The following is a 144,179-nucleotide window of genomic DNA, read 5'->3' as shown; positions in this document are numbered from 1 at the left end:
TTACAAACTCATCTACCATATCACTATTTAACTCATTAAAATTCACTATTGGGATGCAACTTTTTCCCAATCTTTTCATCTTAGATAGTTTTTTCCTGAGAGACAAATGACCCTAAGGGAAAGATATGGAAACACTCCAAAAATAAAAGAAACAATTCAAACCATGCTTTAATTACATGTAGCACCAAACATCCAGTTTTGGTAGTTTGAGTCTCACACTCAAGCTAAAATTGAGGATGTAATATTTGGCATTAATTTACAGTGAAGCCACAAATAGAAAAATCCAAATAACTAGTTATAGTAGGCATGAAAGGGAGAAATTTAATTAAATACGTTCTTTTTATACGTATGTTTAAAAATCACTTTTTGTGAAGTTGTTAACAAATCCAAGTGTGAATGTTTCTTCAAATATTCACATGTTTTTTTTAATTATTTTGTAATTTTATTAAGGCCATTAGTGACCCCTAGCTCATAGACAATAGTAAATCTTTCTTAACAATTGATTTTAATAAAGAAACTTTCAATACTCAATTATAAATGAGCATATCTCTTAAATTATGAGAATCTTTAGAGATCAAAACTCACCAGATTAGAGATCTTTGAGTCTTAGTTCTAATACAACCTATTTATCATCAATCTTGTACCTAAGTAAAAAGTTATGCTCATCGTACCAGAGGGTGACTGTATTTGAAAAAGTGAAGACCTGAGCGATGACCTAGTATAGGGTTTCCATGAAATATATGAATTCCCCTTTCTTTTAATTAAGACATAAATACACTATTTTCCATAAATTATAGTATCTATACAAACTCATAACTATGAACTCTCATTGTTGTGGTAATCTCTTAATTTTGGGCTTAAGTTACAAAATTTCTTATTATGTTCTGATTATAGAATTGCAATGATTAGTTTCATTTGTCAGATATGGTGGATTATGAAAAGTGAATGACTTAGGATTTTATGCATTGAAAATTGAAAACTCAGTCCTTCCATTTTTATGTTTTATAATACTTTTAGATGAAACATGTATATTTAAATTTTAGAACATCGGTATTATTCAGCATTATAATATATAAGTTTATATTTATTTGGGGGTAGAACTAAACACTGAGCAGATGCAAAGACGAAGGTTCACCCATTAGTTAGGATGAGACCTTTAGTAGAAGTCTCTGAATTCCATATCAATGAAGACATTGTAGGTTCTAGAGTAACTCCTTTCAAACTAAGCTTAGGACCTTAGTCCTTTATATATCATTTTAATGGATCCATGTTAGTCACTTTTTATACCTTTGGCATGGTACCAAGTACCCTTCCAGCTGGGGTTTCAAAGTTGGACCCTAGTTATCTTAAATTATGATATGTCAGTTACCAGTAGCTCTCATAGTTTGGAATCAAACTTAATATGATCATAAATTAAGTTTACTTAGCATATTATGTAGTTTCATGTTTATTATTTGGTCATTGTATTAGTTTACATATTTTCGTTCCATATTAAGCTTACCATGTCATCTTCAATATAATAAGTTATATAGTATAGTGCATATCCTGCATGCTCTGTACATTCGAAGTACTGACTGTTTATTATGTGCTATATTATTTTTTAATACAGGTTTAGACATTCAACATCAAGTTTGCAATTAGCACAATATCGTACCCTTATCAACATCAAAGTTTGGTGAGCCCTTATAACATGAGGGCTAGATTTTAGTAGTGTTATTGTTTTATTATTTTAGTTTTTAAAAATTTGAGTTAGCTAGGACTTGTCCCAACAACTCATCTTAGTAGAGGCCTTCAGTTTTTAAAAATTTGAGTTAGCTAGGACTTGTCCCAACAACTCATCTTAGTAGAGGCCTTCAGATAAAAAAATAGACAATTGATTTTTAGATTAGGTTTTTTTTTCAAATGATTTTTATTTTTGTTTTTAAATTTTGTGTTGAATTTAATAATATTATTTCGACTTTATATTCTGCACAGTGATTTCTTATCTTTATATAGTATCTTTAGTGTCATCCCATGACATGGGTTAGCTTAGGGATATTATTGACTCTACGAACCATGTTATGACTATGGGGTAGTGTTGGGTCATAACAACTTATATGTTTTGTTCTATTTGGTTTTAAATGAGACTAATGGGGATTTGAGTAAAATATATAGATGATATAATGATTATCTATAAGGTAATTAATGTTTGAAAGTCTTTAAAGTAATAAGTTGAGTGTCTTAATTGTTTCATCCAATTGTTGATATGGTTATAGTGAATTGGGTTAATAATGACATACTCAAATGTTAGTTGAGATTGAGAATCTACCTAACATTTTGAATGGATTCTTAGTGATATATTATTGAAAATTAGGGTTTAGTAATTATTTAAGGTAAAAATAGACTGTGGCTATATATGAGAAATATTTAAAAGAGGTATTCTTATTTAGTTGTTATGCATTCTATGTGAAAGTGAACTTAAGAATACACTTGTTTTATGAGTACTTTTTCCTTTTAGAATTTGAATCTAATGATATAATAATTGGGTAAAATATTGGGTTTATGCAATTGTGAATACTATGTGATATGATATTTTATTATGAAATTATTATCATTGTGATAACTATTATAAGCATGTCCTAAAATTATTATTGAATTGGGAAATTTTTATTATTGTGATTCCCATTAGGGGCCTATGTTTCCTTTATTATTAATTTGGTAGATTATTTTACTACGGTTCCTGTGTTGTGACTTATATTGTGATTTATTAAGATTTGAGTTCATTTATCATATATGATATTGATGGATCAATTTTATACATTACTAACTATACCATGGATATATGTATGTTCATTTATTTCATGATTCATAGATCTGGAACCATTGTGAAACACTAATTTTAAATAGTAAATAAACTACCTTCTTAAATCTTGACCAAAAATTAAGCCGACAAGACCTATTATATGAGAATTTGAAACTACTTGACCAAGATATGTGCTAGCAAGATGTACTATTTGAGATTGAGACTGGTATATGGGTTGCGGACCCCCCTTTGATCCTATAAAAGGGTTTATACCATATCAAAGAAATGCATCGTGCTTATTTGATGAATCATCATTATGATACTCATATGCTATATCACACTTTTTTGTTACATGGTATGCAGTTTTCTCATCTTATCCTTATTTAGTGAGTTGTTATAGAAAGTGTATAGAATAATATATTGGTGAAATTCCTGCTAAACACCTTCCTATTACATCACATCTGTTTGTTCGTATAGTATACATTTTCATTTTCTCACCCTTAAGGTTGGTTTGGGATAATGAGCGTGTATAATTTTATATTGGTGAAAGCCTTTCTTGATATAAGTTATGATTCTATTATTGATCATAGACCTTTACATTCCCGAAATACTTACACTTGACTATTATCTAATAGACTAGGGTGGTTTTCCTGAGTGTAGGTTATTTGGTTGATTTGGATGAATGGTGTGATGTTCCTTGCCATCACTTTTGATTAGAGTTGGTTATCGACAATGCTTGCTGAGTACATGTATTTTATTCTTACCCATGTTTTTTCTGTACCTTATCAATAGGAACTAAGCGAGTAGCCCTGAGCATTATTTGCAATTCTCAACAAATAAGCATTGGAGATTGTGGTAGTAGTTGTTGGGTCACAAATCTTGCTTAGATTTCTTCTTCCTTTATATGGATACAAGGGAAGGAGGAGTATAAGTTACTTTTAGGGCATATCATGCATGCTTTGGCATTTACTCACTATTGTGTTTGGTTTATATTCACTATTACTTATTATTTGTATCCACTGTGCATATAGGGATAGCTAGATTTATTTATTATTTGTGTGTATGTTTTGGGCTTATGAGGGTAATAAGTTATAGTTAGATGTTTACTTTATGTTTTCTATGTTAAGTACTTATATTTAATGTTATTGCCTAATTTTAGCCTACTACTCTTTTTCTGACCCCTTTTTTCTTACCTTTATCATATATTCAAACATTATTATGCCTTTATCTTATTAAAGTTGGGTCAACCTATGATACCTACTGAGTACCATATGTTTCTTTACTTATATTACATTTCTGCATCTTTTCTCCTGATGTAGAATCTACTATGAGTCATCATCACTGACGCCATCTATGTCCAAGTGTATTGGTCAAATAATTGTGTGAGCTTTTGGTGATTGGAGCTAATATATCTCCTTCAATTTTTGGATTAGTCCTATTTTGTACATTTAGAGACTATTCATTATATATATAACACACCTCTAGTACTTTATATTCTTTAATTGTTCTTTTACTGATATATCGAGTTTTGGGGATTTTTTGGTATATTTTGCTTTTTCTTCTCTTAATTGTGTTCTTTTTGTATTTATATTTGTAATCTATTACATTATTTGTGATATTTTGCAATTTTTCTTTCTTTCGCTTATCAGCCCTTTAATTGTTATTCTAGGATATGGATTTGGCTTACTTTCTGACGGGTTATAGTAGGTGCCATCATGGCTTGAGTTTTTGGATCATGATAGTCTGGTGTTAGAGCCTAGGTTCACTAGTATCATTGGTACTATAGAAAGTGTCTTAAAGATTCCCATAGATTTATAAAATGACATTTATATCCCATTTTCTTGAGGCTACATGATATTTCTAGAAAAATTTCACCTTTTGATTCTTTATTGTGTGTTGCATCTATGTTGAATTCTAGATTATCATTTGTTTGACTATTTCAATGATTGATAGGATAAGGGATGCAGTAGCCTAGGGTAAGGCCTCTAAACAGACTGGTAGAGCTTCAGTTAGAGGCAAAGTTAGAGGTCGACTCTAAGGTCTAGTTTAGGATCGAGCAGCAACAACTGCTCTAGACTAGGCCAGAAAGTTATCAATAGAGTCGATTGTCGATCTAGAGCTGGAGATTAAACTTAAGGTAGTGTCACAACCTCATACTTTTACCTATATGTAACACCATGTTTAGAGACTCAAGTGACCCAAAGATAACCTATGGCATAACATATACACTAAAACATTAAATCTATATTATAAATACAAAGAGAAAACTAAAACTGAGTATGAATAACGAAACTCAACATTTATGATACTACATACACAAATCATAAAGTTAATATATCTAACTTTCTTTCTAAAATCTCCGAAATTATGAGTTTCTAGGAAAAGTCCCTGGCTAACACTAAAATATCTAAAAACTAGAAAGAAATTCTGAAATAAAGGAAGTTTCTCAAAAATTCTCTTTTCTCTCACGAGATACCTGCTATTGTCAAATAATTTTGCTCTTCGTCAAAGGCCTGAAAGACCACTGGTCAAATGGTTTGTAAATTTTTCCAATCCCTTCCTCCATTATTTAATAAAGACTATCCCCTTTTTTATTTTGAATACCTAGAGCTTAATCCCTTCACCAAATAAAATTTGCCTATTAAATCTAATAAGTTGACTATGCATTTTCCTATTATGGATGATAAGGGTGCTAAATCATTGAAGTATGGTAACTATGTTAATTTGGTAAAAGCTCCTATTACAAATAAATTTATTGTTCCTGCAGTAGAGCCGTATCCTATAGAAAAGATATCATACAATATAAAATTCCAACAGTTCAATGGATTGAACTAGAAGTGAGTAGAATGAATACCATTGAAAACATACAATCTGCGGTTATTAATCTGGGTTTCTCAGACTAAGTCGCATAATGGATTGCCATGGATGATGGTGACTCATCATCAGTGATTCATTCTCACTAGGTATAAAATGTCCCATCATGAATTTTTTCCATATACTCAAGATTACTCACCCAACGAGTCGTTGGAGCTGATGATGAATCATTGTTTAGTTGTCCTATCAAGAATTTTCTAGTTTCTAATTGTTTTTTTGCTAAGTCTGAGATATGGTCTTATGGAATTTTGGGGTATTAAAATATCTCTCCCTTGGTAACATTCGTATTTGAATAAAGACTAACTAGGTTGAAAAGATATGTAAAGAGCTACAATCCTATCTCTGAGTTTTATATGGTCATTACAAATACAATAGATGATTTTTAAATGAAACATATTAGGGGTTGAGTTTCTCTTTCTTTCCAAACCTAATTATCCTTTTCAAGGGTGTAATTTTAAAGTTAACCTAACCATTAACTGCAAACTCAAGCTATATTCTTATCACATTTTCATAGGTTTCTAACAACTTTGAGCTGTTTTCAGCCTTCTATAATAAGCTAAACTTTCTCTAAAGACTCATGATCTAAAATAGGCCCAATCAAAGTAGCTTGATCACCTCAAACTAACTAATAGCATATTTATACCAAATATTGGAGTGATAATGATAATTATAAATAAACTCAATGAGAGGAAAGTGATCATTTTGCTATATTTAAAGTAGATCACATAAGATCTCAACATGTCCTCTAAGGTCTAAATAGTCCGCTTTGCCTGACCATTTATTCGTTGGTGAAAAGCTATTTAGAAATGAACTTAGGCATAAAGAACCTTTTAAAAAGACTTACAAAAGTGTAGATTAAACTAAATACCTCTATCCAAATGATATTCAGAGGGACTCCATTCAACTTGACCAACTCCCTAATATAGAGTCTAGCATAATCCTCAGTTAGATCTGTACTATTAACTTGCAGGAAATTTGCTGACTTAGTCATCTAGTCAATAATAACCCATATCAAATCTTGCTATCAATGAGTTCAAGGTAACCCTATAATAAAGCCTATATTCTTCTCTTCTCGCTTCTAAGTAGAAATACAGATATTTTGGGTTCTACCATCGATTTTGGTTCTCATCCTTAACCTATTGGCAATTAGGACACCTAGCAAAAAATTTGACAGTATCCTTCTTAATAACATTCTACCAATAGACTTTTTGTTGGTCATACTACATCTTGGTGGTACATGGGTGAATTGAATACCATGAATAGTGAGATTATAGGAACATTTACTATCTTAAATCATCTACTTCTAGATCATATAGTTGACTCTAACAATGAAGAGAACCATCCATCCCCTAGGTTAAACCTTTGAATTTCTTATTTTAGACTGTCTCTTATAACATTACCAAAATAGGATCGTTATCTGCATTCACCTTAACATATGACACCAAAAAGGATCGGGACCATTTTGAACACTGACACTACCTTTGGATGAATAAAGAAACTGAACTTTCAATCTAGTAAGTTAGTGAAAATCATGAACGAATTCTTTCTTTTTATTATCTACATGAGCAACACTACCCATTGAGAGTCTACTAAAAGCAAAGCCACTATATTGGCTTTACCTTAATGCTACAAGACACTTATAGTAGGTCTTTCAACAACCCTAGTCAACTCCTCTAACAAAGATTTTGATCTTTTTTATTTAATATATGTTTAAGGCATTTTTATTGGTGAACACATCCATATGAACTCCATATAGATAGTGCCACCAAATCTTTAAGGAATAAAAAATTGTTTCCAACAAAAGATCATGAATTGGTAATTATTCTCATGGAGGTTTGAGCTGTTTAGAGGCCTAAGCTACGACCATACCATGATGCATCAACATACAACCAAAGCATTACAATAAATAACAAACTTGTCTAGACCCTCCAATAGACTGAAACCTAGAGTAGAAGTTATTCATGTCTTCAACTATTGAAAATTCTTCTCACAAACATCTGACCATTAAAATTTGACCTTTCATAAGCCAATTTAGACATATGAAAATAAATACTTGAAAAGAAAATTAACATTCCATTTTTAGCAATTTACTAAACCCAAGAAACTTCTAATATTGATGGATATATAGTCTAGGATAGTTCCTACCTACTTAAATATTTTTATGATAAACCTAAATGCCCTCAGAAAAAATGATGTGGCCAAAGAATGCTATTCACTTCAATTAAAATTCTTAGTTATTAAACTTTGTGAATAACTGGCGATCTTTGATTATTTGCAAGAAATCCTCAAATAGTTTTCATGTTCATCCTTGCTCTGAGAAGTAATGAGGATGCTATCTAAGAAGCTAATGAAAAACATGTCCAAGTACTACTTGAAAACTCTATTCTCCAAGTCCATAAAAGCTGTAGGAGACTTTATTATTCCAAAAGACATAACAACAAATTTGTAGTGACCATATCGAGTTTTGAAAGTTGTGTTTGTAATGCCACATTCTCTAACTCTATGTGGATAATAGAATAATCTGAGGTCAATCTTTGGAAAAACAATAGGCACTCTAAAGATGGTAAAACAAGTCATCAATATTAGAAATAGGATACTTATTATTGAGTGTTAATTTGTTCAACTAATGGTAATTGATACATATTCTTAAGGAATAGTCTTTTTTAGGAATAAAAAGAACTAAACCACCACATGAAGTAATACTAGGTTTGATGAAACCTTTGTATAAGTGGTCCTTTAACCATTCTTATAATTCCTTAAGCTCAGTTGGTGTTATTTTTATGAAGGAATTTAGATATGTTGGGTATTTGGAGGAAGCTCTACCGGAAAGTCTATCTCCTACTCGAGAGAGTCTCTAGGTAGATCTTTAAGACCAATTCTTATAATTTATTCACAATTGGAATTTACTTGAGAGTTCTGGTTTTGAACTTGGAATCCTTGAAAAAAATGAATGGTTGTTGTAACCTTTAGAAATATTTTTTCGTTGTTAAGGTTTGAGACAAACTAACCTATAGGAACTGAAGTACTACCCTTCAATTTAAAGACTAGTTCATTCATAAACTGAATCTTAAAAGTTTTGTTTATATAGTTTATTAAGGTATAAACAGGAATGTAACCAATCCAGACCGTGAATGACATTGAAATTAGTTGATTCTAACTATACTATATCAACTGTGATGATTTTCTAGGAAAGTATGACTAGAAAAATTATTGTACCCATTTATCTATAACTGAGTCACCAATAAGATAGACTTAGAAGGGTGTTTGGAATAACACTAGAATCTATTATAATATAAGCAATCACTAAAGAAAGTGTGGCTCTAAGATTGAAAAAGTCATATACATCAATATAGAAGACTAATAACATACTAGTGACTACATCAGGGGAACACTCCCAATCTTGTTGAGTCTGCAAAGCATAGAACATATTCTTCTGCAACCTGCAGCCTTTACAAACTGAGGCACCTTATTGAGTTTACAATATCATGACCTAATTTCTCACGTCATGATGGTGACTACTATAAACCACCAATAGCAAAACCAAATTCATAGTCCGAAATATCTATTAACAGACTACACAATATTCGTAAAGAAAGAATGCGAAATAGATGAAATAAAAGATCAAATACATAATGATGTCCCCAAACCTAGTGGTATCAGTATAATAACTTCTAATATAATATAGAAGTACAAAAGTGAAATATCAAAGGAGTTACACTGATAGAAGTTATCACTGAATACAACATAGAGACTATTCTAATACATAAGAGGGAGGTAGGTAATACTCCAAACATCAGGAGCTCAATCTAAGTGTCTAAACCATGGCTGCTCTTCACGACATACACATCAACAATGATAACCCATACTATGATCTACAGGTTATAAAAGTGTAGTATAAGTACCAAACGAATGGTACTCAGTAGGCCAATGGCAACTGAGCTCCAAACATAAAGTATCTATATATAACATATAAATAGAACGGTAAACTACAACCAAGACTATAATAACCATTTAACATAGCGGATGGGATAATAAGGATATTCTATCCTATTCATGTTCAAGAGACTAACATACTAAGGTTAAGAAAATATCAAGGATGAACTATCTTATTCTAACTATACTAAGAAATCTCAATACTATACAGTATATCCTTGGCCAATATACAAATAAAGGATGAATGAATGATAAATAGCAATATATAAGGCTGAGAAACGAATATACAATCTAAACAAATAAAGGAAGGGTTGTATGGTAATACCAAACCTACATATAGCTAGATATGTGAAGGGTTTGGTGGACATAGTCTATCAACCCTCATTTTTATTCTAGTCATGTCACCCCTCATTGATCCCACATAACCCTTTATATCTTGCCTAAAAGCATCTATATCACTCCTTAAATCATCACTATTATCATCTATTTTTTGGGCCAAGGCCTCTAGCCGAGCCATCAAGGATCTAATAGCACCATTTCCCAAAGGTTGGGAAATATTACCTTTGGATCCTATGGCAAATGTACCTAAAAAGAGAAAAAAACAGCAAAGGCAAAAACATACAAAACGAATAAACAAGTCAGTTTAAAAAAGGCCTCACCACTCTCACACTCGTTTCTTACCACACACTTGGTTTCACAAGTGTTGAAAACTTGGCAATACTCGAAAGTGAATGAGTGGTGAATATGCTTTGGTCCGGAATCAATTTATGTTTGATATGACTCATATAAAACAATGTATGGACTTGAACCAACCAACCACTACAAATTTGAAAATGAGAAAAGCACATAAAAAATCAAAGACACAAAACAAACGGACTCTAATCTAATGACCAAACTAGTAGGTAGTTACTAGCTTGCTAATTACTGATAGAACCAACAAAATTGAAACTAGAAAAAGCAATTGGAAACTAGAAAATCTAGCGAAGAACTTAATTTGGCCGTTGAGCTATGATGACGTGGAATTCAATGAATAGACGTTGAGTTTCGAAAATTTTGACCAAAAATTTTCAAGTCTCATCCTAGAACACCCTTGGAGAAGAAGAATTTTCGTTTAGGAGGGAAAATTGAAGGTTTGGTGACCTTTTGGAGCTTTCAATAAATTCAAAATGGAATGGTCCCCCCTTGTACTTTCAGTTGTACTTGATTATTCCCTTTGTCTCTTGTTTCTTTTGATTGACAATGAATATTCCAAGGAATATTCTTTCACAAACACCAAGTAAACTTTCTTTCTTCTCCTTTTTTGGATCAAACACACTGTATGAATATTCTCCCTTAGCAAGGCTTGATGAACATGGAAGAACAAGATGAATATTTAAGAGTTGACCAGAGTTTGCCCCCAAACCAAGTAAACAAATCTAGATTTTTTGGTAGGTATAGGTTCCCTAGGCCAAGGTGGACTCAAATATGTAAAAATCAGCCACAAAACTAATCCGAATCACAAGCCCAATTTCGGATATAGATTAAAAGATTCAAAAAACACTATATCCATGGAGGTTCTTAGCTTAAACTCAACCAAATCTTGTTCAAAGTGTAGATCTAGACTCTGTAGGTGTTAGAGAACAAGAATATAACACAAGAAACTTCCAAAACAAAGTAAAAACAGGTAGATCTAAGGATTAAATTTTGGATCTACCACAAGACAACCCTAGACACCCCTTCTTTTTTGAGATTTTCGGATTTAACTCTTTTTGATGAGATTTTCTTAATAAGAATACTAAAACCAAGATTTAGGAATGTAGTAACAACCCTAACCTAGGGTTTGATACCAAATGATAGCCTAAAGGAAGGATAAACCACGAAATGGACACTTTAAAGGCAAAAATCAGCAAGCACACAAAGAGAAAACAACACACAAGAAAGGGTATGAAGAAGAAGATTGCATAAAATGTAAAGATAGGTAGAAAGACACTTACTCCTACCAAGTGAATAGCATAAGAAGGTGTTTTAAACATTCAAATGCACCTCACCAATAGAAGCTCAAACCTTCCTCTTAGGTGGACCAAAGGACTCACACTTCCTCAATCACACCTTTCTTGCCAAATGTTAAACACAAATGAAATCTATCGATTGTGTTAAAACACTCAAGTTGTCATATCTTTTCCAAGACCTAGACTAAGATGGCTTCTCCAAGCCCTACACTAAGGAAATAAACTACACAAAGAGTAATACTCAATTTTAATTCATCAAAGTCTAATAAAAAGAAAAGCTAAATGGTCTATTTATACCATTGCATTTAATAGGCAAAAATGCCCTTAATGAGAGCTTAACGGAGACGCCTCTTGAGTGTCATTTTGGAGTGTAAAATTTATTCATTAACCTTCACTTGAGGCGACTCTTAAGTATGGGAACCCTCTTTCTTTGTTCACTTGGACAGGGTTTTGAAAAGGCTCCAAAAAGGTATTCAATCACTTGAAAACTATGAAACTTGAACCTTCTACAAGACTTTGTACTCTTTGTGCTCTTCATGCTTGTATCATAGACATAGGTGCATACTGGTGATAGGTGATGCATATGCTAGAATGAATGCAATGTACATAATCTATATCACAATCTCATCATCATAACCATCTCCATTAGAGTTGTCATTATTATGACCATCATCATTATCATAATAAACCTTCGGCATTGTTGGGTGCATATATATAAATTCCATACATAGGACTAGTCAAACTCAAACCGGTAGATACGCACATAGGGACATAAATATAATCATCCCCTATTCTTAAAGCGTATAAATATCATAATCATAACATCTTCCAACTTCTTTGGATATCATCATATAATCCTAATATCCTTCGTCCTTGTTGGGCATCATCATATCATCATAATATCATCCGACCTTGATATAAAAACCAATTTCAATAATAGAGAACGAGCCCCATGAGGGCCAAAATAAATTGCAAGCCCCACGAGGACTAAAGTAAAATACAAGCCCCACGAGGTAGGGTATATTTCCATAATTCATCGATTGTCATCAATATCATATCCTTAATTAGTATATATTTTTATAAAAGGTGCACTGACTCAAGCGATGGCTAAAAGAGTGTAAGTTTTTAATTCCATTGTCCGAAGTGATCTTCGGGACTAAATCATTATGATGTGTAGATAGGGTTGGAATCCTTCATGACTAGAGTAATTAGTAGTATTAAATCATAGACTGGAATTTATCTTTGTTAAGTCTTTAAAATATCATTATTAACTTTTATTATCTATAAGTTATTCATTAAAGATTGACATTTATTATGAAGAAGAAATACATTATTAAGGTAGAAAGTGGGCTTTAAACGTCAGTTAGTGGCAACCATAATAATATTATAATCTAATCATAATCTTATTAACTATTGATGCAATAATTTTTAATGTACAAAATCTATGCATGCCATCAACAATATTAAAACATTGAAATCATAAACATCATATTGCATCTTTCTCCATCCCATACTGGAGAAATACGTATAAATATATATATATATATATATATATTATATATATATATATTCATGAACTAGAACCATATCATATAAAAGGATAATTACTTTCGGGATGTCCAACCAATATCATAACACGACCCTTGGCCCAAAATATGTCTAGAATAATCACGACATAAAAATCACAACCTTAGGCCCATGTGCATATTTAAAACTCATATCCATAATCATGAATATATAAATCATTTCATAAATATAGGCAATAGCATATTCACTAGGCATATCATCTCTATAAGCTATCAAGTATATATATAATCATCTCAAATATAGTAGGCATCTAACTTCTAGGAGGCACAATACATTAATAAGGAAAAAATCATAACAGATGCAAATCATCATATCTATGAGAAAATAGTACCTCTAAAGGTCAAACATCATATATAAGAGAGATATCATGGCCATGAGCCATTATCCAAAATCCAGGGAAAGTTATAACAATTTACCAAGTTATGAAATAAACTCATTCTAACGGCTCAATAGACTAAACTATGCCTGGCATCCGCAACTATGTCCACAGGGGCTTACACAAGTCTTAGCCTAAGTTGGTTGGACGAACGCACTTCTAATCTTCAATTTCCATAATTAGGCAATCTACGCCCTAAACTAGTCTATGCTATCTAGTTAAACCTTTAGATGCCAAATAATCCATAACAAATCCTAAGATAGGAACTTTGTATAGAAACAAGGTCATTTATTTCAATTATACCTAAATTAATGATTAAAGATGACTAGACTAACCCAACTAAGGTTAGTCGTACTAAACATGATTCAAACACTTAAATCACATTACAAATATAGTATCATATCACATCCATACTAAAAACAAGTTCAATCTAGGGACAAGGCAATGGGATTCTAAAAGGTAATAAGAATTTCACATTATTAGTCAAAAACCTTTATCTAATGCCCAAACTTAAATAATCAAGACTAAGACATGCTACTCTTAATCAATCATATCATTCATATAAACACACATTATCTTACAAAGAAGAGCAGATAGAATCCTACCTCTTAGACAAACTAAAAAACCATAGATCATTCACCATATGCTCATCTTTACTTCACAATCCCAAAAATGTCATCACACTATAAAATCGAAATCTACTCATCAATACGAGAATGAATATACCATATTGCACCATCATGCTTTGAGTCCAAAAACAATACCAAAATTCACAAGTGGGTCCTACTTATGGAAATTGTGTTTTCAATGTCAACCCAACATTCATATATGAACAAGGAACCATAACCTTCATGAAATAGGTGAAAGTAAAGCTAATTTGGGGTTAAAATCAAGCCCTACGTTAATTTGGGGTTTTGGGTCAAAATTAAGAAATTTAAGATTGAATTTGGAGGATTCTTACCGTAAATTCAAAGATATTCATGATAATGGACGATAATTGCGCTCACAAGTCTCCCACAAAATATAATTTATAGTTATCATACATATATGGGTTCTTGGCTCTCTAGGATGAAGAAAAAATGTCCAAATTTACGCTATAGGGTCAATTTATAGAACTCACAGGAAAGGACATGCCACGATTGCCATAACATGGACTGTGATCACCATACCATGATCGCTATGGGCCTTACTGCAATTGCCATAGCATGATCATGGTGATCCTTGCACGATCACTATAGCAGCAGTACTAGCAACTTTGAAATTTTTCCATGTTTGAAATGAAGACTTGGGATTTTTTGGAATTTGATTTTCATAAATGAACTATGTAACCATACCAAATTTGACCTTTAGGATGCATTAGTGAAGTCGAATTTTCTATCTTTGGTTGTTTGCACCAGATATGGGTCTCACACCCATATTTCAAAATTTTCAAATTTTCGACCAATAGGTAAAAATAAGCTTGGGTGCATTAGGACGTGAACCAAAGTACTACCTAGCCTAAAATCAATATTCTAGAGATACTGCAGCAATTACAATTTGGATATGAGATCATTTTTGGAAGTTTATGATAGGTACTCATTTTGAACCAACGAAGCCTTCCAAAAAGAGAATTGGTTCTAATAAACAAATGAACTACCTGGTAATCGAATAGTTAGGCCCAACAAGTCATAAATAACTTTGGGTAGCTATGGACTAGCTCAAACAAGGAAAATAAATAGAATTATGCAATATGATCGAAAAGCTTATTACAGAATCCACTACAAGAAGAACTTTTGTCCCCAAAAAACAAAAGATACAAAGAATCCTAAAAGGTCAAACGGATGGGTTACTGGGCCTGCATTCACCAAGAATGACTTCCCAAACAACCTCCACTAAGACAGAACACTTGCCAGGGATTTTGCCACAGCTTTCCCTTTTCCAACCAACATTCTCACTTCAGTTGCAAATGACCAAATCTTAACTTTAACCACCAAATGTCCTATAACTGAACCATAAAGGCTAATGCACACAGAGCTAAAAAATAATACCCCAATGCCCTCTCGATATCCATACAAATCCATAAGACAAAACCATCCTAATACATGAGTTGTACCACTGACTCCAAATCTAAATTTAACTTTCTTTTACTAATCCATACTTTCTATCTACTCTAACTAGGAGGAAAACCATACAAGTCTTGTCCGCATAATATCATCACAATGAACCCAAGGAACTAAAACTAATCTATTGAAAGTCTATATGATAAACACAAGAATAAGCCCATAAGGCATTATCTAGGCTAACAAATAGAGATAATAAAGGTATATAATTTATGCTAAAGCTACAACTAGTTCGGATGGTATAAAATTAAAACCTTAACGATTAAAGGATAACTACTCGTCATTAAACAATTTGCTTTAGGTTGTGCCATCAAATGAGAATGAAGCCATAATGAATCCAACTCAAGAATACTACCCCCACAGAGTATATCTTCAAAAATTTGCTAAGAAAAAATGAAATTCAAGGTCAAAGCAATTAAAAATAATATTGGGTCCATGGGTTATTATCCGAATGCACATCAACTATAATCCATTCGAAGTTGAAATGACCAAATAGGAACCAACATAGTAGGCTCAACTAGTAACTAAATGAAATCCAAATGGAGGAAAATCTAAAATAAAGGTTAAAATCAAACTCTATAACTCCAAGATGAAATATCAACACAAAAGCTGGATCACTTAGTTTCCACTACCCAAACTATCCCTTAAAATGGGTAGGCATTCATTCTCAAAATATATTATTACTTCCAAATTGCCATTCCAAAGCATCAAGTCAAAGCTGAGCCGATAATCTAATCCAAGCTCAAACACTCACATATACCATACCTTTCTAATCAGAATATCTATGCCAGATCATACTGAGCTGGAATTGAGACACAACTGAAGCACAAAATTATAATAGAGGATAAATCACTAGCTAAAAACCAGCAACTCTACTCCATATACGTTGGAGGGCATGAATTATCAGAGTATACTTAAGAACTCCCCATGGATATAAACCACACCATAAATGGAAAAAACTCTAGCAACTTGGAGAAATGAAACTTAAGCCAGAACTAACTAGTTATAATGCCCTGAATCTCGTACCCGAAATGCTACATGATGCTCATAACCCCGAAGGACCACAAGCTAACCCATGTCTAATATTTGTAACTAGGCACTGCATAATATACTATATAAATAGAGAAAAAGGATGAAATGCCATAAAGTTCAAATATCTAATATAACATAACATCTAGAAATATGGTACATCAATACCAAAATAAAATTAACATAATAGTCTAAACACGCTATAATTTGGAAGCCTTTAAACGGTCTAAAAACTATTGAGTTGATGGGACATGTCCTCAACTAACTATGAACTACTGGAATAATAAAGTAATAAAATAATTATGCTATTATAGAATGATGAGGACTCACTGCTAGTCTGGCTGTTGAACGTATGATGTACTAATCATACTCTGGAGCTCATGCTTCTAAACCTATGGTATAAAAGCACTGTACCACAAATGTGTCAGTACGATTGAATGTACTGGTATGCAAGTGAGGTAGGCTGAATGCAAGGGGTTCATATACATGAACAATACTAACTAACTGAATAACAAAAAAGTGAGAACACATACATGAATACATGACTGTAACTAAGATCATGACGTCACTGAATTTGAATAATGATAACATAAGTTTTCATATAACTGATATACAATTATCTAGATGACTGTGTCTGACAGTCCTATTTCTGATGGAACTAGCTAAGTTTTGTACTAAGCTAGGTGACTATATCTAACAGTCCTAAACTGTAGAACTATTGCGTTCTATTACTGAGACTAAGACTGAGACTATAACTTTCGGAAGTAGTCATCTAACCGACATACCCCAAATAACATAATATAATTGAGTTGGGGTCCAATTTGTAAGCCCAATATAAAGGGTGTCAATACCGCCCCACTGGTAAGGACAAGTTGTTAGTAATCTCTCATCTAACAGGTACTCTGAGGAGAACGGTGGGACCCTCATCTAACTGGTTAAGTGACCTCATAAACCCTCATCTAAGAGGTTAGATATCTCAACCTACACTGACTATATAGTTCTGGAGCTCAAGAATTGCTTCTAAGAATCATACCCTCTACTCGCAGGTGAGTTCCCATCCTTGGGATCACTTGGTCCTGAATCCTACTCCTATCTGATTAGACACAAAATTAATTATATTGAACTTACTGGACTGAGTTCACTAAATTTCATTGACTGACAGAATATTACTGAGATCTGATAACTGACTGAGATTACTAAGATTACTGAGTTTTCCTGAGTCATGAGATTGACTGAATTCTACTTAACATGGCTTTACTAAGACTATTATAAAAACAGACATTAGCTCTAGGTACATAGCTAAATTGTGGAGTACAAGTACCTCCAGGACTCGATAGCATGAAACTGACAAGATATGACACTTCCTGGACTCACGACCATAATCAACAACTCATAATACATAAATTGGGGAATTTCATGAGGCACTTGATTAACCTTGTTTGGTACATGATTAGGAATGCATATAAATATGTCATTATTTCATAGGGATAATCTCATGAATAATCCATCAAATAATTTCTATGCATAACAATAACATGGAAGTCATTTTGAACATAAGGGTAAAGAATGGGTTCATCTATTTGATTAAAATTGAGTCGTAATGCATGATTCTTATTCTCTTGGGCATTTTATCAAACACATTGCATACACAAACTTAGGGTTAGGCATATACACTAGTTCATACATTATTGTTATTTTAATCAACTCAATTTAAATGTTTCCAAACACACATACTAGCATAATTTCATGAAAAGTACATAAAGACTCCAACTTGGGATTTATACAACCACATCAACATAATTAAAATCATGTCACCACTTGGGAATTACAATTCATGAGTTTAAAATAAGATTCTTAAGCCTCATGGGTGAAAGAAACCCATGAATCAAAACTTTACATACCTGGGTGGATGATTTCTTAAAGATTGGTGGAGGAAAGCTTGAATTCTTGCCTTGGGATTAGACATCTAGGGTTTTTTGTTCTTGGGGATTGATCTTTGATAGCAACCCTAATTTATTGTTATGGATGAATAATAAAGTTATAAGCTCTGTTCTGGTATAATTAGGGGTCAAAACGGTTAGAGAAAAACCAAATACCCTCCTAAAAATGGCTTAAAATCACTGATGAAAAGGGTAACAGTTTGCGTGAAGCTCCGTCGCAGGCTCTACGGTTCGTCGCTCCATCCCATCATACTTGGCTAGAACCTGAACTTCCTGCCTCCTCTACAATGGTTTGGGCTACGGTCCATCGCTAGCTTAATGGTCCATCGGTCCTGACCATCGCACTTGGTCATCAAATAGGTTCGCTGCCTTAGTCGTGATGGCTTGGGCGATGGTCTTCCACCATCTCGATGGTCTACCGGCTTGACCATCACTTTTGGGCCATTTTGATAGTTCTCTGTAAAGTGTCCGTAACTTTTACTTTGATATTGGATTTGGACAAAATTGGTATCATTGGAAAGCTATTTCAATTTCCCACATGATAAAAAAATTACAATTGGAGAAATTCAATCTGATTTAAACATTAATCATTTAGGAAGTCATCACTAATTCTTCTAAATACTAGATTTGACTTATAGAAAGTTTAGGGTATTACATTAGTCTAATACTCCATCTCGGCAGAGAATAGCCATAGGTACATATCATCAATAAGGAAAACTCTGCTAAGCCTAATCATGCTGAGCAAACTTTGAATTGGGAATTTCCTGAATCTTTCCAAGATGGACAATCATCACTTAATCCTGCCAAGAATCACATCATAGAAGAAGAAATACTCTAATCTCAAAACCAAGGTCAATGTCAAGAGCCCCACCAGAAAATCAACAACTTCATATAGAGAATTTCTAATTTGCCAACTCAAAAAGAGATTATTGGAAAGTCCACCTTCCTCTAATTCTCCAACTCCACTAGATAAAATTATACCATTGCACTAAAAAAGCTTCTAATTTCCAAACTAATAACAACGACAACCATCACTAGGGAACGAACCCAATAAGTATACGAGATGAACTAAGGGCATATCAATATCAAAGTTAAACCCACTATCGAGCGATAAAATAGATTCAAATGAAGAATAAACCCAAATTGGTTGAGATAAAAATGGGCTATGTAGCAAGGGATAGCCAATACAAAAGCCCTTGCACCCAGGAGGCTAGTCTAAGAATCTCCAACACCAAAATGGGCAATATACCTAAATTGCCAACTCTAGAGTCATACAAAACCATGGAAGTTCAACTTACCTTTGTTACCACCATACATTACCAAATAAATCAAACACCTCTAACCAAGATGAAAAAAATTAGCCTCATCACACTATGGGAAAAATTATTAAATCAGGCTATATATTATCAAGTAACCGAATGAGACCACAAAGATTGAAATTTTAACTAGATAACACTAGTTTAAAAAGATACCTATCGAGGATCAACTACATCGAGTAATAGTATCAGCAATATGAATAACCTCAAGAAGTGATAGAAACAGTAACAATAATATAAACATCAATATAGTGAAAAACTATTACCAAAATGAACATCAATATCATGAACTAATTAAGATCCTCAATAAGGCTAATAATGAGACTCAAACCCACAACCTACACCAACAGGAAAAAATATAAACATGTATCTATTGCATCAACTACTAAAAGAAATAAACGACTGAGTAGTGACGTAATCATGAATTCCATAATAAGGCACATAATAATCAATATTAGCTCATCAATGTATATAATCATCATTGGGTATAAAAACCCTAAAACACAAAATAAAAGATAAGTGTGAGAAATAAAAGCAGACCTATTACGTTATAATCCCCAATAATATGCTTGACGAGCTTAGTGAGAATAAATTTGAATGGGACCAAACTCAAACTGACCAACTAAGTCATTAATTAATGTGCCAAGTGCATTATCTCTAACTGAAGATGCCACAACGTCTTTGGCTAGTCTGAATTTGCTGGAGTGACTAGAAATCCCATGTTAGGGACATTCTCTAGACTAATAACCAATCTTTCAGCAGTAGAAATAATATCCTAAATCTCTAATCCTTCTGAGCAATATAAACCAATCCCTAATGACTGACAAACTACCATTAAAGAAATCTCTACTATAATGGTCATCCTTCCTGTAGTGATAGATGGACTTAGGAAATCTAGGTGGGTAGGAAAAATATATGCTAACTTTTCTATGAACTAACTTACATTGGTGGAACTTTTTGGACCAAAGTCTTATATTTCCATAACAAAAACAAGCTTCTAAATATAATACCAATAGCATGATACTGATGGGATGGCATCTTACTACCACCTCTACAAGTCTATTTTTCTATCTCTTGCCTAATCAAAATCTAAGTGGGTGAAGACCCAATGGATATGTTAAAACCCTGAAGGTTAAACCACAATGTGAGGCAATAGGTCCCTCATAGTCAATCATAGAAAAAATATATTAAAGTAACAAGGAATAAAATGACAGTGTAAGAAGTGCAAAAATAAAAGATTTTAATGTGGAAACCCCCTTGATCAAGGAAAGGGAAAACCACGTCTTGCCCTTTCAAGCACCTTAAAATACACTAGAATCAAACTCTTCATTACAGCATTCACTAAACCTAACTTTTGGTTTCTTTTCATTGTAGTAACTCTATTATAAGAATGCTGATTAGTTGTAATAAGTCTCAAACTTAGGAAACACTACCTAGGCACTCTATACTCAAAGAGAAAAGTTCATTATTATTTTAACATGAGTAGTTCATTTATAAATAAGAACTGAGTCAAGAACAATTTCTATTTAAGAAAACATAAATAACAAAGACTTGAGTAGTTTTGAAATGGGGTTTTTTGCTTCTTGTTTTCACTCTTTGTATTTTTAAAAACAATTTAATAAAGAAGTATGTTTTTATTTTATAATTGGGTCATGATTAGCAATGAAATATTATTGGAACAGGTGTCCTATTCAGTACAAGCAGCACCTACATGTTTGTTACATAAAAGGACAACACTGTTTGGACACGTGTGTTGGATGTAATGTACTATGAACATCCACGGACCTATTCCCTATCCCTGATCTTCTCATTATCAAAACAACATATAGTAATTTACCACCTTTTTTATGATGACAACCCAACCATATATCTTTGAGCATATCCATCACATTTAATAAGTATGATTAACACTCTAAAGATGAATGTTCAGCCTATAATCATGCTTCCACCATTATAAAACACAGGGACCTTGTCCCTTGTTGTCATTTGCCGCAAAAACTCTAAGCATATTCACTTCTCCATTTTAGATTAATTTACTTTCCCTTGCCAACATGACTTCTTCCGCCCATCAACATGCCATACACCTTCTTCATAGCATATTTCATAGTACTTAGTCCCTACATATTACACTAATCACACCTAGTCTTTAAACATGAAGAAAGTATTCCCCCTTTAGGAATTATGTAAGTGGATTAACTATAAACAAAGGGTAAATATAAGTACAAAATAATTAACTTATGGGCACTAGGGCAACACGAACATGAAGAATAACTTAAAATAAAGGAAACAAATGTAGGACATAAATAGAAATTCATTCAAGATTAATTAGGATATGTACCGTTACAATGTACAAAAAAAATAATAAAAGTACTGTTTGCAAAGTCCACAATAGATACTGACACAGGAAGCTGACATAATAGGACTCGGGAAGAAAGAGGATTAGAGGAGTGTGATTTTATAACATGTCTATTCTAGCAGCCTAAGCAGCATGAGCATTAAATAAATATTTGGTAAGGTTTTTTACTTCTGTGTTTAGGTATTAAACCTCGCCAGTAATTTCTAGAAACTTGACCTTGAGGTTGGCATTTTTTGCTTCAAGTTCTTTAGAGGCACCTAGTCCCTATGAGTACCACCTTTTATTTTGTAATTTCAGATGATTATTTCAGTGACATTTGTGCTAGCACAATGCTAAAATCCACCATTTATTTGTTGAAGTTTACTTGAGCAACCAATAGTTATGATACTTGGGATACAATTCTAGCTTTCCCTTCTATACATTCATTTTGTACCAATGTTTTCAAACTAAACCTTTGGCAGTTCTTGGGGTCCGTTAAGTTCCAACAACACCAAACTATTGAAATAATTTCCTCAAGAAATATCCATAGAGAATCCCATGTTTTTCTTTCATCTCATGTGTCACCTTGTGCATATGCTCAATCATTAGAGCGGGTAGGTGTATTAGATAAAACTTACTCAAATATTTAATACAAAATAGATCAACTACAAAATCAATAGTTCTTTTCTCTGACCTTGGCAAAATGACCTTGTTATGAACTCAATCACCAACTGGCACTCACTTGTGAGATACTTCTTTCACCCCTATTAGTGAAGTCCCTCCTACCTTGGAAGTATTAAACTTTAATTCAGTTGAGGGTTGTTTGTTCAAAATAGTTTTCACCCCAATACCAAGCATATCAAAAAAAATTCCAAGTATTTCTTCATCCAGCTTAAGATGATTTCCCTATACTTTTGCAATAAAACTCAAACCATCATAGGAGAATTCTATGGATTAGTAGAATTTTCTCACTTCACCTTCAAAGATGATGGGAGATGGTTCTTCTAACTGATGCAACCAACCCTGATGCCTCACATATTGTACTAGTTTTACCATTCTAGGATTTTCATAAATCTTTGGATTCTAAAATATTCCTGATATTACTTTCTATGTTTTTAAATTCTCATTTTTTTGTTCCATAGACACAACCTTCTTTTCCTTTTCTTTCTGTCTACTTTTTATATCACTGCTAAGCTCTTCTTCAATAATTTTTCTTTTCTTGGGGCTAGGTCCCTTAGAAACTTTATTTCTTTTGACAGAAATATGTTTCTTTTGCTCACACCATGACTCCCAAACTTCGGTTAAAAGTACCTATCCCTTTTATTACCATGAACTTCTATTATTTTCTTCAGAGCTGCAATGTTAATATTAGAATCATTATCCTCATCTTCTCACACCTCTACAACTTAAAGATATTCTTCTTCCTGTAAAGCAGATTTCCTGAGTCTTCTTACTTTAGTGGTAGAGAAATTACTCTTCTTCATTGTATCTATGAGCAATTTTAACTCAGAACCTCTTGTAAAGTAAGATCTTTTAACTTTTATACCAGAGCAAATTAATTTCTCCTTTCTTTTATTGTCCTTCAGTTTCTTTATTTTTCAAATCAGAGGTTGTTCATCCTCATCCTTTTTATTTTCCTTATTTAGAGATAATATGAATTACCCATCATTTTTTTAGTCATCCTCTTCATTTATTATTTTGTTCTCTTAACAACCTGAACTTTGCATGAGATCATAAGCAAGTAAGAGTAAATTCTCATCTACCTAATTTATTCTACTATAAGAATCAAACTTCTTTATAGGAATATCTTCATCAATAAGATTATCAAATATAAGAGTTTGACTTAGAAAGAATAGGAGAACCAGATTCCTATAAATAATTTAAAATTTCAATAACTTTAAAATCCGCAAAGGGAACTTGGATTTGAGAAGCATTGGAGGACTCTAGTTTTATTAAGGAAAGAGGTCCTTTAGTTTGAAGAATCTCTTGTTCAATTAGAGACCTAAAAACTTTATTAAGGTCATCTATTATGACGGAACATTCACTAGGACTAAGAGTTTTGACTGGAGCAGTTTCACTTACGGTCTTAGGAGTCTCATGGGAAGGACTGACTGGTAACACAATTTTTTTGATATTGAAAATGATCAGAAGATAAATCTTTAATGGTGTTTGAAGATGAGGGAATTTTAGACATTTTGAAATATTGAGAAATAAAGAAGGACTAGTTTTGATTTAGAAGGAAAATAATGTTCTGTGTTAATTGTGCAGAGAATGAATAGGAGGGTTTGAATTTATAGTTAATGGGATGACTATTAACATTTAATAGATAATTTTTTAATGGATGCTCTGATGACAACGGGTGTGACTCTTCAAATTTGAGCTAAGTTGATAGCTTTTGTTCATATAGAATTGGACATGTGGCCCTTTTTAAAAATATTTATGACAAATTATTTTGGTACTCACCTGAGAGATAGGACCAAGTCCCTCTCTTTTTGAGTCAATTTTCAACTTGTTTTTGCTTCAATTATTTCCTTTTAAAGCTACCCCCTTGGGTGTATACCTGGAAAGGCATGATACTAAGTTATATTAACATTAACCTACTCTATCATTTCTTGACGTAGGCAAATTTTTGGAGACACTGATTAACTTTTTATACATTTTGTTGAAGCTTATTCTTCTGGGATGGCTTTCCTAGGAAATAGGTCCCTTGAAATCAACAAGTTAAGAATATGACACCTTCACCTTGGAGTGCGCTTGACAAAGAGAGAACACAGTCAGATCTAGTAAAATTAAGCATCAAACACCAACTTTTAATGAATATTCCTGACTGCAATATCTTTTTTCCAAACTGGAACCATGATCACTTGTTTGATTTGGGAACCCACTTGAATTTTAGTTCCCAGTAAGAAGAGAATGGTGTGATCAAAAATTTCATTGCCAAGTAGACAAAGAATTCTTCTTCATCTTATTCAAATTCTTGAACCTATTTGGTTGTTTATTCTTCTATTGAGCATATATGAATTTTCTCATTCCATCACTTATCCAACTTTTACAGTACCCTTTAGTGTACCCATCTTTCCTAAAATGATTGGACATAGATTTGGGAGCCTTGTTTCTAGCATCATTGATAGTTTTTTCTTACAATGTAGTAGGTTGGATTCTCTTTGATATCCCAGTTCTTTGCCATCATTAACACCTTGGCTAATTTGACTCGAAAGATTATGTGAAGAACCAGTCTATTTAAGATACTTGTTCAAATGTTGTCTTAAGCATACTAGGTCCTTCTCTAACTCTTCATTTCTGTGAAGTGCAGACATAAGGTGTTTTTGACAATCCTTCAACCTTTGTTCAACATCAATTTGTAGCCTTGAAGCTTATTTGTTCTCTTTTTTTTATCTATTTTACTTTCCTTCTTTAGATTACTCATCAAATCAGATTTTTAGAATTTATTTTTTTAAGAACTCTTAATTTATAGAATTTTTTTAAAGCTAAAGCAATCAGACCATACTCTTGATTCTCTACTTTTGCTTTTAAGGCATTCTTCTCAATAGTTAGTTGACATATTGAGTCTATTAACACACTTGCAAGACTTATAATCTTCCTAGCAGTTTAATTATCTAGATTATAATTAATATCAGGAAAAGTTACGCCATTTTCTTTTTCATCTTTTGTGTTTTCCATGAATGCAAATAAGTAATCATTGACAACTAGACTGTCTTCCACTGCTAGCGTAGAAATATCTCCAATCTTCTCATTTTCACTAGAATCACTAAAGGAGTTTCCTCATACCGCCAGAGCTTGGTTTACAGCATATTCGGCTGTGACTTTCCTTCTTGAATTTTCACAAACCTAGTCCCTGTTCTTTTCTTTGTCACCTCCACTCTTGAGATACCTCTAGTAATCCAATTTGTTACATTGATAGTCCATAATGAAATGCTTTATACTTCCACAATTATGAAATACTTCAACATTGCTTCCTCCTTTGATTCTGCATTCTCTTCTTTGGAATTGACCACCTACCCTCATTTCCTCTACAATTCTCTTAGCCAAAATGGAAATATCAGTGTCTTTTTCTAATGAATCAAGTTAGGAATTTCTTAAGGATAGGGGATTTTCCTTTTCTGATTCATTCTTCTACATCTCTTGCTTCTTTTTAAGCTCAACGGTTTTTAGATTTCCAATTAGTTCATCCAAGGTGAGGGTCTTCAGGTTCTTTGGTTTAGTTATGGCATCCACTTTCCTTTTCCAGGATTTAGAAAGAACACCAAGAATTTTTCTCAATTGTTTTATTACAAGGGAATCACTTCACCTATGCAGTGAAGCTCATTTGTGATAGAAGTAAACCTTGCATCCATTTCCTGGATTGTTTCTCCTTTGATGGTGAAGGTTTCATACTTAGTAGTGAGCATGTACACTTTTGAATCCTTCACTTCACTGGTACCTTCATGAGCAATCCTTAAGCATCACAGATCTCTTTTCTATTTTGATAAGCTAAGATCCTATTATATAATTTAGGATCTATGCCACAACTAACAGTTTCTTGTCCTTCTAATTCTTTGCAATCTTTTTCGTGTATTCATTATTGTACTCTCTCCTGCATGTAACAACCATCATTGTAATCTATATTTCTTTGACTTTTTGAACAAACACATAAGGACCATCAAGAATTAGGTCCATCGGCTCACTATCCTCAGCATTAGTGAAGTCAAACATTTTGGATTTCCACCACACATAGTATTGTCCATTAAATCTTTGTGGCATAGTGGTAGATTTCCCTTATTCAAGAATAGGTGGAGAATCCACGCCAGAAATGACACTCTAGGTGTCAAACTTTTAGTATGACCTCTCTCAGATACCAATTATTGAAACCTTGAGGGTTGCACAACACAGTAACAGACTGGTCCTATGATAACGCTCAACTTACACATCAATTTAAGTGAAAGACAATCATTGTCAATATAGTTACCTAGCATGAGTTGGGGTCGAATCCACAAGGACAAATGTGAGTGGCGACTAAATAAATTTTAAATTGAAGTTACTTGTGAAATTCAAACCTAAGATATAAATACTTTGGGGAATTTTTAAAATTTTCAAAAGTGTAAGACCATTTTTGGGCTTCAATAAAACTAACTTGAGTCAAAGAATAATTAGAGTATTATCAATTAGGAACAAATCTTTGGATCATGCTTTCCTAGGGGAAAATTTTACATAGTAGCATGATGATTCGGTGCAAATTCTAATTGTTAATGATGCGGTAGGCTAGATTTGAAGTCCTTGAGGCTAGTTTGTCAATAGATTCTTAATGATTTAACTCATTGACCCTTTTGAATACTTAATGAGTGTTCCAATTAAAGCCACCTAACACCACAATTGGGTATCCCAATTTTAAAGATGATACCCAAGGTATAGAGAACCTCATAATCAACCTTATATCTAAAATAGGGAAAATTAGCAAACTATGCCAATAATATGTCTACTATTGCCTTGGTTCCCGTATCCCTCTTTTAGGGATAATATAGGTTCAGAAAGTTCACCCAAACCCTTCTTTCATGGATGGTTTGAGCCTTTAAGAGTTTGGAATTTTCACCCACAAACCTATATGGTTATTTGGATCTTTCACCCACAAATCTCAACTAATTTAATCAAGCAATAGTAGAACTCATCATCAACAAACTACCAAATGTACAAATGAATCAAAACCAACACAACAATTACAGCCTATTCAAACATAACCCAAAGAGGTAGATCTAGCAAATCATAAAGATAATAAAAAAAATATACCAAGATTTCTATCAAATTTTTTCATCAAAAAATAAAGAGAGGGAAAACCACACTTAATCCAATGAATCTTCAATGGATAAGGCCAAATCTACACTTAGATGTTCTGCTAATTAATTGTTGTATTAAATTAGTACAAATTTAAGCTCCAAGAACCAAAGAAAATAAAACCCTAAACTAAGATGAAGATAAAAATCTATGTAATTGTCAAAGTCTCCAAAAGAGAAATAATTTAAGCCTATAAAAGAAATTGGATTCGGCACGGTGAAAATGTAAAACTTCCCTTGGTAAAATTCTTGCTTAGACGTGATCGCAGAAGCTTTACTGCGATTGCATTAACTGAGGCTGGTTTTTTCTTCAGGTCTTCTAGATGCACTTCTTCTAACCTTTTTGATCCTTTTTAGCTCGCTTCCACATCGTTCCTTGTTATAAACTATATTCCTGCAAAATGTGGAAAATAATTCATTTAATCATAAAGTTGTATCATTCAGACATTCAAATCATAATACTGTGTAAAAAAAAATGTAGTGGAAATTAGTGGTAAATTCAGCATTCATCAATACCCCCAACTTAATTCTTTGCTGGTCAACAAGCAACATTACCTCTTACCATGAGTCAATGCATATTTCTTCCCAATTTCTATAACCCAATGATCACAATGACTTCAACTAGATTACTACCATAAGTATCTATTCATACCTAGACAAAGTAATTCTAACAACACTCCTTAAACATGAAATGCAATTTTCAAAGATGCAAAAGACTTTTGAAGAAAAACAATGTAGCAATCACTAATTCTCAAAAAGTGAATCACCTTTTTGGTCTTTACTCAACTATACTCTGTTTGTCTGATTTCTCGAAAGGATATAATACCACCTTCCTTGACTTTTACACGTGCCTCCTCAAAATATTGAAATGCAAGACTCTCTCTGACACAAGGACTCTCGATTCTAACAAGTACCATGCCATAGGCTTGCCCCTATTTTAATTTGCCACTATATTGAATACATTTGGTTAGAGATCTCAAAGGGCTTTTTGATCTTGTAACATAGGTTTCAGGGTAGGGTATGATATCATTTAGGAACAAAGTGTCTATACATTCCTTGAAAATCTACATCACACATTTCCATCTAACATTACCATGGGCCACTTCTTTTGTCTTCACTCATTACTCATGTGCCTACTTTTACTACCTTTATTTACCCATCTTTTGGAAAGAATTTTCGTTTCACCTCTTTGCCTTGTACATTTTATGCTTTTCTTTCCTTTCATGGGACCAGTTTTTTTCCTACTAATTTGTTCTCAGAATTTAGCTCTTAGGCACTAACTTACAATCTAATGGACTAATGTTACCTCTTTTAATTTCTCACCATCCTAACATAGGCTTTTAGCCTCTAATTACATTTTCAAGTTCAAAAAGGGTAGGGTTCAAAAGAGATATAAATATTGAAAGGCTCATGGTTTGCAATGTGTTTTCCAAAGAGAAGAATCCAAAGCCTTAAAATGGGTAATTAGGGATAACATCTATGAAAAGTTAGGTTTTTAGGCTAAATTGGAATTCCAATGTCACAAAAATAGCCTAAATCATCTCACTAACCAAGTACAATAAAAATTAGCTTTGAGAGACTAATGGGGTAAGGCTTAGATGGTACAGGTACACATGAGATTTGGACAACTTAGCTTACCTCATCACATTGGAGAGTTGAATCTTTTACCTAATTTTGCATCAAATATCTAAGTACGCTTGAATTTTGCATTTATTAACCTTTAAGTTGCGGGCTTAATTTTGTCCTATTGGGACGACAAACTCCAAAATATATGGATCTTGTTCCTCATCTACACCATTCAGTATTTTCTTGAGTTGTTCGATTTTCACCACGCCCACCAAACACAATGTTGAAAATTGGTTTGAATGAGGTCTTCTTCCAAATTTTGGAGTCGCATTCTCTTAGCATTCTCATAACAAAATGGGCTAGAGCCTTCAAAAAGAATTTTATTGGCTTCTTCTTTCGACTTTAACACTATTTGCTTATTACTTGCATTAACTTATTCATTTGGTTTAGTTGGTTGGGAAATCATCAAGGATTCTTCGATATCAAGATCACCATAATTCATGTGGCTTGACATCTTTTTTTCTTTAACCTTATTTTTAAGATTGGGTATGTTCATGTTTTTTGAGATGTTGAACTCATTACCCATTTCTTCTATCATTTTGATTTCCTTTTTACATGCCCCCCCGGCTTGTTTCATGAGATGTCTGTTATCCCCCTATGTTTCCATCTGATCCAAGATAAGTTGAAGCATTTCTTCAATACCATTATGTCAAGCATGTTTTTCTTTCTTTTTCGCACCATATGACCTATCAAACTCATAAGAAGAACTAGTATTTAGGGTAATATAACGAGGGGAAGGGGCATTTATAAAATTACTCCAATGTGTATCTCAACCACCATATAAGGAACAATCATACTCCCAAGAGGATACAGATGGTGGGCACATCTCTTTCCAAGGAGAATATCTATGATCATGGGAAAAGTAGGGTCCACCACAATATAGACATGGATCATCAAGATAAGATTTCCAATAAAATAATTCATATTCATTCAGAGATATCATAGGAACAAACAATCAAAAATAAAAATCTACCTAACACAAGGAACAAAGGAAAATCACAAACAAATACTTATAAGTTTGAATTCAAGCAAGTAAGATCAAATTCCAAACAAGCTCAATACACTAAATTGTTCCCTGGAAATGAAGTCATTTTTGATAACGCTCAACTTACACGTCAATTTAAGTGCAAGGCAATTGTTATCAATATAATTAACCAATAAGAGTCGGGGTCAAATTCATGAGGAACAATTTGAGTGGAGACTAAATAAGTTTTAAATGGAAGTTACTTCCTAAATTCAAACCTAAGATAGAAATATTATTGGGGTTTTTTTAAGTTTCAAAAGTGTAAGACCATTTTTGGGCTTCAAGAAAACAAACTTGAGGCTAAAAATAATTAGAGTATAATCAATTAGGAACGAATCTTGGGATTATACTTTCCTAGGGGAAATTATGTATGGGAGCATTATGATTCGGTGCAAATTCTAGTCGTTATTGATGTGGCAAGTTAGGTCGGAAGTCCTTTAGGCTAGTTTGTCAACAAATACTCAAAGATGTCACTCACTTACCCTTTTGAGCACCTAACGAGTGTGTCATTGAAGCCACCCAAAATCTTAATAGGGTATCCCTATTTCTAGGATGATACCAAAGATATACATAACCTCATAATCACCCTTACGTCTAAGATAGTGAAAATTGGCAAACTATCCCCATAAATTGTCTACTATTGCCTTGATTCCAACATCCCTCTTTCAAGTATGATTTGCGTTCCGAAAGTTCACCCAAACCCCTCTTTCAAGGATTGTTTGAGCCTTTAAAAAATTTGAATTTTCACCCATAAACCCATGTTGGTATTTGGGGATTTCACCTACAAATCCCAACTAATTTAATCAAGCAATAGTAGAACTCTTCATCAACAAACTAGCTAATGCACAAATAAATCGAAACCCACACAACCATTGCACCCTATTCAAACATTACCCTAAGAGGTAGATGTAGGAAATCATAAAGATAATAAAAATAAATATGCCATGATTCCCATCAAAGTTATTCATAAAAACTAAAGAGAGGGCAAACGACACTTTAAAATCCAATGAATCTTCAATGGATGAGGCTAAATCTTCACTTTGAAGTTCCTCTAATTACTTTTTGTCACAAATTAGAACAAATTTAAACACCAAGCTCTAAAGAAAACAAAACCTAAACTTAGATGAAGATAAAAGTATCTATAATTGTCAATGTCCCCCAAAGAGAATGGGTTTTAGCCTAGAAAAGTAATTGGGCCCGGTAGGGCAATTACAAAGCTGCCCTTGAGCAAATTCCCGCTTAACTGCGATCGCAAAAGCTGTACCATGATTGCGGTACTTTGACCTAGCTTTACTGGCCGCAATCGTGGCCCAAGCACAACGATCGTGGTAACTGAGGTTGGTTTTTGCATTCAGTCTTCTAGCTCCACTTTCTCTCTCCTTTTTGATCCTTTTTAGTTTGTATCCTCATATTTCCTTCTCACAACCTTTTTTCCTACAAAATGTGGAAAATAGTGCATTTAATCACAAAGTTGTCTTATTTAGACATTCAAATCATAGTAGTGTGCACGAAAGTGGAGTGGAAATGAGTGTTTAATTCACCACTCATCATCCCTCTTAGTCAATCACAGGAAAAATGTTGTAAAGTAACAAGTAATTAAAAGACGGTGTAGAAAAAATAAAGATACAATATTTTAATGAGGAAGCCCCCTAGTGCAAGGAAAAACCATAGCTTGACCTAACAAGCACCTCAAAATCCACTATAATAAAACATATGATTACTGTCTTCACTAAACCTAACTCTAGGGTTCCTTTTTCTTGTAATATCTCTACTACACGCTCATCTTGACAACTCTACGAAGGACCCTCTATACTGATTAGTTCTAATCAATTAAAAACTTAGGCAACTCTACCTAAGTGTTGTTTAGTCAAATAGAAAAGTTCATTACTCTTATAACATGAGTAATTAGTTTACAAATCAGAACTCAAGCAAGAAAAATTTCTATTTAAGAACACATAAACAGCTAAGACTTAAGTAATATTGAAATGGGGTTTTTGCTACCTCTCTTCACTCTTTGAATTTGCCAAAAAACATTTGATGAAGAAGCCTTTTTTTCTTTTATAACTGGGTGATAATTAAAGATGATATCTCATTGGACCAGGTGTCCTATTCAGTACAAGGAAAACCTGCAATTTGTTACACAAGAGGATAAATGTAACCCCCTGAAATATCATCCCAAGACGCCACACAGTGCCCAAGGATACATGTAGCCTCAAGCTAACCCTTTAAGCCAAAACACTATCCTTGGGTTCCAACACAACAACATACATGCAACGCTAAGGATATATATATATAAGCAGATACTATATCACATCGCACATGGCATGGAATATCGTTAGACTGTACATATATGGAATGTCTATACACAAACCAACCCAACAATACAATAGTTTAGCATAGTCTCTATACAGCAAAATCAACGAGCCATTGGGACAAACCCCCAACTGACACAACAGACCAAACGGATCACAAATCAACAACATTAAAACTAGCAACTTGGTCCTCAAACCATGAGGACTTACCACTGAAGGAACTTAGATGCGGCACTCGGATATCACTATCACGGCTGCGGCTGAGTACCTAAATCTACATTATGGTAAGAATGTAGCCCATAGAGAAATATATGGGTCAGCTCAAGATACGTACTGAGTATGTAGGGGAGCATGCAAAATATAAATAATACCATAAATTTCATAAAAATGTTCATACGGACCATAATGACACAGCAGGCTTGAGTGACATTGAATCATGTAACTCATAACATCTTAGATAGGAAATGTAGGAGGAAAACCTCATAAATCATTATAGATCATCATAGGCAACTTGACTTACCACATCAAAACTCAGAGTGACTCGGTATTTCAATAAACATGTCTTATATGGACAGGGGAGTTTCCTAAAACCGACTACCCCACGTGAGCCACGTGGAATACCAACGTTTGAAAACCCCGTTGGCGGGAGCGTCATACTCTTTTCCAAGGAGTACGACCTTAAAACTGCAATAATCACAATTGGGCTCTCTAGCCAATAATATCATCATCAAACAACGCTATGGTGGCACATAGGTTTGGGAAAATACCAAATTTCCCTCTCCCTGCTAAGTACTACTCCTCGACAAGCTCAGAACGCGTTAGAAAATCCACCACAACATCTCAAGGGTCTATTATAAAGATTAAATCAAATCTCTTTCTCATTTATCAAATCATATCAATTTGTGGATTCCTAACTCAACACATTTTAGCTCAAAATATTTTAATCTTCCTCAACATCAACAAGGTATGAATGCATTGAATCAAAACTGACTCGATATTTGGGCAAGGATATGAAAACTCAATACATAATATTTTCAACAATTTAACTCATCAAAACCATGGAATAAATACCAAGACTCATTTCAACTTCAATATCAATATTTCTCAATTTGCCATCCAACTCTCATTTCAAGGTACTTGAGACATTAACCCATGGTAGGGATATAGAATTGCCAATATCAATTATAAATTCATTATAAGTAAATAGTGGAATGATAGTATAAATCAAGGCTTAACAAATTAAATCATTATACTCTCATAATCAAATAATTTTTGGACATAATTCCATCTCAACATCATACATATATCGGATCAAAATAATCCCATAGCTCCTGTACAATAATCTAAGATATCAAACCATATTTCCAATTCATGGTAAAATATATAAAATCTCATGTCAATGTAATTCAACAAAAATACCGGGCACTAGATCGAAAGGATAATCTTATTCAAATCCCCACATACCTAAAAAGGAAGATGAATATGAACTTCCGACTCTGGAACTTTATTCAAGAAAATAAAGGGTGCTTCTCAAAGCTCCTAACATGATCAACTCGAATTCCAAATCAATTTGAAATTTCTACGGTTCAATCAAGAGACATAGAAGGATAAAATTTGGAGTAGTAGGGTTGGGGTTTGAGCCTTAGGAAATTTTGGTGAAAAATGAGCTATTGAATGCTCTTAATGGACTTAAATCCATGGTTTACCTAGATGGATTAGAGTAGGAATGACCAAAATACCCTTAAAAATTAAATAATGTCAAATTTGTCCTTTGGTTGACTGTTTTGATAGGTTGAAGTAGATCGACTATAACATTTTGCTCCGATGGCCAAATTGGATGACACTAATTTAATTGGAAAGAGGACTTTCAGAGATTTCTGTTGATATATAGTAGCTCACCCAGATTATTATGTACAAGGAGTTATGATTGTTTGAAGTTGACCCTAAAATTTGCCTGGCCTCAGTATTTTTTTCCTGCATATTTACTGTTCACCACTATTCACGGTTAGATCAAAATGATCATAACTCATCGCTCGAGTGTCTATTTTGGGTGATCCACATATCATTGGAAATCTTATTCTATGATATACCCAATGCCAGGTTGCATATCATGAAATTCTATATAGTAAAATTATTAATCATGATAATGAACAGAATTCAACATATTTTCGTCCGAGATCTTAACAGAAAATTTTTTCGGGGCATCACATCATCTCCCCCTTGAAAACATTCATCCTCAAATGTTGATAGGCAGGTCAAGAATACTATGAAAATGAGTATATAGTGAAAAATCATCTTGCCCAAGCATATACTCCATTCTAGATTTTTTTGGATACTGTACAAAATACACAAGCCAAGATAAACATAGCAATAAGGATTAAATCAAAAAAGAACAATACCTTTGACATGCTCAAGATTTGTAGGAAAGAGGTGGGGATATTTGGCGCGCATATCCTCTTCGCCTTCCCAAGCAGCACTTTCCACGGATTGATTTCGCCAAAGCACTTTAACCAAAGGAACTTCCTTGTTTCTTAGCCTACGAACTTGAAAGTCAAAAACCTCAACTGGAATCTCTTCATATGAAAGACTATCTTGAATACCCAAGCTTTCAGAGGGATCAATCACAACAGAATCACCAATTGACTTCTTAAGCATAGAAACATGGAAAATCGGATGGACGTTAGATAACTCCACGGGCAATTCAACCTTATACACTACCTTCCCAATGAGATCCACAATCTTATAGGGACCAATGTAGCAGGGACTTAGTTTCCCTTTTTTCCAAAATCTCTTCACCACTTTCATGGGTGAAACTTTCAAGTACACTAAATTACTAACATCAAAGTCAAGGTCTTTCCTCCTTACATCTGCGTATGATTTTTGATGACTTTGGGTGGTTTTTAACCTTTTTTCAATTAACTTAACCTTCTTCATGGCCTCAAACACTGCATCTAGTCTACTCGCGGTAGCCTCACCAGCTGCAAACCAACCAATGGGTGATCTACACGTTCTACCATACAAAGCTTCAAACGGGGCCATTCCAATAGTAGCATGAAACCTATTATTGTAAACAAACTTGATTAATGCTAAGTGCTCATCCCAACTACCTTTCAAATCAAGTACACAAGCCCTCGACATATCTTCTAAAGTATGAATGGTCTGCTCAGCCTGACCATCTATTTGTAGATAGAAAGCAGAACTTAAACGAATGTGGGTACCGACACCGTTCTGGAAAGATTTCCAAAACTGAGAGGTAACTGAGTACCTCTATCAGAAATAATAGCAAAAGAATTCCATGAAGTTTGACGAGTTCCCGAATATATATTCTAGCATAATCTTCCGCTATATACGATGAATGCACAAGAAAGAAATAAGCTGATTTCGTCAGCCGATCTACGACAACCCAAATCGAATCATGATGGCGATGCGAAGGAGTCAAACCAACTATGAAGTCCATATTCACTTCTTCCCACTTCTAAGTAGGAATGCTAAACTCTTCCATCACGCCACTGGGCCTTTGATGCTCAATTTTAACCTGTTGACATGTGGAACACTTCGCCACAAATCATGGTATATCTTGGTAGCACCAGGATGGATGAAGTATCGCATACCTTGCACTTCTGCCATAATCCTCTACTTCAAGTTATCAACATCAGGAACACATAATCTTTCTTTGAGTCTCAAAACGCCATCTCCTCCTTAGGAGAAAACCTCCATCTTTTGGTCTTTAACTGACTCTTTTAACCTGACCAAGGTAGGATCCCTGTCTTGCTTCTCCTTCACTTCAAAAACTAAAGAGGTTTCGAAACCGCTTTACACTCCTATAATACCCTCAGCATCACCAAACAGCCTAACCCCCCAATCTAGCCAAACGATGTACCTTATGGGCCAACCCTTTGTTACTAATATCCACATGTGCTACACTACCCATGGACTTCCGACTAAGGGCATCTACTACTATATTAGCCTTGCTCGGATGAGATAGCACGCTCATATCATAATCTTTCAACAATTCTAACCATTGTCTCTGCCTAAGATTCAACTCTTTTTGGGTGAATACATAATACAAGCTCTTATGGTTCGTGAAGACGTCGACATGGACACCATATATATAATGTCTCCAATTTTTCAAAGCAAAAACCACGGTAGCTAATTCAAGGTCATGGGTCGGATAATTCTTCTCGTGAGGCTTTAGCAGCTTGGAAGCATAAGCTATAACCTTGCCCTTTTGCGTCAATACACAACCCAAACTGACTCTGGAAGCATCGCAATACACCACAAAACCATCAACACCATCAGCCAAAGTCAACACAAGGGCTGAAGTGAGTCGAGTCTTCAACTCCTGAAAACTCTTCTCGCAAGATTCGGACCACAGGAACTTCACTTTATTTTGGGTCAAACGGGTCATAGGAGACACAATAGATGAAAAAACTTCAACAAAACGATGATAATAACCAGCTAAACCCAAGAAACTTTGGATATCAAAAGGATAAATAGGTCTAGGCCAACTCTTTATAGCCTATGTGTTTTGAGGATCAACTCTAATACCTTCGAAAGAAACAACATGACCCAAGAAGGACTTATTGATGTTAGCATACAATCGATGAGTTCAAAGAGTTTCTAACATAATTCAGAGATGATCTGCATGATCACCCTCATTTCGGGAGTAAATAAGAATATCATCAAGGAATGCTATTATAAATCAAGCAAGATATGGCCGGAATACACGATTCATAAGATCTACAAAAGTCGCTGGAGCATTAGTTAACCCGGGAGACATCACTAAAAATTCAAAATGACCATAGCGGGTTCAGAAGGCTGTCTTGGGGATATCACATTCCCTAACGTTAAGTTGGTGATAATCGGATCTGAGGTCTTTCTTTAAAAAGTATCTCAAACCTTGCAATTGATCAAATAAATCATCATTTTGAGGAACCGGAGATTTATTCTTGATAGTAACCCTATTAAGCTGCCGGTAATCAATACACATCCGCAAAGAACCATCTTTCTTACGCACAAACAGGACAGGTGCACCCAACGGGAACACACTAGGTCTGATAAAGATTTTATCTAAAAGACCTTTCAATTTCTCCGTCAACTCTTTAAGTTCTGCAGGAGCCATGCGATACAGAGAAATAGAAATAGGCTGAGTATTGGGAAGAAGGTCAATCCCAAACTCTATAACTCTATCAAGAGGTACTCCAAGGAGATCTTCTGGAAAGCTATCAAGAAACTCATTAACAATATTAATTGACTGAATGGTTGGGGTTTCAGACTTAGTGTCTTTAACATGAACCAAATGAGGGATGCAACCCTTGGAAATCAACTTCCTAGCTTTGATATAGGATATGAAATGAACCTTAGGAATCACAGAACTTTCGGACCATTCGAGGATAGGTCCATCAGGAAACTGAAACTTGACAACATGGGCACGACAATCAATAGACGCATAGCATGAGTGAAGCCAATCCATACCAAGAATGATATCAAAGTCAACCATATCTAGCTCAATCCAACCCGATGAAAGACATTAATGGGACATTTCTTATACACTCGCTTAGCAATGACAGACTCTCCTACCGGAGTAGAAACCAAAATAGGCTCAAAAATTAGTTCAAGATCCATTTTAAAATTTACAGCAACCAGAGGTGTCACATAAAAAAAACTCAAAACGGGGTCCATCAACATATAGATATCAAAATATAAAATACGGAGCATACCAGTGACAACATCGTGAGAGTTATCCTACTCCTGATGAGGTGGTATAGCATAGAAATAATTCTGACGTTAACCGCCAGCAGTACTAAATGAAGTACCCTAAGGAAGAATTGGATGCGCTGCGGGAGATGGGGCACTAGTAGCCTGACTCTGGGGATGGGCATCACGACTTTTCTTTCTGGCATACGGGCAGTCTCTAAGTATGTGGCCCAACTTGCCACAACCAAAAAAGCCTTACTGCCCCATATAAGACTCCCCAAAATTATCTTTACCATACTTAGCACACAAAGAAGGATGAGGCCAGTTGCTTATACTGTCCTGAGACCTGGAAAGTACCAACCTATTCCCGAGCTCTTGCCTGCCCGATATACGGGAGAACTAGCTGAGGAAGGCGCAGATATAAATGGATGTCTCTAAAACTAAGGGCGACTTCCTCCAGAGAATCTAGTCTGACCAGAACCATGTTGCTCCGATCTGACTCTCTGAATCCCTCTTACTCTTTCTCTTTTCTTTATCTTATCTGACTCAATCTGTTGGGCGTGAATCATTAACCTAGGAAGATCAATCTCCATGTTGATCATAGCAGATCTATATTCTTTCACTACATTACTCGACACCCCAGTTAGAAACTTGCTCATACTAGTCCTCGAGTCAGCCATCATATTGGGAGCGTACTTCAATAACTGATTAAACAAAAGACAATAATCCTTAACTGACATGGAGCCTTGTCTCAAATTCATAAACTCTTCTATCTTAGCTTCCCGTAACTCAAGAGGAAAAAATATATCCAAAAAACCATCTTAGAACAATTGCCAAGTCACCGAAGCGGTATCTTTCTCTCTACCCTTATTCCATTTCTGCGCCCAATCATAGGCAACATCCTTCAACCGATGAGAAGCCAGCTCTACACTTTCTTTCTCGGTCACGTGCATAATCTGTGTAATTTTCTTTATTTCATCAACATAGATATGCGGGTCCTCACCTACTCTCGACCCATGATACTCTGGCGGATTCATCCACATAAAGTCACAAATTTATGTTGTTGCCGAATTATTTTCCTGCAGAGGTGGAGCATTATTCTGAGTATTGGTGGTAACTGCCTGGGCTAGCATCTGAAAAGCTTCCCGAAATTCGGCATGGGATACCATCTCATGTAACAGATTAACGGGTTGAGGTTGGTTGTTATTTATGTGAGCTTGATGTGAAGGCATTTTCTGTCATAAGAATGCCCAAATTAACATCAGAAGAAAATAGTTGTAAGCATGATAGAGTCTTGTAGAAAGAAAGAAATAACATTTCCTAGAACGCCCCATAACCTCTTGATCATAGGTGTGGCGCGCTATACACCGATGCTCAAGACTCTACGTAACGCTGCTTCTCAGACTCCCTAAGACTCATCACAACCTTAGGCACTGATACCAAGTTTGTAACCTAAGGATATATATATAAGTAAATATCATATCACATCGCACATAGTACGGAATATCATTAGACTGTTCATATATGGAATGTCTATACACAAACCAAACCCAACAATACACTAGTCTGACATAGCCTCTATTTAGCAAAATCAATGAGCCATTGGGAAAAGCCCCCAACTGACTCAACAGACCAAAGGGATCACAAAACAACAGCACAAAAACTAGCAACTTGGTCCTCGAACCATGAGGACTCACCACCAAAGGAACGTAGATGTGGTACTTAGAGTCCTTGTCGCGGCTGTGGCTGAGTACCTAAACCTAATCATGGTAAGAATGTATCCTATAGAGAAATATATGGGTCAACACAAGATACGTACTGAGTATGTGGGGGCGCATGCAAAATATAAATAATATCATAAATTTCGTAAAAACATATATACAGACCATAATGACACACCTGGCTTGAGTGACATTGAATCATGCAACTCATAACATCTTAGATAGGAAATGTAGGAGAAAAACCTCATAAATCATTATAGATCATCATAGGCAACTTATACCACATCAAAACTTGGAGTGACTCGGTATTTCAATAAACATATATCCCCACGTGAGCTACGTGGAATACCAACATTTAAAACCCCCATTGGCAGGAGCATCATACTCTTTGCCAGAGAGTATGACCTTAAAACTGTACTAATCACAATTGGGCTCTCTGGCGAATAATATCATCATCAAACAACCCTATGGTGGCACATAGGTTTGGGGAAATACCAAATTTCCCTCTCGGTGCTAAGTACTACTTCCCAACAAGCTCAGAACGCGTTAGGAAATCCACCTCAACATCACAAGTGTTTATCATAATGACCAATCAAATCTCTTTGTCATTTATAAAATCATATCAATTCGTGGATTCCTAACTCAACTCATTTGAACTTAAACATTTTAATCTTCCACAATATAAACAAGGTATCAATGCGTTGAACCATAACTGACTCAAAATTTGGACAAGGATATGAAGACTCAATACATAATATTTTCAATAATTTAACTCATCAAAACCATCTGGAAAATACCAAGACTCATTGCAATTTCAATATCAACATTTCTCAATTTTCTATCCAACTCTCATTTAAAGGTACTTGAGACATCAACCCATAGTAGGGATAGATAATTTTCCAATATCAATTATAAATTCAGAATAAGGAAATAGTGGAATGATAGTATAAATCAAGGCTTAACAAATTAAATAATATAAGATATAAAACATTATTTCCTATTCATGGTAAAACATGTAAAGTCTCATGTCAATGTAATTCAACAAAAACACAGGGCACAAGATTGAAAGGATAATCTTGTTCAAAGCCCAACGTACCTAAAACCGTAAGATGAATATGAACTTCCAACTCTGGAACTTTATTCACGAAAATAAAGGGTGCTTCTCGAAGCCCTTAACATGATCTACTCGAATCCCAAATCAATTTAAAATTTCTACGGTTCAATCAAGAGACATAGAAGGATGAAATTTGTAGTAGGGTTGGGATTTGAGCCTTAGGAAATTTTGGAGAAAAATGAGCTATTGAATGCTCTTAATGGACTTAAATCCATGGTTTTCCCAGATGGATTGGAGTGGGAATTACCAAAATACCCTTAAAAATCAAATAATGTTAAATATGTCCTTTGGTGGACTATTTTGATAGGCTGAAGTAGATCGACCATAACTTTTTCCTCCAATGGCCAAATTGGATGAAACTAATTTAATTGGAAAGAGGACTTTCAGATCTTTCTGTTTATATAGAGTAGCTCACCCAGATCATTATGTACAAGGAGTTATGATCGTTTGAAGTTGACCCTAAAATTCGCCTGGCCTCAGTATTTTTTTCCTGCACATTTACTGTTCACCACTATTCACGGTTAGATCGGAATGATCATTACTCATCGCTCGAGTGTCCGTTTTGGATGATCCACATATCGTTGGAAATCTTATTAAATGATCTACGCGATGACGGGTTGCATATTAAGAAATTTCACTAAGAAAGATTATTAATCACGATAATGAACAGAATTCAACACATTTTCAATCGAGATCTTAACGAAAATTTTTTTCGGGGCATCACATCATCTCCCTGTTGAAAACATTCGTCCTCGAATGTTGATAGGTAGGTCAAGAATACTATGAAATGAGTATATAGAGAAAAATCATCTTGCCCAAGCATATACTCCATTTTAAATTTTTTTGGATATCGTAGAAAACACACAAACCAAGATAAACATAGCAATAAGGATTAAGTCAAAAGAGAATGATACCTTTGACATGCTCAGGATTTGTAGGAAAGAGGTGGGGATATTTGGCGCGCATATTCACTTTGGATTCCCAAGTAGCACTCTCCACGGATTGATTTCGCCAAAGTACTTTATCCAAAGGAACTTCCATGTTTCTTAGCCTATGAACTTGAAAGTTAAAAACCTTAATCGGAATCTCTTCATATGAAGGACTATCTTGAATACCCAAGCTTTCAGGAAGGATCAATCACAATAGAATCACCAATAGACTTCTTAAGCATAGAAACATGGAAAATCGGATGGACGTTAGATAACTCCACGGGCAATTCAACTTTATATGCTACCTTCCCAATGCGATCCACCATCTTATAGAGACCAAGGTAATGGGGACTTAGTTTCCTTTACTTCCTAATTCTCTTCACCCCTTTCATGGTTGAAACTTTCAAGTACACTAAATCACCAATATCAAATTCAAGGTCTTTCCTCCTTACATCTGTGTATGATTTTTGATGACTTTGGGCGGTTTTCAACAATTTTCGAATTAACTTAACCTTCTCCATGGCCTCAAACAACACATCCATTCCAATCGCGACAGCCTCACCAACTTCAAACCAACCAATGAGTGATCTATACCTTCTACCATACAAAGCTCCAAATGGGGCCATTCCAATAGTAGCATGAAAACTGTTATTGTAAGCAAACTTGATTAACGATAAGTCCTCATACCAACTACCTTTAAAATGAAGAACACAAAGCCTCAACATATCTTCTAAAGTCTGAATAGTCGCTCGGCCTGACCATCTATTTGAGGATTGAAAATAGAACTTAAATGAATTTGGGTACGGAGACCCTTCTGGAATGATTTCCAAAACTGAGAAGTAAACTGAGTACCTCTGTCAGAAATAATAGCCAAAGGGATTCCATGAAGCCTGATGAGTTCCCGAATATATATTCTAGCATAATCTTCAGCTGTATACGATGAATGCAGAGGTAAGAAACGAGTTGATTTTGTCAACCGATCTATGACAACCCAAATCGAATCATGATAGTGACGAGAAGGAGGCAAACCAACTATGAAGTCCATATTCACTTCTTCCCACTTCCAAGTAGAAATACTAAACTCTTGCATCACGCCACTAGGCCTTTGATGCTCTATTTTAACCTGTTAAGGCGTGGAACACTTCACCACAAATTCTGCTATGTTCCTCTTCATACCGTTCCACTAATAGATTTCCCGTAAATCATGGTACATCTTGGTAGCACTAGGATGGATGGAGTATCACATACCATGTGCTTCCGCCATAATCCTCTACTTCAAGTTATCAACATCAGGAACACATAATCTTTCTCGGAGACTCAAAATGCCATCTCCCCTTTGGGAGAAAACCTCCACCTTTTGGTCTTTAACTGACTCTTTTAACCTGACAAAGGTAGGATCCCTATCTTGCTTCTCCTTCACTCCCGAAAGTAAAGAGGATTTGGAACCGCTTTGCACACCTATACTACCCTCAGCATCACCAAACAACCTAACCCCTAATCTAGCCAAACGATGTACCTCATGGGCCAACTCCTTCTTACCAATCTCCACATGTGCTACGCTACCCATGGACTTCTGACTAAGGGCATCTGCTACTACATTAGCCTTGCCCAGATAATATAGCACGCTCATATCATAATCATTCAATATTTCTAACCATCATCTCTGCCTAAGATACATCTTCTTTTGGGTGAATACATTATGGTCCATGAAGACGTAGACATGGACACCATACAAGTAATGTTTCCAGATTTTCAAGAAAAAACCATGGCAGCTAATTCAAGATCATGGGTAGGATAATTCTTCTTGTGAGGATTTAGCTGCCTAGAAGAATAATCTATAACCTTGCCCTTTGGCATCAATACACAACCCAAACCGACTCTGGAAGCATCGCAATACACCATAAAACCATCAACACCGTCAGGCAAAGTCAACACAAGGGCTTAAGTGAGTTGAGTCTTCAACTCCTGAAAACTCTTCTCGCAAGATTTGGACCACAGGAACTTCACTTTATTTTCGGTCAAATAGGTTATAGGAGACGCAATAGATGAAAAACCTTCAACAAAACGACGATAATAACCATCTAGACCCAAGAAACTTCGGATATCAAAAGGATAAATAGGTCTAGGCCAACTCTTTATAGCCTCTGTGTTTTGAGGATCAACTCTAATACCTTCGAAAGAAACAACATGACACAAGAAGGCTACAGAGTTCAGCCAGAACTCACACTTACTGAACTTAGCATACAACCGATGAGTTCGAAGAGTTTCCAACATAATTTGGAGATGATCTGCATGATCACCCTCACTTCCGGAGTAAATAAGAATATCATCAAGGAACCCTATTTCAAATAAATCCAGAAATGGCCGGAATACACGCTTCATAAGATCCATGAAAGCCGCTGGAGTATTAGTCAACCCGAAAGACATCACTAGAAATTCAAAATGACCGTAGCAGGTTTGAAAGGCTGTCTTGGGGAAATCACATTCCCTAACCTTAAGTTGGTGATAACCAGATATGAGGTCTTTCTTCGAAAAGTAGCTCGCACCTTGCAATTGATCAAATAAATCATCAATTCGAGTAAGCGGATATTTATTCTGGAGAGTAACCCTATTAAGCTGCGGTAATCAATACGTATCCACAAAGAACCATCTTTCTTATGCACAAACAGGATAGATGCACCCCACGAGCACACTAGGTTTGATAAAGATTTTGCCTAAAAGATCTTTCAATTGCTCTTTCAACTCCTTAAGTTCTGTGGGAGCCATGCGGTATGGAAGAATGGAAATAGGCTGAGTATCGGGAAGAAAGTCAATCCCGAATTCTATCTCTCTATCAAGAGGTACTCTAGGGAGATCCTCCAGAAAGATATCAAGAAACTCATTAACAACATTAATTGACTGAATGGTCGGAGTTTCAAACTTAGTGTCTTTAACCCGAACAAAATTGTGGATGCAATCATATCACATCGCACATGGCACGGAATATCGTTAGACTGTACATATATGGAATGTCTATACACAAACCAACCCAACAATACACTAGTCTATCTTAGCCTATATACAGAAAAATCAATGAGCCATTGGGACAAACCCTCAACTGACTCAACAGACCAAAGGGATCACAAGACAACAGCACTAAAACTATCAACTTGGTCCTTGAAACATGAGGACTCACCACTGAAGGAATGTAGCTGTGGCACTCGGATATCACTGTCACGGATGCGGCTGAGTACCTGAACCTACAGCATGGTAAAAATGTAGCCCATAGAGAAATATGTAGGTCAGCACAAGATACGTACTGAGTATGTGGGGGCACTTGCAAAATGTAAATAATATCATAAATTTTGTAAAAACGTACATACGGACCATAATGACAAGCCTGGCTTGAGTAACATTGAATCATGCAACTCAGAACATCTTAGATAGGAAATGTAGGATAAAAACCTCATAAATCAATATAGATCATTATAGGCAACTTGACTTACCATATCAAAACTCGGAGTGACTCGGTATTTCAATAAACATGTCTTTTATGGACAGGACAGTTTCCTAGAACCGATAACCCCACATGAGCTACGTGGAATACCAATGTTTGAAACCCCCGTTGGTGGGAGCATCATACTCTTTCCGAGAGAGTACAACCTTAAATATGCAATAATCATAATCGGGCTCTCTGGCCAATAATATCATCATCAAACAACCCTATGGTGGCACATAGGTTTGGGGAAATACCAAATTTCCCTCTCGGTGCTAAATACTACTTCCCGACACGCTCAGAAAGCGTTAGGAAATCCACCTCAACATCATAAGGGTCTATCATAATGACCAAATCAAATCTCTTTCTCATTTATCAAATCATATCAATTTGTGGATTCCTAACTCAACTCATTTTAGCTCAAAACATTTTAATCTTCCTTAACATAAATAAGGTATCAATGCATTGAACCATAACTAACTCGATATTTGGACAAGGATATGAAGACTCAATACATAACATTTTCAATAATTTAACTCATCAAAACCATCTAGAAAATACAAACTCATTGCAACTTCAATATCAACATTTCTCAATTTGCTATCCAACTCTCATTTAAAGGTACTTGAGACATCAACCCATAGTAGGGATATAGAATTTCCAATATCAATTATAAATTCATAAATAAGGAAATAATGGAATGATAGTATAAATCAAGGCTTAACAAATTAAATCATCATACTCTTATAATCAAACACTTTTCGAACATAATTCCATCTTAACATCATAAACATACCAGATGACATAATCCGATAGCTCATGGACAATAATATAAGATATAAAACTATATTTGCAATTCATGCTAAAACATGTAAAATCTCATGTCAATGTAATTCAAAAAAAATACCGGGCACAAGAGCGAAAGGATAATCTTGCTCTTAATGGACTTAAATTAATGGTTTACCAGGATGGTTTGGAGTTGGAATGACCAAAATACCCTTAAAAATCAAATAATATCAAATCTGTCCTTTGGTGGACTGTTTTGATAGGCTGAAGTAGATCGACCATAATGTTTTGCTCTGATGGTCAAATTGGATGAAACCAATTTCATTGGAAAGAGGACTTTCAGAGCTTTCTGTTGATATATAGTAGCTCACCCTGATCATTATGTACAATGAGTTGTGATCATTTGAAGTTGTCCCTAAAATTCGCCTGGCCTCAGTATGTTTTTCCTGCATATTTACTATTCACCACTATTCACGGTTAGATTGGAATGATCATAACTCATCGCTCGAGTGTCCGTTTTGGATGATCCACATATCGTTGGAAAGATTATTCGATGCTCTACGCGATGACGGGTTGAATATCCAGATATTCCACACAGAAAAATTATTAATCATGATAAAGAATAGAATTTAACACATTTTCATTCGAGATCTTAACGAAAAAAATTTTCAGGGCATCACAATAAAACTTTGCAGACACATGTGCCATCTGTAATGTACCATGAACATCCAGGGACCTGGTCCCTTGTAATTAGCTGCTCATTATCAAATCTATATATAGTAGGCTATCATATGCTCAACTGTAAAATAGAGTGGGAATGCTGGTCCAATGATAAATCGATACACCTTACCCGGCTAAAAACAGTATGTTATAGGAGTATGGAATCGGATAAAGGACCATGATGAATACTAATAGACCAAACTCTAGAGTAATAACTGCTTGATGTATCAATTGTCATCTATGGACGAGAGGGATTTACAATAGTACTTAGATCACACTACTGAATCTCAAAAGACCAAAGTAGTCACAATCTCAACTAGAGGGTAAGCTGGCCCTAAATCCTTTTTGACTGACGCTAAAGCTCTTCAATATCCATCTCTAACTTTCTATTCTGATTCTGTACTAAAAATTTTGAAACACTTACTGAAGTCTCATTTAAATCTACCGATAATACCGCATCATCCTTCAAGGAAAGAACAGATTCGAATAATGTGTTTAAGATTCATGAAAATGCGGATGCACGATAAAGAGTTAAGAAGGGAATTGTATGAAGTGTCCCTGTAGCCTCCGAAATATAGGTTATGATTGTCTTTGTATAGATCTCCAAGACACTACTAAATACTTATCTCTTGTAATAATACACTGATGAAACCTAGGGTGGGATACCAATTCATCATGACCCAATTTTTCAAGTTATGATGAAGCCTACTATAATCCACTAAGAGGCAAGCCAAACCCGTTGTTTGTAAGAAGGGAATTGCATAAAGTGTCCCTATAGCCCCCGAATAATAGGTTATGATTGTGTTCGTACAGATCTGCAGGACTCTACTAAATACTTATCTGTTGTAATAATACACCGATGAAACATAGGGTTGGCTATTAATTCATCATGACCCAATTTTACAAGTTATGATGACGCCTACTATAATCCACTAATAGGCAAGCCAAAGCCATAGTTTGGAATAGCTAGTAATGGACTTGTCAATATACATAAGGACATAATGCAAAATAGATAAAATAGAAGACCAAATACATAATGAAATCCCAAAAATGGGTTGTATTAGTACAAGATCTTCTAATATAATACAAGAATATAAAAGTCAATATCAAAGAAATTATACTAATACAACTTATCTCCTAATACAATAACGAGACTGGTCTAATACATAAGAGAGAGGTATGTAATACTTTGAATGTCTGGAGCTCACTCTAAGTCTTTGAACCATGGTTTCTCCGCACAATGTACACATCAGTGGTGATAACACGTATAATGATATGCAGGCTGCAGAAGTGTTGTATGAGTACCAAACAAATTTTACTCAGTAGGCAACTACCAACTAAGATCCAAAGATAAAGTGATATACATAACATATAAAAGAATGGAAAACTGTCCACGACTGAAGAAACCATATATAAATGCCAATGCGATAATAAGGATATTCTATTATATTCTTTTTCAAAAGACTAGAATGCTAAGGCTAAGAAAATATCAGGGATGAAATAACCTATTCCAGTCATACTCAGAAATCTCAACACTATACCATATATCCTAGGCCAATGTACGAATAATAGATGAAGGAAGGATATATAACAATATACAAGGCCAAGAAATTAATGTATAATCTAAACAAATGAAGAAAGGGATGTACAATAATACCATAGCAACATATAGCTAGATATACATATATATAGATATAAGGTCAACTCAAACCATAGCCTATATCTTCGTATCTTCATTTTAAGTCCTCGTTATAATCCTATCAAGATTTAGTACTAACATACTTAGGGTTTCTAATCCATATAGCTCATCATTAATTAATCATGCATAATAATGAAATAGTAAGATAGAAGAGGCTAGCATCATACCTCGGTCTCGATACTATATTAATGATTGATCTTTCATAAGTTAGACATAACAATAATAAAAAATATATCAATAACAATGCATGTAACCGGCTATTCCAAATAAGCAAACACCTAGCCGCGCCAATGCATGCATCTACGGCCCCTAGCTCGGATGGTTCAATTGGCATACAACAACAAAAGGCACATTCATCACCCATATCTATAAAGTTGTCTTAAACTAGTTGATAGAAATAGGTGTACACTTGTGATAGGTGATGTGTATGCAAGAATGAATGCAAGGTACACAATCAATGTCATAATATCATGATCATAATCATCTCAATCACAATTGTTATTATCATGACCATCATAATCATCATAATCAACCTTCGGCCTTACTGGGTAGATGTATATATATATATATATATATGTCATACATAGGGCTAGAAAGACTCAAATCGGTAGATATGCACAAAGGCACATTGATATAATCATCCTTCTGGCTTGTTGGGTATCAATAGCATCATCATAATATCCTTCAACCTTGCCAGGTATCATCCAACATCATAATATTTCTAGGTCTTGTCGGGCATCATCACATCATTATAATATACTTCGACCTTACTGGGTATCATCATAATATCCAAATCAATGTCAATAATAGAGATCGAGCCACACAAAGGCTAAAATAAAGTGCAACCCACGAGGGATAAATTAAAATGCAAGCCACATAAGGGCTAAAGTAAAATGCAAGACCCGCGAGGGCTAAAGTCATGAAAAGAGAAGCTAGGTAGGTTAGATTTTCCATAATTCATCATTCATCATCAATAACTTATCCATAATAAGTATGTTAATTATCCAAGTTTGAAATGATGCCACGGGATTCATTAGGAGTTTGATTTTCACAAATGAACTATATAACCATAAAAAATTTGACATTTCAAAAGCATTTGACAAGTCAAATTTTCAATCCAAGTTCGTGTCGACCAAATATAGGCCCCACACCTATATTTCCAACTTTTTAACATTCCAACAAATAGGTCAAATATAGCTTGAGTTCATTGGTTCCCAAACCAAAGGTCTACCTAGCCTAAAATCAATATTCCAAAGTCACTGACGATGCCAAAATTTGGATATCAGATCATATTCCTAAAGTCTTTGTACTGTGGCCATTTGGAACCAACAAAGACCTCCAAATAGGGTATTGGTTCACAAAACAAAATGAACCTCCCGATAACTGAACGATCTATCCCAGCAGGTCATAAAACACTTTGGATAGCTATGGAGAAGCTGAAATGACAAAATTAAATAGAATTATGTAAAATGACCAAGAGGTCATTACAATATCCACTACTAAAAGGACTTTTATCTCCGAAACCCAATGGATAAAAAGAATCTCAATAGCTAGAAAGGATTGGGTACTAGGTCTATATGCACAAAGCATGACTTTCTAGATAACTTACAAGAAGAGAGAACATTTGTAAAGGATTTTTCCATAGGTATCCTTTTATTAAGCAACACTCTCACTTCACCTAAAAATAGCCAAAGCTTAACTTTAACAACCAACTGGTCACAAATAGAACAAAAAAGATTGATGCACGCTAAGATGAACCACAATACCCTGATAACCTCTTGATATCCACAAAAATCTACAGAGGCACATCCAATCCAAAACCATCCTAATACATAAACCATACACTGACTACAAATCTAAATATAACCTTCTTTTACCAATACATACATGTTATCTACTCTAAACCAGAACGAAAATAACCTAAGTCCCGTCCATGCAATCTCATCATTAAGAACTTGAAGAACTGAAAGAGATCCAATGAAATTCCATACGGAGAACACAAGAATAAACCCATAAGGAATTATCTGGGCTCATGAATGGAGATAATCAAAGTATGTAATCTATTCCAAAACTACAACTACTCTGGGTTGTACTCAAAATTAAAGCCAAAATATCAATACATAATTACTCATCACTGAACAATTATCTCTAGGATGTCCTATCCACCGAGAATGAAACCATAATGAATCCAACTGAAGTATACTACTCCCACTGAGTATATCATCTAAAATTCCTAAAGAAAACTGAAAAACTTAAGGTTAAAGGTACAGAAAACAATATTAGGTCCACGGGCTATCAACTTAATGCACATCGACTATATCCATCCGAAGTCAAGAAGACTGAATAGGCAACCATGGAGTAGTCTCAACCAATCTATAAATGAAATACAAATGTAGGTAAATCTACAATGAAGGTTGAACTTAAGTGCTATAACACCAAGCTAAAATCTAAACACCAAAGCTGAGTTGCTTAGTCTCAACTACCCAAACAAGACCTAAAGTAGGGTAGGCATTCATGCTTCAAATCAATCATAACTTTCAAATCACCATTCCAAAGTGTCAAGTCAAAACTGAGCTGACAATCCAATCAAAAATCAAACACTTCTATCGACCATACTATTCGAATCAGACATATCTGTGCTAGATCATGTCGATCCAGAATTGAAATAAAGCTTAAGCATAAAATTGCAATAGTGGATAAATCACAAGCTGAAAATACAAGAGATCCATTCTACATCCGCTGGAGGGCATAAACTATCAAAGCATACTTATGAACTCCGCATGGCTGCAAACCACACGGGTAATGGCAAAAACTCAACCAACGTGGAGAAATGCAACTTAAGTCAAACTAACCAATCTAATTCTCTATCTCGGCAGAGAACAGGCATAGAAACATATCATTAAGGATGAACACTCCACCAATCCTAATAAGGCTGAGCAAACTTTAAAGTGAGGATTTCCTAAATCCATCTAAGAAGGAAAATCATCACTGGATCCGCCAAGAATCGCATCATCAAAGAAGAACTATACGAATCTTAAAATCAAGGTCAAATGCAAGACTACAACAAGAAAATCAACAACTCAAGATAAAGAATTTCAAACTTTCCATCTTAAGAAGCAATAACATGAAAAGCCACCTATCTCTAACTCTCAAACTTCAATAGACAAAATTATATCACAACATGAAAGGAACTTCTAATCTCCACACTAATAAAAAGGAAAGCCATCACAACGGAACGGACCCCATAAGTCTAAAAGATGAACTCAGGGCATATTAATATCAAATTCAAACATATTGTTGGGCAATAAAATAGCCACCAAATAAGAACGAACCCAAATTGGTGAAGCTCAAAATGGGCTATGTAGAAAGGGATGGATAATACAAAAGATCTACAAATAGGATGCAAGTCTAAGGATGTCAAACTCAATGACAGAAAATATAACTAAATTTCCAACTCTAAAGCCATACGGAACAACGGAAGGTCAACTTATCTTTGATGCCAACATACATTCCTAAATCAATCTAACACAACTAACCAAGAGGGAAAATAATCAACCTTGTTGTGCTATATGCAAAAAATCATCAAATCAGGCTATATCTGCTCAAGCCACCTAATAAGATCATAAAGAATGAAATTTTAACTAGATAACACTAGTCTAAACAACAACAAACCAATGATCAATTACATCGAGTAAAAATATCAATAATATAAATAACCTCAAGTTGTGGGAGTGAAACGACCCTAACTAGGGCGTTGTCATAATGGGCATCTCAAGTCCAACCTAAATCGGAGACCACCCCTATTACCAAACCTAAGTCCAAATGCATACGTTGAGTCAAATGAATTTTGAGCATATAAAAAAATAAGATTTTTTGTAATTCAAGACTTTGGGATGGTCCATGACCGTGACCAACCTAAGCAAGTCTAACCATCTAATATCCACCAACAACCATAAAATAACTGATATAATAACAAAGTTCATATACATAACATAACATAATACGATGTAAAATTTATAAATATAGTCAAATAGTATCAACATTGATACCAATTCCATTACTAAGGCTAACACCACTACTGACACTGCCCATATAAACCTACAGTAGTTCCACAAAGCCTCTAACCAAAAACAAAACAATATTCGATCGGGACATGCCTTCGACTATAGCCAAAACCATAGTCTATAAAATAACTAAAGTATGTAAAGACATCTATGATTGGAAATAGATCTTTCCAGAGCATGGAAGTTGATCACTTTAATCCCATGGCTTATCCTAAATTGATCACTAAGTAGCAGGAGTAGAACAATCGATTCCAACATCACGTAGGGATATAGCCACCCAAAGATGGGTTTGTAGGTGAACACTAAAAAGTACTCAGGATAAGGATAAAATAATGCCAACAAGTAAAAATAAATAAACAACCATGTGAATTCACAACCATATATATATATAATCTATATCAGGAAAGAGAAATGGGTTTAGCATTTCTTTATAACCATTAATCAGGGAATATGTAGTTTAACTGTCTTAGAACCATCCACGAGCTATATGGCTCAAGTGTTACCTACTGAATTGGCCTCGATACCTGTAGCCAAATGAATTGGAGATACCATAGGAGCTGGGGATTCTAGTGTACCTTTCGCTTTCCATACTACATATATACAAGTGTAACTTAGGGCATTCCCATTTACCCCATAAGTATAGAACATGGTCATCATGACCAATCCTTATGTTAGCAAATATGAGTTTCCAGTGTCCGTCCCTTAGATTCACACCTTCATGATTAGCTATAACACCCTTCCATTATTGCTAAATTAAAACCCTTATCATACAACTAAAGAAAAATTCCATTTAGTATCAACCATGGCAATGAGAAGTGGTTTCTCCAAGCTGACTATAGCTTGAAAGCAATGTCCTTAGCCAACTTTTTTAAGAAGAAGAAATTCCTATTTACCCATAGATTACATTATTTAGTTGCTTAAGGAATTAGCATGTGCCCCATAAGATGTTCATTATTATGTTTACTTGAGGGATTCCCTTATACCACGTAAGGTTTGCATTTAAACCATAACCATGACCATGAAAACCTTATAATTTAACCACTTAAGCTATTTGAAACCATCCAAACTAATTTAGCATTCTATTACCATTTTATACCATGCAAAGTTTTCAATAAAAGTTCAACAATGTAACAAAAGCATTCTCATAGGCATTTCTTCGAATATGTTGAGGAAATATAGTTTCCTAGCCAACACCATGTACTAATTGACCATTCTCATACAACCACATATTCAAACTACCATTAAAACATAAAAACCATAACTAAAAAATAGAAAAACCATAACCAACCATTTAAAACCAAAAATCCCTGACATACAATTCACCACCCATAACTATAACATGATCATGCCATGAAATCCATATAATAAATCATGTCTCCAGTTGAACTAACAATGAGGAAGGATTAACTTGCCTTAGATTAAGAAGATGACGAAGAGAAATCAACCTTGTATGTCAAAAATATATACTATTTATGAAGCCCTAGACTACTTTGACCCAACAGCTTTTGAGAGAAATTAAGAGAGTTTCTAAGTGTTTAGGATTAGAATATTAGGGTAAATAATGTCCCAAGAGTGATACAAGTCATGGGGCCTTAGGAGGTTAAGAGAGGAAATATCCAAATTTCCCACAACTTAAACTGCATAAAATTCCCACAAGAAGGTATAACCACAACACCCCAATCATACTATAACGCCTAGAGTCTATACCCTGAGACCTACACAATGCTCATAATCTTAAAGGACCACATGCTAACCCATGACTAGAACCTACTACAAAAATTGAATAATAATATTATGTTATGCGGAAATTAGGTAGAAAATATACCATAAGGTTCAATACTAAAATAAAACTAAACACGATATAGTGATACCAAAAAAGAAACATCAATACTAAAAACTTAACAACTGTTTGAAATACTCTAGTCTGAAAAGCCTCTAAACTGTCTGAATTGTGGAGTTGATGGGACAAGTCCTGAACTAACTCCGACTACTGAAAATAATACTCAAATACTAAAAACAACATGTCCTCGAACTAAGAGGACTCACCACTATGCTGACTGCTGAAAATCTAAACTGCTAAGACTGCTCTAGAGCCCGTGCATCTGACCTATGATACAAGATATCATAGAACAAAAGAAAAGCATACATCAGTATTTTAAATATACCGGTATGATCAGTTAGGTAAGCTGAAATGCATTGGATCATATACATGAATAATACAAATTGAATATCACTAGTATAACTGAATGACAATACATGCATGAATATGGAAACTGTACTGAGATCATAATAACATTGAATACTTAATCTGAATATTGATTAACTGATATCTGAGTATACTAATATTGAATTACTAGTGATAGAGTGACTGTCTGATAGTCTTGAATTTATGGAACTATACCGAGTTTCGTACTGAGCTGAGTGACTATACCTGATAGACCTGAATCTATATAACAGAACTAAGTTTTATTCTGAGACTGAGACTGCACCTGAGATTATAGGAAGTAATCATCTAACCTACATGCCTCTCTATGAATTGATTGGGGTCCAACTTGTAACACCAGTTGGAAGGGTGTCAATATCGTGCCACGAGTAAAGACAAGCTGTAAGTAAACCCTCTCTAATAGGATGCTCTTTCGTCAACCCTTGCTGGTAGAAAAAAAAATGAGATATATCAATGATCAATGCATCTGGTAGGAAGATATCTCAACCTATGTTGGCTATATAGTTCAATAACGCAGGGATTGCCACTAAGGGTCAATGCCTCTGTTGGTAGGAATTCCCACATCCCTGGGTTCGCTTAGTGTAGAATCCTACTCCCAACTGAATGGATATGAAAATGATTTCTAATCTGTACTAGACTAGATAGAATTATTACTGATATTATGATTTGATTGAACTGAACTGAATTCACTGAGTTTTATTGACTGAAAGAATACTATAGAATTTTGTTAACTGACTGATGATACGCCCAAATTACAACTCTTTTTAGAAAGTGCAAGCATTCTTTGTCAAATATAGAACCCAACTAGGTTGGGTATCGAATCCCACAGGAAATACTATGATCACTAAATATTGCGATTATTATTAGACTTTTGATCGAAGGTTCCAAAGTAAAGGGGGTTTCGGTTTAAATACGCAGTAATACTATTAGTGTAACAGTAAGATGATATATGTAATAATATTTGATTACAGAGAAAGACAAGTTAGGGATATTTCCACCTTGTAGTTTTCAATATTTTCTAACTATGGGTATTTAGAACTCATACATGCATGCACTCACAGAGAAACACATTTAAATTCATAATCCAAGTGTTTCTCAACCAACAAGGATCAATCCACTCTCATTCTCTCCAATCAAAAGTGTAGCTTATACTTATGTGAAATCTCCAAGTTGTTAATCCTATTAAGGCATTAACAGATAAAATAGAGGTTTGAAACCCTATACTCTTGTCACTACTCTCTTTTCCCAACATAAAATTTTCTATCGAACAAGTTATGTTTTAATGTCACATTCCCTATGTTTGCAACCATGAGAATTCTATCATAACGAAGAGAGTATAATATAAGTGCATCTACACATAATGAATTCAAAACCCATAGAAATAAAAAGTTTACTGCAAAGTTTCCATAACCCTAACAATTAAACTTAGCTACTCATGAATAAGACTAAAATCACCATAAGAATATTCATCATACCAAAAACTGAAAGTCGATTTTGGTATCTGAAAAATAGTGAAATAAAGGAGAAATGTTATTCTCTCTCTTCACACTAAGCCGCTCTTTCTTGCGTTCAAAAACACAAAAACAGCATCATGAATAAAAATTCAGCAACAAGTCTTTTAATAGCCTTCTCTCTCATAATTTCCTTCTAAGTCCTCAAGTATTATAAATGGCAAATTGCCTCGGGAGAAAGTTCCCATATATCACATTCAGTCCAAAAGCTGCTTTCTTTTTATGTGAAGTTTCCTCTACTATCATAGGTCCCTAAAGTGCCATAATATTCCTCATTAGTACTTGAAAAGTATGCTAATCACATAGGTCAGCTCACTTAACTAAAAATAGACTAAAAGTGAAAGAATTATGTATTTTATCCTCAAAACTTAGCTAAAACATAGGTAAGTTATGGTGCTTAGACATATAAATACGCCCAACATCACCACCCCATACTTAAAGATTTGTTTGTCCTCGAAAAAAATCATACATACATGCAAATACCTAACTTAACTTCACAAGGGCAACATAAAATGCTCAACAAGACATACACAACAAATATTAACAAAGAGTAGATTTCTGGATCATTACTAGAAACAAATCACCCTCCAACATAGACTCATTAATTTGGTTAATTCATCTACATAAGTTAAGCAAAGAAATCATATAAAACTAGCCAACAATCATCAACCATGTGCGCTCACACAAGAAAGTTACCCATAATCACTCATAGTTCTGCATTCTTCAAAAAGATGGTTATAAGAATCAACTTGCTCTCACTCTCACAAAGAATTCTTAGATTACAACTGATGACCATATGCTTGCCCTTAGTGTAATGCTCAACTAATATTAGAATGCTAAGGTAGGATAAAATATGTCCTTTATGGGTTGTAATGTAGGCTAAAGGGATGGGTAGGACTATATTGGCCAAAAATAGTGACTATGTTCCATAAGCGCTTTAATACACTACATTATGCCATTTAGACCAACTTTTAACAACCAATCTACCTTCCTTTCACCTACCAACCTCTTTTATTTTTATCCCATTTTATTACTCAATCAAAAACACTTTGATGGGACTATACAACTCATTTTATTTTGCATCAATTTCTTGTTACGCAACCCTATGATTGCCACCCTCAGCTTAGGCTATTTGCCTTATTCGAGGTGCATATTGTCCAAGAAAGGACCAGGGCCAAAACATGTTCATTATAATATATTTGGCTACAAATTCATCACTTTTCGTGTAGCACCTTGCCACTCCCATTCACAATATTTTCATGTACCAATAACTAAACTTTGGTGCATCACTTTCACCTTTTTCTTCTTATTTTGCCAAACTTTTAACTCAACTTGATTCTACAATTTAAAGCGCTTAGGAGCTTTTGGATCAAATTATGGCCTTTAAAAAATGGATTAGGCTATAGATGAGGTTGCCAAAGAAAATAGCTAAAGGCTCAATGGGTGTTGAACTAGGACAATGTACAAAGGTAGGTAAAAAGAAGATAAAAATAACGGCTACCAAAGAAATGCCAAAATCATCTCCTAAACCCACAATCTTTATTTTTCTTCACACACACACTAGGCAAGTTCTAGCATTAGTCGCAATAAAGAATATACAATAACCTTACACACACATGGCACATAGATTAGTCGCAATAAAGAATATACAATAACCTTACACACACATGGCACATAGTCAACCTAATTAGGATCATTATATATTCTTAACCCAACAGATAAATTAATTATACCACAACCAATTATCACAACACGAGTCACAACTTAGAGCCTAAATGTTTCAATAGTAGTGATTCAGCAAAAACTCATCTTATAATGCCATGCTGTCTATAAGAACAATTTCATGCGAAAATCTGACTAATTCTCTCTGAAGACAATCGTCATCCATCCATCATTGAAAAAAGTGACTAATCACGACTAACTAACTACAACTAAAAAAACTATAGCTGACAAACAATGCGTCCAAGTAGTAGGAAATATAACATTCAAGGCAATCAAGGCGTACTTGTACCCTCACCCCACACTAAGAACAAACACACTGCCCTTAGTGTAAATAAATAAGCAAGAAACTGGTTAGTCAGACTCTTTCTCTACATTCGAGGTTATACCCCCAGTGTTAAAATCATCATCGGAGTCGTCATTACAAGAGCTGTCCTCCATATCAGAGTCTAGCAGTCGGTGATCATTGTCTGTCGGTACTTCATCATCTAGAGGTTCATAAAAATTTACCCCCACTCCACACATGGCCCAAGCATGATCATTAATCGGGTAGTCATAGTCAAGCTGTCGAAGCTCTACATCATTCGGCACACGACCCCCATTTATCATAGTGAACCTAGTCATTCCATACAGATGGCGGAGAACACTCTCATCTCGAGCATGTCTTTCCGCAGTGGTAAGGTTGATGCCTTAACTAGTTCTTGGATCTTTGATTTTTGTGAGATCCACTTTCTTTGGGTTTTATGGCAACTTATGGTCTGTTGGAGCCTCCTCAATGTGCTCTTTCCTTAAAATTACAGTCAATAAGTTGTCAAAACTGAAGTGGGACTTGTTGTGCACCCTTGCTTTATGCATCAATGCTCGTATAACTGCACCAATGTTGCTGTGAACATTCGTCATTAGAGAATATACCAAAAAGACTCAATCACGGATGACCTTAGTATATTGTGTCATAAGAATCTAGCAGGAATTGACTATTCTAAACTATATGCGAGCTTCTCTATTCGAACAAGCATATGGATAAGTATTGTGACAACCATTATCCTTATGATAAGTCCACCGGGTCATGGACCCTTATCCACACAACGTATGTCTGATGGCTCTGTAGGGAGGTTTTCTATAAAGCTCCTTGAGTGGTGAGCGATCCACACTTAGAGTACTATGGAAAGAGTTAAAGAAATCAGCATTCAATTGGAAGACCTTCCCTCAAATCTTTACTTTATTTCCCATAGTCCTTGGGGACTAATTGGCACAAACTCTCGATTCAAATCAAGATTACACTCGCCCATGTCTCGAAAAATAAAGTCAAGATTTAGTGCCATTATCTTTGCCAGAATGCGAGGGCAGTTCTTCGCTAAATTTTTCTGCTGCATCACTTCCACATGTACATAGTTGTTAACTTTATTGTCTCTGTACCATTCCTTCCCTTCCTCCTCTAGAACCCATTTGATCATAAAAGTCCATCGAGGCACTTGAAGAGAGAAGGAATCAGCCATGTCCTTTCTTGCCCTTTTTTGACCTTTTTGTAATGTGGATGCTTTCTCCTTTCCCTATCGTCCTTTTGGATCCATGTTACATGAGATCATAATAGTGTCATTTTAGTCTCAGTTCATAAACTTCACTATAGTCGGAGAAGAAAATAGTGATGGCACTACCCCACACTTAATTTGTTTGCACAAACTAATTAAGTGAGTATTGTCGAGTACTCAAACTTCATCGACATACATTTAGATGGTATGTACCAACAACATTATTAGTGCAGTAACACTTTCAACCCCTCAGTTTACATAATAATTTCTCAGTTTGATATACAAAAGAAGAACACAATGGTTCTATAATCTTGACTATTATTTCTAATTTTATTTCACTTCAGCAATAAAATCTTTGAACAAGACAACCACATAGCAATCTCATCATGCCATAGTATAGAAACAACTTCACAATCTTATGCTTTTGGTTAACCATGCTCAATACATCGTTGAACGAGTCATTCACATACCCAAGCTTATAAATCCCAAAATCATGCATTAAACTTCAATAGTTCAACTTCATAATAAAAAAAAATTTACAGTGAATACCAATCAATACATTCCGGAGTGAAATCAAGATTATCCACGAGAAACCTTTCACTCAATGAGATGTATTTTCCCAAATCATAGCAAACTAACAATATTCTTATCACCAAGAACTATTTCAAAATTCAATTAACCATTATGAGCCTAGCAATAAAAAAACTAAGGAACATGAAAGAATAACTTACTTGATGATAAATACTTGATGAACCGTGAAGGTGAGCCTGCAAGATTAGATGGGAAAAGAGAAGGGCTTGGAGAGGGAAAAGGTGTTTGCGCTTAGGTCAAAGAAAAAATAGAGTGGCATTTAAGACTAGAGAATATGTTTAAAAGGTGAGACATGGGTCGGTTTGATCTATTCAAAAATGGATTATTTGGAAAAAATTACACTGATAGGCGGCACCCAAGAAATTGCCTAAGCATAAGTAGGCGGCTAATGTATCGCCTAAGTGAGGTAGTGAGCATAGGAAATGGTATAGGCGGTGCCTAACCTATCACCTATGTTGACATAGGCGGCGCCTAAGCTATCGCCTATGTTAACATAGGAGGCACCTAAACTATCGCCTAAGTGAGGCAATGAGCATATGCAATGGTATAGGCGGTGCCTAACCTATCGCCTATGTTGACAAAGGCGGCGGCTAAGCTATCACCTATGTTGACATAGGCAGCTCCTAACTTATCGCCTAAGTGAGGTAGTGAGCATAGGCGATGGAATAGGTAGCGCCTAAATGAACTTATGTGATGCCTTGAAGTCGCGATGCACCCATACCAGTTGCTACATGCCTGCTTTCCCAATTTCCAAGTGAAATTGAATGCTACACTAAGAAATATGTATGTCATCAATAGACTTACCACCTTTGATGTAGTTGATTTTCTCACCAAGTTTAAAACTAATTGTCTCCTTAATGCCTGTAATACCTATACTTATTCAGAACAAACAAACAAGATGATTAGAGAGATGGGTTGCCTCCCACCAAGCATCTTAGTTTTGGTCGTTGCTCGACTCTTCTTTCTGAATTTTCATTTTCCAGAAACAAAATCCTAGTAAAACCATGGGTTGCCTCCCATGTAGCGATTGATTTATTATTGTGGCACGACACAGTTATCTCGATTACTCAGACTTCATCGAGATATATAGTGGCTATATATTTTATCGAGTCAGTTGGACCGATATATAGCTTCACTCTTTGTCCATTCACCTTAAAGACACTACTATCATCATTTTCTAACTCTACTACTTCAGATGAGTATACTTTGCTGATTCTGAATGGACTAGACCATTTAGACATTAACTTACTTGGAAACAGCTTCAGTCTGGAGTTGAAAAGGAGTACCAAATTGCCTTTCTAAAAGTTCCATTGGATAATCCTTCGATCATGGTACTTTTTCATCCTTTCCTTGTAAGGATCTGCTCTTTCATATGCATTGAGATGGAATTCATCCATCTCATTCAGCTGTCCCAATCTCATATTTATTGCATCATCACAGTACAAGTTAAGCTGCTTCAGTGCCCACATTGCTTTATGTTCTAGCACAATTGGCAAGTGACAAGCTATGCCATAAACTAGTTGGTATGGTGACATGCCAATTGGTGTCTTGAACGTGGTCCTATATGCCCATAAGGCATCATCCATCTTCCTGGACCAATCTTTCCTGCTGGCATTCGCTGTCTTAGCAAAAATCAACTTGATTTCCCAGTTTGAGATGCCCACTAGCTTGTGGGTGGTACGGTGTAGCTACCTTATGTTGCTTAACCCCATACTTTGCCAATACGGCTCTGAATAGCTTGTTGCAGAAATGTGATCCTCTATCACTTATGATGGTATGGGGTACCCCAAAACGAGAGAACATATCTATCTTTAAGAATGCCACAACACTCTTACCTTCATTATCAGCTAGAGTGACTGTTTCAACCCATTTAAATACATAATCCACAACAAATAAGATATGTTTCATCCTAAATGAGCTCACAAATGGGACCATGAAGTCAATACCCAAGACATCGAATAATTTACTTCAAGCATTTTGGACATGGGAATCTCATGCTGCTTTGAGATAGAACTTTGCCGCTGGGGCTGATCACATCTTCTTACGAAATCGTAGGCATCCATGAATAATGAAGGCCAATAGTAGACACTTTGTAGTACTGTTGGCCGTCGAATCACTTGCATGGTGACCTCCAAATTGGGAAGCATGGGTTGCTTCTAGTATGCTAGACACCTCTACTTCTGGGTTGCACCGCCTAATAATACCATCAAAAAACATATGGATCATCCCAGAAGTAATGCATCACATTGCATGAACTTTTTCCTTTAATGAAAGGAGAGATTCTCAGGAACCACTTCACTTACCAAGTAGTTAGCAAAATCTACATACCACGGTATGTTTTCCACTATAGTTGCTAGAATCTCTTAATCAGGGAATGCATCATCAACTCCAGGTCGTTCTGTACTGTGTGCTCACTCTCAAGTCTGGATAGATGATCAGCTACTTGGTCTTCACAACCTTTTCTATCCTTTACCTCAAAATTGAATTCTTGAAGCAGTAGAACCCACCTGATTGCCTTGGCTTGGCATCCTTCTTTGCCATTAGATATCTCAGAGCCACATGATCTGTATGAACCATTACCTTGGTTCTCAACAAGTAAGCACGAAACTTCTCAAAAGCATAAACAACCGCGAGAAGCTCTTGTTCAGTAATGGTATAGTTCTTTGTGCTCCATTCAAGGCCTTGCTAGCATAGTAGATTAGGTGAAAGAGCTTTTCTCTTTTCTGACCAAGTACAGCACCCAAGACTATACCACTTGCATCACATATAAATTCAAATGGTAGAGACTAATCGGGTGCTACAATAATAGGGGCTTCAACTAGCTTCCCTTTGAGGCGTTCAAATGCCTTTAAGCAATCTTCACCAAAGTAAAAATTTGCCTCCTTATCTAAAAGTTTGCATAATGGATTTGCAATCTTGGAGAAGTCTTTAATAAACGTCTGATAAAAACCAACATGACCGAGAAAACAACGAACCCCCTTCACAAAAATTGGAGGTGGTAGTCTCTTGATAACTTCAATCTTGGATCGATCTACTTCAATTCCTTTTCCAAAAATTTTATGCCCGAGAAAAATTCCTTCCTTAACCATAAAATAACGCTTCTTCCAATTTAGCACAAGATTGAATTCCATACATTGCTGTAAAGCCATTCTCAGATTTGCCAACCATAACTCAAATGACTCACCTACAACCAAAAAGTCATCCATAAACGCCTCCAAGGTGTCTTCAACCATATCTTAGAAAATGGACATCATACATAGTTGAAAAGTGGCAGGTGCATTACATAGCCCAAATGGCATCCGTTTGAATGTAAAAGTACCATATGGGCAAGTAAAAGTAGTCTTCTCCTGATCTTCAGGAGCAATGCAAATATGGTTATATCCGGAATAACCATCCAAGAAATAGTACCATCCCGCTCCTGCCAATTGATCAAGTATTTGATATATGAATGACATTGGGAAATGGTCCTTTATTATCCACGAGTTTAGCTTTCGGTAATCCATACACGCCCTCTACCCTGTGACAAGCCTGAGTGGAATTAGCTCGTTCTTCTCGTTTGCCACGACTATCATGCCCCTTTTTTTGGGCACACATTGTACATGACTCACCCATTTACTATCTGAGATTTGGTACACCACCTCTGCATCTAGCCACTTAATGATTTCTTTCTTCACCACCTCTTGTGTAGGTAGATTCAGACAACACTGATGCTTAATGATATCAATGATATCTACAATAGTCCAACCAATAGCTCTCTTGTATCTCTTAAGAACAGAGATGATAGACTCTACCTATTTTTCACCTAAATCAGCAGCAATAATTACCGGTAGTATACTTCCACTACCCAAGAACACATACAAAAATGATTGGGTATCTCTTTCAAGTCTAAACACGGTGGCTCTTCAATGGATGGCTTCGCCGGTAGTGAAGGTCAATTCTTAAGGTCAAGATTTAGCTTCTTAGGGGAATAAGAATACGACCCCATTCCTGTCAAAGCACAGACAGTTTCTTTGTACTTATCAATATCCTCATGATCAAAGTTCATAAGCACAACAACCATTGGCTCAACAGTAAGCTGCTCCTCCAAAGATAATTCCTGCTCATCCTCATAGTAAACATCAACTATAGAGAACTTATTCATATCCTTGGGCTGCTTTAGTGATTTGCCTACATCAAAATGTACCACTTAGTCATTCATCCTAAATAAAAGCTCATTAGTTCAAAAATCAGTAAGCACACTTCCAGTTGTGAGGAAAGGTCGAGCCAAGATTATGGGCACCTCAAAATCCACCTCGCAATCCAAAATAAAAAAATCTGTAGGAAAAATGAAGGTATCCACCTTCACTAATATATCATATAGAATCCCAACAGGTTATTTTACCGACCTATCTGCCATTACAAGCCACATGTCGATTAGTGTAGGATCTCCCAACCCCAACTATTTATAAATGGCTAGCGGTATCAAATTAATGCTAGCCCCCAAATCAAACAAACCTTAGCAAAATCTAAAGATCCAACCATGAAAGAAATAGTGAAAGCACCTGGATCTACCTTCTGCAATCGCACTGCAATGATGGAAATTATCTGTCGGTTCATAGCTTACTGCCCTTTTCTTTGTCAAAAGTTCCTTCATAAATTTGGCATACCCTGGCATCTGCTCTAGTGCCTGTACCAAAGGCACATTTATAGTCAGCTGCTTCAGCATGGTCATGAATTTACTAAACTTAGCATTATCGACCTTTTTCTTCAGTCTCTGAGGAAAAGGGGGTGGTGGTTTTGGAAGAGTTTTCTCCACCACTTCCTTTTCATTGTGCTTTCCATTATCAATATTTTTAGGTTGTAGACAACTAGGCGTAGTCTTATGATTGACCTCATCCTAATTTTCAACTTCTACAGAATCATCACAATCTGTTTCACCAACATTCTCCTCCATACTCTCAGCCACAGACTTACCTTTCATGGATTTTCCAACACCTTACCACTCCTGGTAGTAATGGCCAAACATAATCCATCTTTTTTCTTGGATTTTGCACAGTTTTACTTGGTAAAGTTCCAGCTTTCCTTTGATTGAATGCCGCCAATAGTTGACTCATTTGTTGTTCTAACTATTTTATTTAAGTGGAATGCGAGTCAACTAATTGATTTATTGAGGACAAATCATTTTTTACCTCAGCTATTCCCGTGTTGTTGTCTCCACTCCTTTCAACAGCTTGGCCATCATTTCCTCCATGGACATCTTCCCAGAGCTAGATACAGTAGCTTTACGATTTCCAGGAGGGACACACAAACCGCTCCTGTCTTTCTTATTCTTCCAATTCCTTTGGCGTCAGTCCTTGTATCCAGATTTTTCATAATAGTTCCAACCTTGGTTTCCTTAGCCACTGCCTCAGAAACCCCCCTGATTATTGAAGTAATTTTCTTCTTCCTCAGAATAAGAGTCAGCTCTTCCCTGTGATACAACAGCTTTGACCTTTTTTGTCTTCCCTAATACTAAATTCTTAGTAAGAAGGTCCGTCTGCATTTTTATGTGAGCCATATCCTGGTCATGTTCCTCTTTCCTTCGCCTCTGTTCTGCTGTCATGCCAATAGATACAGTAGAGCTTGCTACCTTAGAGTCCCTGGTATGCCAAGATCTACTCCACTTTGTCACCTGTAAGTCTAAAAAATAGCCCTTTGAGTTGCAATACCTATATCATAGTGCTAGTGATATTGAACTTGACTCCGGGTGCTAAAGGCGGAGGAATAATAGCCCCCATGGCCCCAGCCCCATCCAAGTCATCATTATTATCATCAAAAGCAAACTGCACAGCTCTGCGTTCGGGTCTTATTCTAGCATAGCGATCTCTGTTGACATTCCTGTTCACAGGTGCAGCCAAATCCTTTGTACGCCTTAGATTTAATCGCTCATCATCACCCAGGTCTTCATCATCTGGATTAGGTACCCGACTTGGATTATTAACATTCTGCTGATTTACTTATGCAGCTGCAAAAGCATCTAATCTAGCTTGCTACTGTTGAGCAGCTATCCTTTATGGGTCTCGTTGTGCATCCATTGTATCAATAAGATGTGGTTCAAGATTTATAGGTAATAATGGTTTACCCGATCTCTGCGTATTTGGTATGCAATCCACTTAAACTAAAAAAACAAAAACAACTAACAAAAAGTAAAATTTTTGGAATCTTTGACCAAAAGGTCGATTAACAAGCACAACCTTAGTTGACAACAGTATTCCCCGGAAACGGCACCAAAATTTGATACGCCCAAATTACAACTCTCATTAGAAAGTACAGGAGGTCGTTGTCAAATATAGAACCCAATTGGGTTGGGTGTCGAATCCCACAGAGAATACTATAATCACTAAGTGTTGCGATTATTATTAGACTGTTGATTAAAGGTTCCAAAGTAAAGGGGGGTTTTGGTTTAAGTTTGCAGTAATAATATTAGTGTAATAGTAAGATGATATGTGTGATAGTATTTGATTACAGAGAAAGACAAGCTAGGGTTATTTCCACCTTGTAGTTTTCAATATTTTCTAACTATGGGTATTTAGAACTCAAACATGCATGCACTTATAAAGAACACATTTAAATTCATAATCCATGTGTTTTTCAACCAACAAGGATTAATCCATTCTCGTTCTCTCAAATCAAAAGTGTTGTTTATACTTATCTGAAATCTCCAAGTTGCTAATCCTATTAAGCCATTAACGGATAAAATAGAGCTTAGAAACCCTATTCTGTTCTCACTTCTCTCTTTTCCCAACATATACTTTTCTATCAAACAAGTTATGTTTTAAGGGCACATTCCCTATGCTTGAAACCATGAGAATTTAATCATAACGAAGAGAGTATAATATAAGTGCATCTACGCATAACGAATTCAAAACCCATAGAAATAAATAGTATACTGCAAGGTTTCCATAACCCTAACAATTAAACGTAGCTACCCATGAATAAAATTAAAATCACCATAAGAATATTCATCATACCAAAAACTAAAAGTCGATTTTGGTATCCAAAAAATAGAGAAATCACGGAGAAGTGTTTTTCTATCTCTTCACACTAAGCTGCTCTTTCTTGCGTTCAAAAACCCAAAAACAACATCATGAATAAAAATTAAGCAACAAATCTTTTAATAGCCTTCTCTCTCATAATTTCCTTCTAAGTCCTCAACTTATTATAAATGGTAAATTGGCCCAAAAGAAAGTTCCCATATATCACATTCAGTCTAAAAGCTGCTTTCCTTTTATGCGAAGTTTCCTCTGTTATCTACAAGTCTCCCAAGTGTCGTAATCTTCCTCATTAGTACCTCAAAAGCACGCTAATCACATAGGTCAGCTCCTTTAACTAAAAATAGACTAAAAGTGCAAGAATTATGTATTTTATCCTCAAAACTTAGCTAAAACATAGGTAAGTTTTTGTGCTTAGACATATAAATACGCCCAACATCAACTGAGTCTACTGAGGTCTTATCTGAGTACTTTGACTGAATTATGAACACTACTAAGATTTCCTGGGTTTCTGTAACTGGATGAGTTCTACTAATCGAGTCACTAATGAAATTACTTCATAACTAATACTGACTCTACATAAACAGCTAAATTGTTAAGTATTAAATACCCCCGAGAGTCGCTAGCATGAAAATAAAGCATCACCTGATCTTGCTTACTATAAGCATGCATATTGAATTCATAATAATCCATAGAGACATCTTATAAAACTCCTGCATGGTATAACTTGAAAATAAGCTAGCATGACATAATTTCCTACCCTTATTAGTTCACTGGAATAATTAATCAAGCACTTGGTTAGCAAACGAATTAATCAAGCACTTGGTTAGCAAACGTATGCACATAACACTAAACAACATCTAGACATCATAATTCAAATCCTCATTGATAATTTCAAGGGTTTTACATGGATCCTCATGATATTACTTACATATCAATTAACCTCACTTGAAACATATCATAAAACATGGATTAGTATCCCATTTAATCATTATAAAAATAAATTTAATCAAACCCAACATGGAATTCATGAAATCCATAAACTTGGAAGTTTAAAAATAGTTTTTTGGACTCCAAGGGTGGAAGGGACCCTTGGATGAACAATACACATCCCGTAGTTGATAAATTTCAGAAAGTAAATAGTGAGTTCTTGATTTGAAATTTGAACACCTAGGGTTCTTGTTTTTGAGAATTTTGTGAAAGAATGAATATAATTGATCTCTAAAGGGTTTAATTTCGTGTTTTAGGGCACGAAAGGCGTGGGAAAAAAACTAATTAACCATAAGGATGTGTCCTTTTAATACCTATAAACTGTATTACCGATGCGCAGGCCAACGCATTGCATCATTGGCATTGATGGATAGCTAATGGACTGCATTGAGTCTGCATCGGTTCACTGGAATTTGCACTGAAGCTAGGGAAAAACTATCTTATCAACTTGATGGTCGATGCGACCTATGAAGATCGCGTCCACCCACTATTTTGGGCACTCAAACATGGTCTAAACTAGGTCCGAAAAACAAAAACATGTCCGGGAACCTCTACTGACATTCCTAATCATGAATTAACTCAAATGCCATCACTTAAAGGACCTATAGGTCATGAAATAGGATTTCCAACTTTCGAAGGCTAGAATAGACCTAATACTGAATACTTAGTTAATATATTCTAATTTTGGGACCCCTAACTAGCTTAAAGGACTAATTTAAGCTAGAATTTTTTATGGGGTCTTACATTATCTCCTATTTGTGAACCTTCATCCTTGAATGAGACTAACTAAGCTGAGAAAACTTGGTAGACTGAACTTACTTACTAGATATGAATATCCTAAACATGATTCTATGACTGATACTACGGACATACTGAATTTCATACTGAACATGCTTATCTGATACATGAGTACATGACTGAGTTGATTCATGAATGCATGACTGGGATTTCTAATAGGCTGAGTTTCTCATACTTAACATGCATATCTGATGTATGAATACATGGCTGACTGACTCATGAGCATATGAATGTATATGAAATGGTAACTGATACTAAGCTTATAATGGAAAATCTGAGCATGAAACTGATTAAGCTTAAGGAAAAACGATTACTTAAACTGAAAAATATTGATGAACCCAAGATCATTTTCAGAGTACGCAAGAATGGGAACTTGAGAACATGACTGAGATTGGAATGTGATACATTAACTGAATATTGTGAACTGAATTGAGCCTCTTTGAATACTTGGCTTACAAATAAGATTGGACTTGAGGGTAAACTTATAAGTACCCTTACTCCAAACTAGATTCATTACGTAAAGATAAATGGGAGGTTTAGGACATCAAAGCTTGGGGTTATAGTGTATCTCCCCCTTGGGACATTATTTCCCTCAAAGAATACCGACTTGCTTGAGATACTGAGGAAAGCTAGGGCAATGCACAAAACACCTATGAATTGAACAATAACTAAATATTTAGGGTCTAAAACTAAGACATGATACATGAACTAAGCTGAACACGAAACTACCTAGTAGGTCTATCTTATAATAGGTATATTTATGAGACTTCGGATAGTGCGACTAGATGGAATGATGGAAAACCACACCACACGAATTTGTATGTCTGACTGCTAAACTGAATTACTGGATTTATGGTCTAACTCATACTGAAAACTTATTCTCGACTGAAACTTTTATCTGACACTCTTTTTATTGGGTTTCCAGGAACTTTAGGGAGAAAAGAAAGATTGGCATTGTCTAAATAAGACATCACAATATGGATAGAATTCTTTAATATGAGGCGAGACCGACGAATCATTATCTAAGATAAAGTAACTAATACTTATGCACTACAACTTTAAATTTTCAAGCCTAGAATATCCCTTGAATACACTCTTAGCTATACTCTCCACCGTCGTACAAAACATCACTTAGGACTACTGAAAAAATATTCGCATGGGCACTGCGCATGAATGCATAAGCATACTAACTTATTTAAATGAATGATTGATAGCTGAATACTGGGTCTGTAAGACTAACTTGTACTTAGTCTGAATAACTGGAAAGTTGTATTATTTAAGATTGCAAGACCAATCGTATGACATGGTTCTAAAATATTTTGTAAACTAAGGTTATGAAATACTAATAACTGTGTAACTGATAACTGTACACCATAGTCGAAAAAACGTAAAACTTAACTGAGTTTTTGATCTAATTACTTAACTGAGACTAATACTATAACTAAGATTGTAACTGAGACTACGATTCAGATGGTAACTGGGACTGAACACACTGTAAGTCATGAGTGCAAAAGTCATGAGCTGCATGACCTAAGTTTGGAGTTCTCTTGTTTATGAAACATGATTCGTACTACTGAGTAAACTGGAACTCCTCATACTAGGAACTGGAAATGCACATGACTCAATGGAACATGCATGAATATAAGGAATGTGCATGGAACTGAGACGTAAAGCATGCATAGGTATCGTGATGACTAAATTACAAAACTTTGCATTGAGGCAAAGATGGGTTCGGCATCATTCCCACACATTACTTTTCCACACATACTTAAATTACTACAGATATCTGGAAGCCTAACTTTCAGAGATATCATAACCAAACAGTTTATGTACACCTACAGGGCTATGAAAGACTGATCACTGGGGTGGAGGCCTGGAAAGGTTTTGTTAATATTTGGTCTGACTTTAAAGTTAACTGCTATGCCAAGAATTAAAAAAACAGAAAAGATCCTGGATCTGATGAGACATAAATATGTAAATGAGAGGTCTATAACGTACCAGTGTCCGCATCAGGGGAACTTTCCCGATCTTGCCTAGACTGAAGTGCATAAAGCCTATTTGGGAGCTTTCCACTAGCAACACTGGAAATGGCACCCTACTAATTTGGGTAACCAAACTTAGCTGAAGTACGGCTGTGCTGACTTCGTAGACCAGTCTTAGGATAGTATCAGACTCTATTACTTAACTCGCCATATCCAAAACACACATCACTATCGACTCTACACATACCCTTATGATTCTTGCCACATTCATAATAAAGTGGATTAGCACGAACACCGCTTGTACTACTCTGGATTTTGGATCCTGATGCCCCATCATAATTATCATTCTTAAACCTTGGTACTAGTGTGCTAGCTGAAGGTGGAATCAGGGCTCAAAACTTTTGACTACAGCAAGAACGGTTACCACTCTCTGACCTTGGCTGGGCAAAACTAAAGCTACCTTTTCTAGATTTTTTATTTTCTCTCTTCTTCTTCTTAAGTTTCTGTTCCTCGATCTGTTTAGCATGGACCATAAGCCTAGATATGTCCTTTACCCTAATCAACATCATAGTCCTACACTCCTTAAACACTCTACAGATACCCATACCTAAACTTGCTTATTCTGGATCTATTGTCTACTGCTACATGGGGAGCATACCTGGCTAACTAAGTAAACTTGAGGGAATACTCTTTCTCACTCATACTTCCTTACCTGAGATTGATAAAATCTAACACCTTCGTTTTTTTCAGCTTTAGGGGGAAGAATCTATTTAAAAAGGCCATAAAAAACTCTTCCCATTCAATGGGCCCTGCATCTGCACCCTTGTCTACCTACCACTACTTAAACCATGTATAGGCTACATATTGTAGCTGATAGATAGCTAACTTACCACTCTCACTAGAAGTTACTACCATGATATCTCTGACTTTCTAAACCTTATTGAGGAACTCTAGTGGATACTCTTAAGACTTAAAACCTGCGAATAAGGAAGAATTCATTCAGGTCAAGTCCTGAATCCTAGATGCCACACTACTGGCCACTGGGTTAGTCAGAACAAAAGCTAGCTGTTCATTCTGAGTTGCAACTGAATTATCTAGAGTAGTAAATGCAACCCTGAATTCTGCATGAGAGACATTCTCATCCAGGTTATCTTACTGAATGAGCTGAGGTCCTGACTGATTTTTGGTCCTTCTTTTGTTAGTCTTTTCGGTAGTCATGTTCTGTATGCCAAAGGAAGAAGAACATTAGACTGAGATTTTTACTGGAGCTCATGCTCACTTGCGCGACATGAATACTGAAAGGAGGGAAATTGTTCTTAAAACACCTCATAGCCTCTTGTCCATAAATGTGGCATGCAACACACCCATGCCCAAGACTGTACTAGATGCGACTTTCAGACTTCCTAGGACACTATTAAACCTTAGGCTCTGATACTAATTTTGTAATACCCCAAGTCTGTACCTTGGATGCTATATGGTGCTCATAATCCCGAAGGACCACAAGCCAACCCGTGACTGGTACCTGCTTCAATACTAAAATAAAACTGAATACGGTATAGTGATACCAAAATTGAAACATCAATACTATAAACTGAACAACTGTTTGAAAATATTCTAGTCTGAAATGCCTCTAAACAATTTGAACAATGGAGTTAATGGGACAAGTCCCCAATTAAATATGACTACTAAAAATAATACGAAAATACTGAAAATAACCATGTCCTCAAACTAAGAGGACTCACCACTATGCTAACTACTGAAAATCAGAACTGCTAAGGGTGCTTTGGAGCTCGTGCGTCAGAACCTATGATATAAGACATCATAGCACAAAACAAAAGCAAGAGATAATACTTTGAATATACTGGTATGCTCAGTGAGGTAGTCTGAAAAGTATGGGTTCAGATGAATGAACATACTAATTAAATATCATGAGTTTTACTGAATGAGAGTACATGCATGAATATAGAAACTCTATTGAGTCATAATATTGCTGAATACTAAATCTGAATACTAATTAATTGATATCTGAGTTTACTGAAACTAAATTACTAGTAAATGAATGACTGTGTCTGACAGTCTTGATTTTATAGAACTATACTGAGTTCCGTATTAAGGTAAGTGACTGTACCCGATAGTCTTGAATTTGTAGAATTGAACTAAGTTCTATTCTAATATTGAGAGTATAGGAAGTAATTATCGAGCCAACATACCCCTCTCTGAATTGATTGGGCTCAAACCTGTAACCCCAGCTAGAAGGGTTTCAATACCGTGCCATGGGTAGAGACAAGTTGTGAGTTAACCCTCTCTAACAGGAAGCTCTTCTGTCAACCTTTGCACGTAGGAAAACTCAAATTAGATGTATCAACCCTCATATTGTCTGGAAGAAAGATATATCAACCTATGCTGGATACGTATTTTTTTAACATAGGTATTTCTACTAAGGGTCAAACCCTCTGTTGATAGGAATGCTCCTATCCCTGGGTTTAGTCGATGCTGAATCCTACTCCCAACTAAATGGACACTGGACTGATTTCTAATCTGTTCTAGATTGGACTAAACTGTTACTGATATTACTATTTCGGCTGAACTGAATGGAATTAACTGAGTTCCGTGGACTGACGAAATACAACTACTTATATAACTGAATGAGTTCTACTGATCAAGTAACTACTTATATTAATTCATAACTGGTACTAGCTCTAAGTAAACAACAAAATTATTGGGTGTTAAATACCCCCAGGACTCGATAAGATGAAAATAAACCATCACGTGATCTTGCTTAGCATAAACATGCACATTGAAATCATAATACATCTATGGAGACATCTTATAAAACTCTTGCATGGTAAATTTGCAAATAAGCTAGCATGACATAATTTATTTCCCTTATAAGTTCACATGAACTATTCTTCTAGCATTTGGTAAGCATATATATGCACATAACACTAAACAACAAGTAGACATCATAATTCAAATTCTCATTGATAATTTTAAGGATTTTACATGGATCCTCATGATATTACATAAATATCAATTAACCCCACACGAACCGTATTATAAAAAATGGATTAGAATCCCAATTAATTATTATAAACATGAACACAATCAAATCCAACATGAAATCCATAAACATGAAGTTTAAAAATAATTTCTTGGACACCTAGGGTGGAATGGGCCCCTTGGATAAATACTTCGCATACCTTAGTTAATGAATTTCTGAAAGTAAATAGTGAGTTCTTGAGTTCTTGATTTGAAATTTGAACACATAGGGTTCTTGTTCTTGGGAATTTTGTGAAACAATGAATATAATTACTCTCTAAAAGGGTTAATTTCGTGTTTTGGGTGCTTAAGGGTGTGGGAAAATGACCTAATTAACCCTTAGGATACGACCTTTTAATTACTATAAACTGTGTTGCCGATGCACAGGCCGACGCATCGCGTCGTTGGCATCAACGTGATAGACAATGTACCACATCGAGTCCATATCTGTTCACTAGAATTTGCATAAAAGTTGGGGAAAAACTATCTTATCGATACGATGATCGACATGATGCATCAAGATCACGTTGACCCATTGTTTTGGGCCCTCAAACACAGTCTAAATAAGGTTTGAAAAACCCAAAACTTTTCTGAGAACCACTACTGACATTCCTGATCATAAATTAACTCAAATTTCAATATTTAAAGGACATAAAGGTCATGAAAGAACATTGCCAACTTTTGAAGGCTAGAATAGCACTAAGCCTGAATACTTACTTAATATTTTCCAAGTCTGGGACCCCTAACAAGCTTAAAGGACTATTTAAGCTAGAAATTTTTATAGGGTCTTACACATACCCTTTGGTACGAGTAGTACCCATATATCATACCTTAGGCCTCACCTTGGAACCCAACAATGTCCAACATATGACCACCAAGGACAAAATATACCCAACCATACAACTAGTACCATGAAACCATACCTTAGGCAGAATAGAATAACCTAGGCTTATAATAGGGCAATATAAGATGGACATCTTACCATTAGTACCCTATGGTACAAAAAGTATGATCCAACTGTACCTTAGACAGAAACTAACCAACCCATACTGGTTATCATACGACTAAGAGAAACCTAGTTATACCCTATCATACGAGAAGTACCCCAAGTCGTATAATGTCCAGAAGAAAAAAATTCGGGAAATATCTAAGGACTAAAACCAAGCGTGTTTCAGATAGAAACAATAACAATAATATAAAGATTAATATAATGATTAAGTGTTATAAAAATAAAGATCTATATCATTAACCACACAATTAGGCCAATATGTAAAGATAAATGGGACTTGAACCCACAAGCTACACCCATAGGGAGAAAATATCAATACAGATCTACTCCATCCACAACTAAACGAAAAAACCACAATGTAGTAACATAATGATAAACTCAATAATAAGGTACATAATAACAAATATCAACTCACTAAGAAATAGAATCAGCAATGGGTATGAAAACCTAAATACACATAATAAAAGATAAGTGCGGGAAATAAAAGCGTACCTATGATGGGAAAATCCACAATTACATGCCTGACAAGCATAGGGAGAGTAAACTTGACTTGGCCCAAACACAAACTAACCTACTAAGTCAATAACTAAGGCCCTAAACACATTATCTTTAACTGAAGATGCCACAGCATCATGAGACTGATATAAATGGGTTTGAGTGACTAGAAATCCCATGTTGGGGGCACTTTCTAGACTAATAAACGATCTCTATATAGTAGTAACAAACTCCTAAAACCATGTCCTGTCAAGCAATAATAACTAAGCTCTAGTGACTGATCAATTGACATTAAGAGTAATCCTTACTACAACAATCATCCTTTTCACAATCATAGTCTAAGTCAGGAACTCTAGGCTGGTGGGGAAAATACATGCTAACTCTGACCAATCAACTAACTCATATTTGGGGCACTTTTTGGACCCAAGTTACATCATACCATAACCAATACGAGATCCCAATCATAATACAAATAGCATAATACTGATAGCATAGCCTTTTACTATCACCTCTATAAGTCCCAATTCTTACTCTTTTCCTGACCCTCTCCTAATAAAAATCTGATAGCAGAAAGACCCAATGGCTATCATATGCTCCGATTCCAAGCAATGTGGCAGTGCTAGTCCTCTAATAACTCCATACACTATGTCTAGCTAACAATAGTATAGCATAGGAGTATGCCTGGCCTATCTAGAAACCCACATTCTCAAAATCTAATAAAGGACTGAGATGAATACTAATAAACCTAGCTCAAATCTAAGAACTTCTCAATGAATCAACTATCATCTATAGATAAGAGGGATTTACTATATCATTTGGATCCCCAATGCTAGATGTCAAAGGGTTGTAGTAGTCAAAAGCTTAAGTAGATCCTAATCTAGCCCCAAAATTTTTTTTCTGATGCTAAAGTTCTTTGACATCCATCTCATACTCTCTAGTCTGATGTTGTGCTGAAATTCTAAAAACACGTGTTGAAGTCTTTTTTCCATCTATAGAAAATGTCACCTCATTCTTCGGGGGTAGAATAGAGTCAAAGAATGTGTTTGAGATTCATGGCAATACAAACACAAGATAAGGATTTAAGAAGTATATAGCATAAAATGTCCCTATAACCTCCCAAAGATTGGTTATGAATATCTCTGCACTGATCCGCAGAACTCTACTAAGCTCTTATCTTTTATACTAATACACCAATGAAACTTAGGGTCATATACCAATTTATCATGACCCAATTTCTCAAGTCATGATGGAGCCTACTATAACCCATTAGTAGGCAACCAAACCCGTAGTTCAGAATGACTAGTAACAGACTGCTCATTATACATAAGGAAATAATGCAAAATATATGAAATAGAAGATAAAATACATAATAAAGTCCCCTAACCTAGTAGTATCAGTAGAAGAGATTCTAATATAATATAAGGGTATAAAAGTAAATATTAAAAGAATTACGCTAATATAAGTTATCTCCAAGTACAATAGAGAGACTAGTCCAATACATAAGAGGGATGTAAGTAATACTCTAAACACCAGGAGCATAGTCTAAGTAACCAAACCATTGCTACTCTGCCTAACATACATATCAACGGTGATTGCAAGTACTATGATTTGTAGGCTATTGATGTGTACTATGAGAATCAAATAAATGGTACTCAGTAGGCAACTGCCAATGGAGCTCTAAAGATAAAGTTGATATATATAACATAGAAATAGAATGAAAAATTACACCAAGGACTCAAGTAAAAATTTAGCAAAGCTAATGTGATAAGAAAGATATTCTATCCTATTGTTGTAGAAGAAACTAACATACTAAGCAAAGAAAATATTAATGATGAAATATCCTATTCCAGCCATACACAAAATCTCAACACTATACCATATATCCCTAGCCAATATATGAATAAAGGATGAAGGAAGGATATATAGCAATATACAATGCAAAGAAATAAATGTATGAATTGAACAAATAATGGAAAGAATGTATGGTAATACAACAACTATATATAGCTAGAAATATATATATATAAATATATATATATATATATATTTATAGATACAGATATAAGGTCAACTCAAAGCACAACCTAGATCATCATATCTTTATTTTAAGGCCTCATTATAATCCTATCAAGATTTAATAAAAATATTTTAATGGTTTATAATCCATATATCCTATCATGTATTAATCTTATATAATAATGAAATCGTAAGATAGAAAAGGCCAAAATCATACCTTAATCTCGATACCGAATTAATGACCGATCTATTTTAAGCTAGGCATAACAATAATCATAACAAAGATAATAATAATATTAATAACGAATCAAGTAACTGATTATTTCAAATAACCACATACCTAGCAGAGCCTATGTGTTCACCCACTGCCCCTACTCGAAAGGTTCAATCGAAATATAATAATACAATGCATAGTCATCACCCATATCTATTCAGCCACCCCATACTAGCTAATAGACATAGGTACATGCTATGATAGGAGATGCATATGCAAGAAAGAATGTAAGGTATACAATTAATATAAAAATATCATCATCATAACCATTTCCATCACAGTTGTCATTATGATGACCATCATAATCATGATAATTAACATTATACCTTAGCGGTATATATATATAATGCCATACATATGGACATTGGAACATCAATATAATCATCCTCTAGCCTTATTGGGTTTTAATATAATCATCATAACATCCTCTGACCTTATTAAGTATAAATAGATCTTCATAATATCGTTCAACCTTGTAATGGATCAACACATCAACATAACATCCTCTGCCTGTAATGCCTCAAGTCTGTACCGTAGATGCTACAGCTGTGCTCAAATCCCAAAGGACCATAAGCTAACCCATGACTGGTACCTGCTACAATAACTGAGTAATAATACAGTATAAAGTGGAAAATATGCTGAAATGCCATAAGGTTCAAATGACTGAAATAAGGTATGTCAATACCAAAATTGAACAACTATTTGAACATCAAGCCTAAAAAGCCTCTAACTGAACAATCTGAATTGTGGAGTTGATGGGAAAATCCACAAATAACTTTATCCACTGAAAGAGTAAATGTAATGAGATAATAAAATGAAAGAATATCCTTGAGTGAGGAGTACTCACTGCTAGTCTACTGCTGTTGGCTAAATCTGAATCTATTTACGTTTGATCGGGAACCTGAGCGTCAGAACCTATGGTTTAAAACACCATAGCACAAGAAAAAGTATCCGTTAGTACGTGTAAATGTACTGGTATGAAAGGTTATGTAGGCCGAATACAAGAGTTCATACGCATGAACTATAACTGACTGATTAACATGAACATAGCTGAGTAAGAAATACATGGATGAATATAATAGTTGTAACAAATGTCTTTATAATATTGGATACTGAGTTTACTGGTAACATGGATTACCGACAACTAATATACTATAATTGAGTGACTATTTTTGATAGTCGGGTTGGAACTAGCTGAGTTTCGTACTCAGCTGAGTGACTATATCTGAAAGTCATGAAATCTGTAAAACTTTTTTAGTTCTTTACTAATGATTGAGATTAACAATATGGGTGGTAATCATCTAACTGACATGCCCTTTTTTATCTGATTTAGGGTCTAACCTATAACCACAGTTGGAAGGGTGTGAATACTATGCCACAGGTAAGGACAAGCCGAGAGTTACCCTTATCTGTTGGTACTCTAATGAGAACGGTGAGACCATAAGCTGATAGGTTAAGCCATCTCATCAACCCTCATCTAGAAGGTTTGATGTATCAACCTATGTTGGCTACGTAGTTCTTGAACACAAAGACTGCTTCTAAGGATCACACCCTCTATTGTCGGGTGAGCCATCATCCTTGGGGTCACTCGGTGCTGAATCCTACTCCCAACTAAATAGAAACTGAACTGAGTATGCTGGACTGAACTGGACTGATTTTACTGAATTTTGTTGACTAACAGAAAACTACTAAATTTTGTTGACTGATTGAGTTTACTGAGGTCTGAACTAAATACTACTAAGTTTTTCTGAATTTTGTGGCTAGCTGAGAGTACTACTGATCATGACATGAATGAGATGGATTCAGTAACTGACACTAGCTTAAGGCACACAACTAATTTGTCCGGTATTTAATACCCCAAAGACTCGATAGCATGAAGATAATAAGACATGACAATTCTTGAATACTTGAAAATAGTTAAATAATTTATGAGGCTTTTTATCAAGCACTTTAAAGTCGTGAACTTGCACGTAAATGGGAATGCTTGCTAACATGCCATAATTTCATTAAAGTAATCTCATGAACATTCCATCAAAAACTTACAAGGCATAGCTTTATTCTTAGGTATGATCAATAATACCAATACATTATGACTACCATATTAATTCATAATTCAGAGGTTTCTGCATAAGAGAATCAAAGTTCAACTTACATACCACCATAATATCAAGAAATACATTAAAACTTTTAACTGGAAATACATACCACAACATCGACATGATTATTCAAACACACAACATGGACATCATAACTTATGTTTTTAAAAGAAGTTTCTTGAACTCCAAGGGTGGAAAGGACCCTTGGATGAACACTTTACATACCTTATTTCTTGAATTTTGAAAGATTGATGGTCAAATTTATTGAATTTGATTCTTGGATTGATAGCCCTGGGGTTTATTTCTTGAGGATTTTATGAATAATGATTGTATTATGCATCAAAAGGGTCTAAATTTTGTGTAGTGGGGGCTAAAGGGCATGGAAAAAAGACCCAATTACCCCTTGAGATGTGTTTTTTAAAAGACTGAAAACTGGGTTACCGATGCATAGGTCGACATGATACGTCGACGGCATTAATACAATATCTAATGCGTCATGCCAAGTTATTGTCGACTCACTGGAATCTGATACTTCTAGCTAGGAAAAATATTAACCAATGCGATAGTCGATGCGACGCTCCAATATAGCATTGGTTCATTGTTTTTGGTTTCCAAAGGAGCTTCAAACAAAGTCCAAAAAATCTAAAACTTTCCTGGCTTCACCTATTAACTTTTCTGATCATGAATTAACTCAATTATAGACATTTAAAGGACATTAAACTCAAGAAGTAAGAGTGCCAAATTCTGAAGGCTAAAAATAATTAAGTCGGAATACTTATCTAAATATTCTAATGTGGGACCCCTTTACAAACATAAAGGGCTAAATTAAGCTTGAAATTTTGTAGGGTCATACAATAACTCCCCCTTGGGTACATTTATCCTTTAACGAGACAGACATAACTGAGAGTACTAGTAGGCTGAATCTACTTACTAAATATGGATATCTGAGATATTACTATAGGACTGATATTACAAATATTCAAAATTAACACTCTGAACATGCATATCTGATGCTTGAGTATATAACTAAACTGATTCATGAGTACATGTCTGGGATTTCTAATAAGCTAAGTTTCACATACTGAACATACATATCTGATGCATGGATACATGACTGAACTGACTCATAAATATATAACTTAACAAGCAATGGTATTTGATAACAAGTTTGTGACTGAAATCTGAATATGAAATTGAATAAGCTTAGGGAAAACTATTACCTAAGGTTGATTCTGAGTTTGAAAAGTAGAGGTAAGAATACTTGGTCCGAATGTCTTCTCTGTTTCCCAAGTAGCTCCTTCAATGGACTGATTCCGCCAAAGAACTTTGACTAGAGGAACTTCTTTGTTTCTCAATCTGTGGGTCAGATAGTCTAAGATTTTGACTGGAATCTCTTCAAAAAAGACATTGCTCTTAATATCTATGCCCTCTATAGAGACTACAACTGTTGGGTCACCTATTCATATTTTTATCAAGGAGATATGAAACACTGGATGGACTGAAGCTAGATCTGAAGGCAATTCGAGCTCATATGCTACTTTGTCAAAATAACTAAGAATTTTAAAGGGACTGACATATCAAGGACTGAGCTTTTCCTTCTTGCCGAACCTCTTCACTCCCTTCGTGGTAGATATTTCAAGTACACAAAATTTCCTATCTTGAACTTGAGATCCTCTCTGCACATATCTGCGTACGATTTTTGTTGCCTATGAGCTTTCTTAAGCCTTTCTTTGATCAACTAAACTTTTTTTAAAGTATAGAATACTAGGTCAGGCCCTACAACTGTGGCATCTCCTATTTTAAACCAAAAAATTGGAGATTTACATCTCCTACCCTAGAGAGCTTCAAATAGAGCCATTTGAATGGTGGAATGATAGCTGTTATTGAATGCAAACTCAATCAAAGGCAAGTGGTCATCCCAACTACCTTTAAAATCTACCACACACACTCGCAACATATCTTCCAAAGTCTGAATGGTCCTTTCTGGTTGACCATATATTTTGGGATAAAAGGATGTACTGAGATGAACTCATGTACAAAGACCCTTTTAGAGTGCCTTTTATAAATAATAGGTGAACTGTGTACCTCTATCTGAGACAATGGACGATGGAACACCATGTAATCTTACAAACTCTATGTTATAATGTTTGGCATAATTCTCGACTGAATATGAGGTATGGATTGGAAGGAAATAAGATGATTTGGTCACCCTATCTATGATGACCCAAATTGAATTATGTTGACAAAAAGTATGAGGCAAACCTATCACAAAGTCCATGTTCACTTCTTCCCACTTCCAAGTAGGGATACTAAACTCCTACATGGACCCACTTGTCTTCTAATGCTCAATCTTAACATACTGATATGTTGAACACTTAGCCATGAATTCTACAATATTATTTTGAGATAGTCTTAATGAACATGCACACTTTGGGAGTAAACAAGAATGTCATCTATAAAAACTATGATGAATATGTCCAAGTACTTCTTTAACACGCAGATCATCAAGTCCATGAAGGCTGCTGACTCTGAGCGGATGATAGCCTGATTTGAGGTCTATCTTAGAGAAGTAACTGGCTCCTTGAAGTTTGTCAAATAAGTTATCGATTCTAGGAAAGGGACAATTGTTCTTGACTTTAACCTTATTGATTTGATGGTAGTCTATGCTCACTCTAAGAAAACTATCTTTCTTACGCATGAATAAAACTGGCGCACCCTACGGGGACCCACTGGGTCTGATAAATCCATTACCTAAGAGATCCTTCACTGTTCTTTCATTTCTCTAAGTTCTACAGGTGCTATTCTGTAAGGAAGATTAGATATGGGCTGAGTGTCCGGAAGAAGGTCTATTCTGAAGTCAATTTCCCTTTCAGGAAGAACCCCAGTAAGATTTTCTAGAAACATAACTGAATATTCATTCACCACTAGAACTGAATCATGACTGGGAGTTTCTGAACTAGAGTCTATGAATTGAAAAAGATGATAGACACATCTCTTAAATAGTATTTCTCTTGCCCTTAGGTAGGAAAAAAGTTAACCCATGAAGGTTGAAGTACTACCTCTCCACTGTAGGATAGGTTCATTCAGAAACTGAAATCGAATAATTCTGTTTCTATTGTTGACTGAGGCATAGCAGGAATAAAGATAGTATATGCCGAGAATGACATCAAAATCGCTCATCTTTAATTATTCTAAGTATGCTAAAGTGACTTTCTAAGATACCATAACTGGACAGTTCCTTTATACTCGCCGAGCTATGATAGATTTACCCAATGGGGCAGAGACCGGGAATGAGTCTACTAGAATTTTGGGACTAACTCCAATATCAACTTCTATGTAAGGAGTAACAAAAGAAAAAGAAGCTCCTAGATCTAGCAAAGCATAAACATGTATATGACAGATCTGTAACTTACCAATGAACACATCATTAGAATTTTCCTGATCCTTTCGGGACTGAAGAGCATAGAGTCTATTTGGTCACTGCCCACTGGTAGCGCTAGATGCGGCACCCTTCTAACTCAAATGACTGAAGTGAGCTGGAAGATATTTATCCTGACCCTGGAAACCTGACCGAGGACTATCTCTGATTCTGTGTACTGGCTTGCCACATCCAAAACACAAATCACAGCCATCCCTGCCAACACCCTGATGGTTCTTACCGCAAGTATGACCAAGAGAATTGGTTCGGGCACTACTAACACTTCCCTGAGGTTTAAGGCATAATGTCATATCTCTATTGCCATCTCAGAATTTTGGAACTGGAGTACTAGCTAAGGATAGAGCTGGAACTAAAGATTTTAAGCAAAAATGAGAATAGTTCCCACTCCCGACTTAGGTTGAGTAAAGTGGAAGCTACTCATTCTAGATTTCTTATTCATCTTTTCTCTCTCCTTATTCTTCTGTTATTATAATTGCTGAGAATGGATCATCAGCCTAGCCAAGTCCACCTCACTGATAAATATTGTCTTCTTTCACTCTTTGACCATACAATCATTCACGCCAGACACAAACTTGCTCATTGAAGATCTGCTATCTGCCACCACATGAGGAACATATATAGCTAATTGAGTAAACTTAAGAGAATACTCTTTCACTGTCATATTGACCTGCTATAGATTAATAAACTCTAACACCTTAGCTACTCTCAGCTTTAAGGGAAAGAATCTATCTAGAAAAGCAGTGGAAAACTCCTCCCACTCTATGGGCCCTATATCTATGGCCCGCTCTGCTTTTCACTGTTTGAACAAAGTGTGAGCCATATCATGCAACTTATATGCAACTAGCTCTGCACTCTCACTAGCTATCATTCCCATAATATATATAACATTCTATACCTCATCAATGAATTCCTGAGGGGTCCTCATCTGACTTAGACCTTATAAAGACGGAGAGTTCATTCGGGTGAAGTCCCGTATCCTGGATGCGACAGAATTGGCCACTGAGTTAACCAGAACGGCCGCTGGACAGTTATTCTGAGAAGTAATTGAATGAGATAGGATGGTGAAAGCTACTCTGAACTTAGCGTGGGAGACATGCTTACCCAAAGGATTTTTCTAATCGAGCTTAGGGGTTGACTGATCTCCAGTTCCTCTTTCTTGAGTCCTCTTTAGAGGCATTTTTTGTGGATAGAAGAGAAACTTAGATTAAAAGGATATTTTATCAGGAGCTCAAGCTCACTTGCATGAAATTAATACTAAAAAAAAGGAAATTATTCCTAATACATCTCTTAGCCTCCTGTCCATAAGTGTGGCACACTACACACCTATGCACAGGATTCTAGATGCACTTTTTAAACTTCCTAGGACACTTTTGAACCTTAGGCTCAGATACCAAGTTTGTAACACCCTGAGTCTATACCCTGGATGCTACACAGTGCTCATAATCTTGAAGGACCATAAGCCATGGGTACCTGGCGTAATAACTGAGAAATAATATAGTATAATGTGGAATAATGGGGTCAAATGCCATAAGGTTCAAATAACAAAAATTTAACTTAAATTACAAAAACTGAACAACTATCTAAACATCTAGTCTAAAGAGCCTCTAACTGAACTGCTAGAACTGTGGAGTTGATAGGACAATCACCCAACTAACTCCATCCACTCAAATATTGAAGGTAATGATATAATGAAATGAAATAACATCCTCGAGTGATGTGGACTCACTGATAGTCTACTGTTTTTAGCTGACTTTGAATCTATCTATGTGTGATCGGGAACCTAAACGTCTGAACCTATGTATATAAAACACCATAGCGTGATAGAAAAGTATGCGTCAGTATGCGTGAATGTACTGGTAAGCAAAGTGAGGTAGGCTGAATACAAGGGTTCACATGCATGAACTATAACTGACTGAATAACATAAACATGGCTGAGTAAGACATACATGCATGAATACAGGAGCTGTAACTAAAGTCATAATAATACTGGATACTGAGTTTACTGGTAACATAGATTACTGATCATTGGCGTACTGATAAATGATATACTATTAGTGAGTGACTATTTCTGACAGTCCTAATTCTTATGGAACTAGGTAAGTTCCATACTGAGTTAAGTGGTTGTATCTGATAGTCCTGAAATCTATAGAACAATCTAAGTTCTTCACTGATGACTGAGACTGAGACTGTAGGATGTAATAGTCTAACCGACATGCCCTTTTTTATTTAATTTAGGGTCCAACCTGTAACCCTAGTTAGAAGGGTGTCAATACTGTTCCATGGTTAAGGACAAGCTAAGAGTTACCCTCATCTATCGGTACTCTAATGAGAATAGTGGGACCCTCAACTGACAGGTTAAGCCACCTCATCAATTCTCATCTGGCAGGTTTGATGTCTCAACCTATGTTGGCTACATAGTTCTGGAACACAAGAACTGCTTCTAAGTATCACACCCTCTACTAGTAGGTAATCTCTCATCCTTGGTTTCACTCGGTGTTGAATCTTACTCCCAACTGAATAGACAATGAACTGAGTATGCTGGACCGAACTTGACTGAGTTTATTGGGTTCCGTTAACTAAAAAATACTACTGAATTCTGTTAACTAACTGAGTTTACTGAGGTCTGAACTAATACTACTGAGTTTTCCTGAATTCTGAGACTGGTTGAGAGTACTACAAATCATGACATGACTAAGATGGATTCAGTAACTGACACTGGCTCTAGCTGCATAGCTAATTTATCTGCTATTTAATATCCCAAGGACTCGATAGCATGAAGATAATAAGACATGGCAATTCTTGAATACTTTACAATAGTCAACAACTCACAATACAATTTATGAGGCACATCATCAAGCACTTGAAAGTCGTGAACTTGCACATAAATAGAAATGCATGCTAACATTTTATAATTTTATCAAACTATTCTCATGAACGTTCTATCAAACATTTACAAGGCATAGCTTTATACTTAGGCATGAACAACAATGCCAATAAATCAAGACTACAATATTAATTCATAATTTATGGGTTTCTACATAAGTTATCAAAGGTCAATGTACATGCCACCATAATATCAAGAAATACATTGAAGATTTCAACTTGAAATACATACCACAACATCAGCATGATTACATTCAAACTTACAACATGGACATTACAACTTATGATTTTAAAAGAAGTTACTTGAACTCCAAAGGTGAAAGGGATACTTTGATGAACATTTTACATATTTTATTGCTTAAATTTGTAAAGGTTGATGGTGAAATCTCTTGAATTTGATTCTTGGATTGATAGCACCAGGGTTTTATTGTTGAGTATTTTATGAATATATATTGTATTATGCCTCTAAAGTGGCTAAATTTCGTGTAATAGGGGCTGAAGGGCGTGGGAAAAAAACCCAATTACCCCTTGAGATGCAGTTTTTAAAAGACTAAAAATTGGGTTACTGACATGCAGGTCGACGGGATATCCAATGCGTCGTTCCAAGTTTGCATTGACTCACTGAATTTGATACTGGTAGGTGGTAAGAATATTAACCAATGTGATAGTCGACACGATCATCAAGATTGCATTCGTTCACTATTTTGGGATTCCTAAAGAGCTTCAAACGAAGGCTGAAAAATTCAAAACTTTCCTGGGTTTACCTATTGACCTTTCTGATCATGAATTAACTCAAATATAGACATTTAAAGGACATTAAGGTCATGAAGTAAGAGCACCAACTTCTAAAGGCTATAAATATAACAAAGTTGAAAAACTTAGCTAAATATCCCAATTCTGGGACCCCTTGAAAAGCTTAAAGGACTGAATTAAGCTATAAATTTTGCGGGGTCTTACACCGTCCTTGCTTGGTATCATAATATCATCATAATAACCAAATAAATTTAAATAATAAAGAGCAATCCCAACAAGGGCTAAAGTAAAGTGCAATACCTATGAGGTTTAAAGTAAACTACAAGCCCCACGAAGGCTAAAGTCATGAAAATAGAAGCAAAGTAGGGTATATTTTGGTAATTCATGATTCGTTGTCAATATCACATCCTTATTAAGTGTCTACATATATAAAATAGGTGCACGGACTTAAGTTGTGGCTAAATAATTTAATTTCATTAGTCTATTACCCGAATTGATATCCAGGACTAAATTATTATGAAGTTTAGAAAGGGTCAAAATCTTTCATGACCGGAGTAATTATTACTATCAAATCATAGACCGGAACTTATCTCGGTCAAGTCTTTAAAATTATCATTATTAATCTCTTATACCTATTAGTTATTCATTAAATTATGGGTATTAATTAATATGAGAAATCTAGTATTAAGGTAGAAAGTGGGCTTTAGCCCTTTGATAGTGACAACCATAATAATATGATAATCTAATCGGAATCATATCAACCATCAATGGAAAAATCATGAATGTACCAAATCTATGCATTCCATCACCATTATTAAAACATTGGAATCAGAAACATTACACTGTATCTTCTCCTATCCCATATCAAAGAGATATTTCTAAACATATATATATATATATATATATATATATTCTTGAAATACAACCATATTATTTACAAGGGAAATTACTTTCTAAATGTCCAATTGATATTATACCATGACCCTTGGCCCAATAATATGTCTGGAATAATCATAAAAATAAAATAATGGCCTTAGGCCCATATATATATCCAAAATTCATATTGATAATCATGTATATATAAATCATCTCATAACTATAGGCCATAGCATGTTGACTAGGTATAAGATCTCTATAAGCTATGAAGCATATCTATAATCACCTCATATGTAGTAGGCATCTCTCTTCTAAAAGTCATAATGCATAAATAAGGAATTACTCATAACTATGAGGCATGTCATATCTATAGGTCAATTATCATATCTAAGAGGAAATAGTCCCTCTAAAGGTAAAACATTGTATCTCAGAGAAATATCATAGCCATGAGTCATTATACAAAATCAGGGGAAAGTTATCACCATTTAACAAGTCACGAAATAAACATATTCTAATGGCTCAATAGTGTCAACAGTCCTAACATCTCCAACTTAGTCCATAGGGGCTAACACAAGTCCTAGCCTAAGTGGACCGGAAGAATGCACTTATAATCTTCAAATTCCATGATAGGGAATCTATGCCCTAAACTAGGATAAGTTATCTAGTTTAATCTTTAAATGTCATATAAGCCATAACCAATCAAAAGATAGGAACTTCATCTAGAAATAAGGGCATTTATGTGAATTCTACCAAAATTATGACTTCAAGATCACTAGATTATCCCATCTAAGGTTAGTCGTACTAACCATGATTCAAACACTTAAATTACATTCTAAACCTAGCATCATCTCACATCTATACTATAAACTAGTTCCATCTAGGGAGTAGGCAATTGGATTATAAAAGGTAATAAGTACTTCAGGTATAAATCATCTTATCCATAAACTTTATTAAGTAAGACTAAGTCATTATACTCATAATCAATCTCAACATTCATATTCACAAGAAATATATATCACACATTATCTTACAAATAAGAGTAGATAGAAGCCTACCTCAAAGTCTAACCGCAAAACCTTACATCCTTCACCACATGCTCATTTTCTGTTCACAAAGCCGAAAATGCCATAACATTATAAAAATAAAAATCTAGTCATCAATACGAGAAGAATAATACCCATATTGCACCATCGCGCTTTGAGTAAATAATGATACAAAAAATCCTAAGTGGGTCCCACTTATGGGAAATGCATTTCCGAGGTTATACCAATATTAAGACATGAACAAAGAACCATAACCCTCAAGAAAGGGGTGAAAGAAAAGCTAATTTGGGGTAAATATCAAGCCCTAATTGAATTTGGAGTTGTGAGTCAAAATTAAGAAATTCAAGCATGAATTCGAAACATTATTACCTTAAATTCAAATGTATTCACGATAATAGATGATAAAATGCTCCCAACTAACTCACAAAACTTAGTTTAGAGTCATCAAATCTATTTAGGGTTCTTAGCGCGTAAGAATGATAGGAAAATGACCAAATTTATGTCATTGGGGTCTATTTATAGACCCTCCAAGTAATGAGATATTGTGATCACCTTCACATGGACTATAATTTCTATGACACGATAGCCATGGGCCTTGCTCAATCAAGATGGAGTGATCACAGTGATCCTTGTGATTGCCATGTCACCAGTACAAGCAACTTTGAAATCTTTCAAAGGTTGCAACAATGCCTCGGGATTCATTCAGAATCCAATTTTTTCATTGAACTGTGAACCACAATAAATTTTAAATTATGGAATTTTTGGCATAGTTGAATTTTTATTGTAATTACATTTTGACTATATGTGAGTCCCAATGCCCATATTTCAAATTTTTAAACTTTCAGACCAATAGGTCAAAATGAGCTTACGTGCATTGGGACTTGAACCAAGGGTCTGTCTAGACAAAAATTGATATTCCAGAGCTTTTGAAATAGTAATAATTTGAATATAATATCATTTACTAATGTTTTTGGCCAGTGGAAATTTGTAACCAATGTAGACTTCTAATATAAGGAATTTGTTTTTAAAAAAAGTCAAACTTCCCAGTGTCTGAATGGTTAGTTCCAACAAGTCATAAATGACTTGGGGAAGTTTTGGAGAATCTCAACTGGTGAAATCAAATGAAATTATGTAAAATTACCACAAGGGTCATTACAAGTAACTTTTTGGTGCTGCCAGAGGAAGTAGCCTAATAAAGACTATTGATATCACTTCTCTTGACTGACGGACAATCTCAGAGTTTGTGACCTAATTTTCCATAACAAAAAATCAATCCCTACCCATAAATCATTCATTAGGATGGTTTTTCTACACTTTTTAGAAATTATGAAAGTACAATCAGTGAAAGAATTATTTATAGAATTAGAGTCTGGTACTCTATCTTTTTGGTCCTATATAGGCCTAGCATATAGAACACTAGAAGCTAATGGAGCTGAAGAAAAAAATCTGTTTACACTATGAATGATTTCCATCATTTAACTTCTACTAAGAATAGTCAAAGTTTTATGTTCTAGCTCTCTTAGTATCCCTTTCCTTCTTTTTTTTCTTGTTTTACTCAGTCTGTTGAGCATAAATAATAAATCCAGAGATGACTATATCCCTAAAATGCAACATATTTTGCAATCCTTGACCACAGACTAAACAAATATCATAGACAAACTTCATCATTCAATCCCTTTGCTCTATAACCATGTCAGAAACATATCCGGAGAACTAGGTAAACTTTAGAAAATACACTTTCATTGACATATTTATTTACTTAAAATTGATGAAATCCTCAATCTTAGATTTTATAACTCACTAGGAAAGAATCTATCTAGAAAATTAGTCACAAACCCATCCTATTAAACTAGGCCTATATCTATATGCCTATGCTCTTTCCTTTATTTATACCAAGTATGAGACACTTTTTTAACTGATAAATGGCTAAGTATGTACTCTCAAATATATTAATTCCCATAATAAAAGTGTTTATTTAACCTTATCAATAATGTCTTATGAATCTTCATCCACCTTCAAATCATGTAATGTTGGAGGATTCATTTGAGTAAAGTTTACACTCTCATGAAAGATCCATAACCATAAGGACTAGTAGATGCAATAACTAGCTGATTGATCTTGTTGGTCATCACCTAAGCAAGAACCTGAAAAGTATCTTTAAACTCAACATGATAGATGTGTTCATTTAGGGGATCTGTTGGAGCTGGTAGGGCATGCTAATTTTCAGCACTACTGTGGGACATTTTATATAAATTCATTGAGCATGAATTAGAAGGATAAATAGAGTTCATACTTAATCACATGATATAAACATGAAAAAAGTGTGATTTTCCTATAATGTTTCATAGCCTATCCATCATAAGTGTAACGTGCTTCAGACCCAAGAATAAAAGACTCTACATAATGTGGATTTAAGACATCTTAGGATACTTTAAACCCAACTCTCTGATACAAAGTTTTTAATGATCTAAAACTATACCCTGGATGTAACACAATTCTTAAATTCACAAGAGAACCCAAGATAACCCATGTCATAAAATAAACACTAAAACACTAAAAAACTAAATATATATCTGAAATATAAAAGATGAAATTTAGTTTGCAATAATAAAAGTCTAAATTATGATAATACTAACACAAACCATAGAGTTGATATATCTAATTTTCTGTCTAAAAACCTCAAGTAAATGATGGCTAGCTGGGAGAAGTCCCTAGCTAACTCTTAAATGTCTAAAAACTAGGAAGAAATACTAAAATAAATAAGGACTCCCTTCCTTGAATGATGAAGACACACTACTAACAGGTGCTAGACTGATACTAAAATGTACCAACTATGAGACTAATGCTGATCATCTAGACATAAATCATTATGTGATACCTCAAAATATGTTATGCAATAAATACTTTGAATTCATAGAGATAGTGAGATATGCAAATATAAAATATGCTAGTAAATACTAAGGTACTATGATGATCCATCAAACTAAACTAATGTACAATGACCATAACTAAAAGGAATAAATGTATATGTAAACACTAATAAGAAATGATAATTTGAAAAGTTATAAGTTTAAGAAAATAAAAAATGAAGTAAGGATCTTGTATAATACTAAGTTAGAAACTGTGTGTATGAGGGGGAGGGGGGTTCTCATAATACACATAAACTATGTAATCAAACATGGAATCCAACTTGTAATCCATGTTGGGTGGGTGTTTTATACCTTTCAAAAGATACTAACCATGATTGATGTAACTTTACTCATGTGCCTATTTGGGTTAAATGAGACACTCTCAACTAGCGAGGACCCATTCAACCTACCGTGGAACATAGTTCAGGACATTTATTATCTGACCCATATTCTTTCGGTGTTATTTACTACTCCCATAATCATATACATAAGCTCATAATCATAGTAAAATCTAAGTAAATTATAGAAACTAGTTCAATTTACTATAACTAAAGATGATTAAAATCATGGAACTAGTTATATGAAATTTACTATCTCTAAAAATTATGATAAACATGGTATAATGATGATTCTTTTGATATTAGCCTTCAATTATGTGTTTTATGCTAATTTACAAGAATCTAGGACAGTGTGTTCAAAATATGCCAATTCATAAAGCCATATTTAAAATCATGCATAAAATAATATTCATGGTCATAAATGTTTGAAAATATAAATTCTAAAAAAATCATAAACTTGGGATATTTGGGAACCTGAACTATGTCCTGAATTTCTTAACAACCAAACTTTGAAAAAAAATTTGGGCATGAAGGACAAATGAGGCCCTCGTTAGAGAATTATTGGTAAGAACATGGACCATAGAGCTTTTTGAAAAATATCCTTGATTTCTTCCATTGGAGATAAAAAAAATCTCCTTCTATGAATTTTCTAAATGTTTGTCTAGGGAATGGTGTTAAAGTATCAACTAACCTCTCTTAATACCTCTCTAAAAGACCCCAAATGACATTATATAGGATGATGAAAAGGTGGATAAGACGAAAATACCCCAAATAAAACATAACTATTTGTATAGTACCTAGACATCACAAGTCTTATAATAATTCATCATAATGACAATGACTAATTATTTGACTCATTGTGACTGGGCAAACTGGTAACTCATATACATGATTAGGACATAATGGCTCATCATCATTAATGATGAGTAATTATATGTACACATTACCTAGGAACCCAAAATGTCAATTATCATGTCCTCATCAAGATTAGTGATTTGATGAGTCATATAAGGCAATAACGATTACTCATCTAGAGTTGTCACTACTGGGCTAAATTTTCAGCTTTCAAGATATTAGTCTTGGTAGCATAGTTTAGTCATATAATGACACATCATGTATGGAAATGACTCGCTATTACTATGTTATTTTCACAAGATAGAAAATGGTCCTCTAGTAATTTTTGCTAAGTTCTTAGTTTGGATAATCCAATGAGTTGTTTGCCCAAATGATTATATATCATTTGATTAGTTCTATGAAGAATTTTTTGTTCAACATGTAAGATATGATCATAGGTACTTTTGGGGAGTTACAAGTATTTCTGGAGGAGCTTTCCATAGCAGCTAATAGGGAAGAACCAGCCTGGTCTCCACCGAAATTTATATCCTTGACTATCCTTTGGTTGCCCCAGTCTAGTTATTTTGAATGATTAAAGCTCAACCAATGGATTAGGCCTAGACATTCACTCAGGGGAAGCACAAGGTATCCCTTGTATAGAGTATTGCCTGTAGTATTGTTCCCGAGTAGAGATTCTACTAGTATTATTAGTTATACATCCAATCATAACTTGATGACCCATGACTTTGAGAATTAAAAATACTAGGTGAATTTCTTACATTAGCTACACTAAGGATTTTAGGATCTCCAGGAGATGATGCAAATATATTTTATACTAGTTAATATGAGAGGTTATATTATTTGTTATTAGTGGATTTGCATAGTGTGGATTGAATTGCATATCATCTTGATAATCCAATGATCTAGCGGTGGATCATGCACAATCTGTATCGACAAATTTAATCTGATACTATGACATGGGTGAAGTTATTATAGGCTTTTTTTATTGTAATAATCTCATTTTAGTGTTTATAAATATCAAAGGGATCAATTTTAAGGTTATTCCAAGTTTCCATCATCTTGTCTGAGTATGAAGTTAGATTTCATAAGTTACACAAGCACACCACTATCATTCTACTAACTAAGCGGGAGAGGATGAAATGCTTTATAAAGGAATTGATGCTTCAGCTTTATATAACCAATGAGTATGTGGCATTTGTAGGTTGATCCTTCTTAGATATTATTGATCATGCTCATAGTATGGAGGATTTTCTTTATGAGGCATATGGGGGCAGTGATATGAATACCGTAGCAATAATACAATGCTTACAACCATAAATGATCCCAAGCTAACTCATGGTAATATCATTATGCATAAGCAACTAAATAAAATGTGTACAAGATCTAAATAGACTAAGAGAAAGCATAATCATGGAATAATATTTTTAAATATCTTTATAATTAGAATGTTTATTTGAACATCTATAATCTAAAAAAGGGAAACAAATTACCATATCTCTGACAACTATCTGTGAAGCCTCTACAAATATTGTCTATAGGCTACTGAGACATGATCTCCAACTATCCCAAATCAATACATTTGAATAAACATAAAATACTAGATGTTAAACTACCTAGAATCCTTGAAACAAAAGAACTCATCACTTGCAGGTTAAATGTAGTAATTTTCCTAACTATTATCTTTATATTAAACAATTAAATCTACATAACTTGAAAAATATAGCTACAAAAGGTATGAGATCAGTAATTTTGATGTACATAGTATGTGAGATTTAAAATATGAATAACTAAAGGTAAAAGTAATATGAATTAAAATGTGCGATGATTCACTAATTGACAATTATGAGTGTAGGATGACAAGATATTCTAAAATGATAAAGAGATAAATTAGGCATACTAATGATAAAAGACATAAATAAAAAGTAATGATGAGGTATATTAAGATGCAAGGACCGAACTAGACTAAACTAAGAGTCATGCAATAATTACGAATGAAATTGATGGAGATACTATTAAATGACATATAACTGTATGATTAAATAATACATTTTGATATATAATTGCTATAAAAGAGGGCCCAATATAACTTGATAGGGTATAAAGGCTAAGCTGATATGATATGTTATAAACAAACCTATGGTGGAATGTATTTGTGTATTAGGGACTATTACTAAAGGTCTCAGCCTACAGTTGGGTGAGCCTTAATCCCCTCATCTGATCGATGTTAAGGGATACTCCCAATAAAACATAATTAATAACTTGATGAGCTGACATATTTGGATATCTACCTTAGATAAAAAATCTGGATGTCAACCTTTTAATAACAATGGATGTCATACCTTACTGCCATATTATTAGTGATCTATAATCACCCTCCTAATCATATTCTATATTTCCATACTATTTCACTATTTAGATCTTTCCCGTAGTAGTCTAATGTCATTTATGTCTTCCTGGAGATGACATTTTGATTACCGACCAATTTGTTTGAATTTTAGAGCTAATTCCCTATTTTGACGTTCTCACTATTAATAATTGGTTGTTAGGCTTAACATCATTTTGAAATCCTCACATGCCATCTAGAAAATTAATTTTAGTCTAGGAGACATCCGATTTGGGTTTCAAGGCTTCTAAACTCATTATGGTCTACTGGATGAAATTTGGTTAAAATAGCCATTGGTTGTCAATGTATGAAAAATTCTATGTGACATTGAGTCTAAAATCTTGAAATTCTAAATGAATTCAAGTGTGCAAATCAAACCTTGGAAAATGCCAACTTCAACTGTTGTTGTCAAACAATGGCCTTTGCATTCATGTTGCCTTGGTCAGGTTTGCAAAGGCCAAGGAAATTTGGTTATCTAGATCGTGATGAAGGTATTCAAGTTTTAAAATACCAAGTGTATTGGCCATCACATTCACAAAGAGTGTCCTATAGGACTGACCAAGCTTTCTTATTTGAGATTGTGATGAAACAACCATATTTACGTAAGGTAAGCTAGGTTAAGGACCGTGATTGTGACGAGGTCCTACATTCGGATGTAGAAACCCCTGGAACTATATATCTTCCAAACATAATTTTTCTCCCATTTCACAAATCTGCACTTCCACTGAATATTCTAAAGATCTAAGTGAGTTAGAGGATTGATAGGTGGGTATTCGGGGTTAGTTGGAGAGTTCGTGGGGATGTTTTTCCATTAAGAATTATAATAAGATTTCTTTAATTTCTTATTTCCAATATTTAAATATATAAATCCCTAATAATTTTGGGCTGATTTGAGGGTGTAATTGTGCTCAGGTTACACCTCTTTTGAGGGTAAATAATCCTTAAGCCTATAGGGACGTATTCATAGTTTCAAAGTTGTGATCTTTTAAGCGATCCCCACAAAATATTATTAGATTGATTTTGGGCCTGAAGCAATTATATTCTATATGGGTATGTTTATTCTTATATTAATGTGTAGATAATTATTGTGATATCATGGTATCGTATGAAGCCTTCAAAAAAGAGAAAATCCAGTTTAGTAAATTTTCTCGAGCATTCATTGCCGTCCAGGTAGGCTAGGTATGCTTTCCTTATAGATTGAGCTATGCTATGATACTTATTTGGTATTATTATAGATTAGGGTTAGAAATTAAGACTTGGTTGTATATTAATAGAATTTTGGAATATTTAGCCAATTAGTGAGTTGTTTTTAAGTAAAATTGACCCATTCATCCTAACTTGGGATTGAACTATGATCGTAGGAATCTTTAGACATATTTCACAACTTTTAGTTTACTTGGAAGTCGTAGTCTAGTTTTGGGTAAAAATTTCCTTAGTATGAACTTTAAGAGTTTAGTATTGGGCCTCGTCGACCCTTAATAAGGTCAAATATTTTACGTAGCTCCTTATAGAACTAGGAGGCCTTATTTGTCATTATGTACATACTTTTTTTTCTCTAAGATGATTTATATACCCTTCTAATTTTAGACTAAATTGGGCAACCTGTATTTACCTTAAAGATCTATTCGAGTTCAACACTTACTACTTATTTATTATGCTAAAAGACCAATTTGAGTCTAATACTTACTATTTTTATGATGCTTACAAACTGGTTAAAGTTCAGCATTTACTTATGACTTTTGATATTAGAGTTTGATTTGAGCTCAACAATTACAGTTTACTTATGCTGACTAGGAATTTTATTGAGTCCGGTGCTTTAGGTACGAAGGGATTCTTAGATATGGCTTTGGTTGCTGGTTACTTTACATTATTACTATTTGTATTTTTCTCTTGATTGTTCTATCAGGCTTATGTGGGCTCAATCATATAATCCTGTCTTGATTGTGCCTTCTGAGCTTATGAGGTCCCAAATAGGCTATTGTTGGCTTGTATTTTTTTTGATATTATTTGACTTGTCATTTAGTATTCATCAACCAAAGCATTATTTAAGTTTTTGCCTTTCATCTTTGACTTTAGCTTACATTCTCGCATATACTATTACTTTGTTTTTTCTGGTTTATGATGCCTACCGAGTATTTGTTGATTTGGTACTCATACTACACTTCTACATCTTTTTTTGAAGCATATCTAAGTACTAGACATCACAACAGATAATTCATCTAGTACATTGTTGAGTTCAAAGATAAGGTGAGCTTTTGGAGATAGAGATGATTCTCCCTCCTTCTGTTACTTATAGGGATAATATTTCATTTTAAGATTATTTGTAAGTTGATATTATTAGTATTTGTATTCTCTTAAATAGTGGCTCTTGTATTGACCTTTATAGGTCATGGGGATACTCTTTTTCTCCGAGATAGAGATGATTCTCCCTTCTTCTGCTACTTATAGGGATAATATTTCATTTTAAGATTATTTGTAAGTTGATATTATTAGTATTTGTATTCTTTTAAATAGTGGCTCTTGTATTGACCTTTATAGGTCATGGGGATACTCTTTTTCTCCTTGTCTCTCATACTTATATATATATATGTTATCTATCTTATATTATATTGTATACGATTCGTTTGAAAGCTTACTTTTCAATGTTTACCATAAATTCCACAAATTAGCCTATTACTTGTTATTTCGGGCTATAATTTCGCTTACCTACTAGTGGGTTAAAGTAAGTGCTTTCATGACCTGAGAAATTGGGTAATAAAAAATTTGTATTAGAGCCTAGGTTCGCTAGTATTTTAGGTAGAAGAGCAAGTTTCTAGTATTACATTCTTAGGAGAACATCACTTCATTTATTTTAAGAATTGAGTCTGTACTGGTTTCTAAAGCTCACATTGTTTAACTCTTTTGCAGATGGTTAGAATGTGAGCTACGATATCAAGACACAAAAACACCTTGTCAGTGACTAGGGCTTCGGCTAGAGGTAGTGATCGACCTAGGTACGTAGGTTAGACGAGAGCTACAACCCTACGTAGGGTTCTATATAGAGGGACTTCCTAAGTTCCTATTATTTCTCCAACAACATAGGTTTCTCCACTGTAGCTATTGGTAGGCTAGGGCTAGCGTAGTCTCCATAGTGGTTTATTTCTTCTTCATTACGCAAAGATGCCATGGTTTAGTTATTGGGATTTATTGGTGGTGCACTTTCTAATAGTTCTCAATAACCAAATTAGAGTGGTACAAATATAGGGATGCAACCTAAGTTGTAGCTCCCATTTTTGATATCCCTCCAGCATTGGTAGTTGTTTAGTCGGTAGCTTCATAACTTACTATGTCAATGAAGGAACAAAATATGTTGGATATATTTTTAAGATTGACTCAACCTAGATTTGTAGGGTCTATAGGTAAGGAAGTATTTAAGTTCTTAATTTCTTGTTAATTGGCTGAGACTCTTGGGGTTAACTACTCTACTTTTTAGTTAGACTTGGAAACGAGAGATTAGTAGAGGGTTATTTTGATTCCAGGATATCAACTTTTTCTACATGGACTCAATTCTCTGAGGTTTTGTTAGAGAAGTATATGCCTCGTAGACTAAGAGAGCATTTAAGATATTTGTTCTCAAGATTAGAGGAAGGTTTTATGACCATTCTTGAGTATCAATCATATTTCTTGATTTAACCAGACATGCTACAACTATTATATTACCGTGTATGAGCAAGTTCAGTAATTTGTTAGAGGACTGAGACATTCTTTTTATATGGCTACTCAGAGCTTGGTTTTAGCTGGCATGTCTTTTGGTGAGTTTTCTAATTATACCTAGACTCTAGAGGTGATATATTAAATAGCCCAAGGGGGCAGTGATAAGAGACCATATAAACAAAGTAGTTTTAGTTTGAGCTGCAGTGGCTAACAATTAAGAGGTAGGGGTTCTTAGAGTAGGTTTTCTCCATATTTGTATTATTAGTAATAGGGTTAGCCTAGTTTACCCATTCATGTAGTAATTTAGATTACTAATAGGGGTCAATCGAACATAGTAATTAAAGTGGGCCGAGACATGACTAGTCTTAAAGAGGCATACATTTTTATTTTTATAGCTGAGGAGACTATTCCAGGATAGCTGAATCTTATGGATAGAGTGCAGTGCTTGGGGCATGATATTATTATAGGCCCATTAGCTATTATTCTACAAAGTGTCCCCATCATGGTGTAGTTATTCTTACAACATAGAGTGTTAAGCGGATTACTATTGTATTGCCATAGTGGCAAAGGTTCTTAAGGAGGTTGTTATGTAGGTAGGTTAGCTGGTCGGTTAGACACCCAACAAGGTAGAGAGCAAGATCATTTTTATGTTGTACCTAGTAGAACAAAGGAACAGTTTTCAGATGTTGTTAATATAGGTGCAATTTCAATGTGTTGTCAGCTAGCTATTGCTTTATTTTGACATGGGATCCACTTATTCATATTTGTCGACTTATTATGCACAGCTATTAGAGTTGTCTTGGAAGTTTTTAGTTGTGCAATTATGTGTATCTACTCTCGTGAGTTATTCTTTTGTAGTAGATCAACTTTATAGATCATATGTTGTGACCGTTAGAAAGTTTGATAATGGGTCGGTCATATTGTGTTAGATATAGTGGACTTTGATATGATTTTGTTAACTAGATGTTTACACCTGATGGAAATCCTTACTAGCAAAGACTTCAGAAAATAGGATAGGCTGTAATACCAAAGTGACTAGCCGATAATTTAACTATTAGCTCCAGTAAGTCACAAATAACTCAAGCAACTATGGGAAAGCTAAAAACAGATAAAAAGTATGGAAATGCAAAAAATGACTTCAAGGGTCATTACAATATCAACAACAAAAAGTTATTTTTTTAGTGAAAGTAAAGGGGTAGGATGTATTACAAGCCTTAAATAGGTGGAGATACTAGTCTCATATCTTGTTCTCAATCTCCCAAGTAACCTCATTTACTGGGTGATTTTTCCGCTAAACCTTAAATACTAGAATATCCCTAGAGCAAAACTGCCTAACATCTTTGTCTAGTATGAGAAATGGCTCATCCACAAAGGTCAACCTCTTATTTAACTAAAATGAGACCCACCAAAGCACATGATATTGATTGTAGATTTGACACCTCTAAATAGAAACATGAAAATCTTCATGAACAAGTGCAAAATCTGGGGGCAAGACAAACTCATAAGCCATCTTTCCAAATATTCAAATTTTCTCATAAGGTCTAATGTACCTATGGCTAAGTTTGTCTTTTGTCATTAACCTCATCACTCCCTTCATGGTTAATACTCAAAGGAACACCCAATCTCTATATCCAAACCTGAAGGCATGTAGTCCACAGTATTTATAAGCCTTGTGCCTACTCTATACTGCCCTCAGCAAATTTTGAATCACCTTAACTATATCCAATGAATTCCTAAGCAATTCATTTCCATGGATCCTAACTTAAAAGGTATCAAACCATACTGTTGGAGATCGACAACACCTACCAAATGGTGCTATCTCAATACTCGAATGGTAGCTATTACTATAGGAAAACTACATCGATGCTAAGTGTTGCTCCTACTAACCTCAAATATCCATAACACAAGATTAGAGAATGTTCTTAAAAATCTAAATAGTCCACTATTATTGTATAAAGATAAAAGGGTGAAAAGTTGTGCTAAGATCCACTTGAGTAGACAAATCCCCCTAAGAATCCCTTCAGAAGAAAAAAATAAATACCAAGCCCCTATTTGCTATAATAGATAGGGGTATTCCCTGTGGGAGAATTATCTCCAAACATAGATATAGGCAAACCTCTCATTACTAAAATACATTTAAATATGAAGAAAATATGCCAATTTTCTTAAAAGATATACAATGACCAAGTCACCAATTAAACTACGTGAGGCATGAGGTAAACTACTAACCATGTCCATGGTGATTGCTCCCACATCCCCTCAAGAATAGGAAATCTCTATATTAGGCCACTGGGTCTCTAATATCGTCCTTCACCTAATGACAAAATATTCAATACGCTATAAAGACTACTATATTTCTCTTTATGCCACTACACCAGTAGTGCTACCTCAAAACCCTATACATCTTAGTTGTCCCCAGGTAAAAGAAGTATCTGGAGTTAGAAGCCACAAATAATATAAGCTAAAATAAGTCACCAAACCTTAAAGCAAAAATGCAACCATTATATCATAGAATACCTTCAGAATCCATGGTAGCCCTCCTAGACTTACCCCTCACCACCTAATCATGGATTACAGAATTTCCCTTGTCGTCAAATTAATGAATCTAAATATGGAAAAATAATGTAGACCTTGCCTCAAAACTAGAGAGGATCCTCCTTGAGTTTAGAATTAAAGTTTTACCATAAAGTTGGATAAGGATTAGATATCCCAAGCTAATGGCCTCTCAAAAATATAAATTGAAGCCAAGCTACCCATACTTACTGCCTTCCATCTCAAGGCATCAACTACTATATTTGTCTTACCAAGATGGTATAGAATAGAGATATAATTATACTTTCCTGACTCCATGCACCTAAATTAACATGAATTAAGATCCCTCTTAGTCATAAGAACTAGAAGACTACAATAATCTATACAGATCTCATAATGAAGGCCATACAAATAAGGCTTCCAAATTTTAAGAGCAAAAACTACCACCGCCAACTCCAAATCATGTGTGGGGTAGTTTGGCTAATGAACATTTATCTTCCTCAATGCATAAGGCTAACTTGACCCTAATGCGTCAAAACACAACCCTTGAAAATACCATAAAAATCACTATATATAATAAATCCCTCTCTCTCAATAGGAAGAGCCAATATAAGGGCAGAAATAAGAAAAACCTTGAGTTTATAAAACATTGGATCATACTCCTTAGACAATTAGAAAGGAACCTCTTTTTGATTCAATATGGTCATTGGTACTGCAATTATTGAAAAATCCTTAACAAACAGCTTGTAGAAACCTACCAAGCCAATAAAGCTACAAATATTAGACGAAGATATAGTTTTGGACCAATCTTGAATAGCCTCAATATTTGTTAGATCCATTATAATACCATCCTTACATACAAGTTGTCCAAGGAATGTTACTGACTTGATCCATAAATTGCACTCTGAGGATTAGACAAATAGCCTCTCAAAATCTAGAGCATAATGCTTAAATGCAACATATGCTTCTCGCAATTTATAAAATACACATGAATGTCATTAATGAACAAAATTACTAAGAATGAAAAATAAGGTCTTAACATGCGGTTCATAAAATCTATAATGTAGTTGGGGCATTAGTCAACCTAAGGAATATCACCAACAGATGATAATCATATCTCAAGTGCATCTTAGATCATACCGCTGCTCCCTGAAGCTAGTCAAGTAAGTTATAAATATGATTCATAAGATATACAGGCTTCACTAAAACGTTATTCAACAACATGTAATCGATACGCATATGCAAGGAACTATCTTTTTTTATCATGAACAAGGCAGAAGAATCCTAAAGAGACATACTCAATCTAATGAAATCTTTATCTAAAAGAACCTAGATTTTAGAGTTAATCTACTTAAGCTCGGCAGGATCCATACAGTAAGGATCCATAGGAATAGGTCAGGTGCCCTACTCAAGACAATAATAAACCAATATCCTACTCAAAAGAAAATCCAGGTACATTGGTACAAAGACATTAGAAAAATCATGGACTATAGAAATAAAATATAGCAAGGACTCTTTGCATTACCACAAATGTAAGAAAAATAAGACTCACAACCCCTCAATATAACTCCCTTTCCCAAACATTATAAATAATCCCATATATCCCTCACTCAATCAAGATATTCAAGGCATGTATAAGGTAATGGCCTTGGAAAAAAATCCAACACAACATGATAAGGGGATAACTAGTCTTTTCCAAGAATCACAAAAAAGCTCATCATATCTAATACAATAATATCAACCTGAGTATCTAACTCTCGAATAGTCATAACGCATGATCTAAAAACCCGATCCACTAATAAAAAATCACCCACGGGGAAGACTCACAAAATGGAATAGATAAAAAATCCCAAAACAAATATAATCATACTTTATAATAAATACACACGTATGAAAAAGTAGATACAAAATCAAATAAAGCAAAAGTCGGTTAATGGAACACTGAGATAGTAATTATGATAAGAACATCCAAAGATTCTTCCTCTGGTATACCAGGTACAATATCTAAATAACCTCACCCATCAACAGGCTAGGTGTTTGACCGATCACCTATACAACCTACTTGATGACCTTCATAAAAACCCCAAGAACTACCCTAGAGACCCTACATACTACCTCTAGCTAAGGGCTAATGATGCTCAGACTATACCCTTAAGATGTAAGAAATCATCAGAAATATAGTAACCCAATGGATTTGGGATCAAATCTACATAGAGTGAAGACAAGGATTTCAATTCTCTAGAGTGTTAAAAGTCAACATGGAATTGACCCATAATGTGTAGTAAATTGGGATGAAAGTAAAAATTAGGGGATTGGTTTTAATTATTTTGAATATAACAATTTTTTTAGAATGCTATTTCAAAGCTAGAAGAAATTAGAGATTAATAAAATATATATGAGTCTCTAGATTATGCCTTGATAATTATTGGTTCATACCTAGGTGATTCATTATTTGTCCAAATTTAGCTAAAAGTCATGGGTACGCTAGTTGAAGAAGTTTTACTCATTATTTTATCAACAAAACACCAAATAACACAATTGAGTTCTTTCAAACACCTATTAAATGAACTAATTAGATTTATTGTTAACGTCCATTTGTGACCCATATCTCCTCTATCAAGAATAATATAGGTTCAAAGGTAATTAAGATTTGCAACCACTAATTCTTTGTTAAAACATAGAATAAATGCAAAACCCATATCAAATAGCTAATTAGAAAAAAAATCCATGAACTAATCACAACCTATTCAAGCACGACCCAAGATAAAGAATTAGCTAATCATAGAGAGAGAAAGAAGAGATATACCAAAATTTCCTTCAAATTTATCTCTAGAAACTAAAGAAAATACAATATCCAAGCTTTAATGTCACTAAATCTTTGATAAAAACACCTAATTATTCACTTCAGAGTCTCTCAAATGTTTCTAAGCTTAAAGAAAAGTATAATAAAAGTTCAATAATGGTGGAAATAAGCTGAAAACACACTTTTAACCCCAATTTTGCATTTTCTATATATTACAAAAATGAAACTGCACTATTGATCTGGTTGAGCATACCCATGGTAGTGGGGCACACCTTGGGTGTAGAATGGTCTCACCTAGTACGGATATTTTATTGGTTTGGTTATTTTGGCCATCCGCGTACACGAATAGTCTCCTGTGATGTCCATGTGTACTTTAGTGCTTCTTCTTTATCATATTTGACCTTTATTTGACTTGAATGCCTTTTTCATCTGGGTTTTCGATATTTACCTATATAAATGAGAAATATACAAGAGATTAGAACCAAATTATTGGAAAATAATGATAATTTAAGCTTAAAAATTGCCAATAAATCATTGTATTGATGACTTATCAACCCAAACATAAACTATTGCTTGTCCTTAAGCTCTACAAAATAAAATAATGATATATTGTCTTTACTACTAAAAAACACCCAAAATAAATCTATAGGAAAAGATAAAGTTTAACATCGCTCAAAACAAACCTCTCAAGCATGTCATGGCAACAAATAAACCAAAGTATTTTAATAAGCACATATATATGAAGCAAGGATGCAACTTATTAACAAATGAACCTTTCAAACCAACAATGCTTCTCTGGAGGTGATGCAAAATAATCAATAATTATCTCAATCTTAACAATGCAACTTACCTTTACCATTTACCAAAACATTGAGCAACACATTACCCTCTACACCAAAGTATCAGTGTCGCTCATATACAAGTGTTATCTCCTTAAATACAAGACATTTGAATTATTAAAGAGGCTCAAATAATGAAAGTATTCACACTCATTCTTGGAAAGAAATTCAAGTACAAGGAGTAGAAAAATTAGCATGCCATTTGTGTTTTTTGCCACTAATATAGACTTACTTAGTTTGGAATAACCAAGTTTTTGCAACTCTAGATAAAAGTTTAAGGTGTGGTAAGGAAAATATGGATTAAGCGACTAAAAGAGCTCCTTCAATTCCATCTGTTATCCTCTTCTTCCTCAAATTTCTCAAAATCATCCTCCTTATTTAACTTAATGTCATTTCCCTCTATTTCTTTTAACCTTTAGCTTAGAAATTACCATACAAGTCTAACAAACCATTTTTTCTTCACTTCTTTTGATTTTTGATGTTTTCACTTTAAGCTTTTCATAGACCTTCATATATTTAATTTCTTCTCAAGTTTTATGGGCCAGGTTCTTCTACTTTGTCATCAATCACATCCTTTGCTTCTAAAGGATATGACTCGCCAAATCAACATATACCTTTCTTAACTTATATTATCATATCAAAAACTTTCCATAAACAATGAGTTTGAACTACCCATAAATCAATCTCATCATTACATAACCACCCTAAACATAGACTTTCACCTAAATTTCCATACATAGAATCATGCAATGCATCAAAGGAGTTTAAGTCCTAAAAGGGAGTTTTTCAAAGTGGTTTTAGCTATTTTAACAATATTATCATCAAAATAAGAAATAAAAATAGGCAAAAGGTTCAAAGGGGTTACTAAGATTAATGTTATGGTTGGAATTTGGCCATGTGATGGGTACAAAATGGCCACGGGTCATAAAATAAACAAAGCTTACCCAGGATTCTTCTTTAAAGGCACTCGGGGCAAGTCCAAACACTACACGAATATACAAGAATTATTAAACGATATCACCATACAAGCCATTATTCTGAAAGTGCAAAAAGATAGACTCTTAACCAATTTAAGCTTAATAAATTACTCTAAGTCAATAACTCATCCCTATAAAAACAATCCAAAAAATTAAATTTAATGGTCTCCCTCAAGAGAAAGCGCATAAACATCATTGTTCTTATTCAAAAAGTAAACTATACTATTAGACTTTTTTCTAAATAATTTCATTCCTTGATAATGACATTTTTAATGATTTTTTGAACTTTTGCCAATTCCATATCACCAATACATCAAAATCATGTATCATATTAATATTAAGTTCATGAAATAATCCCAACAAGGGAAATAGACGACATCATCATCAATATTGTTAACAAGGGACATATAAAAAACATTGTCGATCATGAAAAACAATCCCCACAAATTCTAAATAAGCATTGAAATGTAAAAAAATTAAGTATATCTCAATAATACATCCAACCAATTCCATTAAATGAAATTGATATATAAAGACCATTAAATGTAGAATGAGATGACCAACCCCCATTAAGAATCATAACATTCTCTAAATTCTCTAAATTCAAAAATTAAAAGAACTCCCTATGACACACTAGGCCTATGGGTCCATGTTAGTAGATGGTCATACTTTCTTACTAGGAGCCTCATACGACTAATGTTCTCTAAGAGGGTCTACTAAAAAAGGGAATGCATCTTGGTTTGCACTATGGGTCCTTGTTGTACTACTTTTGAGGGTTGCTTCTTTGCACTATATAATTATAGGTTCTGCCTTGCACATATCCAGAGTGAAGATCTTCCTAGAACTAAGTGGTAACGTCTTTCTTAAAGACCTACCTATGTACAAGAAAGGAATAAAATAAAGATAAAATTCCCTGAATTTTGGTCCTTGAAAATTTCTTTACCTTTGGGCTTACCCGCCAGATTATGACTTTTTCTATGAGCCGAAGGGTGTCATTACGTGTCATAAGACCCTAATTGTAGCCTAAATAGTGTGAATTGGAAAAGGTAATGTTATGATTACAATTGTCTTATAACGAGTCTTAAAGACTCTAAATGATTCGTATCATGCTTATTCATAGCCTAAACAACAAATTATCCAATTGATTATTTGTTACCTATGGTTGAACCTAATGAGTCGTAATGTCTTTCTATGAGTCTATACTATGACTGGAGGTAATGAGTCATAAGGTGAACGAACAAGTCGTAAGGTCGCCCATAGAGACATGATGATTATTTTTTAGTATTTCATTAAGGGAACTTTGGATATTTTCTCCCTTCCCCAATCATGACCTATGACTTAAAAACCATTAAGGATATAATTATCACTTTGAAATAAATCATGATAACTTCTCAATCTCTCTCAAATCCCTGAGGTCAAGAATACTTATGGTTTCAAAGAATTTGGTCGATTATGACTTTTAAGGGTTATTTCTTTCCATAGTTGTGATATTTTATGGCATTTTTCTCTTCCCCAAATATTTTTTAATGAAAAGCATGTGTTTTAAATGGTTTAATTGTAGAGAACTGAATATTGGTTTTGACATTGGTTTAGGTTTTTGTAATGGATAATTCTTGAGTTTTTTTCCCACTTTTAACATGAGTTGTTCATGCCTTGTATTGATTTTTTTTAACTTATAGGGTGCATGGGTATTGGAATTTGAATGGGGGTTGAGGTAATCCCCCAAAATGATGTCTTGAATAATTGTAACCCTCAATCCATGTGTTAATGGCTTAGAATTATGGAATTGTCACTTTGTTTGACTTATACACATATACCATTCATAAATGATTAAACAATGAACATTGATTTTAAAGTCCTTGTTGGCTATGTTTATATTTAATGAACAAAGGGAGTTGTGTTATTTTGCCAAGTTAATGAAATTGTAAAGGCATAAATATGAGCTTACAAGATAAATAATGTGATGATACCTGTCGTGTTCTTCAATGTATAATTCCTTGGTAATGAATGGGTTATGTGAAACTTTTTTTAGTTGATCTTGATGGAGTTATGTATCTAAGTCATGAAGGTATGGGTCTTGAATGACGTTTACTGGAAACTCACATTTGTCAACGTGAGGGTTTGTCTAAATAACCATGTGCATACTTCACACTATTGATATATTTTGTATCTATGATTAACATTGGTTTGTGGCACTACCTTATCTTTCTCGATACCTTTGGTTCATACGGCTAACATGCACTGGGCACTTTTAGCAGGGGGAGCTTAACCTATATAGCTTATGGGTATCAATTTATGATGATTGTGCTACATATCTAGGATGATATTTGCTATCATGTAAACCTTGTTCCCTACCCTAACATCTTTATTTATATTTTTATATATAGATATGAATATGTACAGTGAGTTTGAAATTAAACTTTGAACTAACATGAATTTACCTTTACCCTGAGTTACATGCTACTATTCACCCCACAAACTATCTCAAGATGTGGTATCCCCTTGCTATGCAGGGTTCGAAGACAAATCTCTTTTTCTTGAACAATGATAGGTGATCTCCAAATTGGTCATTGTATTGAACAGGTGATGTTACATTATCTGAAAGACTTTATCATTCAATAGTTTTGACTTCAATAAATTATAATATAAGGCATCACATTTATATTGTCATTACTATTGTCAGGGTCGGGGGCATATCCCTACGTAGGTTGTTTTCTAGTATAAAGGCTTTATGGATATTATTGTGGATTATGTATTGATGTTGACACTTTGAGATGTGTTTGAACTTATTACTCTATATCTTTTTATATGTTTGGAATTCAATCGCTGAGTAGTGTACATGATCTATTTAACCAGGCAACAAGGGTGGTCTTTGGTCCTTGATGAACTTGAGATAACCGTCATGGCTAGGACCTAGTTTGGATCATGTTGCAGTTGGTATCACAGACTAGGTTTGGTCTTATTAGGTGTCCATAAAGTCATGTTAAGTATTGTTGTCATTTTTATGGCTGTGTAATGCGCCATGCTTATAAGAAAGAGGCGACGGTACATTTAGGAATATTTTCTTTTCTTGTGTTCTACTTTTGAGCTATAGATTCTAAGTTCTTAAAACTCATTTAATTTATATTTGTTCGTATTTCAAATCATGCCTCCCCGAAGATCTAATTCTCGTAAAACTTCTTTTGTTCCACCTGAGGACAATATGGATATAACTTATATAATTTATAGAGTTTATACTTGTTCTAGGTCTACATCTCCATATTGTACATCCTTACATAGAGTTCCACAAGTCCTCCTTAGGATCTTTGGGCTGATGATGATCATGCCCCACCACCCCAGGAGACATTTCTAATGTTAAGTTTTTTTGATGTATTCCTCTGTTGAACCAGTTGATGACATCTCAGTTATGTTAGTCAGGACTTATAGGTACTATTGTGAGTTCTTTTGACGTTACTAGAGTATGATAGTTTATGAGACTCAATTCTCCAACCTTTAATATCTTTATTGTTAAGGAGGATCCTCAAGGATTCTGAGATAAGATGACGAATATATTTTTATTTATGCAAACTTTTGACTCTTAGGGCATGGAATTTAATGCATATTAGTTAAAGGATGTGGAATATTAGTGGTATGAGGAGTGGGATTAGTCTAAGGGAAATGATGCAGATTTGGAACTATAGGATGAGTTTTTGATTACCTTCAAGGATTATTTGTTTCCACAGGAGTTGAGAGAGGCCAAAGCTAAGGAGTGTATTAATTTAAAATAAGGAAGGATGACTATGAAAGAGTATCTCCTAAAATTTCATCAGTTATCTCATTATGCTCCTGATCTGGTGTCTAACAAGAGGGCTATGATAAGGAAGTTTTCTTCGAGTTTGTCTCAGGACTTGGTACTAGAGTGTAAGGCCGCCTTATTGATTAGTGATATGGATATTTCTAGGCTTGTGGTGTATATGCAGCATGTTGAAGATGAAAATAAGAAATAAGCCAAAACAAGGAAAAGGCAAAGCAAGAGGTCCAAGTATTCTGTGTAGGATGTAGGCTAGTGGAATAATGGTAGAGATGGCATGCAATGTTCTAAGAAGAAGTTGGGAAATTTTTGTTCATATTCTACGACTAGTGCTCCATATCCTAAGACGTCTGGTGATTGGCTTCTTTAGAGCAATAGAGAGTCTAATGAACAAGGTGCCTAATCTCAGGCCAATTGGGCCCAGTCATCTCTTAAATATCCTTTTTGTTGATTTTGTGGTCAATTTCATGTAGTTCTTTTGTTCAAAGAATAAATAAGTATCCCATATGTGGCAAGCCTAAACATATTAAAATAAATTGTCCCTTTAATGATATTCCTACTAGGGCTAATAAGGTTTAGGTTATTGATTTTTTAGCTCCTACATCAAAGTGTGCTACTTTGGGCTCTGATATTGGTAGGAACCTTTTTAATGCTATTTCCACCCATCGAGACTATGACGTGTATTATTTGCTAAATCTAGATTCTACCCTTTCGTATGTGACCCCATATGTGGCAATTTATTTTTGCTTTGGTCCTAAATATATTCTTGATCATTTTTTTGTATCTACCCTAGTGGGTAAGTCTATTGTGGTTAGGAAATTTTATAGGGGTTACGTGTTAACTATCTATGATAGGGAAACATTGGTAGATTTGATAGAGCTAGAGATGTTAAATTTTAATGTTATCTTGGCAATGGATTGGCTCTATTCATGCTACATGTCTCTTGATTATTAGACCCAAAGGGTTAGTTTATAATTCCTGGATAAATCGGTGATCATAAGGGAAGGTAGTTCCTTAGTTCCCTTGGGAATATCCATCTTTTATCTAAGAGCCCGAGAATTTATTTACATAGGATGACTATGTCAAAAAATTTAGGTTAAAGATTCTAATTCTGATAGTCCCTCCTTGTCATCTGTCCATGTGGTTTGTAAGTTTCCCAATAAGTTCCCTAAAAGTCTTCCAGTTGTCCCTTCCAAAAATGAAATTGATTTTGAGAACGATTTTCTTTCGGATACTCATCCTATCTTCATCCCTCCCTATAGAATATCTCCAACTAAGTTGAAAAAACTCAATGAGCAGTTGAAAAATTTTCTTGATAAGGGTTTTAGTTGACCTAGTATTTCCCTATGGGGTGCTTTAATACTCTTTTTTTGTAAGAAGGATGGATCCCTATGAAATTTTATAGATTACCGATAGTTGAATAAGGTGATAGTGAAGAATAAGTATCCTCTTCCTAGTATCAATGACCTATTTGATCAGCTGTATGGTGTGAATTACTTTTCTAAGTTTTACCTTTGATCTGGTAATCATCAGTTTAATATTAGGGAGTTGGATATCCCTAAGATTACTTTTCTAACCCAATATGGTCATTTTGAGTTTTTGGTAATGTCCTTTGGCTTGACTAATGCCCCAATGGAATTCTAGGATCTTATGATCTAGGTAATCCGTCAGTTTCTAGAATTATTCATTATTGTGTTTATTGATCACATCTTGGTTTATTCTAAGAGTGAGAGTATCATTCCGATCACCATCATTTGGTATTGCAGACCCTTATGGATCTGCATTTGTATGCTAAAATTTTATGTTCGAGTTTTGGCTGATTCTTGTTAATTTTCTGGGTCTTGTTGTCTTTAATGAAAGGATCAAGGTGGATCCACAAAATGTTGTGGTGGTTAAGAATTGTCCTAGACCCATGACTCCAACCGAAATTCAGAGCTTTTTGGTCTTGGCCAAATATTATAGGTTGTTTATGTAGAGCTTTTCTTCGCTTACTGGCCCATTGACTAGGTTCACTTTGAAAAAGGTGAAGTTTCTATGGTCTGACATTTTCCAAGATAGTTTTGAGAAGTTGAAGAATAAGTTGACTTTTTCTCCTTTTTAACCTTACCTGAGGGTATTAATGGCTTTGTTATTTATTGTGATGCATCCCATGTAGGAATGGGTTGTGTGTTAATTCTGTAGGACAAGGTTCTAGCATATTCTTCTAGGCAGTTGAAGGTGTATTAGATGAACTATCAGACTCATGATTTGGAGGTGTTGCTGGTAATTGTGACTTGAAGGTTTGGTGCCAGTACCTATATGTGGTTTATGTTGGTATCTTTACAGACCATAAGAGTTTGGAGTTTATGTTCACCTAGAAGGTGTTGAATCTCAAGAAGAACAGATTGTGTGAAATTATTAAGGACTGTTACATGAGTCTTCATTATCATCCTGGTAAAGATAATGTGGTTGTTGATGCTTTTAGTAAGTTATCTATAGGGAGCTTGTGTCATGTTAATAAGAAGAAGCGAGGGTTAGTGAAGGATATTCACCGATTAGCTTATTAGGGAGTTCATCTTTTGGACTTCAAAGATGGTGTTGTGATTTTGCAAGAGGTGGTGAATTCCTCTCTGGATGCTAAGGTGAAGGAGAAGCAAGGTTTGGATTCTATTTTGATGAGAATCAAGGATGATGTTGGTCTGGATGACTAAGTTTGCTCACTTCTTGTGAGTGTAGACTACTGATTCGGTAGAGGATTATGCTAATATTTTCTTTCAGAAAATCTTCAAGTTTCATGGTGCTCTTATTTCCATCATATATGATTGAACTATTCAACTTGTATCTTAATTTGCGCATTTATTTCAGAGAGGTTTGGGAACTAAGGTGAGACTTCGCACCAATTTCCACCTTCATATGGATGGACAAGTGGTGAAAATGATTTGAACTTTTGAAGATATGATAAGGCCATGTGTGATTAATTTTTGTGGTAGTTGGATTGATCATTTTCCTATCATATAGTTTGATTATAATATAGTTTTCACTCTATTATAGGGATGGCTCCTATAGAATCCCTTTAATGTAGGTGGTGTAGGTATCTTATTAGGTAATTTGAGGTGGGTGAGAATAGGTTATTCAGTCTCAACATGGTATACCAAGCAATGGAAAAGGTGAAAGTGATTCAGATATACTTAAGGCCGCCCAACATCAACAAAAGTCCTATGCGGTTGTGAGGGATAGGGAGTTCGAGTTTAATGTAGATGCTTTGGTTTTCTTGAAGGTATCTCCCATAAAGGGAGAGATACGGTTTATAAAGAAAGGTAAGTTGAGTCCCTGATATGTTAGTCCTTTTTGTTTTCAAGGTTGGTAGGCTATATAGCCTACAAGTTGGAATTTCCACCGAGATTGGGTTCTATCCATCAGCATCAGGCCTTTCATGTTTAGATATTATGGAAGTGTGTGGTTGATCCTTCCTTGGTTGTTCCTTTGGAGATTGTTGGTGTTTTATATTCCTTGTCCTATGAGGAACCCTAGTGGAAATTTTTGATAGGAAAGTCCGCTTTCTTACGACTAAGGATGTGACTTTGGAGTTCTATGGAGGAACTGTAAGGTCAAAGAACCTACTTGGTAAGTTGAACAGGACATGAAGTCCAAATATCCATTCTTATTTTCAGCTTTAGATAATCGTGCTTAAGGTATATCTATCCCCTAACATCTTTGTTTTCTTTCTTTGTTAAAGATAAGTGTGGTTGTACTCTATGTTAAACCTTGTTAATACACCACCTTGATCCATAATTTGGGGACGAATGATCCTAAGTATTGAGAATAAAACACCCTGAATTTTGGTCCTTGAAAATTTGTTGTCCTATGGGCTTACGCCCATGTTATACTTTTCCTATGAGTTGTAGGGTATCGTTATGGGTCATAGGTCCCTAATCCTAGATTGACCATATGGATTGGCCAAATTTTTTTTATGATTATGGTTGTCTTATAACGAGTCTTAAAGACTTTATTCAAGTCGTATCATGCTTATTTGTAACCTAACCAGTGTAGTGTCCAATTCATTTTTCCTTTAATACAATTAAACCTAACAAGTCAAAATGTCTGAATATGAGTCGTATGGTACGACTTGTAGCTAGTCTAGTTTTGGTGCCCCATGGATATTTTCAAGACTACTAGTGGATGTCACAAGTCGTAAGGTGATCGTATGAGTCTTAAGGTCGTCTAAAGTGATTGGTCGACAATTTTTTAGTGTTTCATTAAGGGAAATTTGGACATTTCCCCTATTCCCCAATCATGACCCCTGACTTAAAACACTTTTATTGTATTATTATCACTCTAAAATAAATCAAAGTAACTTCTCAATATCTTTCAAATCCCCAATGTCAAGAACACTTAAGGTGTCTAAGAAGTTGGTCAATTAGGGCTCTCAAGGGTGATTTCTATCCATTTTTGTGATCCTTTTAGGAATGTTACTCTTCCCTAATTCTTATTTTATGAAAAATATGTTTTTTAAATGGATTCATTGTATTGAATTGAATATTGATTCGGACATGGGTTTAGGATTTTGGAATGGATGATTCTTGTACAGTTTTCCCATGTATTTAATAAGTAATTCATACCTTGAATTGATTTTTTTTTTGAGCTAATGGGGTGCATGGGTGTGGGAATTTGATAGAGTCTGAATATTCATCCAATATGATGTTTTAAACATGGAATTTAGTTTTGAACAAATTTAACCCTCAACCCATTTATGTAAATGACGTCGAATTGTGGAATTGTCACTTAGTTTGACTTTCACACCTTACTATTGCATTACATAAATGGTTAAACAATGAAGATTGATTTTAAATAACTTATTATCTTTGTTATGATTTGATGAACAAAGGGGGTCGAGGCATTCCTTTAAGCTAATGGAATAGAAATGGCATAAGTATGAGCTTGCAAGCTAAAAAATATGATGATACCTATGTTGTTCCTTAATGTATAATCCTTTTTAATGAATAGTACATGAGAAACTTGTTTTAATTTGGCTTAATGGGGGTTATGTAGCAAATTCATGAATGTATAGGGCTCAAATGACTTATACTGGAAACTCACATTTGCCTATGTGAGGGTTGGTCTAAATCACTATATGTATTGATCACACTATTGATATATTTTGTATCAGGATTGACATGGGGTTAATTCATTCCCAGGTCTATCTTGAGGCTTCCAGTTCATGTGGCTAACATGTACTAGGGCCCTTCCAGCATAGGAGCTGAACCCATATATCCCGTGGGTGCCGGTTGATGACGGTTGAGCTTCATAGTCCAAGATAATATTTTCTATCATTATGAGACATGTTCCCTATCCGAACATATCTTATATATATATGTATGCATGTTTGTGAACATATACAATGAGTTATAAATTTAAATTTGGACTGATATTATTTTATCGTAACCTTGAGTTACATGTTAGTGCTTACCCCCTAACAATATCTGTTTATATATGCTTGTGATGCCATGTTCAAAGGCAGTTCTCCTTTTCCTGTGCAGTGAAAGGTGATATTAGAGTTGGTCATTTTGGTGAAGTGGTGAGCTTCACTTCTTTGGAAGACTTGATCATTCCATTGGTGTTCATTCCATAAATTATAACTGAATACTTCATATTTAGATTGTTATTGTCATTCTGAAGGTCAGGGCCATGTCCTAATGTAGGTTTTTTTCTGGTGTGAAAGCTTTGTTGATATTATTGTTTATTAGGTATTGATGTTGACACCTTTAGATGTCTTTAACCTTATTACTGTCTATCTTGTTATATGTTTGGAATTTATCCATTGAGTAGTGTATTATGATCTATTTGACTAGGCAATGGGGCTGGTCTCCGATCCTCTGTGGTCTTAAGATACCCGTCACAGCCAGGCCTGTGTTTAGGTCGTGACACAACACAAAAGAGAAAGATAAAACATGTTTTTCGGATTTTTGTATAGTATGAAAGCAAACTAAGCTAAAGAAAAATGAAGGGGAATGTAAGATAACATGGTCAATAAAATTCGCGGGTCTATTTTATCACAACAATCCACCATTGAAACTTTGCGTGGCCACCTTAACTTCATATTTCCCCAAATTATGTCCTAGAATATCCGTGGAACCAATAGACAAAAAATAACCCTCTACCCTTAAGAATGGCCTCACCCAATCTATCTTAGGGGAAGGAAACCATTCATGTTTCTTAGGTTACTCAGACTCACCCATAAATTCTATGATAAGCACATTTATTAGCAAAAGCCATGGAAAATTCATTAATTAAAACCTTTAACAAAAATCACTAGTTTTCTACCATTAAGGAGCAATTGAATTCATATTAATTCCTTTAGAATGGATACATTAACCTTTAGTAACATTCAATACGTTTCTCTCTCATTGGCATTTTCACAAACATATGGTTTTCACGAAAGATCAGTGTTTTAAAAATAGAATAAAAGGACATGTGAGCAAGCTCAATTCACTAATTAATCAACAAACACACCATTGGTACTCATACTGACCCGATTATATCACCAACCAATCAATTCAGAAAACCAACTTCAAGTAGGTATTTAATTTAATACATGGTGTGCACTAGTTTAAGGAAGTAGGAATATCCAATTAAGCTTGTAAAACAAGGAACATATTCCCAAATTCTTATTCCATCAATCACTATCTACAAGCATAATCTCAAAGGGATCAAATTGAAACAAAAAAAATGTCATGGAATGTGAAACACCATTGATACTTTAAATAGAATTCATGGAGAATTTTACAAATGATCATACATTAGTTCTCTTAAGAGAGCAAAATGATGAAAGACCAGTCCAATGTAATGATTTGGAGTTGAATTTTTAAAATGATAAATGATAAGTTTTTACTTTTTGTTGAAGGAGTTCTAAAATTTTAAAATATCAAACTATAGAATGGGTTTCAAGGTTGTTCTGTGCCTATTTAGCACATAGGATGGTCAAGCAGGTTGTACACAGATCAAGGAAATGTGATCTACTCCCACTCTATTCCTGACCTGTGCCTGGGATACTTAATTAGATCCAACATAGGCCAAGGCTTTAAGGTGAAAATATTTTACTAAAAATATGGTTTGAGTCATGGTTTTGAGCCACAAAATTTCCCTTCATGTATTCCAACTTGTAATATTACCTGCAACACCCAAAACAAACTAAAATTAGTATCTAAAACACTAGAACGCATCAATACTAAACCTTGGGTTGCCCTAGAAGTGCCTTAGTCATAGTCATGACACGACATCATTTGTTTATCATTTGTGATACTTGAGACATACTGATTGGTTTTACCATCATACCATACCTTCCTTTTACTTTTATGTGAAAAAATTCTATGAACAGTGTCATTGATATCCTCTATGGTCCACCAGTAGCACGAATGTACTTTTTCACTGTAGATTTTAAGGCTCTCATATATCGAGGCAATATATCATCAGCAATAATGATTGGAAAAGTGTTGCTCTCACACAATAAGACATACAAAATATGCGAAGGGAATAGATCAAGCTCAAATTGAAGTGGTTCAACAATATGTGGTTTGGAAGGTAAACTTTCACAACTCTTCATCATGTTTACTTGCTTTCGTATAAGAGCCATCTTCATCATTTTTTACAATCACATTCCTCCCTAAGTTTCCTGATTCACCAACTAAGGGGTAATCTACAAGATCCATTTACATGGTGCTAGGAAACTCATAACCAAATACATAAATTATTGAAACAACCTACAAGACCTTTAGTTTTCTCATAGACTAGCATACAAGGAAGGACACTTCGTCAAGATTTACTGAAAACTTTATTTCACAATATTCAACATCATCCAAGGCTCATCGGATAACAAAGAATGCTCTGAAACGAGTGATGAGGATCTTATTTTCTATCGTAAAATACAAGACAATAAAATTAGCTAGGAAGATAAATTGGCATGTTTTCACAGAAACATCATATAGCACTCCAGCAGGCTTCTTTATAGACTCAAACACCATCAAGAGACTCATTCTGGTTGGTTTAGGGGTAACCAAACTTTACTTTGAAAATACATCAAATGTAATCAAGTTAATTCTTACCCAAGATCAAAATTCTTTCTCAAACTTGTGCACCCTGATAGTGTAAGCAATAATGAATGCACCAGGGTCATCCTTTATGATCACTATTGTGCTAGACATTATGGCACTATAATTGTGGGTTACCTTGATAGTTTAAACATCCATGACTAATTTCATTGTGACCCATCCTTTTATGAATTTAGCAAACTCAGGCATCTATTATAAATCATCTAACAAAGGAATATTTAGTAGTACATTACTAACCTTTGAACGACATTTCTTTAACTATCAAACATAATCTTTCTTCTTCAGACTTTATGGGAATAGAGGAGGAAATATATATTTTCTAAGGTAACAACCAAAGTTTTGTATGGCTTTTGAGAAATACCATCCATCATATTTGGAACTTCCTTACTTACAACCATTTTTTCTATTACCATTGGTTTTTCAATAATTTGCTCATTGGTATTTGGAACTGCATCATTTGACTTCTCTATTCACTTTCTCTTTTTTTCCTTTTTCATCACTTTCTCTTTTATTTGGGCCTTTATCTAAATCAACAACATCTTTACTAAGAGTCCAACCACTCCTATTGACAATGTCAATGATTTGAGAATCATTCTTAGGATTAGTAACCATGTCACTAGGCAATCCATCCTTTAGCATTGGATTGAGATAAGCCAATATCTTACAAACTAGGGTTTTATATTGTTTGCTAGAGGTTGTATGGGATATAATTATTTGATTAATTTATGAGAAATTACTTTTCACCTCTATCACCATCTTATCAGTTACCTCAACACCCATTAAGATACGAGCAAGGACACGTTCACTTTTGAATTTCTTTAGAAAAATAAAGCTTAAATCTTAACCATCAACCCTATCATGTGTATATATGTACTGGTAAAATTCTTCAACCTTATCTCACTAATCCTATTCTCTAACACTATCCATATCATGCAAATATCTACCATGATCCATTTTATTCAAACTATGATCCCACATTACCTTTTATAGGTAGATTGATAGCCCCCTAATAGGTTTTACAATAATAAAATTTCCTTGTTTAGAGACTCCATTTACACACTATCATAAGATTTAAGACTCGTAGAAGCAATGGTGTTAACTACCATTTAAGGAGTTCCCATTACATGCTTGGTGAGATGATCAAGTTGAGTCACCTTTTTAGTCATGTTCTCACTTTTTTCCTCCTCCTTTCTTATTTTTTCTTGGCTTAAAAATGATTTGGAGAGATCCCTCACATCTAACATAGTATCTCTTATGTTCCTACCTCTATTTTACTTGGTCAATTGGTCTAATAAAGTCACTACTACACCATATGTTTTTATGATAGGAGATCCTTCAACTGCATCATCGAATATTATCTTGTTTAATTTATCCAATCTCATATAGAATATTCAAATAAGATATTTGTGTGGGACCTCATTATTTTTGCATTTGATTATCTTATTGTTGAAATATTGTCAAGATTCATATAATGGTAAAAACACCCTAGTTTTGGCACCATAGAAAAATTACTGCAAATTTATTACCCATTATGGCTAATGGGTATGAGTAGTATATTAGGGTACACATGGTATGGTATTATACGTACCATTATTGGTTAGTGGGATGGATTTTGGTTACTAAATGGATACGCCTTAGGGGTATGAGTTGTATTTATAGTTATAGGTCATTTGGTTCTTAAACTTTCTATTGGACATTGTACTTAGGTTATATTTAAGTACAAGTGGATCACCATGAGCAATAATCCAGGGACCCAATCATACTAGGGACTCTTATAGTGGACAGTGTCTAAATATTTCTTAGGTATAAATCTACCAGGGGTATGGATAAAGGGTACAAATCGTATGCTGTGGTTACGACTTAGTTGTATGAGTTGTAAATTGAATAGAGTTTGATACAAGGGTTAAAGATCCAATACAAGTGGTGGATTCCGATTGTATTGGAGAGTATGACTTGTGTGGGTCAATCGTATAACTTAAGTGGAGGTATTTTGGATATTTTCCTACTTATCCTAATAGGATCCCACAACTTCTAAACTACTTGGATGGATATTTACAGTATTATTTAATTAATTAACATTAAGTGACTCTTCCTAAACACTCCATAATTCTCTCAATAACTATTGGGCAAGGGGAGCTAGGGATTCAACTAAAGGATCAATTTAGGGCTTGTTTTGGTTATTTCTTTCGATTAACATTTTTTGTTTAAGGAATGTATCGATTCCATTATTGTTAATTTTTCTTAAAGGCATGGTTTATATGAATGTTTTAAAGGTTTAACTATTGCATAGTTCTGGATTTCAAATATTATTTGAGGGTTTTAATATTAAATAATTGGTTATGGTTTCCCATTGTTTGAATTATGCTTTTATATACATTAACGGTGATTTTGTATAATTTCATTGAATGGGGATGGTTTAATGGTAATTGAAATTGGTTTTGGTTATATTATACCCCCAATGTGTTTAACAAAATTCTTCTAAAGATTTCATTGCATTGACTTCTATTAATGGAACTCTCATATGTTTAAACATGGTAAAGGAAGGGAACTTGAATGTTTCCTTAAACCTATAAATGGTTGGCTACGGATGATACTAGGTAGTAAGGGTTGGTATGATGATACCAATATCAATGGCCTTGGTTAATAAATAGATAATGGTTTTGTTATTTGGAAATTGGCTTTAATTAGGCAATAATGGCGGGAGGAGTAGCTAAGCCATGGGAAATGGAGGTCTCGGGGAGACCAAAAATGGAAACTTATATTTACCGGTGTGAGGTTGGTCTTGGTTATTATGTGTATGATATCACACTTTATTTTAGGATGTACTAATCATCCCATAGGATACTTGGTTGTGCAGCTACACGAATTGTGGTCTTTTCAATAGGGAGAGAAGAACCTATATAGCTCGTGGCTAGTTTAGGATGGCAAAACTACACATCCCAGGAAAAGGTTTTAAAGGCATGCTAAAATGGGTCACTTATTTCAAGTATGATTATGTAAAAATATGTATGGTTGTGTGAATATAGATGGTTTGACTTAGTTTTTTAAATGGCATTATTTTATCCTTACTTTGAGATCATACTTACAGTCACTCGCTAACCCTATCTACTGGTGGTTATATACCTATGCTATGCAGGAACCGACCATTCTACTACTCTTAATTGTGCATAACTCGGGGATAACATTTGTACTGAATTGGTGAGTTTCCATCCTTTTGGAAGGCTCTATTTTATTCTATAGAAATTTTTAGGTATTTGGGTTTTATTTTTGATATTGGTTTTTGTTATGGTATGGGGCATGTCCCAACTAGATTTTATTACTATTTTTGTTAGAGGTTTTGTATTACTTCTACGGGTTAAGATAGGCGGGAATGGTGTAGGTGTTGGCCTTTGCATTAGAATAGGATGGAAGGTTGACATCATTCGATATAATTTCTCATTGTTTTATCATATTTTATTTTGTGATTAATTATATTATAATTTGGAACATCTTTGGTTATAGATTAGTTTATTGACTTTTTTAGTGTGGTTTGTTTTGGTTTGATTATGGTTGTAGGATGTTTGGAATTAGTTGGGTTTGTCACGGTTGTGACCTATTCCAAAGGTCTTTCTTTGATCTGTTACACAATTATGTTGTATGCTCGAAATTAAGACAACACAGGGTAGGCGTTGGAGGTAGGGTTGGATAATGAGAGTGGTCTTCAGTTGCGTTCACACTTAGTATACCCATTACTCTAAGGCCCCACGATGGGTCGTGTCAAGTTTGTAATAGAGCCTAGGTTCATCGTCAATTAGGATTCCACAAAGTTGTGTTGAGTAGAGTCTCTTTTAGGGGTTTGTAGTGCACCACACTTATAAGGAAAAGGCTACAAGACATTTAGGAATGTTTCATTTTCTTTGTATTCTATTTTCAATTTTAAATTCTCAGTCCAAAATCTTCTTTAATCCTTGATTGTTTGTCTTTCAGACCATGTCTCATAAGAAAATTCTTCTATCCCATCTAAGGGTAAGGCTTAAGGGTTGCATCCAACATTTAGTGTTCATCTTTGATCTCATGATCCTATCCCTAATAACTCTTGAGTTCCACAAGTTGCTGCTAGTCCTTCTCAAGGCAAGGTAACTTATGTGGAATTTCATAAGTCTATTCATTCTATTGCAAAATTAGTTGCTTCTCAGGCTGAGCGAGATGTGTCTGGTGCTTTGTCTGCTGAGGCCATAAGGGTTGGACAATTTATGAAGATGATTCCTCTCATTTTCTGTGGAATAAAGGTGGAGGAGGATCCATAGGGATTTTTCGATAAGATGGAAAAGATATTTAGGTAATGCAGGCCCCTAATGTGGAGGGGTAAACTTTACAGCTTATCAGCTTAAAGATGTTACATGCCAGTGGTATAAAGAGTGGGATAGGGATATAGGGGTTATGGAGGTGTCATCTTTTTAGGATGCCTTCTTTGGTGCTTTCCTGGATTGCTTCTTCAACCAAGAGTAGAAGGAAGAAAATATGGGGGAGTTTGTGAACCTTAAGAAGGAGAGAATGTCTATCAAGGAATATGCCTTGAAGTTTCACTAATTGCCAAGGTATGCTCTAGATTCAGGGGACCAAGGTGAGTCTAAATACTGCTTTTCATCCATAGATGGAAGGACAAGCAGAGAGAACTATTTAGATAGTAGAGAATATGCTTTGTACCAGTGTGATCGATTATGGTGACAATTGGGTTGACTATCTACCTTCGTTTGAGTTTTCTTATAACAATATCTATCATTTTAGTATTTTTATGGACCTTTTTGAGGCATTGTATGTTAGGAGTTGTAGATCTCCTATTGGTTGGTTTACGATTGGTGAGGTGAAAATGTTTGATCCCAATTTGGTTTACCAGGCTTTGGAGAAGGTTAAGTTGATTCAAGATAGGATTTGGTCTGCCCAAAGTCTCCAATAGTCCTATGCGAATATTAGGCATAGGGACATTGATTTTGAGGTTGAGGATATGGTTTTCATCAAGGTATCTTCCCATGAAGGGAGTAGTGTTTTTCTCATGAAGGGGAAGCTCAGTCCCTGGTATTTGAGTTCTTATGAAATTTTGAAGAAAGTTGGTAGTATTTCTTATAAGTTGGAGTTACCTTCTAGCTTGAATTTGGATCATATGGCATTTCATGTCTCCACGTTTAGAAAGGGTTTTTGTGATCCTTATTCTATTGTGCCTTTGGATGATTTAGGTATCTCGGACTCTCTATACTTGGAATAGGTACTGATTGAGATCATGTATAGGCAGATTCATCGACTGCTAACCAAGGATGTGGCTTCGGTTAAAGTTCTTTGGTGGAACTATATGGTGGACGAACATGCATGAGAAGCGGAGAAGGACATGAAGTCCAAGTATCCACATCTATTTTATTTTCTTGGAATTTGTGTAGAAGGTATGTTGCATCAACACATCTTTATTTTTAGAGTTACTACAGGAAATATTTATATATTTTCCTCTTTGTTTTCTAAATTTGTTAAAGATTGGAAATATGTTTTATAATGTAAATAACTCTAGCATCTGTTACCCCTACCTTGTCCGTCATTCAGGGACGAATGTTCCTAGTAGGGGAAACTGAAACACCCTAGTTTTTGGACATTAGAAAATTTCCTAGAATTTTGATCTCTGGACCAAATTCAACTCATGGGCATGAGCCTATTTTGGGGTATGGACGGTATGGTTCAGTTTTTTATTGACCAATGTTGGTTGGTGGGATGGATTTTGGTTACTGTATTGGATATGACTTAGGGTTAAGAGTCAAATTGGTAGTTATGGGTCATTTGGTTCCTTAACTCAATCTTAAGCTTAGTTACCTAGGTTGGATCGGAGTATGAGTGGCTCACCATTATCCAATAGCCAGGGTAGAAATTGTACCAGGGACTAGTCAGGTGCACAATGTCTATATCTTCCTTGGGTATAAATCTACTAGGGATACAGATGAAAGTTACGGATTGTATGATGTGGTTACGACACGGTTTGATGATTCATATACTGGACAGTGTTTGATCCAAGGGTTGAGGCTTGGATACGAGTGGTAGATACCGATCGTATCAGAGGGCACGACTCATATAGGTCAGTCGTATCCCTGTGATGGGATTTTGGTGCAAGATAAGTAGGGTAATTCTGGACATTTCCCTACTTATCCTAATTGGGTCCAATGAATTCTAACCTACTTGGGAGGACATTTATCCTATTATTCGATTCATTAACACTTAGAAACTCTTTTACAACACTCCATAATTCTATCAAGAGCTATTGGGCAAAAGGTGCTTTGGTTTCAACTAATGGTTCAATTTTGGCCTTGTCTTGGTGATTTATTTCCATCATCATCTTTTTTAAAGGTATGTTTATCTTCCCTTATTGTTAATTTTACTTAAAGGAATGATTTATATGAATGTTTTCATGGTTTTACTACTACATATTTTTTGCTTTCAAAAATGATTCGGTGGTTTTGCTATTACATGATTGGTTATGGTTCCCCATTATTTTAATTATGTTTTTATATACATTAATGGTGGTGTTGGATTATAGGATTGAATGGAATGATTTAATGGTAATTTGTATTTGTTTTGGTTATATTATGCCACAATTTTTTTTGACAAAATGCTTATAAAGGTATGGTCATTGCATTGACTTCTTTTCATGGAACTCTTGCATGTTTAAACTTGGTAAAGTAATTATAGATGGTTTAAATGGTTTTGAAAGGCCAAAGGATAGTTGGTTTTTCTTGTGGGGAACATGGAAATCTCTCAAGTGGTTTAATATGTTAAATGTAAGGGTACTTGAAAGTTCCCTTAAACCTATAAATGGTTGTCTATGGATGGTACTTGGAAGTAAGGGTTGGTATGACGATACCAATAACAATCGATGATTTTAAGGAACATATTCCCAAATTCTTATTCCAACAATCACAATAACAAGCATAATCTCATCAGAATCATAGTAAAACAAAAAAATGGCATGGAATGTGAAACACCATTGATACTTTATAGGGAACTCAAGGAGAATTTTACCAAGATCATAGTTAGTTCAATTAAGAGAACAAAATGATGAAAGACAAGTCGATGTAATGATTTGGAGTTGAATTCTTGAGATGATAAATGAGAATTTTTCAATTTAGGTTGAAAGAGTGTGAAAATTTTAAAATATCCAACTTTTAGCATAGTTTTCAAGGCTATCCTGCGCCCAGTTGGCACCTGGGATATTCAAGAAGGTACCATACAGGTCAAGGCTATGTGATCTACTCCCAATCTATTCCCAACATTTTCCGGGGCTGCTCAAGATGATCCAACATAGGTAAAGTCTTTAAGGTGCAAATATTTAAATCAAAATTTTGTTCGAGTAATAGTTTTTAGCCCTGAAAACCTCCCTCCATTCATCCCGACTTGTAATATTATATGGAAATATCCAAAAGAAACTAAAATTAGTATCTAAAATACTAGAAAACATCAAGACTAAACCATGGGTTGCCCAGGAAATGACTTCATTATAGTCAAGGTATGACATCACTTGTTCCTCATTTGTGATCCTTGAGCCATAGTGACTCAACCTTAGAAGATATGAGTCTACTTACTCGATAATTCTTCAATCTTCACCTATTTACAACACGCCTTCTCTTCTCGTGGTCTTCTAATTTAATTTCTCCACTCAGATAGACATTTATGACCATGAATGTGCCGGACCACTTTGTTTTACGCTTTCCTGTGACATGTTTCAACCAAAAGTTGAAGAGGAGAACATTATTATCACCTACATTAAACTCTCAGTTCAAGGTTTTATCATCATGCCATCTATTTCTTTTACTTTTATGTGAGCAAATTCTAGGAACAATGTCTTTGATATCCTCTATGGTCAACTAGTACCATGAATGAAAGTTTTCACCGTAGATTTTAAGACTTTAAATTGTGAAGGAAATATATCATCCATAACATTGATTAAAATTCTCACCGAAGAAGACGTACAAAATATGTTAAGGAAATGGCTTAAGCTGAAGTTAAGTTAGTTCAACAATAGGTGGTTACTTTGACAATTCTTCAAATTAAGATCTGACTTGTAAGGTTTTTTAGTATAAGGGCCACATTTCATCATGTTCCTCAATCGCATTCCTCCAAAAGTTTCCAGATACACCTACAAAGGGGTCATCGACAGGATCCATTTACATTTTGCTAGAAAACTAATCACCAAACACATTAATTATTGAAAGAACTTACAAGTTTTTTAGTTGCTTCATGGTGTAACACCATGAGTCTGTACCCTGGATGCTACAATTTGCTCGTAATACCGAAGGACCATAAGCTAACCCATGACTGGTACCTATTACGATAATTAAGTAATAATACTGTATAATGCAGAATAATGGGATGAAATCGTACAAGGTTCAAATAAATGAAATAAGGTATTTGAATACCAAAACTGAACAACTGTCTGAACATCTTGATTGAAAAGCATCTAACTGAACTATCTGAACTGTGGAGTTGATGGGACAATCTCCCAACTAACTCCATCCACTGAAATACTGAATGTAATGAGATAATGAAATAAAAAAATATCCTCAAGTGATGAGGACTCACTGCTAGTCCACTACTGCTGGCTGAATATGAATCTATCTATGCGTGATAGGTAACCTGAGCGTCCGAACCTATGGTATAAAACACCATAGCACAAGAGAAAAGTATGCGTCAGTTCATGTGAATGTATTGTTATGCAAAGTGAGGTAGGCTGAAGGCAAGGGTTCACATGCATGAACTATAACTGACTGAATAATCATGAACATGGCCGAATGAGAAATACTTGCATAAATACAGAAGCTGTAAATTAAGTCATAATAATACTGGATACTGAGTTTACTGTTAACATAAATTATTGATAGCTGATATACTGTTACTAAGTGACTCTTTTTGACAATCCTAATTCTGATGGAACTAGATAAGTTCTGTACTAAGTTCAATGACTGTATCTGACAGTCCTGAAATCTCTAGAACTATCTGAGTTCTTTACTGATGACTGAGATTGAGACTGTGGGAGATAATCCCTTAACTAATATGCCCCTTTTTATCTGATTTGGGGTCCAACCTGTAACCCCAATATGAACTGTGTCAGTACTATGCTACGAGTAAGTACAAGTTGAGACTTACATTCATCTGTTAGGTACTTGAATGATAATGGTGGGACCCTCAATTGATGCGTTAAGCCAACTTATCAACCCTCATTTGGAAGGTTTGATGTCTCAACCTACGCTAGCTACATAGTTTTGGAAAACAAGGACTCCTTCTAAGGATCACACTCTTTACTGGCGGGTAAGCCCTTATCCTTGGGTTCACATGATGTTGAATCCTACTCTCAACTGAATAGACATAAACTGAGTATACTGGACTGAACTGGATTGAGTTTAGTAAGTTTCATTAATTGACTAAATACTATTAAATTCTGTTAACTGACTGAGTCTATAGAGGATTGAACTAAATACTACCCAATTTTCCTTAATTCTGAGACAGGCTGAGAGTACTACTAATCAAGACATGACTTAGATGGATTCTCTAACTCACATTGGCTCTAGGCACACAGCTAATTTGTCGGGTATTAAATACCCCCAGGACTCGATAGCATGAAGATAATATGACATGGCAATTCTTGAATACTTGACAATAGTCAGCAACTCATAATAAAATATATGAGGTATTTCATCAAGCACGTGAAAGTCGGGAACTTTCACATATATAGGAATGCATGCTAACATGTTATAATTTCATTAAACTAGTCTTATGAAAATTCTATTAAACATTTACAAGAAATAGCTTTATACTTTGGCATGAACAATAATGGTAATACATCATGACTACCATATTAATTCATAATTCATGGGTTTCTACATAGGAGAATCAAAATTCAACTTACATGCCACCATAATATCATGAAATACTTTAAAGATTTCAACTTGAACTACATACCAAAACATCAACATGATTACATTCAAACCCACAACATGGACATCACAACTTATGTTTTTAAAAGAAGTTTCTTGAACTCCAAGGGTGGAAGAGACACTTGGATGAACACTTTACATACCTTTTTGCTTGAATTTGGAAAGATTGATGGTGAAATCTCATGAATTAGATTCTTGGATTGATAGCCCTAGTGTTTTTTTCTTGAGGATTTTATGAATAATTATCATATTATGCCTCTAAAGGGGCTAAATTTCATTTTACGGGGGCTGAAACGCGTGGGAAAAAGACCCAATTACCCCTTGAGATGCGGTTTTTAAAAGACTGAAAACTGGGTTACCGACGTGCAAGTCAACGCAGTACGTCGATGGCATCGATGCGATATCCAATGTGTCATGCTAATTTAGCGTCGACTCACTGGTATTTGACGCAGGTTGCTGGGACAAATATTAACCAACGCGATAGTCAATGCAATGCGCCAAAATCACATTGGTTCACTATTTTTGGATTCCAAAAGAGCTTCAAACAAAGTCAAAAAAATCTGTAACTTGCCTGGGTTCACCTGTTAACCTTCCTGACCATGAATTAACTCAAATATAGAAATTTAAAGGACATTAAGGTAACAAAGTAAGAGCTCCAACTTCCAAAGGCTTAAAATATAACTTAGTCAGAATACTTAGCTAAATATTCTAAGTCTAGGACCCTTTGAAAAGCTTACATGATTGAATTAGGCTAGAAATTTTACAAAGTCTTACAATATCCCCCCCCTCCTCGGGAACATTCGTCCTTGAATGGGTTGGACAGAACTGAGAGTTCTAGTTGGATGAATCTACTTACTGAACATGGACATCTGGTTCATGACTATAGGACTGATATTATTGATCTTCTGAATTACCACACAAAACATTCATATTAATGCACGAGTACATAACTGAGCTGATTCATGAGTACATGACTGAGATTTCTGATAAGTTGAGTTTCTCATACCAGACATGCATATCTGATGCATGGATACATGACTGAACTAACTCATGAACATATGATTGAACATGCCATGGTATTTGATACCAAGTTTGTAACGGAAATCGAGACATGAAACTAAATAAGCTTAGGGAAAATTATTACCTTTGGATGAGTTTGAGTTTGAGGAGAGGAGGTAAGGATACTTGGTTCGCATTTCTTCTTCTACTTACCAAGTAGCTCTCTCAACGTACTAATTCCGCCAAAGAACCTCGACTAGAGGGACTTCTTTGTTCCTCAATCTGTGAGTCTTATATCCAAGGATTTCGACTGGAATCTCTTCGAAAGAGAGGTTATTCAGAATATCTATGCCCTCCATAGGGACAACAACTGATGTGTCACCTATGCAATTCTTTAGCGAAGAGACATCAAACACTGGATGGACTAGACTAAAGCTAGATCTGAAGGAAATACGAGCTCATAAGCTACTTTGCCGAAACGACTGAGAACTTTGAAGGAACCAACATATCGGGGACTGAGCTTTCCTTTCTTGCTGAACCTCTTCACTCTCTCCATAGGAGAGATTTTCAAATACACGTAATTTCCAATCTCAAACTCGATATCTTTTCTGTGCATATCTGCGTACGATTTTCTATCAGCTCTGGGCTATCTTAAGCCTTTCTCTAATCAACTAAAATTTTTCTAAGGTATCAAATACTATGTCAGGCCCTACAACTACGGCCTCCCCCAATTTGAACCAAGCGATTGGAGATCTGCATCCCCTACCATAGAGTGCTTCAAATGAAGCCATCTGAATGCTAGAATGATAGTTGTTGCTGTATGCAAACTCAATCAAAGGCAAGTGGTCATCCCAACAACCTTTAAAATATAACGTATACGCACACAGTATATCTTTAGAAGTCTAAATGGTCCTTTCTACTTGACCATCTATTTGGGGATACAAGGCTGTACTAAGATGAACTCGGGTACCAATAACCTTTTGGAATGCCTTTTAGAAATGAGAGGTGAACTGGGTACCTCTATCTGAGACAATAGACAATGGAACATCGTGTATCTGACCAGCTCTCTAATATAGATTTTTGTGTAATCCTCAATTGAATATGAGGTATGGACATAAAGAAAGTGAGCTTATTTAGTCACCCTATGTACGATGACCCAAACTGAATCTCACTAACAACGAGTATGAGTGAAACCTATCACAAAGTCCATGTTTACTTCTTCCTACTTCAAGTAGGGATACTGAACTCCTACATGGATCTATTTGGCTACTGATGCTCAATCTTAACCTACTAACATATTGTGCACTTATCTATGAATTTTTCAACGTCTCTCTTTATTCCACTTCACTAATAGATCTCCCACAAATCGCGCTACATCTTAGTTTCCCTTGGATGAATTGAGTAATGCTTACCATGCGCCACTGCAAGAATTAGCTGCCTCAAATCATCCATATTTGGGACACATAGACTTCCCTGATAAGAAAAAATACCATCCTCCCCTTGGAGGAAAACCTTCACTTTCTAATTTCTGACTGACATTTTTATCTTGACTAAACTAGGATCTCTATCTTGCTTTCCCTTTACTTCAGAAACTATAGATGATTCTGAACTATTCTAAACCCACACACTACCTTCTGCTTAATTGACTAAGAAGACACTTAGTCGGGTAAGCTGATCAACTTCTTGAATTAACTTCTTCTTACTGTCCTCAACATGAGCAACACTACCCATAGACAGTCTACTGAGAGCATCAGCCATTACATTAGCTTTGCCCAGGTGATATAGAAAACTCATATCATAGTCTTTTAACAACTCCAACCACCTTCTCTGATGAAGGTTTAAGTTATTCTAAGAAAATATTTACTAAAGGCTTTTATGATCTATGAATACATCTACATGCAACATATACAAGTAGTGCCACCAAATTATTAAGGCAAACACTACTGCTGCTAACTTAAAATCATAAGTCGAATAATTCTTCTCATGGGGTTTAAGCTTTTTAGAGGTGTAGGCTATGACCTTACCATGCTGCATGAGGACACAAAATGAACCAGCTATGGATGCATCACAGTATACCACAAACCCATCTGAACCATTTGGAAAAGTCAAAACTAGATCTAAGGTGGGACAACTGAAATTTGACATTCTTCTGAATCAATCTTGACATAGGGGATGAAATAGAGAAAATTCCCCCAACAAAGAACATGTAATAGCAAGTCAAACCCAATAAACTCCTAATATTTGATCGAGAGATGCGTCTGGGCCAGTTTCTCACCATTTTGTTTTTTTAGGGATCTACCTCAATGCCTTTATCAGAGACAATCTGACCAAGGAATGCTATTGACCTTAGTGAAAATTCGCGCTTACTAAATTTGGTGAACAATTGATGATTTCTAAGAGTCCACAATATTATTTTGAGATGGTATTCATGATCATCCTCACTACGAGAGTAAACAAGAATATCATCTATGAAGACTATGATGAACATGTCAAAGTACTACTTGAACACACAGTTCATCAACTCCATGAAGGCTACTAGGGCATTTGTAATACCAAATGAAATGACTAAGAATTTGAAGTGACCATACCAAGTTTTGAAAGTTGTTTTATGGAAGTCATATTCTCTGACTCTGAGCTGATGATAGCTTGATCTAAAGTTTATGTTAGAGAAGTAACTGGCTAACTAAAGTTGGTCAGATAAGTCATTGATTTTGGGAAGAAGATACTTGTTCTTTACTATGACCTTATTGAGATGAGGGTAGTCTATGCACATTCTGAGATAACCATCTTACTTACGCATAAATAAAACTAGCACACCCCACGGGGACACACTTAGCCTAATGAATCCCTTGTCTAAGAGATCCTTTAACTATTCTTTTAATTCTTTGTGTTCTACTGGTGCCATTTTGTATGTAAGTATACATATGGGTTGAGTGTTCGGAAGAAGGTCTATTCTTAAGTCAATTTCCCTTTCAGGATAAACCACGAGAAGAACTTCTAAAAACACATCTGAATATTCATTCACTATTGGAACCGACTAAAGACTAGGAATTTCTGAACTAGAGTCTCTGACTCTCACAAGATGATAGACAAATCACTTAGATATCATTATTCTTTCCCTTAGGTAGGAAACAAGCCGACCCTTGAAGGATAAAGTACTATCTCAGGACTGGTTCAATTGGAAACTAAAACTAGACAATTTTTTTTCTATAGTTGATTGAGGCAAAGCAAGAAAAAAGCCAATCCACACCGAGAATGACATCAAGATCTGTCATCTATAATTCGACTAAGTCTGTTAAAGTGACTTTCTGAGATATCATAACCAGACATTCCCTATATACCTGTCGGGCTATGATAGATTTACCCACTAGGGTAGAGACTGAGAAAGGCTTTGCTAGAACTTTGGAACTAACTCTAAAACCAACTGCTATGTAAGGAGTAACAAAACACAAGGAAACTCCAAGATCTAGAAAAACAAAAACATATATATGAAAGATCTGAAACTTACCAGTGACAATATCTGGAGAATTTTCCTAATCCTATTGGGACAGAAAAATATTGAGTCTGTTTGGGTCTTGCCCATTTGTGGCTCTTGATGCGGCACCCTATTGATTTGGGCGACCAAACTGAGTTGGAGGATGGTTACACTGAACCTGGAAATATGGCTGAGGACAGTCTCTAACTTTGTGGCCTATCTTGTAATATCCAAAACATACATCACTACCAACCCTGCAGATACCCTGATGGTTCTTGTTGCAAGTCTGACAAAGAGGATTGGTTCGGGCACTGCTAATACATTCTTGAGGTTTAGGGCATGATGCCCTATCTCTATTGCCACCTCTGAATTTTTGTACTGGAGCACTAGCTGAGAATGGAGCTGGAACAGAAGATATCGAGTGGAACTAAGAAAGGTTCCCACCCTCTAACTTAGGCTAAGCAAAGAGGAAGCTACCCATTCTAGATCTGTTATTCTTGTTTTCTCTCTCATTACTCTTCTAGTCCTCTATCTTGTAGCTTGGATCATCGGCCTAGCCAAGTCCATTTCACATATCAACATTATAGTCCTACACTCTTTGACCACATTATCATTGACTCCAGACATAAACTTTCTTATTCAAGATATGATATCTGCCACCACATGAGGAGCATATCTAGATAATTGAGCAAACTTGAAAGAATACTCTTTCACTGTCATATTTCCCTGCTTCATATTTATAAACTCTAACACCTTAGCTTCTCTCATCACTAGGGGAAAGAATCTATCTATAAAAGTAGTGGCAAACTCCACCCACTCTACGGGTGCTACATCTACGGCCCTCTCTACTTTCAATTATTTGAACCAACTATGAACCTCATCCTACAACTGATATACAGCTAGATCAGCACTCTCACTATCTATCACCCCCATAATATTTGTAACCTTCTGCACCTTATCAAGGAATTCCTAAGGGTCCTCATCTAAATTAGACCTTCTGAAAGATGGAGGGTTCATTTAGGCGAAGTCCCGAATCCTGGATACTACAGTATTGGCCACTGGGTTGGCTGGAATGACAGCTGGACATTTATTTTGAGCAGTAACTAAATAAGATAGGGTGGTTAAAGTTGCTCTAAACTCAGTATAGGAGATATGCTCACCTAAAGGATTTGGCTGATCGGGCAAAAAGGCTGACTGATCTCTTATTCCTCTTCCCTGAGTCCTCTTCGGAGGCATTTCCTATAGATGGAAGAGAAACTTGGATTAAAAAGAGTGTTTATCTAGATCTAATGCTCACTAGCATGACATAAATATTGAAAAAAGGAAATTATTCCTAAAACATCTCGTAGCCTCCTTACCATAAGTGTTGCACACTACACACCTATGCACAAGACTCTACTAGATACGGCTTTCAGACTTCTTAGGACATTGTTGAACCTTAGGCTCTCATACCAAGTTTTTAAAGCCTTGGGTTTGTACCCTGGATGCTACGTGGTGCTCATAATGCTAAGGACCACAAGCTAACCCATGACTGATACTTACTGTGATAACTAAGTAATAATATGGTATAATGTGGAATATTGGGTTAAAATTCCATAAGATTTAAATAACTAAAATAAAACTGAAATAAGGTATCTTTACAAAAACTGAATAATTTTCTGAACATCTAGTCTAAAAAGTATCTAACTAAACTATCTAAACTGTGGAGTTAATGGGACAATCCCCCAATTAACTCCATCCACTAAAATACTGAATGTAATGAGATAATAAATTAAAATAATATCCTCAAGTAATGAGGAGTCACTACTAATCTACTGCTACTGGCTGAATCTGAATCTATCTACGCGTGATCAAAAACCTAAGCATCCAAACCTATGGTATAAAACACCATAGCGCAAGAGAAAGTATGCATCAGTACGTGTGAATGTACTGATATGCAAAGTTAGGTAGGCTAAAGGCAAGGGTTGACATGCATGAACTACAAATACCTAAATAATAATGAACATAGCTAAGTGAGAAATACATGCATGAATACAAGAGTTGTAACTGAATTCATAATAATACTAGATACTGAGTTTACTGTTAACTTGGATTACAATAACTTATGTACTTATAATTGATATACTATTACTGAATGACTTTTTCTAACAATCTTGATTCTGATGGAACTAGCTGAGTTCGGTACTTAACTAAGTTACTATATATGACAGACCTAAAAGCTATAGAACTATGTGAGTTCTTTACTCATTATTGGGACTGATACTTTGGGAGGTAATCATCTAACGGACATTCCCCTTTTTATCTAATTTGGGGCCCAACGTGTAACCCCAATTAAAAAGGTATCAATATTGTGCCACAGGTAAGGACAAGCTGAGAGTTAGCCTCATCTGTCAGGTACTCTAATGAGAATAGTAGGACCATCAATTAACTGGTAAATCCACCTTATCAACCCTTATTTGGTAGGTTTGATATCTCAACCTATGCTAGCTACATAGTTCTGGACTCAAGGACTACTTCTAAGTATCGCACCCACTATTGGAAGATGAGCCCTTATCCTTGGGTTCACGTAGTGCTGAATTCTAATCCCAACTAAATAGACACTAAACTGGATATATTGGACTAAATTGGACTAAGTTTTTTGAGATTAATTGAATAATTAAGTACTACTAAATTATGTTGACTGACTGAGTTTACTGAGGTCTGAACTAAATACTATAGAATTTTCCTGAGTTCTGAAACTGGTTGACAATACTACTGATCATGACATGACTGAGATGGAATTTGTAACTAACACTGGATCGAGGGACACAACTAATTTGACGGGTATTAAATACTCCAAGACTCGATAGCATCAAGATAACAAGAATTGACAATTCTAGAATACTTGACAATAGTCAACAACTCACAATATAATTTATGAGGCATTTCATCAAGCAGTTGAAAGTCATGAACTTGCACATAAATAGGAATGCATGCTAATATGTCATAATTTCATTAAACTAATCTCATGAACATTCTATCAAACACTTACAAGGCATAGCTTTATACTTAGGCGTGAACAACAATGCTAATACATCATGACTACCATATTAATTCATAATTCAGGGGTTTCTACATAGGAGAATCATAATTCAACTTACATGCCACCATAATATCATGAAATACATTAAGGATATCAACTTGAACTACATACCAGAACATCAACATGATTACATTCAAACTCACAACATGAACATAACAACTTATATATTTAAAAGAAGTTTATTGAACTCCAAGGGTGGAAGGAAACCTTGGATGAACACTTTATGTACCTTATTTCTTAAATTTGGAAAGATTGATGGTAAAATTGCATGAATTTGACTCTTGAATTGATTTCCCTAGGGTTTTTTACTTGAGGATTATATGATTAATGATTGTATTATTCCTTTAAAGGGGCTAAATTTCGTGTTATGGGGGTGTAGGGTATGGGAAAAACACCCAATTACCCCTTGAGATGTGGTTTTTAAAAGACAGAAAATTGGGTTACCAATCCAAAGGTTGATGTGTTTCATTGATGGCATCAATGTAATGTCTAACGCATCGTGCCAAGTTAGCATTGACTCACTGGAATTTGATGCTAGTAGCTGGGAAATATATTAACCAACACGATAGACGATGTGATGCGCCAAGACTGTATTGTTTCATTATTTTGAGATTCCAAAGAAGGTTCAAACGAAGTCCAAAAAATCCAAAAATTGCTCGGGTTTACCTATTGACCTTCCTAATCATGAATTAACTCAAATATAGATAGTTAGAGGACATCAAGGTCTCAAAGTAAGAGCGCCAACTTCTGAAGGCTAAAAATATAACTAATTCAGAATACTTATCTAAATATTCGAAGTCTGGGACCCCTTGACAAACTTAAAGGACTAAATTAAGAAAGAAATTTTGTGGGTTATTACACATGGACTAGCACACAATGAAGGATGGACTAGAACACATTGAAGGACACAATGTCATGAGAGACTCAAAACATTATTTCACAATATTTAACATTGGCCAAGGCCAATTCCTTTACAACAAATCATGAGGATCTTATGGTCCATCACAAAATATAAGACATTAAAAATTAGCTCAGAAAACAAATGGATCCAGTTTCACAAGAACATCATATAGCACTCCAGTAGGCTTCTTTATAGAACCATTCACCATTAAGAGACTTATTATTATTGGTTTGGGGGTACCCAAACCTAAATTTAATAATAAAAAAAATAGATTAAATATAATGTTTGCCCAAGATCATAATACTTTTCCAAACTTGTGCACCATGATAATGTAAGAAATAGTGAATGCACCCAGGTCTTTCTTATTCATTACTATTGTGCTAGATATTATGGTACTGTAATTGTGGGTTACCTCGTTAGTTTCAACATCCATGACTTATTTATTTGTGACCCATCCTTCATGAATTTATCATACTTGGGCATATCTTGTTAATGATCTAACAAAGGAATATTCACTAAAACATTGCTAAACTTTGTAAGATATTTCAATAACTTAGTATGGTATTTTTTTATTCTTGAGACTTTGTCTGAATGGACGAGGAAATTGATATTTTGTAAATGAACAACTAGAGTTCAATATGGTATATGAGAAATACCATCAACTCCTTTTTGAGCTTGTTCACTTTCAACCTTTTCCTCTGTTACCTTTGGCTTTTCAATAATTTGCTCATTGGTATTCTGAACCATATCATATGACTTATCTAGTCCCTTTCTTTTTTCTTTTTCTTGTTTATCACTTCCCTTTTCATTGGGTTCTTTATATAAATCAACAATATCTTTACTAAGATCCCAACCACTCATTGTGACAATGGCAAAGATATGAGAATTATTCTTAGGATTAGTAACCATGTCATAAGGAAATCCAGCCTTTGGTGTTAGATTGCGATGAGGCAATATTTGACCAAATAGTGTTTTATGTTATTAGATAGAGGCTAAATGAGATATCACTATTTGATGGAGTTGTGAGAAATTACTTTTCATCTCACTCAATATCTTATTACTTACCTCAACACCCATTAAGATATGAGCATGGACATCTTTATATATGAACTTCTTTAGATAAACGTAGTTTAACCCTTAACCATTAGCCCTATCATGTGGATATAGATACTAGTAAAATACTTTTTCTTTATATCTCTAAATTTGAGCTCTAACTCGATCAATATCATGCAAATCTCTATCATGATCCCTTTTCTTCAAACCATGATCCCACCGTGCCTTTAACAGTTAGATTAGTTACCCCCTGATTGGTTTAACAAGAACCAAATTTCACTATCAAGAGACTCCACTTCTCATATTCATAAGCTTTAACACTACTATAATCAATAGTGTTAACCGCCTTTGAAGGAGTTCCCATTACATACTTAATGAGAAGATCAAGTTGAGTCACCACTTTATCCATGTTCTTATCTCTTTCCTCATCCTTTCTTTTATTCTCTTGTATTTTAAAAAATTCAAAGGGATCCCTTACGGCCACCTCATTATCTATTATGTGCCAACCTCTAATTTGCATGATCACTTGAACCAATAAAGTCACCGCTACACCATAAGTTTTTTTGATAAGACATCTTTTATCTTCTTCACCAGTTATCATCTTATTCAATTGATCTAATGACACGTAGAACAGTTAAAGAAGAATTTTTTGTGGGATCTCATTATATGGGAATTTAATTATCTTATTGTTGAAATATTGCCAAGCCTCATCTAATAGTTGAAACACCTTAGTTTTTGGACCTTAGAACATCCCCTACAATTTTAATCTCTAGTCCCAATATAACTCATAGGTACGAGAAGTATGTTATTTTACGAATTGTATTATTTGTTCGTATACTAACTTGTCTTAGTTGTTGGGATGGATTTTAGTTACTGGAATGGATATGACTTAGGGGTACAAGTACTGATGAAGGGTACATAATGAATGTTGTGGTTACGACTTAATTGGATGAGTCGTATACTGGAAAGTTTTTGATCCAATGGTTGAGGCTTTGATATGAGTAGTGGATACCAATCATATTGGAGGTTATAACTCGTGTATGTTAGTCATATACCTATGATAGGATTTTGGTGCAACTTAAGTATAGGGTATTCTAGACATTTCCCTACTTATCCTAATAGGGTCCCACGACTTCTAACATATTTGTGAGGATATTTACCCTATTATTTTATTCATTAACACTTAAAAACTTTTGTTAAACACTTCATAATTCTCTCAAGATCTATTAGGAAAGAGGACCTAGGTTTTCAACTAAAGGATTAATTTGGGGCTTGTCTTGGTGATTTTATTCCGTCATCATCTTGGGTTAAGATATGTTTCTTTTCCCTCATTGTTTATTTTACTTAAAGGCATGGTTTATATGAATGTTTTCATGGTTTTACTATTACATAGTTTTGGCTCTCAAATATGATTTGGGGGTTTTGATATTAAATTGTTTTTTATGGTTTCATATGATTTTAATTATGCTTTTGTATGTATTAATGGTGGTTTTGGATAATTAGATTAAATGAGAATGGTTTAATGGTAACTAGAATTGGTTTTGGTTATATTATGCCCGCAATGTGTTTCACAAAATGCTTATAAAGATATGTTTATTTCATTGACTTCTTTTAATAGAACTCTTGCATGTTTAAACATGGTAAAAGACTTATGCATAGTTTAAATAGTTTGGAAATGCTAAAGTCTAATTGGTTTTGCTTGTGGGAAACATGGAAGTCTCCTAAGTTGTTTAATATGGTAAATGGAAGTGCACTTGAATGTCCCCTTAAAACTATAAATGGTTGGCTATGAATGATACCTGCAATAAGGGTTGGTATGAATATACCAATATCAATGGCCTTGGTTAATAAATAGATAATTTTGGGAGATATATCTAAGCCGTAGAGGTCCCAGGGGGGACAAAAAATGGAAACTCATATTTTGCTGATATGAGGTTGGGCATAGTTACCGTGTGCATAATGTCACACTTTATTATAGGGATGTACTATTCATCCCATATTATACTTCTCTTGTGATACGACTATATGCACTGGGGCCCTTTCAGTAGAGGGAGCTGAACCCACATAGCTAATGGGTATTTTAGGACGGTAAAGCTACATAGCCCAGGTAAAGATTATAAAGGCATGCTAAACCCGAACTCTTTTCCCAGCATGGTTATATATATATATATGGTTTTGTGCATATGGATGATTTTAATTAGTTTTATAAATGGCAGTATTTTTTCCTTATCATGAGATCATACGGTTACTCGCTAACACTGTCAACTAGCAGTCGTATACCCACGCTATGTAGGAACTAACCATTCTAGTCCTCCTACATAGTGACTAACTCAAGGACAACATTTAGATTTAAGTGGTGAGCTTCCATCCTTTTTGAATGCTTTATTTCATGTTATGGTTATTTCTAGACATTTGGGATTTATTTTTTATATTGATTTTGGTTATGGTTAGGGACATGTACCAACCAGATTTCATTACTCTTTTGGTTAGAGGCTTTGTGCTACTTTTATAGGTTAGAATACGTGGGATCAGTATAGGTTTCAACCTTGGCATTGGAATAAGTTGTGAGGCTGGCATTACCAGACTTAATTTCTCACTGTTCTATCATATTTAATTTTGGGATTAACTATATTATGTTTTGGAATGTTTTATGTTATGGCCTTATTTATGTTCTTGTTTGGTGTGGTTTGTTGAGGTTGGATTATGGTTATGGCATGGTTGGACTCAGTTGGTTAGGTCATAATTATAACCAATTTCAAGGGTCTTTGGGTGAGGTATTACAATATTATGTTTCATACCCGGAATTTGGCTAACTCTTGGTAGACGGCTTGAGGTTGGGTTGGATAATGAGGGTTGTATAAAGTCTTTGTTAGACTTGGGATGCCTATTACAACATGGCCCCATGGCGGGTCGTGTCAAATTTGTTTTAGAGCCTAGGTCTGTGGTTAATTAGAAGTCCACAATGATGTTTTGAGTAAAGTCATTTTTATTGATATATAGCGCACCATACTCATAAGAGAGAGGCTATAAGGCATTTAGGAATTTTTTACTTTCTTCATATTCTATCTTTAAGATTAAGTTCTCACTCTTGGAATCTTTTTTAATTCTTGTATATTTGTCTTACAAATCATGCCTCGTAGATCTGTAACACAAAAAAAATTCTTATATCTTATCTAGGGGTAATACTGAAGAGGTGCATCATACTTCTGAGATTCATCTTTGATCTCATGATCCTATCCTTTATAATTTTAGATTTCCACTGGTTGCTACTAGTCCACCTCAAGTTGTGGTGACTAATACATAATTTTGTCAGTCTATTCATCCTATTATGAAACTAGTTGTTGCTCAAGCTGAGCAGGATATGTCTAGTGTTTTATCTATTGAGGCTCATAATTTATAAATAATATTCCTCCCACTTTCTCTAGAGTGGAGGCAGAGAAGGATCCACAGGGCTTTTTGGATGAAATAGAAAAGTTATTTTAGGTAATGTAGGACACTAATGTGGAGAGGGTAGACTTTGTATTTTATCAGCTAAAAGATGTTACATATTAGTGGTATAAAGAGTTGGATAGGGATAGAGAGGTTGTGGAGGAGTCATCTTTATAGAATTCCTTCTCTAGTTCTTTTCTAGATCCTTTCTTTCACCAAGATTTTAGGGAAACATAGATGTAGAAATTTGTGAACCTTAAGTAGGGGAGAATGTCTATCAAGGAATATGCCTTGAAGTTTCACCAATTGTAAAGATATTCACCCAATTTGGTGGCTGTCATGTGGTCTAGAATGAGAAAGTTTACTTCTAGGTTAAATTTGGATCTTATTTTTAAGAGCAGGACTGCTTTCCTAATTATGGATATGAACATCTTTTGGTTGACATTTATATGTAGTAGGTAGAGAATAAAAAGAGAAAAAAAGGCAAAGTTTAGCGATAGGAAGAGAAAGAGGAGCTGGTTTTCTAATCAAGGAGGTGCTCAGTGTATGGGTGGTTGAGATGGTGTAACATTCTAGAAAAAAATATGTGGGAGTTCTCATCCCTACTCAACTTCTAGTGATCTTTATTAGTTAGGGGACAGGGGTCATCATGGTGGTGACAATTTTTGGATGTAGGGTGCCAATTCTCAAGCAAGCAGAGGTCAGTCAGTTTTTTTGCCTTTATTGTCGGCTTTGTGGTCATACTTATAGGGTTTATTGCAATGAAGTAAAGGAAAAATGCTTCAAGTATGGCCAGGCATGCCATCGGCTCAGGAAATATCAAGTTAATAAGGTTCCTTCGGGGGAGAATAATATTTATGTGGCTTCATCTTCTGCTCCTACACATAGTGCTGTTACATCTGACTATATTACTACTACTAGTTCTAGGGTTGGTCAAAATATTTTTAATGCTTTAATGTCCCAGAAGGAATCCAAGGCATCACCTGATTTTGTTACTGGTACGTTACAACTTTTCTCTCATGATGTATATTGTTTGATTGATCTATTGTCCACTCTCTTTTATCTAACTCCTTATGTGGCTGTATCTTTTGTTTTAGATCTAAAAATTATTTATGATCTTTTCTTTAAACTAGTAGGTTACTCGATTAATTCTAAGAGAGTCTATTAGGGTGTGTGGTATCTATTTCTGAAACACAAACATTATTACATCTGTTTTGAGTTTGATATAATGGATTTTTATGTTGTTCTGGGTATGGACTTCTTACACTATTGTTATGCGTCTTTGGATTATTGAAATCATAGTGTTATCCTTAGGTTCTCTAGTGAGCCGGTTATAGAACCGGAATGTATTTCTCTAGTACGTAGGTGAGGTTTATTTCTTATATTATAGCTTGGAGGTTGATCTTTAAAGGGTTTCTTTATCAATTGGTTCGAGTTAAAGATTCTAACTCGAAAGATCCTTTATTTCAATTAGTTCTTATGGTAAATGAGTTTCTTGAGTTTTATCTGCATGATCTTCCTAGTGTTCCTCCAGATGTGGAAATAAAGTTTGGTATTGATCTAATTTCTATTAATCCATATAGAATGGCTCTGGATGGATTAAAAGAACAAAAGGAGCAACTCAAGTATCCTTTAGATAAGGGTTTTATTAACCCTAGTGTATCTCCTAGGGGTGCATCGATGTTGTTTGTACACAAGAAAGAAGGTTCCCTTTTGATGTGCATAGACTGTAGACAACTAAACAAGGTGATGGTCAAGAATAGGAACCCTTTTCCAAGGATAAATAATATATTTGACAAGTTGTAAAGTGTCAATTTCTTTTCTAAGATAGATCTTTGAAAGCTTCGGGAGGTGGATATCCCTTTGATGGATTTTCATATTCGGTATGTGAACTTTTAGTTTTGGTTATATCATTTGGGTTGACTAATGCACCGCTGGCATTTATGGATCTAATGAACAGAGTTTTTCATTAATTCTTTCTTCATCATTGTGTTTATTGATGACATACTAATTTATTTAAAGAGGGAGTTAGATCATGCTAATCAACTCCATATGGTGTTGCAGACCTTAAAGGAACAATAGTTTTATGCCTAGTTCTATAAATGTAAGTTTTGGTTGAATATTGTAACTTTCTTGAGTCATATTATTTCTAGATAGGGGAACATGGTGGATCTACAGAAGGTTCTTGTAGTAAAAAAGAGGCCTAGGCCTATGAATCCATCCGACGTTTTGAGATTCTTAGGTTTAGTCGGGTATTATAGGCAGTTTATGGAAATATTTTCATCGATAATAGCTTCTTTGACTAAGTTAACCCAGGAAAGTGTTATGGTTTCTTGGTCAAATGCTTCTGAAGGAAGTTTTGCTAATTTGATTGATAAGTTAACTTCGGTTCCAATTTTACTTTATCAAAAGGCAATGATGGGTTTATGGTTTATTGTGATGTATCTCAGGTAGGGATTGGTTGTGTATTTATTCAATATGGGAAGGTGATTGCCTATGCTTCCATCCTGTGGAAGGTACATGAGATGAATCATCCGACTTTTTATATTAATCTATTGGTGGTTGTGT

The sequence above is a fragment of the Capsicum annuum genome, chromosome 3 (assembly GCF_002878395.1).
Source record: "Capsicum annuum cultivar UCD-10X-F1 chromosome 3, UCD10Xv1.1, whole genome shotgun sequence".
NCBI lineage: Eukaryota > Viridiplantae > Streptophyta > Magnoliopsida > Solanales > Solanaceae > Capsicum > Capsicum annuum.
This window is presented reverse-complemented; position numbering follows the sequence as displayed.